General features: G+C 44.0%; 1 protein-coding gene across 4 annotated transcripts; it reads left to right on the plus strand.

Moving 5' to 3' along the window:
* The first annotated feature begins 17,963 nt into the window (after positions 1–17,963).
* Positions 17,964–102,558, plus strand: FAM107B (family with sequence similarity 107 member B). Of its 4 annotated transcripts, XM_008268120.5 has the most exons (5): positions 17,964–18,124; positions 18,716–18,762; positions 88,158–88,338; positions 99,086–99,236; positions 99,871–102,558. In XM_008268120.5, exons 3-5 carry the CDS (start codon positions 88,211–88,213, stop codon positions 99,985–99,987), a joined length of 396 nt encoding a protein of 131 aa, XP_008266342.1. In that variant the 5' UTR covers positions 17,964–18,124; positions 18,716–18,762; positions 88,158–88,210; the 3' UTR covers positions 99,988–102,558. The 4 variants fall into 4 exon arrangements, with proteins under 4 accessions (XP_008266342.1, XP_008266344.1, XP_017203180.1 ...); XM_008268122.5 differs by lacking the exon at positions 18,716–18,762; XM_017347691.4 differs by lacking the exons at positions 17,964–18,124; positions 18,716–18,762 and adding an exon at positions 72,878–72,940.
* The last annotated feature ends 41,621 nt before the right edge of the window (positions 102,559–144,179 follow it).

Raw genomic sequence — 144,179 nt, forward strand, 5'->3', positions numbered from 1 at the left:
GAATAAGTTGTTTGTTTTTTAGCTAGGACACAGAACTAGAAACCATAAAAAAATATGAATTTTTTTGACAGGCAGTGTTAGACAGTGAGAGAGAGAGAGAGGGACAGAGAGAAAGGTCTTCCTTTCCATTGGTTCACCTCCCAAATGTCTGCTACGGCCGGCGCACTGCACTGATCCAAAGCCAGGAGCCAGGTGCTTCCTCCTGGTCTCCCATGCTGGTGCAGGGCCCAAGCACTTGGGCCATCCTCCACTACCACAGCAGAAAGCTGGACTGGAAGAGGAGCAACCAGGACAGAATCCGGCGCCCCAACCGGGACTAGAACCCAGGGAGCTGGCGCCGCAGTCGGAGGATTAGCCAAGTGAGCCGCAACGCCAACCTAAATATGATTTTTTTAAACTTAAAGCTTTTCTTCTTCAAAAAGCATTGCTAAGAAAATATAAAGAGAAGTCACATATAGGAAGAAAATTCTGACCAAATACCTGATAAAGAATAAATGAACTCCTGCAACTCATTAAAAAACACACAAACTCATTCACATACCCAAAAGACTGAGTAAAAGACTTGAACAAACACCTCATTAAATAAAATTTATAGATGGCAGATGAGAATATGAAAAGATTCTCAACATCACAAACCATTAGGGAAATCAAAATTGGAATCATTGGGTGTCTATCACAATGGCTAAAATAGAAAACACTGACAATATCAAGTGCAAGCAGATTGTAGAGCAATCAGAACTCCTCTTACATTGCTGGTGGGAACATAAGTAGAGGCTTTTTGGAAAACAACTTGGAAGCTCCTATCAAGGGAAATAACATAACCGTAGATTTTCCATACACATTATTTTCTTAGGGAAGCTGTAACACGGTGTCACAAAGTAGGTGGCTGGCTTAAAACAATAGGAAGTTGTATCTCATACTTCTGGTGGCTAGAAGCTGTCAATCAAGGTGTCAGCAGGGCCACGTGACCTCTGAAACCCATAGAGGAGCATCCTTCTTTGCATCTTCTAACTTCTGATGAAATCTTTAGATGTTTGCTAGAAATCCTTGGCATTCCTCAGTTTATAGATGAATCACTCCAATGTCTGCCTCTGTGGTCTCATCGCTGCATTCTCCTTGTGTGTCTGTTGCTGTGCCTCTTATAAGGACACCAAGTTGTCTTAGATTAAGGACTCATCCTACTCCAGTATGATCTCCTCTGAATGAGGTCCTTCTTCAGTGACTTTGTATCCAACAAGGTCATGTTCTAGAGTACTGGGGGTGAGGACTCAACATATCTTTGAGGGGTGGGAGGTGTGGGAGTACAATTCAACCAGTAACACCACATAACTAAACAATCCCAATGAAAATGCGTGTTCTCAGACAGACTTGTATGTGATGTTTATAGCAGCATTATTCCAAGTCATCCAAAACTGAAAACAGCCAAAACATTCATCACCCATGAAGGGATAAATAAACTATCAGGGAATAAACATACATCCTTAAAATGGTAATAAAAGGAACAAATTACTGTATATCCTAGAATGTGGGTGGATCTCAAAAGCATTATGTGAAGTGAAAGAAAACAAAAAGAAAAGTCTGGAAACTGCCTACTACCATTTATTTGGTATTCTGGAAAAGCAAACTTATGAAACAACAATCAAGAATATTGGCAGGGACTACAGGGGTGGAGGAGAGAGTAGGTGGATACTGACCACAAAGAGGCATGAATTGCCTTTTCTAGGTGGTGAAATATTCTCCATCATAATTCTTATGGTGACCATAAAACTGTACATTTACCAAAAGTTGCAAAACTCTGCATTAAAGAGTAAATGTTACTGTATATAAATTATATTTCAAGAAAACTGGTTTTCACAAAAATCCTTATACTTTATAACAATTTGAAAGCCAGAACTGCTTTTAGAAAAGTAGAACCCAAGATTCTTCGGGATTTGAAGAATGAATGAATCCGTTGGTCTCAACTGTAGCTAATCTGTATGTTATTCTAATTTTAGGAATTAAAGTTTCTGGTAATCATGTTTAGATACATTGGGGCTAACAAATTAATAAAAAGCAAGGGAATTAGGAAAAAAAAAGGAAATGAAGAAAATCCCCCACAAAGAAGCAGTATCTGTACTTCTTGAGTATTACAAGGAGCAGCTCTTAAGATAATCTGAGATTTAGAAAAACTAATTGAACAACAGTTAGACTCCGGGCTCTGGTTTCTATGCCTGCCTGTCAGGCTATCTCTCTGGCATCTACCTGAATCCTTCCCCCACTTCTTAGTTTTCTGTTGACAGCTTTTTTCCTAATGGCTGTGTTCTGCCTTCCCTACCAGAACAGCTTGCACTTGGTTTACATGTATCTTGGCTCTGGGTTCACAGTTCTACTTTTGTCTGGGCTCAAATAAACTTACTTCCATGTTCCCTCAATTCTCAGAACCCATCAATTGTGAAATTTTGATGTTAAGCTTCGAAAGATATAATGCATAATTTTGTGTTAAATCATACTCAGTTTATCCATTTAAAACTTGGGTACATTTATCTATTTACACACTTAATGTGGGAGTCAGAAAGAGAGAGATGGAGAGAGCTTCCATCTACTGGTTGATTCCCCAAATACCTGCAACAGCTGCAACTGGCCCAGAGATAAAGCAGGGAGATAGAACTCAATCCCTCAATCCGTGTCTCCCACAGGAGTAGCAGCAACCAAGTTATTTGAGCCATCATCAGTGTTTCCCAGGGTCTGCTTTTAGCAGGAAGCTAGAGTCAGGGGATGGAGCCAAGAATCAAACCCAGGCATTCTTTTGTAGGATACAGGCACCTGTTATGACAAACAACCACTCGTATAACACCCCCCCTTTTAGGATAGTGCCTCCTGGAAAGCTTCGCTCCATATGAACCAGGTTCTCCCTCACTTCCTGTTTCAAGTTTGAGAGATGCTTATGTTCTCCAGAGAGCTAATCCAATAAGCGCTTAGCCTTCAGGTTTAAGCCCATTCTCTCTACAGATAATCTTTTCTTAATGCACAATAACCACTCTTAAGGTAAAATCCATGCATATTTTTAAATCCATTAATAATTTTTTCATAATACATCTTTCCATAGACTTTTTGCAGGCCGCCCATGCCCGATTTTCAAAAAATATTTGCACCAAAATAAATTAAATTCCACTTCTCTGCAAACCTTTTAAAGTACCCATATAACAAGAATTATTCAGATGCCTCAACAGGAAAATTTCTTTCCTGAGTCTTTTTTTTTTAATATTTGTTTATTTATTTGAAAGGCAAAGTTACAGAGAGGCAGAGGCAGAGAGAGAGAGATCTTCCATCCATTGGTTCACTCCCCAAGTGCCTGCAACTACTGTAGCTAGGCCAATGTGAAGCCAGAAGCCAGGAGCTTCTTCCAGGTCTCCCATGTGGGTGCAGGGGTCAAAACACTTAGGCCATCTTCTACTGCTTTCCCAGGCCATTAGCAGGAAGCTGAATCAGAAGTGGAGCAGCTGGGTCTCAAATCGGTGCCCATATGGGATGCTGGAAGTGCAGGCAGCTGCTTTACACACTATGCTACAGCACCAGCCCCCTGAGTCTTTAATTCACAGTGAAAACAAGAACATGACCTTCAAAAAGATCTTAGAATATCACAAGTCTTTCCCTCTGCTAATTTCCTTTTCCTTCCCATCCTCTTTATTTCCTTTTCTTCCTTCCCACTCCATTCTCGCCTCTGGCTAGTTCTTCCTCTTCATCTCCTCTCTTCCCCTTTGCTGTCATTGCTTCCTGTTCTCTTCCTTCTCTTTCAATTCCTACTGTTTTCTGTCTGCCCAACTTACTTTCTTTTTAGTTTTTAAATTTTTACTTTGCTTTCCTTTTACTTTCTCCACTCTTAACAGTTAAAAAGAGGCTCAAGTGTATCTTTCATTATTGTTGTTCTTAATCAAGTTTTGAGTTTTCCAATAAGCTTAGAAAAAGAGTCTGCAGCAAACTTGCCACCTTGCTCACTGGGTCTTTCCACTTTTTTATACCAGGTGTGCCAAAGCAATGGAATAATACCCTTTATCAGCCTATTGGTGTGGTTCAAGCTCATGTATATTCATGTTCTATCTCATTAACAGTCCCCTGGGCTTACTCTGCCTTCAGACCACAGAGAATTGTGGAATCTCTGTTAAAACAATGCCGTAGTCTTTTCCTTTGCCTTGTTATTTTTAAAGCTTGAGCAACCAGTGGCTCTGTAAAACTGCTAGTCAGATTATCTTCCTGTCTGTAAAACTGAGTGTTAGGAACACTCATTCCAACAAATATGCAACATGCCCTAACTTCAGCTTCATCTAAGTTTCCAATGAAAACCACTCAGTTCTGACATCAACAAGCAGATAAGAATCATTTTTTCAACACTGTCTCTAAGCAGGCAGGGCTCATGGTGCAGCAAGTTAGGCCACCACTTGGGAAGCCTGCCTCTCATAGAAGAGGGCCTGGGATTGTGTTCCACCTCAGCTTCAGATCCAGCTTCCTACTGATGTACACGTGGGAGGCCGTGGATGATGGCTCAGGTGCTTGGGTCCATGCCACCCACATAGTAGACTTAGATGGTCTGGCCCAACCCCGGCTTTTGCAGGCATTTGTGGAATGAACCAGTGGGTGAAACAAAGATGTCTCTCTCTCTTTTTTAAAAAAATATTTCTTTCTTTCTTGAAAGCAGAGTTATAAAGAGAAAGATCTTCCATCTCTGGTTCACTCCCCAGATGGTCACAAAGGCTCATCTAGGCCATGCAAAGCCAGGAGCCAAGAGCTTCATCCAGGTCTCCCATGTGGGTGGAAGGGGCCCAAACACTTGGGCATCTTCTGCTGCTTTTCCTAGGCCATTAGCAGGGAGTTAGATCAGAGGTGGAGAAGCCGGGATATGAACTGGCATCTATATGGGAGGCCGGCATCGCTGGTGGCTGCTTTACCTGCTAAGCCACAATGCTGCCCCCCCCTTTCTTGTCTCCCTTTTTCTTACTGTTGCTTTTCTGGTCATGTAAAAATAAATAAGTAAATTTTAAAAAGAAAATAATATTTCCAAGGATCTTTATGTAACACCTTAGGTAAACACTTCATCTGTTTTAGAAATTCTAAAAATAATGGTTATAAAATGTTGGCAGGAAGAAGCTATGAAGCTGTTTTCATTTACTTCATGTAACTGGGAAGTGATATAATGATGTCTTGAGTCATTTTATCATACTGATCTTTGATGTAATCCAATAGTATCTTTAACTTTTATTATTCTTCTGTGTGTTAAGTATTGAGATTTAAACATATACTCTTGCCTGCCTTTAAGATTTATGAGTTAATTAGGGAAAAATTTGTGTACAGAAAAGTGTAATATGGGAAAGACTGTAAGTTTGTTAGCTTTTTGATGTAGATTTTGTGCCTTTTAATTAACGTGTTGTCCTTTCAAATGTGATCTACTGCTTTCCACTAAGAGATACTTAATGAAAGCAATTTATATCTTCTTTAAAAAGGAGCAGAACAATTAAATGGGACCTTTCTTGGCTCCACATTACCCTCCATCTACTGCTCCTGAATAAGGAGCATTCAGGTTGCTTTCAAACCCTCTCCTGACAGTCTTTTTTTTTTTTAAGGATTTATTTATTTATTTGGAAGTCAGATTTATACAGAAAGAGGAAGAGAAAGAGAGTGAGAGTGAGCAAGAGAGAGATCTTCCATCTGTTGGTTTACTCAACAAATGGCTACAATGGCTGGGGCTGGACCAGACTGAAGCCAAGAGTCAGGAGCTTCTTGCAGATCTCCCATGTGAGTGCAGGGGCCCAAGCACTTGCTCTATCTTCCACTGCTTGCCCTGGCACATTAACAGAGAGCTGGATTGTAAGTGGAGCAACTGGATCTCAAATTGGCATCCATATGGGATGCTGGTCTCATAGGCAACAGCTTTACCCACTGTGCCATAATGTGGGTCCCCTGACAGTCTTTCTTGAAGATACCCAAGCCAGGTTTCCAAATGTGGCACTCACCAGTGACACTCTGTTTGGTAAATCCAGTGGTCAACACTATTTCCCATCTCAGATGACCTGGCAGCAGCATTTGACACAGTAAAACACTGTCTTATCCCTGACACTCTGGCTTCACTTGGCCTCCAGGAAACACTGGCTTTCACCAATATTTCCTTCTCAGTCTCTTGGACTGTTTTCCACTATCTGCCTGATTGCTAAATGTTGAGGTGGCCAGCCCTCAGTTCCTCCTTGGTAACACATGCAGTCTCAGCCTTCAGTATTGTAAATACATCCATAACCTCTAAATTTAGAGCTCCTGCCTGGACCTCCTCACTTAGCTGTAAACCCCTATGCAATTACTAACTTAATCCCTTCATTTAGAGATCAGTAGGCTTGTAGAATCAACAAATCCAAGACTAAATTCCTGATGTTCTCTCCAAAGAAATTGCTCTCCTATCTTTCTCCTGTATGAGAAAAGCGAAACTTCACTCTTTCAAGCCCTTGGGCCAAAATCTTTGGCCATGTTCATTCTACATCTAACCCATTAGCAAATCATCCCGTTGGCTCTACCTGCAAAATACCCATCATCTGCCCATTTCTCATGGTGCTGGTTGCAGCTATCACCTCTGTCTCCGGACCAAAGCAACAGTCATTTCACTGGTCTTTCTGCCTCTGCTTTTCTACCCCTGGATCTATTTCCAACCCCACAGCAGGTGATCCTTTTAGAATGCGCACCAGACCAGGTCTCTCCTCCGCTCAGAGCCCTCCTTTGGCTTCTGATCTTGCTGAGAGGAAAAGCCTGAGTGCCTAATAGCTCACAGGCCATTTTGTGACCCGTCCTCCAGCCCTCAGACTCATCTCACTTTGTCATCTGACACCAGTCTTGCTCCATCCTCAGCCACTCTGGCCTCTGCTATTCCTTAAACTTCCCCTATGTGCCCATTTCATAGCACTTGCTATTCTAGCTGCCTGGAACAACTTCTCCAGGAGTCTGCACGATTAACTCCTGGGCTTCCTTCAGATGTCTCTTTTCACAGAGATGGTCCCCACTGCCACTTTCTGTCCCTTTCCAAGTTTTATCCCCACTACCCACCTACAGATAAATGAATTTTGTCTGACAAACCATCTGCTTTGCTAGTTTCCTTTTTTCCTTCCTTCTCTTTTTACCTTCCTGCATGACTGTCTTCTAGAATATACATCTATAATGACAGATTTTTTATTTTCATATTGTTCACAGTTGTATTCTCAGAGACTAGACCAGTGATTGACACAAATAGTGTTCTCAATAAATGTTATCTGATAAATAAATAAATCCCAATTTACTGATGAGAAGACTGACTCCTAAAGAAGCTGAATAAGTTCACTACAACTACTCATCTGATAAAAAGCAATGTTGGATGCAAGCTTACATACATAGGTTTATGACCCAATCATAGACAATAGACTATCCAGGCCCTCTGGGACACAAAACATATGTTTCCTTCATTTTAACCAAGACATGGTGTTGTTCTCTATGTCACTGGATTTCTATTAGAAAGGCAGAGAGCAGGAGAACGAGATCTCCCAACAGTCAGGGTTGGGTCTGAATGAAGCCAGGAGCCGGTAACTTAATCTAGGCCTCCCACATGGATGGCAGGGACTCAGGTACTTAAACCATCACCTCCTGTGTTCCAGGTTGCATATCAGCAGGAAGGTGGAGTTGAGAGTGGTGCTGGCACTGGAACCCAGGTGCTTTGATATGGGATCCGGGTGTCCTAGGGGGACACACATGCCAAACAGGTCACAGGCAATTTTTATTATATTATTTTGTGACTTCTCAATGATGTGAAAAATTTTTTATATTTTCCATTTCTTAGAGTCATAACTTGCTGAAAAATAGATAAAGGTAATGAAGAACACATTCATTCCAATTCCACATGTTACTTTATAGATTACTAAAGATTTTATTTGGGGATTCATTTCTATTTTAAGAAGACAGGAGAAATCAGGAATGAAATTGACTTTATTATACAAAGTAGTACAGCAGATCAGAGAAATTTCATCAGAGAAGAAATGTTCAGAGTCCTTCATGACTTAGCTTATCTATTGGCATCCTAAACAAAAAGAAAATAGCTAATTTTGAAACAACTATCTAGACACATTTTGGTAATTTTTCATGAGTTATATTTAGACCCAGATCTAAGTCCTTAAGAAGCTACTGTTCCTTTAAAAAAATATTTATTTATTAATTATTTGAAAGTCAGAGTTACACAGAGAGAAGAAAGGCAGAGAAGATAGAGGTCTTCCATCTGCTGGTTCACTCGCCAATTGGCCACAATGACCAGAGCTGCACCGATCCAAAGCCAGGAGCCAGGAGCTTCTTCCTGGTCTCCCACGTGGGTGCAGGGGCCCAAGGACCTGGGCCATCTTCTACTGCTTTCCCAGGCCATGGCAGAGAGCTGGATTGGAAGTGGAGTAGCTGGGACTCAAACCAACGTCCATATGGGATGCTGGCGCTTCAGGCCGGGGGGTTAACCCACTGGGCGCCAGCCCTGCTACTGTTCCTAAAGATGAATCGAGTTCTTCTTTCAGAATAAGAGTTCTAATAAGGAACTACGACTTGGAAAAAAAAACATTACTAGATGGGGAATAAATATCCTCTGCTTGTATATAATTTTCAGCTCATCTGAACTCATGGGCATTGATTACTCGGGACAACTGTTTAGAGAAAAAGAAAACCATTTTTCAAAAAAAGACGTAGCTTACAATTTTAATTTTTAACAAATTCAGTAGCCTGACTTTGAGGGGGTTAGTGTGGTATAATTTGTTACAGTGGATTAGCTGAGTTGTCGTGGTCCACTTATTAGGTGGCTTACTACGTAGGGCAAATGGAAGGGAAATAATGTTAGTGGATATGCACTCAATGAGGATTATGTATCTGTAGGCCAGGCGGAATTTGGTTAAATACAGAGAAAAATGTGGATTTCAGAGAAATGATAGAGAAAGCGGTATCTTGTTGTTTATTGATTGGTTTATTTTAAATACTCTCTCTATACACTAACTTCCACAAGTAAGAGAAACATGGGCCATCTTCTACTGCTTTCCTAGGCTGTAGCAGAGAACTAGATCAGAAGTGGAGCAGCCTGAACTCAAACCAACTCTCATATGGGATGCCTACACTGCAGGCGGTGGCTTTACCCACTAAGCCACAACACCAACCCCAGTCCTAATATATTTTAGTTGTTCTCTATGTGCCTTGTCTATTTGCCTCTCTATTTGGATCATTTTGGACAGATTTGTCAATTTCCTTGATGCTTCAAAGAAAAATTTAGTGTCGGTTATATGTTTGCCTTTCTTTTATCTTTATAAGCAGTTGTATGTGAAACGCCGTAGATGATAGCAGATGGCTCCCAGTTGTTGGAAAGAGAAACAAGCTGAGAATAGCAGGTGTGTGTCAAAGTACAGTTTCCTGCCATGTGTTTCAGCTGTGGACTTAGGAAAGGGGGTCAGCAGGGCAGGCTGGAATCTGAGGACAGGGTAGTTTGTTTTGACTGATGGCCGGTGTCTGGTTGGTGGACGGGAAGAACAAAACCAGAAACTGAAGAACAAAACCAGAAACTGCCTTCAGCGGCTGGAGAAGGACTCTGTCCTTTCATCACTCTTTCTCTCTCTCTTTTTTCTTGTAAAGCTCTGTTATTCGCCTTAATGTTATCCACTGAAGGCTAACATTAGCTAGAATTTCAGTTGATGTTAAATTTTGGTGGAACAGAAGCATGTGATCATGCAAGAAGCAGATTTAAAGGTGCAGTAATCATTAGCAGTGTGGGTGACACTGCTTTTTCCAAGCAGGGTTAATAAGCAAACCCTCTCTGGCAAGATTTAATATTAGCTGCAGTTTGGCCATTACTTGAAAGCTCAGAGTGGATTGAACAACCCTCTTTTCCAGGCACATCCAAGTAGCAACACTAATAATACTAAACTTCACATACACATGAGAAATATATAAATGTATACTGCTATGGAATTGTTCATTATTAACTACAGGGAAATTAACGTAAACATATTACATTTCATTCAGGACTTCTTATTCCTGGCCTAGTTTTCATCCCATTGCTCCATTAACTGATTTTATTAGATGGAGTAAAATTAGATGAACATATATAAATGGCATTCTACTAGTTATTACCAGTCCAAACACTTTGAGAGATACTTCCTGTTAATGGAAATGTGTGGATCTAGAAAGGGTATCAGAGGCCGGCGCCACGGCTCACTAGGCTAATCCTCTGCCTAGCGGCGCCGGCACACTGGGTTCTAGTCCCGGTCGGGGCGCCGGATTCTGTGCCGGTTGCCCCTCTTCCAGGCCAGCCCTCTGCTGTGGCCAGGGAGTGCAGTGGAGGATGGCCCAGGTGCTTGGGCCCTGCACCCCATGGGAGACCAGGAGAAGCACCTGGCTCCTGCCGTTGGATCAGCGCGGTGCGCCGGCCGCAGTGTGCCGGCCGCGGCGGCCATTGGAGGGTGAACCAACGGCAAAGGAAGACCTTTCTCTCTGTCTCTCTCTCTCACTGTCCACTCTGCCTGTCAAAAAAAAAAAAAAAAAAAAAGGGGTATCAGAAAGAAGAAAAGAAGTGTGAACAAGTTGTAGAACATTTTCAGTAAAATGACCATTTGTATTACAGGTTAGTCATTTGAGTTAGAGAATGTATAGGAATTCTTTATTGTGCTTAAAGACAAAGATGGTTTATTTACCCTCATGTCTTCTCTTTAGATATCTTGACATTTTTAGACAGGATGAGCATTTGAGAATTTTTCCCCTCTCTTTGGTTTATAGAGATTTCAGTTTCAATACACAGGGAGACTTTCAGGAAATCCTTTTATTCTTGTTTTGAATTCATGTGAAGAAAGAAGATGTAAAATGCAGAATCTGCATCATTCAGTAGTTGTTTCTGTGATTAACAGCTGCTTTTCTTGTGTGTTGGTGATATTTAATCACTAGAACCGGCATTTTACAGTGTTCCTTTGATTTTAAAATTAAAGCAATAAAGGACCAATGTTTTGTAAAAAGTAAGTTAAGCATTTTTGGCAACATGCATATGTATATTAGTGTCTTGAAGTGAATTTTTCAATTATCTAGAAGTGTTTAGTATATAATGAAACACAATTCTTGTTGTGGAGCTGGAAAAACTCTCTATAGCTTGAAACTATAGAGAAGAGCAGTAACTTTTGTTATTGGGGCTGCTAACGTATTTAATGAAGTCATTCCATTTCTTTGCTCACAATTACTCATGTCAAGAGGCTATTTTAATGTAACAACTTATCATCTGATATCCATCACGTGAGAATACTATTTTAGTCTAAATACCATTGATGTTAAAAGGTACATATATGCTGTGTTTGCTTGACAAATCATACATCTTTTCACAAAAATTTTCCACAAATTAAAAGCATTATCTTTATGGGTTATAGAAGATTGTATTAATGTTACGCAACAACTGTGCCAACTACTTAAGCAGAAAGGGAAACACTATTATATGCATGTTTTGAAGCCATTTCAATGATAACATTAGGATTCTGTATTCTTTTTTCTCTTTCTTTATTTTCTCAGTGTTCAGGTCATCAAGGTTCAGTGAAGACTTACTACCTGTTGAATTGTATAGAAGCCAGTTTTTTTTTTTTTTTTTTTTTTTTTAATCTCATAAGAATTTGTTCTCAGGCCTGGCTTTTTCTGGTTTACTTAAGTAACTCTTGAGCTCTGTGTGTGATGTTGCCCAAGATTCTCACCTGCTTTCTTCACATTCTTTAATTAAGTTTTATGGTAACAGTATCTGTCTACTTAACCATTCTTCTATCTACATTCCTGCCTGTGTGAGCAGAATTCTAAGAAAGCCTCTAAGATTTATTTGAAGGTGTACACACCTCTTGTCCCGGTTTTTCAATTATATACTAATCCAGGTACTCCTATGAGGGGATCTTGCAGGTCTAACAAGGCTCTTAAATCAGTTGTCCTTAAGATAGGGAGGAGTTCTGGGTGGGTCTGACCTAATCATATGGGAATTTTAAACGTGAAGCAGATGTGAGGACATCAGAAATAAAGCACAGGAGGATTTGGTGAGCCATCACTGACCCGAAGATGAAGAAGGCCATGTGATGAGGCACGTGGGCAGCCCTAATGACTAAGGGTGGCTCCTAGTTGACAGCAAGGAAACAGAGACCTCAGTCTTAAAGCCACAAGGAACTGAATCCTGCCAACAATCTGAATGAACTTGGAAGAGGACCTTGCGCTCTCGATGAGATGAACAATACCAATATCTTGATTTTTGCTTTGAGAAGCACTGAGCAGAGAACCCAGCCATGCCATGATGGACTGAAAAGACGATGAGTTAATATATGGGTATTTTCAGGGCCGCTGCTGTGGCTCACTTGGTTTATCCTCCGCCTGTGGCGCCGGCATCCCATACGGGCGCCAGGTTCTAGTCCTGGTTGCTTCTCTTCCAGTCCAGCTCTCTGCTGTGGCCCGGGAGGGCAGTGGAGGATGGCCCAAGTGCTTGGGCGCCTGCACCCATATGGGAGACCAGGAAAAGCACCTGGCTCCTGGCTTCGGATCGGCGCAGCACTGGTCGTAGTGGCCATTTGGGAAGTGAACCAACGAAAGGAAGACCTTTCTCTCTGTCTCTCTCTCTCACTGTCTAACTCTGTCAAATAAAAATTTAATATCTATATATATATATAGGTATTGTCTAAAGCTGCCCAGTCCACAGTCAGTTGTTATGCAACAAGATACCTAATGCAGTTACTTAGAACCTAATCAACCATAGCTCCTGAAGTGTTAACTTTGACATTGCCATTTAGGCCATGAGGCCAATGCCCATTTATTCAATTTGTTCTCATATGTGTAATGTTTAATGGCAAAGAAAGATTTCCATTGGGGCTCTTGTCAGCACCTGTCCCTGTTAGTCTCCACTTTGTAGTTCAGTCTGGCTATGGTAAGGCTTTTTGCAAAGATGGCCACACAATGCTTCCTATCCCAGTACTCAGGCCCCATTGTAATGCGACTGTAGTATCTACCATTGAGCAGTGGAGTCTAGTTCCCCCAAACCTTGGATTTGGACTGGCTTTGTAACGTTCAGGAACAATAAAGGGGTATTTTTAGAAGTTTGTGAAAATTGGAATTAGAAGATAAATTTACTTTGGTGTAAAAACTTTTGAAATCAGTGCACAGTTTCTCCATAATATGTGTTCTCCAAGAATTTTTGATGACTCCTTGGGAAATGACCTTGAGTGTAGACCACAAGAGGCCTTACTGCATCCATTTTCATCATCCTGCACTCAACTTCAGACTAAGAAAGTCCCAGCCAACCTATCAAAAGCCCTTGGCGAAGAGGATCTGAGGAGCACAAGCTCACAGATTTCCTCACATTCTGGACCTTGAGAACAGCCAGGACAAACCAGGCCCTGGCTGACCTTCCAATGGACAGAGGCACATGACAGATCAAAGCTAATGCTGAGCCTTTTCCAGATTGTCAATCCACAGTATTTTGAGTAGTTCACTCATTCTTGTTTTAAGCCACTACTTTTTGGGGTGCTTTGTTAGTTAATAGACAACTGAGATAGATACAAATAACATGGTTTTAAAAATATGATTTTAAAGTAGAAATTTTATTTCCTCTTCAGTAGATTAATATTAATAGAATGTCCATTTACACAGAACAAAATTTAATATGCCAAACACATGAAAATAAATTTCCCTCCTCTAGGGCATTGCGAACCTTGTCTCCTCTCCTTAGAGACCCTCAGGATAATGGTTAGGGCATAACACAACAATTCAAGGTCATGCACAGGGAATATGACCAAAGTGGAAGAGTTTTCAAAAACATATCTTATTCCAAGTTGCTTTGCTCCACTTTATTTCCACAAATGTTCATTTCTGATTCCTTCAATTTTCCTGAAGAATGAATTTAAAAGGTTCCCAGGTGTCAAAAGTGAAAGAGTGAGGTTAAACTCAAGTCTGTGGCTAACTTCGTGGCTGAGTGTTCTAAAATGGAAAGTTATCACATGTGTTTTCCAGAAATGTGAGATTAAAGAATCCATCACCAGTGATGGGTTAAGTGAATCGGAACTTATTTGGAGGAGTGTTTTTTCTGTAGCTTTATTTGGGGTCAGTAAAAGCCCTCCACACCTCCTGACACACCACATCCACTCAGGAGTCAAAAAAAAAAAAAAAATAAGCACAGCATGACAGGTTCCTGGCTCACTGGTCCACATGACTTTTCCCAGAGTGCTGTCCACATTCAGCAGGTGGAGTCTATAAGAATCGGACCTGAGAGTCTGATGGTCCCTGGTGTCACCCTGGAAGTCCAGCTGTGCCTTGATATGTCAGGCTCATTCTTTTAAGAAACATCTATCATGCACCCAGGTTCCAGGCAGAGAGGTGTATGGGTACAAATAAAAACATCACCTTAGTCCATAGCCTTGAAGTTCTTCTTTCTTTTTTAAGATTTATTTTATTTATTTGAAAGACAGAGTTACAGAGAGAGGTAGAGACAGAGAGAGAGAGAGAGATCTTCCATCCGCTGGTTTGCTCCCCAGATGGCCGCAACGGCCAGAGCTGTGCCCATCCGAAGCCAGGAGCCAGGAGCTTCTTCTGGGTCTCCCTCGTGGGATTTGGGCCCCTTAAAGTTCTTCTTTTCAGACTTTGCTCACAGTGGCTCCAGGAGCCTTAAACCAAACTGGACACTTGATTTTACCTGGATCAAAATCTCTCTTAAGATTTCCTAGCGATTTGAAATATTCAGCCCCAAACACAGTGTTTAATAAATTGCCATTGGTCTGCTGTATTTTAATAAACATTTGAATTGGGGTGGGGGAGAGTAAAATATTTGCTCTTCATTTATTTGTTTTTGGTTTAAAAGAAATTCTGGTCCTTGGTATAAATGGGGGTAGATCATGGCTTGAAGACTGTGGGCATTTAGACTTCAGCCTATAGGACAAGCCTTATTTTTCTGTTTCTTTCTGAGGGTAGGGAATGGTCCCTTATCACATCCAGACCCTCTGTCGAATGGCTTGTTATCATAAAATTTGTGCAGATTGCTTTGGGGAGACAAATCAGCCTCACTGGTGGGTTACTGCCTTACTGAGGTTGGAATCTGAACTCTAATGCATGTTTCTTATATTACTCTGACGAGGCTGCTCTAAGGGAATATTACAGATTGGGCATTTTATTCTCTCGTAGTAGTGAAGGCTGGAATCCAAAATCAAGGTGTTAGTGGGTTGGTTTCTGGTGAGGCCTCTGCTCTGGCTCGTAGATGACTACCTTCCCACTGTGTCCTCACGTGGACTCTGTGTATGCAGAGAGGTGGGGGGAGCACTGGTATCTCTTCCTCTTCTGATAAGGTCACATGACCTACGATGGTAGGGCCCCATCCTTACGGTCTTTGTAACCCGGATTCCTTCCCTACATGCTACATCTTCATGTTGGGGGTCAGGGGCTCAACATATGTATTTCTAGGAGGTACATAATTCAGTCCGTAACATTTCTTATATGCCAGAGACTCTGTTTCCCATGAATATGTTGGAGATATGCATATATATTCAGCACAAATTCTGTGCTCAAGGAGGCACATATTTACAATACAGAGCAATAATTACAGTGTTGTGCTGGGTACAGGAAGGACAGAAAAGTTGCACTCATTTTAAGCAGGTTGGAGAGGGATTTTCAGAGTAGTCCGGGTCTCGGAGGAGAGGGGAGCTGCTGGGGGCCGGGAGAGAAGTCCTGCCAGACAGAAGTGGGAACCTGTAGAAAAGCATAACTAAGAGGCATTCCCATTGTTCCTCCCAGGCTCCATAGTCACAGAGCAGGGCCATTTAGCAAGTACAGCCCTCTGAGGAGAGCCCTGGGTGTTGGGGGATGTAGGAAGGGCACACACAACTTGGAAGGGTGGTGTCAGAGAAGTGGGCTGCATACAGGGCACTCAGCAAGGACTTTGGGCTTGCTCATGTGGCAGGAACTGGGTACCCACGAAAGGGTAGGAGGCAGAGCAGGCCAAGTAATCTACATGTTTTAAATTGAGAGGAACAGGATGTGTGAGATTGGAGGCTAGGGGCCAGCTAGGAGACACTTGCCACCGTGTAGCAAAGGAAGCCAAGAGCCAGTGTGGCAGTGCCAGTGGGTCAAGGGCACAGCCCAGCACCCTGAACAAAGCACAGGACTTGGGAGTTGGTGCTGATGTGGGGAGCAGAGAAATCTAGGCTGGATCCCAGGTTCTGATTTTTGTGAGCACAGGCACCATTGTCAAGAACAGACATACAATGCAAGGACCCATGTGAAGGAAGAACTGGAGGAAACACTGGACAAAGGTGGTGCAGTCAGCTCCAGGAGCCAGGGAGAGGACTCTGCCTACATTCTGTGGCAGGTGATCCCACCTCTCGGCAGGTTTCTGCCAGGTCCTTAGGTGGTGTGAGTGATTTGTTCACCAAAATCTAGAACAGGTACACAACTTGTCTGCATGATCATGACTCAAGGTGTTTTAGTCAGAAAAACTTCCCCAATAAACAAACCCATAGTCATACATTTCCACGAGCACTGAAAAGCGTGTCATCTCAAATCTATCAACCTGCTCTCCTCATGGTTACTCTGAAACGGATCCTGCTTTTGTGCCTGCTTATGACTCAGGGGTTAATCTCAGAGCCACAGAGTCAGCCAGAGAAACAACTTGCTGTAAGAGACAGGAAGAAAATGAAAATCAGAGAGAAAAAACAGGTAAAGGAAACTCTTTCTTCCTCAAATCTCCTACTACCCTTTGGCGAGGAAAACAAATCCCCAGGTCTGATTTTCTGATTTCTGATTTTTGTGAGCACAGTGGGTTTCAAGGCCTTGCCTGATGGCAAACTTGCACAATTACCACAAGTGTGTTTCCTTTTCCCTTTTTGGGTTTTCTTGCTAGAAGTACTGGCAGGATTTCAATGGGGACAGTCTTCTCTGAGCATCACGTGTGTGGTGGCCATGGAGGCAAGACACCAAGTAAGAGACCGGGTGCAGAAAGGGAGGCAGAGTCAGAAAATCTCTTTCATCCTAGGCCCATTTTTTCTCTTTTTTAAAATTTTTATTTAATTATTTTTTTGACAGGCAGAGTGGACAGTGAGAAGAGAGACAGAGAGAAAGGTCTTCCTTTTCCTTTGGTTCACCGCCCCCTCAATGGCCGCTGCACCACACTGATCCGAAGCCAGGAGCTAGGCGCTTCTCCTGGTCTCCCATGCAGGTGCAGGGCCCAAGCACTTGGGCCATCCTCCACTGCCCCCCTACTCAGGCCACAGCAGAGAGCTGGCCTGGAAGAGGGGCAACCAGGACAGAATCCGGCGCCCCGACCTGGACTAGAACCCAATGTGCCGGCGGCGCCGCAAGTGGAGGATTAGCCTCGGCGTCGGCCCCATTTTTCTCTCTTAACTGGAATCATTTAGTCTTTTTTAAAAATTTTTTAAATTAATTAATTAATTAATTTTTTGACAGGCAGAGTTAGTGAGAAAGAGAGAGAAACAGAGAGAAAGGTCTTCCTTCCGTTGGTTCACTGCCCAAATGGCAGCCACGGCCGGAGCTGCGTGGATCTGACGGCAGGGGCCAGGTGCTTCTTCCTGATCTCCCATGCAGGTGCAGGGCCCAAGCACTTGGGCCATCCTCCACTGCCCTCCTGGGCTGCAGCAGAGAGCTGGACTGGAGGAGGAGCAACCGGGACTAGAACCCAGCGCCCATATGGGATGCTGGCGCCGCAGGCAGAGGATTAGCCAAGTGAGAATCATTTAGTCTTTTTTCCTCCAACATTCCCTTTTCTCTTTCCAAGCAGCGGCAAGCCACTCCGGTGCACCAAGACCCTGCTCCCCGGGTGGCGCGCAGTTAGCTTGGACCCAAGGAGCGCGGGAGCGGCCGGGGCGGGGCGGAAGGAAGGCGGGGGCGGGGCCGGGCGGTGACTCAGCGGCAGCGCCCCGCCCCCGGAACGCCTCGCCGCTTAATTCGGAGGCGCGGGGCCGCGGGGTGTGAGAGGCGCCCTGAGCCAGACCGGCTCGCTGTCCCGGCCCAGAGAGCCGCTGTTGGAGCCGTCCCGGGCCGCCGCTGCCGCGCAGTCGGGCCGCTGGGCGCCGCCACGGGCACCCGGAGCGAGCGGGGAAGGGAGCCACGCGCCTTTGTGCGCTTCGAGGTAGGTTCGCCCCCGGCACTTACTTTGCACACAAAGACGAGGGGCGCGGAAGGCGGCCTGCCCGAACCCCCGGCCCGAGGGACGCTCCCGGCCGGCGGCCGGCGGATCCGCGCGCGGCCGGGGTGCGGGGGTCCGCGGTGCGCCCAGGCGGCCGGCCAGGGGCGGGCGGGAATTCGGGTCATCCCGCGCCGCGTCCCGGGAGGTCCAGGGGCGCAGGAGCGACGCTCGGCGGGGCCCGGGCGGGGTCCCCGGCCGAGGGGCGGCGGGGAGCTGGCGAGGGAACGCAGCCCGGGCTGCCGCTGTGCTCATTGTTGCCTCCTCGGCCCTGCAAACCGAGAGACGCTACCGGGAGCGGCCTGCGCTGCGCAGCCAGGTTCCTCGCGCGGGGCCAGATGCCGGGTCCTCGGCGCCCGCTCGCCCCTCGCTGTCCGCGGGTCCCACGGGGTCAGGGCGCGACGCCAGTCCCTGCCCGTCAGACAAAGGCAAGGCCCCCGGGGGGTTTGGCCCCGCTGGAGAAGGCGACCGCGACATCTTTCCGGTGTGTAAGTAACTTTCCCATTTTGGACTCCCCTCTCTTCCTTTCTGCTCCAGTGAACCCAATGCATGGGGTGAAGGCTACACCCAAGAAGTCCTAAAATGTAAGTCCGAAAATCCCCACCCCCAGCATGTTGAGGTCCCTAGTAAAGGCGCTGACGGGTATGGCCAAGTTTTAACATGTTGTCTGGAAATGGGGATCAGTCCCTGTGAAATTGGAAGAGGAAACTTGTTGAGACACTAAATTGTAGATCTTAGTTTCTAAAAGGGCAAGGTACCGACCATGGGTTTCCCTCCAAGGAAGGAATTTCAAGGGTGGAAGTAGAACAAAGTTATCTGATCAGAATGGTGTGAGATTGGAGGAACATATAGAAAAGATGGGATGAGGCCTGTTAGCCTTGACCTTTTTCTACTGGAGATTTGCAACAGGTACCTCGCTTCTCTCCTCTGGCCATCTTTCCCCTCCATCGCTTAGGAAATTTTAGCTGTCCAAGTGGCCTTGAGTTAAAATAGTGCCTGACTTTACCCATCTACAGATTTCTGAGCGCCAGTAGTTAAGTTTTTAAAAATTTTAATTATAAAATTGTATGTACTTATTAAAATTTTATAAAAATATATAGGAAAGCAGTCACTCCAGTGTCTCCAGACACCATGAGGATGAAGGCATCTTTGCTTGGTTTATGGTTGGCAGTCATAGTATGTGTGTGTGATTATTGTATGTGTGTCACAGAGAGAAAGTAAAAGACATTACTGAAAAAAGTAAAGACGTTACTGATTCTTAGCCTTTACCAGTTACAGCAGTCTAAAATATGGTATATAACAGTGGTAGTTATGCAATACAGGATACTTCAAAAAGTTCTTGGTAAATGGCATTGAAAGATAAAATCTATTTTTGGTATAAAGCACCTTGAGATCCTTGAATTACTTGTTTTGTAATATGCACAAACATTTTGAAGACCTGTTATCATGCTTTGCTGCTTTAACCTGTGATGAGACTGAAAGGTTGTTTTGGAATATATTTTCGTAAAGCCTTGCAAATCACACCCTGTACAGAAGGAAGAGGGAAGATAGGAGAACATGTAATTTCCACTTTTTTTGAAAGAATGAATTGACAAAGTTTTACAAACTTTTTTGAATTTTAGGGATAGTTTGGGATTGGTTTTATTTCTTAGTAGAAGTCTTTCAGCTATTAAAATATATAAAAAGTAAAATTGTGTTCTGAGATTCATGAGAAATATCCAGTGAAGAGCAACTCTTTATTTATTTATTTATTTATTTTTAGTAGAGCCAAAAATAACATTGATTTTACAGTGGGATACATGCTTTCTTCTGGAAGACTTTGCATTGAGAAAGTAAAATAAGGATTTCCCTTTGAGTGATGATGAATTTTGAGTGCCTTTGTTCTAGGGGGAAAATCATTATTTAGCCATATATCTGACCACTGGATGCTTTTGTCATTAGATATTTTGATTTTTAGATATTTTAATTCTCTGATACGTAAAGTATAAAGAGATCTTTTGAGACAATCATTTAGAAGTAGTTTATTCATTGGGATGATGCAATACTTTCTGAAGTTAGAAAAACTTGCAAGAAGGAAGTTGTGGTTTTGTACCATCAGGTGCATGTTTGGGGCTCCTTAATCTGCAGTTTGGGGTTCCTTGATCTTCATGCACGCCTAGGGTGGGGTTTCAGGGAAGTAGTGACCTGCCAGTGAATGAGTGAAAGAGGCAGCATGCTGCAATGATCAGTATCCCTTCAGGAAACTTGATGCCATTCTATGTTTTAAAATCAAAAGAAACTCCAGTGGAAAATACCAGAATCTCCAGATCTTAATGTTCAGCCCTGCCGTGCTGCCTTGGAGGATGTAAAGGGCACAGTCATGCTGGACCTGAGGTCAGAGTTGAGGAGCTTTGCTCTTGGTCAGTCTTACTTGAAAGGAGGCAGAGGAGAAAACTGTAGGAGTGGTCCAGCATGGTGGACTTGCTGTGCTGCTTGTGGTGGGCAGCCTCCTGCCCCAGGGACTGAAGATCCTGTTTTTGGATGGTTAAAAGTAGACAGTGGTTTGTGCTTAAGGGAAGTATGTGAGAAGTCTTGTTCCTGAACTGTAGGAGGATGCATGATGTTAATTGCTCATCCATTTGTGCATTCCTTCAGTTTTAATTGTTCAGGATAGCACACTAAAGGTGGAAACAGTTTTTACAATTTTCTTTGGGAATGCTTGAGGATTCGAAGACTTTCTTCTGACTGAAAGAGGGAAACAAAATTTGTAGTACATCCCCATGTTATTTTTTTAAAAGCTTTATTTTATTTATTTGAAAGGGTTACACACAGAGAGAAGGAGAGGCAGAGAGAGAGAGAGAGGTCTTCCATCCGATGGTTCACTCCCCAATTGGCTGCAACAGCCGGACCAGCACTGGTCCGAAGCTAGGAGCCAGGAGCTTCCTCCAGGTCTCCCATGCAGGTGCAGGGGCCCAAAGACTTGGGCCATCTTCTACTGCTTTCCCAGGCCATAGCAGAGAGCTGGATTGAAGTGGAACAGCCGGGACTAGAACCGGCGCCCATATGGGATGCCGGAACTGAAGGCAGCGGCTTTACCCACTACGCCATAGTACTGGCCCCATTCTCATGTTATTTTTAATATTGCATCTGCTTCCTCCTTTGAGATGGTGGGCCAATGTGGGCAGAGTGGGTCAGGGGATTTGGCTAAGTGAAGTTTTGATTTTGGGTGTTGGTGGAAGTCCCAGGAGATGTGGGGAGTCTTCACCCTCCTTTCAGTCTGGAGAATGGGTGTTCCTGGTGTCCTCTGGGTGCTTACTGGGCTGACCCCACCAGGCCTCACTGCATTTCCTTGTGTAGTACCCTTGTCTGGTCTTGGCCTCATTTTGCTTTTCCTTCTTGAAACAAACATGTTTTCTCTCCTGCTCCTATCTAGTGGAATAAGCACGAGGCCTTACTCACGTGAACTTTTCCTCACCCTGGGTACTTAGCTGGAAAGGAGTTGATGCTTTTGCCCATCTAACACTGTTGATCCCAGCACCCTATCAGTGGAAGAAATCCAGTTGTTTGGCAGACTGATTTAGGTTGCCATTTAGTCAAGCTAGATTGAAAAGGGGCCATGTCTGAGGCTGATGGGGGAAACGGGCCTCTTCATCCCCTCTTCGGAGCAGACACTGCCTCTTGGATGCCAGGCACTGAGTTTCTGCCATTTACAAGACTGTGGGTTCTCTGTCCTGTGACAGGGCAGGTGAGTACACTATAGGAAGAATTGTACAAAAGCTCACAGAAAGTGTAAACTTGCAGTTTTATCCAGAGCTGTGAAGGGACTATAGAGTAGTTCATGAATCAGGTATTGTAGAAAGAGTGATGTAAATCACAGCCAAGCGTGTGTCGCTGAGTGTCTGAGTGGTGAGGTGGAGCCGAAGCATGGAGATAAAGGAAAGCCGATTAGTTAGGAACATACCGCTAGTGGCTTGGGTGAACAGATTACACGAACTTTGGTTTTGTCTAGATTTTGGTTAAGGGGTTAGAACACGTTCTAATGTTGAAGGTAAACCTCAAGGCCAGTCACCCCATTATGGAGGGGTCACATGTCCCGAGCCAGCCTGGATTTCCAGGAGTAAGGACAGTGTTATGCCAGAGGCAGCCTTCTGCCCTGTGCCCTCCAGAGGTTCTGTGACAGATGAAGGGGTGAGGATTTGTGGGGGAGCGTAGGGGGACTTGTTGAAGTTTTTTCTAACTCGGGTGAACTGTAGGAAAGAAAACAGGAAGGGATGTTGCTCTCGCACAAGGCAGACTCTGCAGTAAAGCAGTTCTGCAGAGATGTCAGTCCAGGTGGAGTAGCTAGTGGACTGCATTAGCACAGCAGGAGCTGGGGCCTGCACTCCATGATGGGGTGTGTGCGAGTGTGTGTGGGTAACAGGGGAGGCATGGTTTGGAGACTATAATGAGCTTTCCACCCAGCAAAGCCTTGGGGTTCCAGGCTGTGGCAGAGAGTACCGGGCTGTAAGAAAAGCCCCCTTGGGCAGGCATTTGGCTTCATAGATGCTTGCATCCCACATCAGAGTGCTTGAGTTTAATATGCAACTCTGGCTCCAGAGTCCAGCTTCCTGCCTGTTGTGATCTGCTTACTGGGTCCATGCTGTCTGTGTAGGAGACCTGGATTGAGTTCCTGGCTCCTGGCTCCTGACTCCTGACTCCTGGCTCCTGGCTCCTGGCTTTGGCTCAGCCAAGTCCTACTATTTGTGGGCATTTGAGGAGTGAACCAGCAGATGGGAGCTCATGCTCTCTCCTTCTCTCTCTTTCAAATAAGTTACAAAGAAAAAAGAAAAAGAGGAAGGAAAAAAAGTTGAGTCCCCTGGTATGGCAGAGGACTCTAAGCTGCTCAGTGGCACTGTTTCTGCTTCTGTTGGTGAATAACTACGGAGCTGTCATGAGACTTGGAAGTCTTTATTGGGTTATGCTGAGCCTGGCCAGCCTTTGGGCTTAAGTATCAGTATACATCAACAAGTTCATGTGAAAATGGAATTGAAAGTTACTTTGGAACAGAAATTTTCAAAATTCATACATAATCATGTATAGATTTTTTTGTCACATGTATTTTCTACAAACCTTTTCGAGATACCCTAGTATTTACAGATTTCAAAATTTTGTACAAAAATATGCTTATCTTTCATTTCTGTTTTCTACCAACAATCCCATGTTAACTTTCCTCTAAAAATACAGGTAGCAAAAAAATGCAAGCTCTAGACCTGCTGTCCACTTCATGGTGCTCGTCAGCACGTGGATTGGAGGATTTCTCTTCTCTTTTTTTTATGTATTTATTTTATTTACTTGACAGGTAGAGTTATAGACAGTGAGAGAGAGAGACAGAGAGAAAGGTCTTCCTTCCGTTGGTTCACCCCCCAAATGACCGCTATGGCTGGAGCTGCGTCGATCTGAAGCCAGGAGTTAGGTGTTTCTTCCTGGTCTCCCATACGGGTGTAGGGCCCAAGCACTTGGGCCATCCTCCACTGCCCTCCCGGGGCACAGCAGAGAGCTGGACTGGAAGAGGAGCAACTGGGACTAGAACCCGGCGCCCATATGGGATGCCGGCACCGCAGGCAGAGGGTTAACCAAGTGAGCCATGGTGCCAGCCAAATTTCTCTTCTCTTATCCTTTTTGTTGTCACTGTCAGCTGAGTTGTGCAGGGACATCAACCCTGCTCAGCACAACCCTGGGCTAGAGGAGTGGGGATGTGGAACAGGCACAGTTCTTACTGTTGTGTAGGGGAGAGGTTTGGAGTTTTGAGTCAGGCATGTCTGAACTTTGTGACCTCCACCAAGACCCATAAGCCCTCTAAATTTCAATTTGTGAGATGTACTTGGCGTGGTAAGAGCAAATCTGGGGGCATAAAGTCCTTAACTCGTGAAGCCCAATATATGAGTCAGCTTTTCATCGCTATAGTGAAATATCTAACATAGGCTGCTTATTTAATATTTAGCTCACTGTTTTGGATGTTCAAGGGCTTGGCATCTGCATGGGCCAAATTCTGGTGTGGGCCCTCTGGCAGCCACGCACATACAGGAGCACAGATCTGGTGTGGTGTCAGGGATGCTCGTTTCACAGCAACTGCCCCAGGGAGCTCAGTATTGCATCTGAGCTGCTTACAGCTCCAGTGACCTAAGGAGCTCCCCACAGGCCTTACCTCTTTTCTTACGATATCGCCATCTGGTATTATAAGCCTCCAGTCACAACATAAGCTATTTCAAACCATGGCAATGTGAGGCATTGCAGGTGCCTGCAGCCTTTTGAAAATTTTTCTTTGTTAAATTTTATTATGGTGAGGACACTTAACATGAAATCATCCCTCTGAATAAAACTTAAGCATACAAAATAATTTTGATAATTATGGGCACTGAGTGTTACAGCCAGTATCTATAGCTAACTCTTCTTGCTTGACTGAAAGTTTATGACCATTGATTAGGAATTCCTCACTTTACTCTCACTGCAGTCCCTGACAACCACCATTCCACTTTTTGAGTATGTAAATTTAACTATTTACACAACATAGGAATATACATGGAATCAAACAGTATTTGTCCATCTGTGATTGGCTTACTTGGCGTAATATCCTCAGAGTTTTCCATGCTGTTGCATATTGTAGGATCTCCTTCTTTTAAGGCTGCGTGGTATTCCATTGTGTGTATACACTGCATTTTCTTTACCTATTCATCTGTGAATGGGCAGGTAAGTTGATTCTCCAAAATTCCTGGAAAACCTTCATGACCTTGGTCTTAGCCATGGTTTCATGGCTATGACACCAGAAGTACAGGCAGGAAAAGCAAGTGGGATTGTATCAAACTTAAATAATTCTACAGAGCAAACAGCAGAGTGAAGAGGCAACCTAGGGGATGGTAGAAAATATTTGCAAACCATGTATCTGATGAAGGATAATATGCAAAATATGTAAAAAAACTCATATAACTCAATAGTAAAATAACCAATAACCTCGTTAAAAATGGGTCAAGGACTTGAATAGATTTTTTTATAGCATTTCAACCCAGAATTTTAGTAATACAGCTGGCAGTGATGTCAAGATGCTAACATATGGACACTTGGAGAGGGTAGGGGACTTTGTCCCTTTCTCTTTACCTTGTTTCTCAGTGTCTCTTCATACCTTTAGGAGAGTTTTAAAGAGAACCTAATTTTGATAGTAGAAATAGCAGATTTCATTCTATCCTTGGACACACGTTTTGATATTCTTCCTGAGGTATCATAAGAAAGTATATATTGTAATGTGACTTAAAGTTTTTGGTGTTGATGTTAACATAGGAGCCATTAGACTGTATTCCATAAAAACTAATGTGAAAAGCCATGCTTTATCCAGACTTTGAAGCCATTGGAGTTTAAAAACCACCCAATTGTTTTATAAAATCTTGCAGTTATTTATGACTAGTGTAGATGTATTATGATTCCCGTGTCCTGCAGGAAGTTAAGAAAGTCAATATGGATATGTATACACAGAGAGATTTTATAGTGATCTTTCCCTTCTGACTTGGCATCATTTGAAATACAAAGAAACTTCAAAAAGTTCATGGAAAATACAATGAAAAGATAAGTTTATTTTTAGAACCTTTTTTTTTCCCCCAAATCCATCTATATGAGTAAGTAAAACTGTGGTAGGGGCTGTCTCTTATTTTTCTTTCTTTCTTTTTAAAATGGATGCACAGATAGTATAATGTGTTAGAAAGAGGCCTAGACTTAGTTTTCAGAATCCTAGGTTCAGGTTCACCTTGATTTATTACATGATTTTTCAGCAGACTGTTTTCTTCTGTCTTCCAACTTCCTCCTCTGTAAAAATGGAGATAATCATGCTTACGCACCTTGTGGAATTGTCTTGAGGGCGAGATGAAAGCCTGTGTGCTTTCTACACAGGGTGAGGCGCCCTGTGTAAGTTGCCTGCTGAGGGAATACACTGGAATTCTCATGACAGGTGGACTACCCCTCTAGTGCAGGTGGCCTGGAGTGGTGAGGATTATCATGAATGTGTCCTGAAGGCTCCTGCTGTGGTGGGTCTGTTCAGTTATTCTGTGCTGAGACACTGTCAAAATAACAGATGTTCAGACTCAGAGTTTGACCGGGCTTAGTCCGATGACCTATAAGAGTTCCCATACTATCTGTGAGATGCAGTAATGATAAACATGTTAACAATAGCAGTGTTGTTGCTGACTACCAGTTTTTGAGCACTTCCTGTATAGCCAGGCACTGTGTTAAGTTTTTATGACATTTGTTCATTCTGCAGGTATTTAAGGAATGTTGTTATATGCCAGGCATGCTTCCAGACTCTGGAGATCTGTGGAGAAGGTGGTGGATGGAGTTGATTTGCTGGTGGGAAGGCAGACAGTAGAGAAAGACATAGATAAGGTAATTCCCATGAGCAGTGCCATAAAGACAGCCAAGTCAGGTCAGGGGGCTGCAGTGTAATGCCAGAAGAGGTGATATTTCTAATAGGTTGAGGCCTCTGAAGAGCATTTGAGATCTGGATGAAGCAAAGGGGTGAGCCCCACTCTGATATCCATGTGCAGAAGCCCAGAGGCCAACAGGAGTTGATGTTGAAAGAATGGCAAGAAGGCCTGTGTGGACAGAGCCAGGTGCGCAGGGCAGAAAAGGAGATGAGGTTCCAGTGGGCGCCTGGTATGCTTAGGACATGGCAGATGGGGAAACTGCAGGCAAACTCTGAGCAGCGCTAGAAGAGATTGGCTTTGCGTTTTCTAAATATCTTTCTGGCTGTGAAGGGCAGGCCAGACTGCAGAGCCACCAGGAGTATTCTGATGACTGAGGCGGAGCTGGTGATCAGAGGTTGGATACTTCATCTACTTTGGAAGTGGAATCATCAGGACTTGCTAACAGATTGGGGGTGATATGTGAGACAGAAAGGAATCCTGAGTGACACTTAGGTTATTGGCTTCAGCCACTGGATGAAAGATGATACCATTTATTGATAGCAGACTGGCTGAGGTTATGTATAATGCTGACAGCAGCTTCTGAAATTAGGCAGTTTATTCCTATTTATTTACTTACTTATTTTAAGATTTATTTGAAAATCTGAGTTACAGAGAAAGGGAGAGACAGAAAGATCTACTATTCGCTAATTCGCTCACCAAATAGCCGCAATGGCCAAGGCTGCGCTGTGCCGAAGCCAGGAGCTGGAAGCTTCTTCCAGGTTTCCTACATAGCTGATAGGGGCTCAAGTTCTTGGACTATCTTCCGTTGCTTTTTCTAGGACATTAGTAGGGGGTTGGAACATAAGTGGAGCAGCCTGGGTATGAGCCAGTGTCCATACGGGATACTAGCATTGCATGTGGCGGCTCTACCTGCTAAGCTACAACACTGGCCCTTTATTCCCATTTTATAGATGTGGAGACCAGGGATTACAAATTTTGCCCAGAGTCAAGAAGCTGGGACAGGCTTAGGATCCAAGCCCGATCTGTCCAGGCCTTTTCAGCCATCTTTGCTGTACTCTAAATGTGTAAGTTTACAAAATGCCAGAGTGATATGAAGGTACCTACACCAACACACTAGAAATGTTTCTGCTGAGTGTTTTTTTTTTCTTTTTAAGGATTGATTGATTGATTTTGAAAGTCACAATTACAGAGAGAGGGGGAGAGACACAGAGATAGAAGATCTCCCATCTGCTCTTTCACTCCCCAGAGAGCTGCAGTGCCCAGTGCTGGCCAGGCTGAATCCAGGAGCCAGCAGCTTCGTCTGGGTCTCCCACGTGGGCATCAGCTTGGGCCATCAGCTGCTGCTTTTCTCAGGCCATTAGCAGAGCTGGATGGGAAGAAAAGCCACCAGGACACCAACTGGTGCCTATGTGGAATGCCAGTGTCGCAGGCAGCAGCGTTACCCCAGTGCCACAATGCCAGCCACTGTGGTGGTTTTTAGTATAGCTCTCTTGAGGTATAACTTATACACAGTTGGCCTGTGAGAAGTGTACAGCTCCATAATTTTTAGTAAACTTAGGAGTTTGGGCAGCTATCACTTAGTCCAGTTTTAGATTTTGGAGTTAGTTTTCATTTTCATTCCCAGTCTTAGGCAACCACTGATTTTTTTTTTTTTTTCCATCTCTAGAGTTTAGTCTTTTCTAGAAATTTCATACACATGAAAATATACATTCTGACCTGGTCTGTGTTCATCTTTGTTCATTCAGTATGTTTTTAAAAAAATGTGTTTGTTTATTTCTACTTGAAAAGCAAAGAAATTGAGGGTGAGGTGGTAAGAGAAAGAGAAAAAGAAAACACTGATCTTCCATTTACTGGTTTACTCTCCAAATGCCAGAGCTGAACCAGCCTGGGTTTCTCACATGGATGGCAGGGGGCCAAGCACTTGGGCCATCACCTGCTGCCTTCCAGGATACAGTAACAGGGAGCTGGTTCAGAAGCAGAGCAGCCAGGATTCAAACTAGCACTGTGATATGAGACACAGGCTTCCCGGCAGTGGCTTAATTGTCTCTGCCGCAAGGCCAGCCCCTTTATAGCATAATGTTACTGAGGTGCAGCTGATATTGCAGAACACACCTGCTTTTAAGAAATGTTTTTGGCCTTTGTCTGAAAGAACTCCGTGCTGATGAGAAAACAGACCTACTGAGATGTGCTTTATGATGAGAATAAAAAGAATAATAGCTAGCATTTACTGAGCATTTATTGTGTGTCAGTCATGATTATGTTCAGTGTCTTGTGAACTTGCAAATGATTCTGAGGGAGGTGTCATTATGAGTGCTCTACATATGAGGAAGCCAAAGCCGGGAGATGAAAGCTTTCTCAGGGTGGCCGTTTAGCCAAGCAGTTAAATTGACAGTGAAGATGTCCCTGTCCCCAGTCAGAGTGCCTGGGTCTGATGTTGGGCTCTGGCTCCTGACGCCATCTTCCTCCTACTACGTATCCTGGGAAGCAGCAGGTGATAGCTCAACTATTCAGGCTCTGCCACCTGACTTGACTTGTCACCCCCTCAGCCTGTAAACTGCTCCTCTGGGTTCTCTTAACCTGTTTAAAGCTTATGACATATTAGTTCATAAAGAGCTTAGACTCCTGTGAGGAGATTGTACTGAATTTTTATTTTGGCATTACCATATGGAAATTAGTTGTATAAATGATCCATTTGTGAAGTAGTTTTCTTAGGTATTGTGTTTTTATTTCCTTAATTTTTTTTTTTTAAGATTTGCTTATTTGAGAGAGTTAGAGAGAGAAAGGGACAGACAAAGATCTTCCATCCACTGATTCACTCCATGGATGGCTGCTGCAGTTGCTGGCACTGGGCCAGGTTGAAGCCGGGAGCCGGGAAATGGCATCAAATTAAAAACCTTTAATTATGTCTTTAAACAGAGCTTGTGTATTTAAGTTGTGTTTTTAATATTGTGTTTACCAAAAATACTATTTTTAATGAAGCATTCCAGGCTGTTATCTTATTATTAATAGAGTTCAATTAAGCATCATGAATTTTTAAGATGTTTATATAATGGTATTATGTATTAATATATTTCTCCCTCTTTCTAACAATTTTATATTTGAACAGTATTTTTTCTATCCACATATAATCCATATTGGAATATTTTATATTCTGTATAGCAGAGGCATTCTTTGTGTATCACAATAGTCCTGAAATTTTGGGGAAGATTTTAAACACTTCACACACCACAAGTAGTTTGGAAAGAGCTGATTACGGCCATGATGAGCAATCAACTTTTTAGAATAAGGACTAGCCTAACATCTGGATTCATTAACATTTGAGTTCATTAACATCTGGATTCTGCCATGTTTTCTGCTAGTACATGTTTTACCAGGGTCACATTTTTCTAACTTTATAAAATAGAATATTCTTCCAGAGCGGTTATATCTTTCATTTTTAGGAATCTTGAATTCTAATCTATTTTACTAGTTTAATAAAGAAGCTACTTTTTATTTTAGAATGCCTGGGGAGGGGGGCGGTGCTGTGGCACAGCAGGTTAATTCCCTGGCCTGAAGTACCGGCATCCCATATGGGTGCCAGTTCTAGTCTTGGCTGCACCTCTTCCAATCCAGCTCTCTGCTATAGCCTGGGATAGCAGTAGAAGATGGCCCAAGTCCTTGGGCCTGTGCACCCACGTGGGAGACCCAGAGGAATCTCCTTTGGCTTTGGATCAGCGCAGCTCCAAGCACTGCGGCCATCTGGGGAGTGAACCAGCAGATGGAAGACCTCTCTCTCTGTAACTCTTCCATTTTTTAAAATTTTTTTATTTTTTATTTTTATGTATTTGACAGGTAGAGTTATAGACAGTGAGAGATAGAGACAGAGAGAAAGGTCTTCCTTCCATTGTTTTACTCCCCAAATGGCCACTATGACTGGCACTACGCCGATCCGAAGCCAGGAGCCAGGTGCCTGCTCCTGGTCTCCCATGCAAGTGCAGGGGCCCAAACATTTGGGCCATCCTCCACTGCACTCCCTGGCCACAGCAGAGAGCTGGACTGGAAGAGGAGCTACTGGGACTAGAACATGGCGCCCTTATGGGATGCCAGCACCAGCCAACTCTGTCTGTCAAATAAATAAAATACATCTTTAAAAAAAAGAATTTCTAGTTTCAAGAATTAAAAAAATAATATTACATTTTAACTTGAAAAAGTTGTTTCCAGATCTTTGTTATTCTCTTTATGTGGTTAGAACCACAGAGGATTCTATAATTTTAAAGAGAAGATTAATTGGTAAAAGACTAGGCCTTAGTCATTAGTGAAAAAGGACAACCATTGTTTCCACACTTGTTGGGCAGTTCTGGGCAGTGGCAAGTGAAAAATCCTTCAGACTTGAGCCAGTAGCTTAGGGAGAAGTAGGTAGAGATTGAAATGGTGTGGTAAGAAGCCGTGACACTAGTTGATGTAGTCATTTGTTTAGCTTTAATCCCTGTGCCCTGGGAGGACATCAGGTGTAGCTGCTCAGGCCACCAGCTTGCTGTTCGTGGCAGTTGGAACCAGGTCCCAATCTGTTCCTTTGTCCATTCCAGGATCCCTCTGTCTGTTTCATGTCTAGAGGAGAAGGGGTATACTATTGGAAAACCAAACCAAATAAAATAGCTGGCAGTAGAAATGGGGATATACTGTAACATGTGCGCTGTACATAGGTTATACCTCAGTTATTTAAAAAATAGGATAGATGAAAAAGCAACAACAAAAGATTCTTGGAGGTTTTGTGATGGGTAGTGCACTGTTTATGAATGCAAAATCTTAAGTAACTACTTGGGTGTTGTTCATGGCTTTTTCTCCCGTCTTGCTTCATAGGGGCTTCGCATGCCTGAAATGCTGATTTCCCTACTCAGAATAGTGACTAGGATTTTTATTTAAATGGCTTTCGGATGAAGCTCAAGACTACTACAGAGTATTGGCAAACTCGCCAGGGAGAAGAACCTGTAAATTTCTTTCTAGGTGACCCCGGGAACTGTCTCTGGTTTTGCCAACTATGAGTTGTTGCCGAGTTTCCCTGTCCTGAGCTGGCTGAGGCCCAGCCATCTGTGGCTGTTAGCCTAGTTTGTGCTGCTGGACCCTACCCTTCAACTGATGAGCGGCTTAATGAGTGGCTTAATGGTTTGAGAAATCAAATGGCAAGGTATAGGGGAAGACGCAGGATCTGCTAACTCCCTACCTCCCCAACATTTATTTCAGTTGGTTTCTTGGAACCAGGATCTGAACAGAGTCTACGCAGTGCATTTTATTGTGATGCCTCTCAAAGCTTTATAAATCCAGAAGAGCTCTTTCCCTACCTTTTTCTCCCCATGCTGTTGATATGAAGACATCAAATAGTGTGTCCCACATTAAGATGTGGCTGCTGGTTTTCTTTCAAAATGTGTTCCCCTAGTCCCTGTATTTCTATAAACTGGAAGCTTGCACTAAAGCTCGATTAGAAACATGTTGGGCTTTTTTGGCAGAATTTGTTGTTGGTCGTGGTGCCATTTACTTTGTGTTGTGTCATGTCAGGAAAGTGTCTGTTTATCGGCAGTGATACTAACATGGATCATTGAACCCTGTGGTGGCAGCTTCATCCTTGTGTTGTGAACTTTTCATTCAACCTCGTCTCCCACTACCTTAGCATCCATTGATGAATTTTGCTTACATACTTATTTCTTTAGAGATTGTTATTTTTTTTTAAGATTTATTTTATTTATTTGAAAGAGTTACAGAGAGAGGTAGAGACAGAGAGAGAGGTCTTCCATCCGCTGGTTCACTCCCCAAATGGCCACAACAGCCAGAGCTGCACCAATCCAAAGCCAGGAGATTCTTCCAGGTCTCCCATGCGGGTGCAAGGGCCCAAGGACTTGGGCCATCTTCTACTGCTATCCCAGACCATAGCAGAGAGCTGGATTGGAAGAGGAGCAACTGGGACTAGAACCAGCACCCATATTGGATACCAGCGCTTCAGGCCAGGGCTTTAACTTGCTGCAGCACAGTGCCAGCCCCTGTTGGTTCTTTTAATAAGAATGTTAGTGAGTGTAAGATGAGATTAAACTGGCCAGGGTATCTGTGAAAATTGTCAACATTGATGCAGCTTAGGGACATTAGAGAATTAATAAAGGAACACAAAGATTGGCTTGGCTTTTCCAGTCACTGTAGGTACTTTCTATCATTATAGCAAATTACCATTTGTACAATCTTATGAATGTTGTTTTATGAATGTCAGGTTAATTTAACTCCTAGGTCTTGTTTAATAGCAATATTCTGTCATGTATGCTAATTCCATTATTCACATAACTTGGATGCCGGTTCACCCTCTTATGTTGGAAAAGTATGAAATAGGCTTTTGAGATACAACTTCACCTGTGGACCATTACAAAATATCCTTTTCAATAATCATTTTAAATTTCCTGGCATGAAATGACAATTATTTCTAGTAACTAATGAGTTTAAAAAGCAAAAGGAGAAAGATAAATATGAAGTAGATTTGTATCTGTTCTGCTAGTATGTAAAACAAATGGACCTTCAAAGGCAGTTTTGAACTTCACTGTTGAAGTGTTTGGATTGGGGCCAGTGCTATGGCATAGTGGGTAAAACCTCTGCCTGCAGTGCTAGCATCCCATATGGGTGCCAGTTCCAGTCCTGTCCTGGCTGCTCCACTTCCGATCCAGATCTCTGTTAAGGCCTGGGAAAGCAGTAGAAGATGACCCAAGTCCTTGGGCCCCTGCACCCACATCAGAGCCCACAAGAAGCTCCTGGCTCCTGGCTCCTGGCTTCAGATTGGCCCAGCTCTGGCCATTGTGGCCATTTGGGGAACGAACCAGTGAATGGAAGACCTCTCTCTATCCATCTCTCTCTGCCTCTGCTTCTCTGTAATTTTGTCTTTCAAATAAATATTTTTTAAAAAGTGTTTGGATTAAATCTGTATATTTGAAATACATGAAATTTGTATAACTTAAATAAAATTTAGAAAAAAGTGTTTTAAGAGAACAGATTATTACAGTGTTTCCAGTAGGAAGTAACTGAGAGTCCCTTTTAAAGGAGCATGGTCTCAGCAAACGACTTTAATCTGTGTGTGCTCTATCACCACATCTACCTCAGCATACTACACTGACAGTTTGATTTGGGTTAACCTCAGCCTTTGAGGGCCATTGTAATGGAAATATGTTGATTTCTGCTATTGTGGACAGGCATCCCCAGTCACCACGTGGTGTTCCTAGAAACCACATTGTACAAAGGATCATCATGAAGCAGGTTCTAGGAATTAGGCAGAATTCCTGTGGGCATAGTTTTCCAATTAGGAGCTGTGCTTGTGAGCAGATGCTTGGTATCAAATAAATCATGGCTGTGATCAGTAAGTCATATAAAACTGAGAAACTAAAGTGATGTGGTGTTGTTAAAGAGGATTTGAGCTTGGGGAAGCCATAAAATCAAGAGATCATCCAATCTACACTTCTGATTTTTGGAGACTAACCCAACGCTTCTATGTGTTAAGTAGCTTGCCCAAGATCACATAGTAATTGACCAGAGAGTTGGAACCAAACTCATCCCAGAATTATGATCGTTAATACTTGAGTACTCCTGTACCTGCTAAGTGCTCTAAGTGTATCGTTTTTTTCCCCCTTGATCTTCACCACACTCTGATGTTGTGTCTTGAGGAGGACACTGAAGCACAGAGACATTGAGTGACTTATCTAGGATCTCACAGAACTCAGCTCTACACACTCAGAGAATGGACTCTTAACCACTGTGGTGCTGCCCTCCAGTTCATTTGCTCATGAGTTCATCCCTTTGTCCCTCCACCACCACCATCATCATTGTCATTATTACTAATATTATTTATTTGAGAGGAAGAGAGTGACAAAAAGAAAGAGATAGACTGACAGGAGACCATGGCTCTATCCACTGATTTGCCCCCCCCCCCACCCGCCCCAAATACTTGCAACAACTGGGACTGGGCTGGGCTGATACATGGGTGACAGGAACCTGATTACTTGAGCCAATTCTGCTGTCCTCTTGGTCAGAAGCTAGAATCAGGTCTGGAGCCAGGAATCAATCCCAGGTACTCCGATAGACGTCTTAACTGCAATGTTAAATGCCTGCTCCTATTTTAAAATTTCATATTAAAGGAATGTAAAGGTCCATAATAATTCCCTTTCCATTGCCTTGGGAATACTCATATGATCTATACTAAAACAAAAAGAGAAGACAGACCAGCTTTAATTTATTGTATACATAGTCAATAGAAGGTGATGCACTAGATATAATAAGTATTATTGAAATAATGGGTAGTTTTGCCTGGCTTCTTAGCATTCAAGATAGTTTTTGAGTGATATCAATGGATAAAACATAGCTAAGTTTGAACTGATAGCTTCTTTTGGTAAGTGCACTGTGCCAACCAAAATTTTAAAAAGTAATTTTTGATCATTCTTTTTTTTTTTAATCCCCACTAATCCTTCAAATACTTGAAAATATCATCAAGGAATTATCTTGGGACCAGTCAGGAACCCTCATTCTCCTTTCCTCCTCTTCCCTTCCCTTTCAGTCCTAAAGCTGAGATTTCATGAAGTCAAGTATACCCCTATTTTTGGAGGTGGTGTGAATATGGAGGAATGGAGGTGAAAAGTCACTCCTCTGGCCTTGAGAGGTGTCTGATGTTGATTTTCTGATTGTTAACCTTGTGGGTATTTTTTTTTTTAGATTTTTATTTATTTATTTATGTGAGAGGTAGAGTTACAGTAAGAAAGAGGGAATTCAGAAAGGTCTTCCACGTGCTGGTTCACTCCCCAAATGGTTGCAAGAGCTGGAACTCAGCCAGTCTGAAACCAGGACCCAGGAGCTTCTTCTGTCTCCCACGTGGGTGCAGGGGCCCAAGCACTTGGGCCCTCTTGTACTGCTTTCCCAGGCCATCAGCAGGGAGCTGGGTCAAGAGAGGAGCAGGTAGGATAAGAACCAGCGCCCATATGGAATGCTGGCACCACAGGCCGAGGCTTAGCCTACCATGCCATAGCGTTGGTCCTAGCCTTGTGTTTCTTTTCTTTTTTTTTTTTTTTTTGACAGGCAGAGTGGACAGCGAGAGACAGAGAGAAAGGTCTTCTTTTCCATTTGTTCACCCCCCCAATGGCCACTGCAGCTGGCACACCGCGCTGATCCGAAGCCAGGAGCCAGGTACTTCTCCTGGTCTCCCATGCGGGTGCAGGGCCCAAGCACTTGGACCATCCTCCACTGCACTCCTGGGCCATAGCAGAGAGCTGGCCTGGAAGAGGGGCAACTGGGACGGAATCTGGTGCCCTGATTGGGACTAGAACCCGCTGTGCCGGCACCACAGGCCTATTGAGCCACAGCACTGGCTGTGCCTTGTGTTTCTTAAGATGGTCTGTTCAGGTTGCCCATGTTATGGGTACCACAGAGGTGTGTATCAGTTTTAAGTGAATACACAGGAGAAGGAGAGAATGAGAAGACCCTGCCTATATGTCAGGAAAATATCCATTGGAAGTGGTTGATACTGTGGTCCATTGGTGATTTTAAACAGTTTGTGATAAAGTAAAAACATAGTGGGCTTTGCAGCTATCCATATATATGCCTAGACAAGGTTTGTTTATAAATGACTCTAAATTGCAATTCATGAGCTTCCTGTCTCATACTTAGAGCTGAAGTGTGAGATGATTCATTCTACCATGAGTGATTTTCCCCCATCTTCATTTATGCTAGAAACAAAACAGCTTTCCCGTACTGTCTGGAAAATGTGGCACGCATGTGCTTCTTGGTGCATTCTAGCGTTGAGCAGACTAACCCTATTTATAGTCCTTCAGACTAATTGTCAGACTTTATTCTCTCTGTTTACTAATGTCTTGCCCACTTATGTGATTTTTAAAATGAAGATAGATTATTTTTTATTCATGGGTGATTCATTGGTAATCTTCAAATACACAGCCCTCCATTTCTTTGAAGTGAGTTGCTCTAGTAATCAGCACACACTGGCATTTTCAACAGTCATCCTAGGAATGAATGCAAGGCAGGGCCTTAGGGAACATATTAATTCTAACTTTTTTTTTTTTTTTTTTTTTTTTTTTTTTTGACAGGCAGAGTGGACAGTGAGAGAGAGAGACAGAGAGAAAGGTCTTCCTTTGCCGTTGGTTCACCCTCCAATGGCCGCCGCGGTCGGCGCGCTGCGGCCGGCGCACCGCGCTGATCCGATGGCAGGAGCCAGGAGCCAGGTGCTTTTCCTGGTCTCCCATGGGGTGCAGGGCCCAAGCACCTGGGCCATCCTCCACTGCACTCCCTGGCCACAGCAGAGGGCTGGCCTGGAAGAGGGGCAACCGGGACAGAATCCGGCGCCCCGACCGGGACTAGAACCCGGTGTGCCGGCGCCGCTAGGCGGAGGATTAGCCTAGTGAGCCGCGGCGCCGGCCACATATTAATTCTAACTTTAAAGATGAAACTGAAGCCCAGAACTGCTGAGATACTCAGGATGCAGCGCTTCTTAGTGTATGTCTATGACTATAACTCTCTGCCTTGGCTTCTGGTTTAGTCTTAGTAGTTTCCTTTGTTGTCATTTATCTTGCCTTACCCTACCTACTACATATGTAGACAGTTGTCACCACAAAATTATAAATACAAGAACAGGAAACCAAACTTCCTAGTTACTAGGATGATCGTGAATTTTATTGTGGAAAAAGAATAACAATGTTTAAAATTCTGTAATCCCCCAAATCTGCCTTTCTTGATGAGTATGCAAGAGATTCTTGTGTTTACAATTAGAAAGTCTAAAAATACTAAACATTACAAGTAGTTTCTCATACCGCAAACAAAAGCCTAGGCATTTATTTAACTGGATGGGAGCTGTCTTAGCCAAGTGCTATCTGTATTCAACATTTTGACTTGTAGGGCTAAACAAGTTCCTATGATTGGATAAATATATATGGATTATTTCTAAATACATAAGTGAGAATGCATTTCTGTCGTTAACTATTGAGTTCTTCTTGTGCTTGTGGAAGAATGCTCCTCATGTTGCCATTACTCACTAGGCCTTTCTAGGCTTGTGTTTCCTTTTTTTTTTTTTTTTTTTTTTTTCTGACATTGGCACATGAGGAAGAATATGACTTGGGCAGCCCGGGTTAAGTACTTTTACCTCTGTGAGCTCAAGTTTTCTCATCTCTAACGTGAATATGAGGTAGGGCATATAGATAGAGCAACTGGCACATTGCCTATGTGCAGGTGTTAATAACTGTAGCGTTCTACCTGTGTGTGTGCTCCCCCCAAGTTAGTGTCTCAGTATGTCAGCATAGGAGATACCTTACCTGATCACCCTATGGAGTAGACTTCAATTCCACCCCCCACTTAAAGAAAAGGTTTGGGGTGAATGCTAATGCCTATTTCTCCTGTACCACCTTCATGGATGTTCTGCACTTGAGGTGCTGGGCCAGTTTTATAAGCATCAGTAGGTTATAGAGATAGGTTGGAAACTGCAGTGGAGAGCAAAACTAGAGTTCTTGGGACTAATGGGAGAGGAGAGGAGAGACTGCTAGGCTCAAAGATATGAATGGCTGTCTAGTCCTTTTGGGCTGTGTATTAGTCAGCTTTGCATCACTGTAATGAAATGCCTGAGGCACCTAGCCTTATAAAGGGAAGAGGTTTGCTTGGGCTCACACTTCCGGAGGTTTACAGTCCACTGGTTTGACCTCTGGTGACAGTGTTCCTGCTGGCAGAGTCCTGTAGTGGCACAGAGCATCATACTGCAAGAGACAGGGAGTACTTGAGGCCATGGTGATTAGATTATGACCCCACTCCAACAGCCTAATCCAATCTGGTCACTTCCAGAAGGCTACACCTTTAAATACAGTAATTGGATTAAGTTTTCAATGACTTATTACCATTAACATAATACTTTGGGGCCCAGATTCCTGAGTGGATAGGGGAAGGCAGATATTCAAACCTTGGCAGGCTGCTTTGAAATACTGTAGAGTGGGTTGGTATTGTGGTGCATTGAGTTAAGCTACCACTTGTGATTCTGGTATCCCATGTCAGAGTGCCAGTTTGCGTCTCAGCTGTTCTTCATCTGATCCAGCTAGCTAATGCACCTGTGAAGACAGCAAATGATGGCCTACATACTTGGTCCCCTGCCATCCATATGGGAGACCAGGATGGAGTTCCTGGCTTCTAGCTTTGTCCTGGCTAGACCTAGCTGTTGAGAACTGAACCAGCAGATCAAAGATTCTTTATCTGTGCCTCTCTGCCTTTCAAATAAAAGCATCTTTAAAAGGAAAAAAAAAAAAAACAAAACAAAACAAAACAAAAAAAAACACTGTAGACTGAGTGACTTAAATAACCAGCATTTGTTTCTCACAGTTCAGGAGACCAAGATTAAGTTGCTGTCAGAGTCAGTGTCTGATGAGGGCCCCTTTCTGGTTTCAGAAGGCCGTCATCTTGCTGTGCTCACATGATGGAGAAAGAGATCATCTCTCTTGTCTCTTCTAAGGGCTCCATTCTTTATAGCTGAGTCGCCTCCCAAAGCCCTACTTCAAAATACCCAGCACATTGGAGATTAGAACTTAAAATATATGAATTTTGTGGGGGGTGCCTCAAACATTCAATCCATGACAGTGGCACAGTGAGCAGAGGTTTGGGATCTATGGACAGGCAGGGTTCTTAGAAGCAAAGAAGTGTGCTGTGGCAAAGCTAGGTTTCCAGGGGCCCAGGATGGAAGTGAAAGTGAGTGAGAAGATATGAGCAGTAAGAGTGAGAGATGCTGTTATAGTCAGGAATCGAACTGGCACATGGGAAAATCAGGTCAGCAGGTCACTACTAGGCAGGAGTGGACAGTGATGCTACCTAAGTGATCCTGCCTGTTTGATGTGATGCTTCATGAGGAATCGTGGGTCATAATGGTAAGAGAACTACCTGTGTGGTACAATATACAGAGGGAGAACGTGCCTCCTGTTTTGTCGTGGATGAGCCCAGCCCAGGCTTCATTACTAATAAAGCCTTCATCCACACTCAGGGTGTTGTGGTGAATAGTGTGTGAGTAGTCACTCTGCTTACACGCACATGGTTGCAGAGAAGTGTATGTTGTATGTGAGTGAAGGTACTGACCAAAGTTTTGACTTCCACGAGGCTCTCTCGTGAGCCCAAGGTTTACCTGTCTCATTCGAGGAGCGTGGCTGCCATCTCTTTATTTATTTATTAATTGAACTCTAGGTAATATTCTGCATTACATTTTTCAGAGCTCTTTTTCAGTTTGTGCTCAAGATTATTTTGGCAGTGATCAGCTAATACTGCGAGCTCTAGAACATTTGTGCAGTACAGCATCTGTAATCACACCTCCTTGCCTGGAGTCCCTCAGAAGATCCCGCTTTTGTGTCTTGGGGCCTCCCGAGGGGATAGCAGCCCCTGCTAAGGCCTTGGTGGCAGGGACTGGTAAGAGAAGAGAAGGAGAGGAAAGAGGGAGAGAATGTTTAACCTTCTTTGATGAGAAGTTGTAAAGTCTTATTTTCATTTAACTTCCTGGAAAATGGGGTGTGAGGGAGTAGAGGCATAGGCGAGATGAAGTCCCGGCTCTAGTGTGCCGTTGTGGTAACGTTATGGTTTTGGAGAGCACCCCATATGTCTCCCCTGTTCCATTTTGGTATGGGCTCCTTTACATTTTGGGGAGTCCTGATGTTCCTCCTTGAGTTCCACCCTGACTGTTTTATTTGGGCAGCTGTTGTCGTGTCCTGAGACTCATTTGTATATAGTGAAGTGGAATGAATGAATGTGAGTGCTAGAGTGCCGTGGAATGAGAGTCTGACTCTCCTGTACGGCCCAACCTGGGAAGTGCTTTTCCACCTTTGGGCTTTTTCAGCGCTCACTGACTGTGACCTGCAGGTTTCCACTTCTGTCTGTGAACTCCGAGGACAGGGCCCCTGTCATGCTGGTCCTCTGTCAGGGTCCTACAAGAGAGTAAGTGCTTCTTCCTAAGTAATTGCTGTTATGGATCAGAGTAGATGAACTAACCAGGTCTAGACCCTGGCTGTTGCTGCTTATTTCAGTGGTGTTGGCCTGGGTTTCATGAAATGCTGTCTCCTCAGCCAATCTTTTTTCAAACTCAGTGTGTGCCAGTATCTGGCAGCCATAGAAGTAGCTAGGCAGTGTTTACTTCTGTTTTGTTATCATTTTAGTTTCTACATTTCCCAAACTCAAAATCCTTTTTTCTAAGCAGTTGCCTTGAAATACACATGCAAACGAGCACAACAACAAATCCCTTAAGAGGAAAGCGTTATTTTGTACTCAAGAGGTGAGCTTGTGAGAGCTGGGAGAGTATCCCAGCAAAGCTGACTTACGGAAGATCCTTCCGGTGAGGGGAAGGAGCTGCGCGTTTCTGTGGTGGTTTCTTTCCCTTGCCCTCGGAGCTCACTGTGCAGCTGATATTGGCATGTCAAGGCCACAGGTTGGTTGGGCCTAGCCTTTTCTTCTTCCATCTCCACCCACCCTATCTTTATGATTTGGGTGGGGTGATGTATGTCTGGCCACAACATCCTTGACATGTTTAAAAAAATTAGAGTACTCTGCAAGATGCTTGTGATCTCCCATAGATAAAAATATTCAAATGTGAAAGAAAAGTGGCTGATGAGTGGGTGGTAAGCTGTATGCCCCAGAAGGTGCCCTTGTATCCTGTTTTCAGAGTTCTGTGTTTTGTGGCATTTGTAACTGATGAACAGTATATACTTTCCCTATAGTGCACTTAGCTCTGAGTTACATGTGTCCCCCTAAAGGGCCCTGTCTTTGGATCTTACATGGGACACAAACTCTTAGCTAAATAAAAAAGAATATGTCCCCTCCTCTTTCCTGGGATGACTTATGTCAAGGTGAATAATTTTTCTGTTTCCAGTTTCTTCAAATTGAGAAGCAGTTATGATTTGAAAAGCTTTAGAATTTATTTGGACCCACCTTCTGATTGAACTTGTTTCCTTGTCAGTGAAATGAGCCTCCTTCATAGAGTTTTACAGTGATACAGTTACATATCAATAGTATGTGTCCATAGAGTAAGCCCTCAGTGGTGTTTTCTTAAGGATTTATTATTTATTTATTTATTTATTTATTTATTTACAAGGCAGAGTGACAGCAACTGCTCATTCACTCTTAAAATGCGAAAGCCAGGAGCCAGGAACTCCATCCAGGTGTCCCACGTGGCTGGCAGGAACCTAAGGATTTGCACCGTGATCTGTTACCTTCCATGCTCAATGGCAGGGAGCTGAATCAAAAGCAGAGCAGCTGGGACTCTGATGTGGGATTAGGCATCCGAAGTGGTGGCATGAACTACTGCACCACAATGCCTGCCCCTCAGTAAAATTTTTAAATTTTTCAGATGTCCATATGTTATGGATAACAGACCTCAATGCTCTGAACTTCTTTTATGACTTTCTGTCTCCTCCCACTGGTGTTATCACATAGGAGATCTGTTCTCTAGTCTTGATCAGAGTGAGTTGTTTGCATGCATTTATGAGGACAGCAAAGAAGGATATTTGAAATTAAGGGTGTTCTAGAAACCTCTGATTCTTATGGGAACCCGTGGGAGAGTGATGCTTGTATTCTCTGTAGTGGAAGAGAAGGTTTTATTCTAATACATCATAACCAGGAGTGTTAACTGTTAAAATAATGAATGTGTCAACGGTATGCCAAAATCAGTACTGTCAATCAAGGCAAGCATCCTATGCAGTTTTTTAAAATATGCATTTACTTATTTGGGAGGCAGACAGGGAGAGAGAACAAACACACACCCTCAAATCCACTGGTTCATTCACCAAATGCCTGGGACTGGGCCAGGCTGAAGCCAGGAGCACAGAACTCAGTCCAGGTCTTTGATGTGGGTGGCAGGGACCCATTTACTTAAGGAATAATGGCTGCTTCCCAGGATCTGCATTAAATAGGAAACTGGTGTCAGGAGACAGAGCCAGAAATCAACACCAGGCAGTACAGTGTAGGACTTGGGCATCTTAACTGCTAGGTCAAAACCACCCTCATCCTACACAGTTTTAACAATTATACTTAAAAACAAAACAAAACTATGGATGTCACAGCTGATGCCACTTAAAGGTATGTGTCCCCTGAGAACACCCTGAATGGCTTGATTAGCCTAGTTCAAGAATGGCTGTAGACATCTTTCATGAGTTGGTTTTGACTTTCCGTAGCCTGGGTCTCTGAAATGTAGATCAGCTTTTCTTGAAGTGTGGGTGTGAGCATGTAGCTGGTCTTGCCCCTCCTCCCTTCCTGACCAGGTTCCAACCACATTCCTCTCCAGTCTAATACAGCCACATCAGCCTCTTTGCTGTTCCCTGAGCTATCCAGCACATGTTTGCCCAGGGCCTTTGGACCTCTCCAAATCTCTCTCTGGAAAGCTCATTCCCAGATGTGCAGAGGTCTGTCGGGCCACCATTGTAATGCAGTCCCTTGACTTGCTACACACTCTTACCTGCTTTGGCTTTCTTCATAATGCTTCACCAGCTACATTGCAGGCAAGCAGATGCTCATTTGATGGCTTCCTGTCTCCCCTCCTTGCCCAGCCTGCAACTGGAACACAACATTCCATGGAGTGAGAGTTTTGTACCTGTTGGATCCAGCAACAGAAACTTGGTTTTCCTTTCACTGTAGTTGGTATTCTTCAACCAGGTGAGATTGCGGACCTCACTTCCCAGAACAGCACTGAGTGAGAGTTCTGTGGGTTATAGTCACTGAGGTGAACAGATATGTCTGTCATCTCAATAAGCTAAAACAAGAAAATGGTATTTGGGAACAAAATTCTGCCAAATAGATTAAATTCCATCTTGATATCATGCTAAGATGTTGAGACACTAGTTTTGAGGATCCAGCTAGCATTTTCTTTCTCTGAATTACAGTGAATTTAAGACCAATGAATTAAAAGGTAGGCATAATTCTAAGTCTGGCTTCGGACAGTCTTTTTTTAATGGAAATTAGCTATTCAGTGCAGTTTCATTTGTGCATAAATATATTGTCCATGCTGTTGCTTCTTGTTCCTTAATGTAAGTTCTGTATGGGAAGCTTCCACTATCATGCCATAATGTTTTTTCTTTCCCTTCAGAAAATGGGATACTGATTTTTTTCCAATAATGTAAAATATGTAACCTCTTTTTTTTGTCTTGGCCTGTAGGAAGCTCAAAACCACATTTAGTACTCTGATCTGGAAATTGTATTAATCCTAATGTGGAGTACTTTGGCCGTTTCTTCTGTAGGGATGCTGTTGGCTTTATAATTCTGTTTTGTTTACTTAGTTGTTTACTTTAGTTGTGTATATGAATTTTATTTTACAGTGCCTTAAATCTTTTTTGGAAAGAACCAAGAACAAGAATAACAAAAGAATTTTATCCCCTCTGCTTTCCTAATATGAATTACTGAGTAACCATCTTGGATTTTATTGTGTAGTTTTTACTTGGGCAACACTACTGACAAATTTCTGTATTTATTTAGGGAGAATTTCCATTTCTTTGCAATAGTAAGTCCAGGATAGCAACTTCAGGATAGTTGCTAGCTGCATAGGGAAGTGTGAACTAGCAAAAAAATCAGTACAGTTTCAAGGTGAATCTCTGAACAGTTTTATTCCCATTGTGATGGTTTGGTTACTTGGCAGTAGAAAGCTCTAAATATGCTTCCTAATATTAAAGTACAGTCTCTTCAATACTGTGTTTCCAAATACTGTGTTTTCAAAAGAACTTGAGTTTTTTTTATTGGGTAACTTAGTGTCTTGCTGTGTTCAAAGAATTCTGCTGGTTGCTATAGGTTATTACAAATGATGTTTCAATAACTGACCCTACTTTTGAGAAGCCAACATTTTAATAAATTAGTTCCAAAAATTGGGGTGTCAGATTGGTAGCTAATTCAGCATTAAATTAAGAAAACATAAATATCAGCTTCTTTACCATCCTGAGCTTAATGCTCACAAATGGGCCTTTCCCAGTTGTTTGCTATGGCATAGTAGGGGTGAGTGGAAGGGTCATAGAGGCCTGTGGAAATTAATAAACAATGAATGGCTTTTTTTCTTACGATTTTGGTGAAGTCTTAAAATGAAAGTATTTTATACTTTTTGGAGAGTCTTCTTGAAAGACAAGTTTAAATCACCTGAAAGCTAAGTTAAATTGCCACATCCTGTAATTTTGATTCTGCCATTGTTTGTTTTTAATAGTGATCTATTGGGTACAATGTGCACATTTCTCTTCTGCTCCACTTTCCCTAATTTTAATCTCTTCTAAAATAGTCATATTTTCCTTGTACTTAATTTTTAAGTAAGTAATTTCTTCTTACCACAAAGGGTGTGGTTTGCGAAATTCCCTTGCCTTCTGAGTGGTTTCCTGACTATGGGAAATAGTCCTAAATGAGAGCTGCTCTTGTTTACTTTGAATAAACAGGTCCAGAAGGTGAACAGTTCGGCAAGATCCCATCTCTCAACAAGTCTGTGGTGGGTTTTTCCATTTGTGAGGACTCCTGATATTTATGAGCCAGTGATATTATTTCACAGTCTCTAAAGGAAATGTATATCTAAGTTAGGGAAAGAACTTGTATATTTTAGAGTTGTCTTCATTGTATTTCTAACACTGAAAAAACTGCTCAAAGAAGTTTGGCAGAGTGAAAAAAAGATGAACAAAATTGGATTGAGTTTTTAGAATGTGATAATTCATTTGGTATTTATTAAATGCCTAATGAAAGATCCAATGTCCTGAGTACAAGTAAATACAGAGTATTTGCCCTCTGGGAACGTATATATCTTTAGGGGGGCTAGGTTCCTGCTGAGAGTTTACAAAAATGTTAGACACAGAACTTATTCTGCTTGGAAGAAGTCATTATCATTTTGCTTAATGAACTTTGCCTAATTGAAAGAAAACTTTGTACCCCCACGCCCCTAACTAACATTAGGGAGATTGAAAACCCCTAGTTAAACACTAACTATGTGTCAGCTTTAGGACTGTTTAGTCGGGAAGTATTGGTGGGGAAAGAGCCTTTCTTGGCTACTGTTAGGGATAGTAACTTCAGCAAAATTTGATTTAACTTAGTGTTTTCCTGGCTTACTGCAAGTCACAGAAATAACTGTCCAGAAATGTTTATTTTGTAGAATAATAGTAGACTGGTATGTGAATAGAAAACTTAGATTACAAGTGAATACTTATATTCATATTTGTGGTTACAAACGTACTGGAACCAGTATTGTGGTGCAGTGGTTAAGCTGCTGCTTGGGATGCCTGCATCCCAAATTGGAGTGCTGGTTGGATCCTGGCTACTTGTAGTCCTGCTTTCTGTTAATACATTCTGGAGAGCATTTTTGAGGGCCCAGGCACTTGGGCTCCTGACACCCAAGCAGGAGACCCAGCCCCAGCTCTTGCAGGCATTTGAGGGGTGAATCAGTAGATGGAAAATAATGTCCATCTGTGTTTCTCTCCCCACCTCTTCTGCCCTGTCTTTCAAATAGATGAAAATAAATAAACATTTGGAAAAAAGAAAACACTTGGTATTCTTAATCAGCATTAACAAATGTAGACATGTAATGTTATAAGTAAAGATTTACAAGTAAAACCTAAATTTAAAGTGTTTGACCCTTGGGATAAGAGAACAGGCCCATCCTAGGGTGCTCAACTTAAAAAGCAGGGGTAAATATTATGATGTCAGTTGTGGTGGAATGAGAAGGCCATGCCAAGATGGCTGCTGGCAATGGAAATTGCCTGGCAACAGGCTATGATTGGATGACATCAGAAACTGCCTAGCAACAGGCTGTGATTGGTTAGGGCATAGACCGCCCCTTGACTGGATTGGCTGCCTTGGCTATTTAAGCTGCTGTTCCAACTGAAATAAAGGAGTCTGCAGGCTGCTTGCCTCTGGCCTGCTTTCACCTGGCTCCTGGGGTCTGTATGGTGACTCCTCACTTCTTGCCCCCACCGCTGCTCCTCTCAGAACAAATCAACCTCAACATCTGGTAGCAGATGCACCTGTTACCAATTGTCAAGCTGTTGCCCTATCATCCTACCCTGAGGAACCCTGAGCAAATACCCATTGCTACATCAGCTATTGTTTTATACCCCACTTAGCTCTGGTTAGCAACTCAAACAGCCCACAGGCTGTGTGTGGTCACGCCATTCCTCATTACCATTGTTCCTCATTCCTACCCCATCTGAGCAAGCACTCCTGTGGTCTCCCATTTTGAGCGCTGGTTAGTCAATGATGGGTAAGATCCCCTGGGGGACAACCTAAGACAGGCACAGCCACGTACTACGGAGACCACATGGAAATGGGGTCAACAATGGTATGGCCAAAAATCATGCCTCCCTTGTTGCTCAGAAATAAACGAAAAGGGGGAAGTGTGGTAGAATGAGAAGGCCATGCCAAGATGGCCGCTGGCAATGGAAACTGCCTGGCAACAGGCTGTGATTGGATGGCTTTGGAAACCACATGATAGTGGAGCCTTGCTGGTAACAGGCTGTGACTGGATGGCTTCAGAAACCAAGTGACAACAGAGCCTGCCTGGCAACAGGCTGTGATTAGTTAGGGCATAGACTGCCCCTTGACCAGATTGGCTGCCTTGGCTATATAAGCTGCTGTTCCAACTGAAATAAAGGAGTCTGCAGGCTGCTCGCTTCTGGCCTGCTTTCACCCGGCTCCCGGGGTCTGTGTGGTGACTCTGCGCCTCTTGCCCCCACCGCACTCCTCCCTCAGAATGAATCCACCACAACAGTCAGTCAGCATACTTTTAGAAATAAAATATTTTTTAAAAGAAACAATTTTTAATCTAAAAGCTTTCTATAATTGTAGTCTTTCTGAGCCAGGGTTTGAAATTAGTGTTTAGTTTCTTGTCATGTTTTTTTTTTTTTTATTTTAAGATTTATTTATTTGAAATGCAAGGTTATAGAAAGAAATGGAGAGACACAAAGAAAGAGATCTTTCATCCACTGGTTCTTTCCCCAAATAGCTGAAACAGCCTGGATTTGGCCAGGCCGGTGCCAGGAGCTTCCTCTGGGTCTTCCCCTTGGGTGCGGAGGCCCAAGTATTTAGAACATCTTACAGTGGTTTCCAAGCACATTATCTGCATTAGAAGTGGGGCATCTGGTGCCCAGATCCGATGCTGTCGTCGCAGATTCTGCCACAACACCGATTCCTTTTTCCTCATTTTTAATTAGCAATAACACATTGTGGTCCCCAAAATGCTTTTGAATGATTTAATCTCATCAAATTCCCTTTACCTATTCAGTGGTCCGATAATTTCTGTTTTCTGAAGTAAGTTTTTATACTTCTCTAGTTTCTATAAAATATTCTTTAAGTATTGCAACTTTCTTTGACTTTGTAGCAAACATCCTATTCCTATTTTATAGATGGAAAAACTAAAAAGTGCAAAGACATGAGTACACAGCTAGGATTCTAATGCTACAGCACACTATCATAAATGTTGCTTCCTAATTGTGCTAATTTAATTAATATCACATAGTATTGAAACCCTTCATTTTTTGTAAGAATTTTCCAGTTGTTGACTGATTTCTAACTCTGTTTTGTTTTGTTTTTCACTGTTACTAACAAAACTCACAATTTCAGCCATTTATTATCAGTGTGCAGATTGCTGGCGTCGAGTGTGTTCACATTGATGTGCAGCCTCCACCATCATCCATCTGCAGAACTTTCCGTCTTCCCAAACTGAAACTTGGTCCCCATTAGACAGCTTTCCATTCTCTCCTCCCCGCAGCCACTGGCTACTGCCGTTCTACTGTCTGTCTCCATGACTTCCACTGCTTTAGGTCTCAAAGTGTACTCATGCAGTATTTGTCCTTTTATGCCTGGCTTACTTCTCTTATCATAGTGTCCCCAAAATTTATCCGTATGATAGCAGATGGTGAAATGTCCTTCCTTTTTAAGGCTCAATGATATTCCAGTGTACACATATATATATATATATACATGTCCCATGTAACCAGGTTTTGATCAAAATCAAACTGTAAATATGACAGTGGTCCCCTAAGACAATAATAATGGAGCTGAAAAATTCCTATCACCTAGTGACAGTATCACTGGTATGGTGTTGTAGTGCAGCTCCCTACTCACATGATGTTGGTTTAAACAAACCCATTGCCCTACCAGTTCTGTGAAAGTATGGCACATACAATTATGTACATATAACTACATTTGTGATACTTGAAAGTGACAATAAACAATCATGTTGCTGGTTTATGTAGTTATTGTACTGTACTGTTTGGCTTTATTTTTAGAGTGTGTGCCTTCTACACAGTTAACTGTAAGACAAAGTCAGACCAGTCTTTCAGGAATCCAGAAGAAGGCGTGGCTGTCACAGCAGGTGACAGCTCCATGCTTGTTATTGTGCCTGCAGGACCTTCCTGTGAGACAAGTTGTGGAAATGGAAGACAGTGATATTGATGATCCTGATCCTCTGTAGGCCTAGGCTGAAATGTGTGCTTGTCTTCATTTTTTAAAAAAAATTTTAAAATGTGAAAAAAGACCTAAAATTTTTAAAACTAGGAAAAACCTTATAGAATAAGAATATAATGAGAAAATATTCTTTCCCAGCTGCATGATGTGTTTGTGTTTTTAAGCTAAATGTTATAACGAGAGTCAAAAATTTACCCAAAAATGTTTATAAAGTAAAAAAAATTATGTAAGCTATTTAATTATTAAAGAAAAATGTTTTTTATAAATTTAGTGTAGCCTAAATATTATAGTGTTTATAAAGTCTACAGTAGTGGACGATAATGTCTTCAGCCTTCATGTTCATATCCACTCAGTGAACTCACCTAGGGCAACTTCTATTCCTACAGGCCCCATTCATGCTAAGTGACCTATACAGGTGGACCTTTTTTTTTCTTTTGTCTTTCATCGAATATTTTTGCTGCATCTTATCTGTGTCTACCTGCTGTACAAGTGTGTAGCCTGGAAGCAGTAGGTTATACCAGTAGAGCCTAGCTAAGTACTAGGCTGTCCCGTCTAGGTTTGTGGAAGCACATCTGTGAGGTTTGCACAGTGATGAAATCTCCCAGTGGTGCAATTCTCAGAACAGATCCCCATCATTCAGCAATGCATGACTCTTCAGCATGTCTATGCATTCATCCATTGCGGGATCTAAGTCAGTTCTTTTATATCATGGGTTACAACCTACATTTTAAAATATGAGATACAATAGGAAATGTGTGTCCATTTTAGGGACATGTATTGATTTGTGAATGCCTTGTGTGTGTCTTCTGTCAGTGGCTGACAAAATGTTTAGAAGCCACACCTTAAAAATCCTTTAAATGTTGGGGTTCCTCGGGTCAGCTGTCTCTGTGCCTGTTTGAGTCCCTTTGTGTAATGCAGTTGTTTCCTGGTGTCAGTATCATGTAGTACTTTTCTTTGCCAATTTGTATGCCCCCCCAGTGAAAAGTCCCCTATCCTGTGACACTAAGTAGAAGTGAGTATGAACTACTTAAACTAGAAGTTTAAAAAATTCTTGCCTTATTCTCTGCAGGAGCTCAACCCCTGTAGCACCATAATCCATACAGAGAGCTCCATTTTATGAGCTACTTAACCCAGAGGGTCAATATTTTTATTAAAGGTCATCATGAAAGACAGTGTTAATGAAAGAATGTCCAATTTGTTTTTCTGATGAGGTACAGTGTGGTATAAACTGAATGTCATGATCTTTGGAATAAAACAGGCCTGGATCCAAACATCCTGTTACTTACCACTTGTGGCCAATTATACACTAATTAGCAAGAGATTCTGCTATCTTAATGCAAAATTTATAGGCCATGTGTGACTTGTGTTGGGGGTAGAGATGCATTGGGGAATTGTGTGATACAATGTTACTAAAAATCAGACTTTGATTCCCTACATTTCATGCTAACATGAATACAACTTTCTAGTTACTTTACTACCAGTTCACTAAAATATACCAATAATCTGTGAAAAGGCCATATGCCAAGTATTTTCTTAGTCTCTTATCTTGACCATTTTTGGTGCATTGGATAAAAAGAGTATGGTCTGGCCTGCAAGGAGTGTACGATCATGACCATCCATGACGGCTCTGTTCTGAAATCTGGATGACTGTGGTGACCTTTAATCTGCCGGAGCTCAGAATAGGAACTCTTGCAGCTCTAGGTAGGAGCCCTGTCCCAGATGCTCAAACTGTCCTATGAAAGATCCTTCTTAAATATCAGTAGATTAAAACAACAACAACAACAAAAACCATCGCTTTTGAGATAGTGCATCATTTTTAGCTTTCTGAGGTTAGTACAGAATACAGAGAATACCAGTTCATTCTTACAGATTCAGTTGAGAGTAACCATGTCAGGATATCTGAAAAACACTACCTGTCATAAAATACTAATTAAGGAAGTTTTGGGGAGAGAGGGTTGAATATTCAGTAGTGTATGTGTGTGTGCTGTGCTGAACCCTGTTCTTAGTGAATTCGTTTTTTTGTTTGTTTGTTTGTTTTACTTTTGTTGCCATCAGAGTGGAGTTCAAGAAGTATCTACCAGATTTAATGACTCTTCATGTTGAGAGCTATGAAATGTTTCCTGTGCTATGGGAGAGGGAGGGAACAAAAGACAGGAAGAGCAGATAAATTCATGAACCCTTGTTTTTATCAAAAAATATCATGTCCAAAATGATCGCTTGAAAGGAATCTGAGTGGGGCCAGTGTTGTGACATAGCAGATCAGGCAGCCCAGTGTCTCATGTAGACACCCCTTTGAGCCCAGGCTGCTGCACTTCCAATCCAGCTCCCTGCTGATGCACCTGGGAAGGCAGCGGACAGATGGCCCAAATGCTTGAGCTTCTGCACCCAGGTAAAGAACTGGATGAAGCTCCTGGTTCCTGGCTTCCACCTGGCTGAGTCCTGGCTGTTGCAGTTATTTGGAGAGTGAGCAAGCAGATAGACAGTCTCTCTCTGCTTGTCCTTCTCTCTCCGTAACTTTGCCTTTCAAATAAATAAATAAAATCTTAAGGGAGGTGGGGAGGACCTGAGTGAATAAATGCCAGACAAGCAGTACTGTTTGTAGGCAGTTTTTAGGATTTTCCTGGGCATCTGTCTGCACTGAATGAGCAGAGCTGCCTCCATGGGAGATGCTGTGAGTTGGCTGTGGTGTGGGAATGAAAGTGTATTTGTGGAACAGAGCTGAAGTCAGTTTGCTAAATGCTTGTCTGTATGCCTATGTTGTGTGCATGTGTAATTTCACACTCTGATACAGATTTATTATCTCCCAATAAGTTAGCAGTAATCTAGTGCTGGGAGAATGTCTCCTTGCTTCAGAGAGAAGGATCTTTCAGTCAGAGGTTGCACGGATTGCTGTAAATAATTGGGAAAAGAACCTAAGTTCCTTCTTCGCCTGGTTGTGATTTTTTTTCAGTGTGTTAAGAAATCCTCCCAGTTCCTAAGGGTAGCCATTTTGTGTTTTGTTACAGCCACTGTGCTGTAGGTCTGGTGATCCTGTTTACTAGGGGAATTAAAGCCCAGCCTCCTCTAACCAGGGACAGTGTTGATAAATAGTTGAGAGGTGATTGGAGTATGTGTCAGGTGGTTATGATGTATGAATGTTGGACTGAGGACAGTGCTGGTTCAGGGCTGGAGAGTGAGTTTTCCTCTTTATATATACCATGTGTTGTCACATTGGTCAGTGAGGGAGCTCATCATAGGGGGTAATGTTTGCTTGCATAAAGTAGATGTCAGTGGACTTGTATAGAGGGCATTTGCTCTCAAGTAGAGCTGACTTTTCATGCTAGACAGCATGTTCCATGAGTCTAGAAGGCCAGTGGCTGGTACCAGTGTTGGTACGGGTTGTTTCCCATTGTTTGCTCTGGTTTCTGTGCCATATGAGGTCATTCAGTTGCACACAGTTCCTGCTTTCTGAAGTTGCTACAACTCCTCCCCTTGAACTTGAACTCTGGAGTTTTTGATTTTCAGAAAGAGAGACTCTTGAGATGTAGTCAGTTTTTGCATTGAGTGCTTTCCATGGCCATCAGGAAGTACCTCTCTTTATTCTTGCCTTGGATGAGGAGCATGTAGTAGCTGAAGAGTTCCTCTCCGTGACCTTTTGTTGTTTATTTCTCTTCCTAGAGATGATTTTGCATAATCTTGAATGTGCATGATTAAAGTATAAACAAAAAAGATAGGTACCTAAGATCAGAATAAATGCTGGGATCTTCCTGTGGGCTGAGAAATCGTCTGGTCCTTCACCAGAAAGTGTGCTAACTTAAACTCGTGACTTCACCAAGCAGCAGACCTCCATGAGACTGCATAAAAAGTGTGTATTGTGATGGTGAGTGGGACTGGATTGTGTGGCTTTGCCAAGAGGAAAGTGTCTTAGTAGAGCTGTTTCTTTTGGCCTCTTTAAATGCCAAATCATGTCTGTCAGACTCTGGATGAGTTAGACCATTCAAAAAAATTGTGCTTACTGACTTATTTCCATTATTTTATCCATGTTCCATTAAGTGTCTAGGATCTTGATGATTAAATTGTGCATTTGGGGGAAGTTCTCTATTTCTGGTAAAATGGAACTCTTTGGGTAAGATTATGGGACTGATTCATATTTTGAAGTACTTTTCTATCCTCTGAATGGTTATGTTCTCCTCAAATTCATTTGCTGAAATCCTAACCTCTGATGTGGTGGTATCAGGATATAGAGCTTTTGGGGGTGGATTAGGTTGTGAGAGCAGAACCTTCATGAATGGGATTAGTGCTTTATAGGAAGAGACAGGAGAGCTTTCCTCTTCCCCTCTTCATTCTGTGCCATGTGAGGACACAGTGAAGAACATTGACCTCTGCAGTTCAGGAAGAGAGCTCTCACCAGACCCCGAGTCTGCGAGCACCTTGATCTTGGACTCCCCTACATTCAGAACTGAGAGAAATAAATGTTGAAGCCATCTAATCTGTGGTATTCATCACGGTAGCCCAAGATGACTAAGAAACACTTCATTTTAACAAAATAACATTTGATTTTACCTTATTTTTGCTCGTTGCCTTCACCTTCTCCCTAGTAGTTGTAGATATTAAAAGAAAAAATAATCAAGCAACCATAGTATGGTACCATGATGTGCCCTCCTGAGTTTAGCTTGCTGCTTATTCTTTGATTGGGACTAATGGAGGGAGTTTCTAGAGTGTCTACTATGGAAATGGTAATCCAGTCTCTGTTAATACCAATCTAATGAGGAAAGAGATTTACATAATCTCCTTCATCATGGTATAATGATCTTTCTGGGACTTTGCTTGTCTTGCTACATATATTATTTCTCCTCCCTGTCCTGCTTGGCCTAGTGTGCACAAATATTTGAAAATGTCATGTTGACTAGACAAACGAATTAAGTATACACACCCAGGCATGTGCACAAGTACACACTCCTTTTTTTTTTTTTTTTTTTTTTTTTGGTAGATACAATGTCTTTTCATTTGAGAAAAAATAGGGGCTACCCTTATGTTAACACAGAGTACTCATCTACCTTGTACACATTCATATTTATCTACATAAAAGTAAAATTTTCATTGTGGTAAATGCCATCTTAAGTAATAACTGGCTTAGCATTTGAAGCCTTTCATTTAGAAAGATACTTTTTCTGAAGTTAATGCAAATGATTTATAAGTAGCTATCTATTTATTTATTTTTGTAGAAAAGAAAGGGGACTTAGTTTGTGGTCATTTCTATTATGATTTCTGTATTCTGACTTTTGATGAGCTCCGGGATGCCCAGCCTGCTTGGTTGGTTGGAGGCTGTGACTGACTGACTTCTCTACATCCTGAGGAAGATGTGAAAATGCACCTGGAAAGTACACTTCCCGCCTCAAAATAGGCCCAAAAGTTCAGTTCTTATTTGGGGAAGCAGGAGTTTGCACTGAGCCAGGTAGGAGAAGAGAAAAAGCTGGACTGTGTGAGGGGGAGTCCCTTCCCATGATTTCCCTCTGAGGTCCCAAGTACCAGTACCTTTCACTTCTGGTGACCTGTGAGCTCGCTGTGCCCCCCTGTTTGGTCAGGGCCCTGCACCTCTGGCATGCCTTACCTATTTCTGTCTTCTCCAGAACTGGAGAGGAAAGTTAGACTGGATAGAAGTTATCCTTGAGTTGAGGGAATTTTCTGCATGCCTTTTTCTGAAGAAGACTTAAAAGATTTTGCTGAAACTTTTTTCTTTGCTGAAATACTGTGTTTTATTGTGGATTTTTTTTTCTAGTTTCCATAGGACTTAAACAACCAGATGTTATAAATAAATGTAACACATGTGTTTTGTATGTTCACATGCATGGACACACACAGAGACACAAACAACATACACAATGCAAACTACAACTCAACACAAAGTATACTGTCCCCTTCCTTCTATGGGAATGTGATATAACTGGAGTCTTTGGGGGCTCTTATTGTCCAGAGGTGTTTTCTACACTCTGTATTTCTATATTAGTTTTTGGCAATGCTATATCCACAAAACCATGAGGATTTTCTGGAATCAGTTAATAAACAAGTCATTAGTGAAATATGAGGGCTTTGAAGAGGCTCAGGGTTGGGCAGAGGCTTAAGTTGGAGGAGGAGGAGAATTTGTGAAACAGACATCTGAGAATATGAGCTGCAGGAGGAGAAGCCTTCCAGATGAGGACCCAAGGACTGTTCCAGAGCTTAGAAAAATGCTCACTTTTTCTTCAGGATAAATCTGCATCTTTGGGCCAAATAGCAATCTAAATAGCTTAAATGGATATGTGCTTCATGTTTCGCAGACATTGTGGGACACCAGCTCCCTGTAGTTGGCATTTACTACATCCCCAACCAGCGACCCTGCAGATCACCTGGGGTGTAGCTCCCACTCTGACCCCATGCCTTTCTACCAGCATTTGCCTCTGTGTGTTCCTGGCACTTTGTAGGACTGTGCCCTTCTTCTCCCCTCTGCCTCCACCCTGCTCCATTTCCTGCCAGACTCTTCAGTGTGTGTGCTGCTCCTGCCCTGTCATCAGCCAGCTCGTGTGCCTTCTTCTCCAGGGGCTCCACCTCTTGTTCCTCACTGATTGCTGCTCTCCAAGTTCACTGCTGACTTAGCAGCATTTGCGCATGGAGAGTGCCATCTCCCGCACTGTGTGTGCCTTGGGGTCTGGAGGCAGGAGGTGGAGATCCTGCCCTTGTGGCCTCTTTTGGGTCATTGCTCTTCTATTCTGTGCTCCTTTGAGGTTTATTTCAATTGTAATCTATTATAATTCCATCCCTTTGTGCTGTCATCAGCTGTCCATATATAGTTACTCATTACTGGTTTACAGTCTTCTGCTCCACATGTTGGTACTTGTAAAAGCTCACTAGGTGATTCTGTTGGTAGGCAGAGCTGGAACACCAACTATCCTAGTTTGTTGAGATGGGGACTTCAGTCTTGGGACTGAGTTGTCTTCCAGGACATAAGACTTCCGCACTTAACCAAGGATAAGTGGATCACCCTGAGGAGTCTCCATTCTGGATCTTGATACTTCCAGGAGCTGCAAAGCATCTGAAACTCTGGTCCCACTCTGGCCGCAGCCTTCTGTCCTGCAGTTCACCTGACAGATGATCTCCAGGAAGGGGTCCCTTCCCTTTCTTTGTGTCCAGCTGTCTTTGCTCCTGCTCCCTACCATGTGTCAGCCCTGCTTACACTCTTCAACTCCATGGTCAGCACTTTAGCCACCTACTTGCCAACACACTGCATTCCCAATCTTGGAAAAGTGGGTGGCCCACCCAAGCCTCTCCCTGAACTCTTGAGTTTTGCCAGGCAGTTACTCAATTGCCTGTATAAAATCCTGATCTCGCTTCACCAGGGCCTCATTGTTGCCTGGAAATTTGACATTTTCCCATCAGCCCTTTCACTCTCAATCCATAATGACTTTTTCAACCTTCTCGACACTTCTTTAATCTCTCAATTTCAGATTCTGCCCCTCCTTCCTTCCTGTCTCAGCAGACAATTTTCCCGCCACTACTTAGACAGTGGTGTGAGGGCCATTCTGTGTTCTTCCCACTCCACCTTTGCAAGACGGGCTGCTCCTGGCCTGCTCCTGTTCACATAGTCCAGTTTATCGTGAAAGAGGAATCTCTCTCACCTTACAAAAATCATCATCTCCACTACCATCTTCTCTCACCTCCTGTTTCAACCTGTGGGCTGGTAGTTCCTGCTCCTAAGCATTTAGACACTCAGGGCCCTTCCGCTTCAAGGCAAAACGTAGCCAAACAAGTGATGTCAACACAAGCCTTCCCTAGAGCCCTACTCTTTCAGCTTCCACTTTTACTCTCTTTCCCTTAATTAAACTCCTCAAGAGGACATTCTTTCCTTTGACTTACACTAGTTAACTATTGCTGCATTAAAAATGATGACAAACTTAGTGGCCTAAACAATATATGTTGATTAAATCTCAGTTTTCTGGAATCAGACTCCAGAACAAAAATCAGTATGAGACACATGTTCTGGCATTGTTTTATCAGCGAATCTCTGTAATATTTTTTTAAGCACAGTTTTCTAGTAACCTAGAAATCAGTGTGAAGCCAACTTCTGAGGTGCCCTGTCTGCGTCATTTTGCCCGCTGTGTGGGTATTATATGTTCATGGCTGGAAGTTGAAGTGGGAAGCTCGCATCTGGGGATTGTTCCCCTGCTTTCCCCTGGATTTAGGAAGGATGTTTGCCAATAAGTATGTATATGACAGTATTGTCTTATAGGATTACCACTTCCGGGCTTTTGTCCTCTGGCTCTGCACAGGAATCCAATTCCAAGGATGTCTGCTCTCCTGAAAACACAGGATGCTATCATGTTTGTATTCCTTCATTTTACATTTCTTATGATATAGTTGGTGATTAAAATGACTACAGAAGCTACAAAACATCACAAAGCAGGAAATGCACTCACCATTTTTATCATATTAGAGCTGAGAACATAACCAGTGTCATTTCCAGCTGGAAGCAGAGTGTGTAGCTTTAGTTAATGTTGTAGTGTATTAACAAGACTGTTAATAAAGGCACAGCTCACTTTAAAATTGTTATAGAATATATGGAACATATCCTAATACTGTTTCACATTAAAGAACCATTCTGTCCTCTGCTTAAAACAATTGGGAATATTATATTGAGGGGGATCCCTAATGGCTAAAGTTTCATTTCATTTGGAAATATTCTAACTTAATATACATTAGATTTTACTAGTTGCACATTTTGGAAGGTAGAAAATACACTCCACATATACCTGGTGGTGTCCTCCTTTTTATTCTTGAAGCCACTGTTTACAGAGTTGGGTCTGTCAATGTCTGTGTATGGGACTGGGCTTGGCAGGGTCTACAGACCCCAGGTGAGGCATGAAGGGCATTATTATTTTGTATTCCCAACACCCACCAACTGCAGAGGCCTTGACCTTTGTGTGCCCGTGAAACTGAGTAAATAAAGCCTCCCATGAGCTGCTTCCTCACTGCTTTTCTTGTCTTCCATGACTGCTGCTCTCTCGTACTGGGCTAGGTCTCCTCACTGCTCATGGCCAGTCTCACAGGCCTCAGTATTTGCTGCTCACTGAGCCTGATCACTGAGACATCAACATCTGGAAAGCAAATTCCATCTCGTTATTATAGTTACCCAGAAGAGAGATACCTGGTGAATTTCAGTGATCAAGAATCAATGCTTAACATACAGCTGATAATCAGATGTTTAGGAAACAGATTATGATTGGATGACCAAATAGTTGGCTGTTTATGCTCCTGCCAGAACAGTAATATACTCTGTGTAGGAAGAAAGTGGCACAAAAAACCCAGGGCAGTTGGTAGGAAGCAGTTCTAAAATATCAGTTTGTAAATTTTGAGACTTTGATGTATTTTGACAGGATTTTGATGATGACTGGAGGTGGTACAAACAATCTTGATAAATTTCTTCATTGAAAATAATGGGGGGGGGGAGTGGAACAGTGCTATAGTGTAGTAGGCTAAGCCTCTGCCTGTGGTGCTGGCATTCCATATGGGTGCCAGTTTGTGTCCTGGCTGCTCCTCTTCTGATCCAGCTCTCTGCTATGACTTGGGAAAGCAGTGGAAGACGGCCCAAGTGTTTGGGCCCCCTGCACCCCTGTGGGAGATTGGGAAGAAGCTCCTGGCTCCATTGCAGCCATTTGGGGGGTGAACCAGCAGATGGAAGACCTCTTCCCCCCACCCCCCTTCTGTAACTTTGCCTCTCAAGCAAATAAATAAAAATCTTTAAAATTTAAAAAAAAAGAAAAGAATTGGTGGACCAGACATTTCGTATAGTTTGCATCAGTGGTTTCATGGCAACTGTTCATCCATGGGCCTAGAACCATTTCCATTCTGCCATCTTCCTTCCTGGGGACTGTTACTGATCATGTCCCAGGTGAGCCATGTCTGATTTCAGACCCCATACTAGCTGTTCATTCTACCTGTTCCACCATACCTCCTGCCACTCACCTATTGAGTCCTCCTTGATTTCTCTCAGGCTGGTGTCTTCCATTGGTGGGCACTGGGGGCCCCTTCAAACAACCCTGCTGGGTCACAACCGGCTCTGCCTGGCCACACTTGCTTTCAAGGCTTGCTTCAATGGGCCTTTTATGATTTCACTAATCCATTTTCTCTACTGTGTTCTACAATTTAGTTTTTAGTTAGTATGTGACATTTGTACGACAAAACACTCTTAATAGACTCATACATTTTTATTTCCCCTATGCATTTACTCCAAATGAGAAAAAGAAAACCTAGGACACCCCTCAGCTGATGGCCGAGACACTGTGGTTACCCAGGATGAAGATGTAGGGCTCATGGACAGTCTGGGTCAAGTCATTTCTTAGAGAATGTGTTGGGTTGTGCCTGGCCTGCTGGTGGAAATGAGATACAGCAGGCAGGCTTGTGGATTTACACATCTGGAGGTTGTGTGAAACATTAGGAGAATCAGAATTTTTCAACCTGGGAAGGAGGTGTCAACCAGAATGGCAGAGAGCTTCTCCACAGGTAATGATTTTAATGTGGAATAAGCATTGCAGTGCAGTATACATGTGTCAGTAAATTGTGGATGCATTCAGGGAGGCAGTGGGAGACCCGCTTTTAAACATACAGCGGGGAGGGTTGCATAAGCAATTGTTTTGAAACGGTGATCCCTGCCTGTATGGATCCATAACAACCGTGGTATCTGTCCAAGGTTGGACACAGGCAGTTGCTGGGCAGACGTCCTGACAGAAGGATTGTGCAAGTTTTCTCACGATCGCTTTTGTCACCAGACGTGCGTGCGTGACATCTCCTCCACGTTCCAGCTATCTAGCTTGCTTGCTTGCTTTCCTTTCTTTGTTAAGATGTTACAAAATCCATTTAAATTTTGACAGCTTTCACAGTGCACCTAGCTTCAAAACAGGATGAAATTGACTTCAATTCTCATTCCTCTTTCCTTCTTTCGCAAGGGATAAAATGCAGTATATTAGACGCCATCAGCACAGGGTAACATATGGCATAGTGGTAACTCTCGCTCACTGACAGCAGACTGGACCGAGTCCTGGCTGGGTTCTTCCAAAGCTGTAAGACCCTGGAGCAGTTGCTAGTCTCTCTGAGCTTCAGCTGCTTCCCTGTCAATAGGACAATAGCTTCATGGAACTGTCCTGGAGTTAGAGGGGGATGAAATACAAGTATCTAAAACTGTGCCTGGCATGCAGTATGTACTCAGTAAGTATTGACTAGTAATACAAGTGATTTTGCTTTCTATTACCTTGGATCCAAATCATCATTGCTGACATAGTTCCTATTCCAAGTTTTAAACGATTCCCATTAATATACATACTTAGTTATTTAAGAGACAGAGAGGGAAATAGGTAGAGCTTCCATCCACTGGCTTACATTCTTTTTTTTTTTTTTTCACTTGAAATTCACAGAATCTCATATGTACCCTTCAAGATACATTTCTCTTTTTTTCAACTTTTATTTAATAAATATAAATTTCCAAAGTACAACTTTTGGATTATAGCGGCTTTTCCCCCCCATAACCTCCCTCCCACCTGCAACCATCCCATCTCCCACTGCCTCTCCCATGCCATTCTTCATCAAGATTCATTTTCAATTATCTTTATATACAGAAGATCAATTTAGTATATACTAAGTAAAGATTTCAACAGACTGCACCCACACAGACACACAAAGTATAGAGTGCTGTTTGAGTAGTAGTTTTACCGTTAATTTGCATAGTACAACACATTAAGGACAGAGATCCTACATGGGGAGTAGGTGCACAGTGACTCCTGTTGTCTTATTTATGACATCAGTAACCACCTGAGGCTCTTGTCATGAGCAGCAAAGGCTATGGAAGCCTCTTGAATTCACAAACTTCGACATTATTTCGACAAGGCCATAGTCAAAGTGGAAGTTCTCTCCTCTCTTCAGAGAAAGGTACCTCCTTTGATGGCCTGTTCTTTCCGCTGAGATCTCACAGATCTTTCATTTAGGGTTGTGGGTTTTTTGTTGTTGTTGTTTTGTTTTGTTTTGTTTGTTTGTTTGTTTGTTTGTTTTTGCCACAGTGTCTTGGCTTTCCATGCCTGCGAAACTCTCATGGGCTTTTTCACTGGTTCACATTCTAAATGCCTGCAAATGGCCAGGCCAGGCCAAGCCAAGCCAAAGCCTCAGGAGTCTCACATAGGTGGCAGGAATACGACTCTTTGAGCTATCACTGCTAACTCCCAAGCTCTGTGTTAGGAATTGGGATCAAAGCTAGGACTCAACTCAAACCAAGCATTTTGATATAGCTGGGGTTGGGGGGTGGGATCTGGCCCATGGGCCATATAAGGCCTGCAAAATCATTTGGTCTGACCCTGCCAAGGCAACTTCAGGCAGGACTCAGATGTCAATAAATCTATAGTGGGATAATTTTTAAGTTGATGATTTTATATGGCCTGTGAATGATGTTATAAATGTGCACGTGGCCTTTGGCATAAAAAAGATTGCCCACCACTGCAGTGTGAGATGAAGGTTTCCCAACCTGGCATCTTAACTGCTAGGCCAAATGTCTACCCCAGACAACCACATTTTAATCTAGAGGTTATAGGAGAACACATACCCAGGCACAGCAGGTATTTAGTAGAGAGAAATAGACTATAAATTAATTTTGCCCCAAACCAGTGAATAACCATTTCTACATCATGACCAATTTAGTACAAGTGAAAATGTGTATGGATTACATCTTTTCTCCTTGCAAACCTTGCTGAGACATTTACCTACTTTAACAAATGATAGCTGATGTGTCATATATTCCTGGATCTCAAGGTAGAGTGATGTACAAGCAGACATGGCCCTGGTCCTCATGTTGCCAAGTATCTGAAGAGGAGACAAATAACAGAGATCCAACAATAAATTAACAGTTCCATACTGTGAGCACAGGAAACAAGTTTAGGACAGAGATTGATGGAGAAAGAACCTCTGTTGACCCAGCTAAGTGTCTGGCATTGATTGAGGAAGGTGAGTACAAAGAGATTACAGGGATGAGGATGAGCCATTGGCAGGTGGAGGGTTGGGAGATGCATGGTCCCGGTAGAGGGCCTTGTGTGTGCAAAGACACTTGGCCAAGGAAAAGTTTGGTGCATTCAGAGAATGAAAGAAGGTCTGTGTGACTGAAGTACAGAGAACAAGGTGGGGGACTGGGACAAGGTGTGAAATGCAGGCCTGGCTTAGATACAGCAGGGCGGTGGCCAGGGTTTTGGAGAATCTTTTGGGGAATGCCCTGATGATCTCTGGGAAGAAAGTTGATTCTTGGGTGCACATTTCCTGCTTTGACATTTTTCTAGTCAATAACGAAAGCACAGGTGCTGCTTTTTTAGCCACAGAACGGGTAGTATCTGAGTATCTTCAAGAAGTGGTGGTCTCCTAAATTCTTACCTGCAGTTCCACTGCAGGCTGAACCATGAAGCCAGGCTGTGGCCCAAGCAGCATCGTGCAGATCCCAGGTGAGGGGCTATAGCATGGAGCACATAGTAGGCTACCAAGCTAGTCTAGTTTTGCACATGGCATTGTTTTGTATAGAGACAGCTCTCATTAGGCCAGAGCAGGGACAGTCATGAATATTATGACCCAGGGCCGGCACCGCAGCTCACTAGGCTAATCCTCCGCCTGTGGCACCGGCACCCTGGGTTCTAGTCCCAGTCGGGGCGCCGGATTCTGTCCCGGTTGCTCCTCTTCCAGGCCAGCTCTCTGCTGTGGCCAGGGAGTGCAGTGGAGGATGGCCCAAGTCCTTGGACCCTGCGCCCACATGGGAGACCAGGAGAAGTACCTGGCTCCTGGCTTCAGATCAGCGCGCTGCCGCAGCGGCCATTGGAAGGTGAACCAATGGCAAAAGGAAGACCTTTCTCTCTGTCTCTCTCTCTCACTGTCCACTCTGCCTGTCAAAAAAAAAAAAAAAAAAATATTATGGCCCAGGCCAGTATCTGGCATGCTGAGTACTGACTAGTGTATTTCCTTTTTCACTGATGGAATCCTGGTTGAGCCAGGGACAATTCAGAAACTCTGCAATCAGCACTTCTAGATCTTCTGTACAATTGCGTGGTGCCAACATGGATGATTTGTCACTGTCAATTTGTGATGTCAAATTACTGGCCTTCAGATCGGTCAGTGCTGACAACAAGAAGGGTTTTTTGGAAAGGTCATCTTAAGTTAATTGTGATCAGTCAGATGGTGCCCTTTTATATTGAGTATTAAGAAAGGAATGTAATGCCTTCTCTATGGGCTTGTTCACTGCCAAATCCTAAGAGCCACAGACAGGGCAGTGCAGCCACACTGCAGGCACAGCTTTAATCTGGATTCCTATGAGTCATAGGTCTCTCAGGGGTCACCCCATTGGTTTATATTGATAGCTGCAAACAGGTAAAAGCCAGATTTCTCTCATTTCCGCTTTTGGGGGAAGGGAGATGTATGAAAATGGAAGGGAGGTGTTGAAAGCCCTGCTGCATCTAGTCTGATTGCACTGCCCTACTAACAGAGTGAGCGTGTCTGAGAGCTCGTGTGTGTGCATGTGCACTAAGGAATTCTACAGGTTTAGAATCGAACTGTTCGGACCAGTGAGACCTGAGTGCCTTATTGAGGGCTCAGGTGAGACATTCCACTTTCTCGAGACAACATCCGGGGGGTGGCAGGGCAGTGACTGGGTTTGACCTTTCTGACGCTTGGGCCTGGGCCCTTTGACAAAGTCATGTTTAGCTAATTGTAAAGAAAACAGCTCAGTTAATGCTTGTAATGAGGAAACACATAATGCCCAATTATTCTAAGCCACTGAATTGAATCTTTTTATCTCTGTGGGGAGCATTTTTAAGAGAAAACAAAATTTGTTTCTTGCTAATGGAGTGAAAACAGAATTCATTAAAAAAAAAAATGAGGCAAAATAAATCTAATAACAAAATGTTTGTCCAGGGTAATTTGCTTTATAATCAGACATTAAATCGTAAAGTCAGGGAGAGTATGATTCCAAGTTCATAATGTCATCAGTACTTATTTAAAATAATAAGATATGAATAAATCTGCCTTTGTTTAATTTGGTAGTTTCATAATCTCTTTTTTTCCCTTAAGATGAATAATAAGCATTGCATGCAAATTACTGAGTATAGCTTGATAAACAATGTCCAGGCAAGTGTTATGTTCAGTGGGCTAAGCCTCCACTTGGGATGCCCACATTCTATGTCTGAGTGCTTGTTCAAGTCTGGCTATTCTACTTCCCACCCAGCTTCCTGTTACTGCCCCTGGGAAGGTAGTGGATGATGGCCCAAGTACTTGACTCCCTGACACACACATGGCAGACCCTGGTAGAGTTCCAGGCTCCCGGCTTCAGCCCTGGCTTTGGTGGGCATTTGGGGAGTGAACCAGAGGATGGCAAAGCTCTGTCTCCCTCTCTCTCTCTCTGTTGCCCTGCCTTTCGAACAAATAAAGAAAGAAACTTTTGAAAAGGAACTCTGGACGGTGCCGCGGCTCACTAGGCTAATCCTCCGCCTTGCGGAGTTCTAGTCCGGGTTCTAGTCCCGGTCAGGGCACCGGATTCTGTCCCGGTTGCCCCTCTTCCAGGCCAGCTCTCTGCTGTGGCCAGGGAGTGCAGTGGAGGATGGCCCAAGTGCTTGGGCCCTGCACCCCACGGGAGACCAGGATAAGCACCTGACTCGGATCAGCGGGGTGCGCCAGCCGCAGCGCACCAGCCGCTGCGGCCATTGAAGGGTGAACCAACGGCAATGGAAGACCTTTCTCTCTGTCTCTCTCTCTTACTGTCCACTCTACCTGTCAAAAAAAAAAAAAAAAAAAAAGAAAGAAAGAAAAGGAACTCTGGATGCAGTAATTTGGGAGTGATGTGTTACTAGCATGTCTTTCTTTCATTAAATTAACTTGGTTGATGTGCTTTGGTTATTTTCATTTAGCAGCCTGTTTGTGCCTCTTTTACCCACTTTTTTGGTAAAACATGAGAGAAGATAGCAGTTAGCAGCTAAATGTAGACAGGAAGGAAAGGGAGAATGTAATCCTATTTTGAAAAGTTCTGTGGAAACTTACTAACTGCTTGGTACGGTTACTTCCTGTTTCTAAAACCGATGTTAATACAATCCTGCGCTCCATTGTGAGACTGTTTATTGCCTTAAGCTGAATTCCTGGCATATTTAAGGTCTTGCTTCTTTAATTTCTGCCAGATCCCCAAGCCACAACTGGCCTGATACATCTGCCACCAGCAGTACCAGCCTTCATCCCTTTCCTACCTTCATTCTGTATGTGGAAAAGACCTTGTTGCATAATTAAATTTAACCTGATGATGTGTTCACTCCTTCTGTCCAGTCAGTCCCAGCTTTTATGGCCTCTGCTTGTCACTGTCTTGGCTTTGAAACAACCCTGACAACTTTGCCCTATCTGACAAATGTTAGATGCCCCCTCCCTTCCTTTAGTAAATACACTAAGGATGGGTGTTCCATTATTCATGCCTGCAGTACTGATGAAATAGGTCATGTTTTCTAAGGTCAGTATTCAAGGAGGAAGTGCGTTTGAAGGGTGGAGCAGGGAGAGAATAGAAAAATAAGAGAGAAAGAAAAAGTGCATTCCTGGGTCGACGTGTTGACATGTAGATAGTAGGTTAAGCCTTTGCCTGCAGCACCAGCATCCCATATGGGCATCAGTTCAATTCCTAGCTGCTCCACTTCCTGTCCAGGTCTCTACTAATGGCCTGGGAAAGCAGCAGAGGATGGCCCAAGTGCTTGGATCCCTGCACCCATGTGGGAAACCCAGAAGATGCTCCTGGCTCCTGGCTTTGGATCGGACCAGCTCTGGCCGTTGTAGCCATTTGGAAAGTGAACCAGCAAGTGGAAGATATCTCAGTCTCTATCTCTCTTCTCTCTCTCTGGAGCTCTGTGATTTGAAAAAAGTAAATACATCTTTTAAAAAGAAAAACTACATTCCTGACTCTGAACAGGAAACTGACTTACCTGAGTTAGTCTGTGACAAGCATGCATACATAGAGAGTACTTCAAAAAGTTCATGGAACATGGAATCAAGTGCTGTTTGTTTTGGTGCAAAAATTTTTGAAATCCATGTACATAGTTTTTTCAAAATATGCCATTTCCACTTTTTCCAGACCTCTTAAATGCATGAATTTCAAAAAATATTTGCACCAAAACAAGCTTATCTTTTTTATGTCATATACTTTAAACTTACCTTTTGGCCGGCGCCGCGGCTCACTAGGCTAATCCTCCGCCTAGCGGCGCCGGCACACCGGGTTCTAGTCCCGGTCGGGGCGCCGGATTCTGTCCCGGTTGCCCCTCTTCCAGGCCAGCCCTCTGCTGTGGCCAGGGAGTGCAGTGGAGGATGGCCCAGGTGCTTGGGCCCTGCACCCCATGGGAGACCAGGAAAAGCACCTGGCTCCTGGCTCCTGCCATCGGATCGGCGCGGTGCGCCGGCCGCAGCGCGCCGGCCGCGGCGGCCATTGGAGGGTGAACCAACGGTAAAGGAAGACCTTTCTCTCTGTCTCTCTCTCTCACTGTCCACTCTGCCTGTCAAAAAAAAAAAAAAAAAAAAAAAAAAAAAACTTACCTTTTAATTCCATTTCCTGTGAACCTTTTGAAATCCATGTGTGTGTGTGTGTGTGTGTGTGTGTGTGTGTGTTAGTACAGGTCCGCAGTGCTGCTTTATATGGGGGTGTGTGTGTGTGTGTGTTAGTACAGGTCCGCAGTGCTGCTTTATATGGGAAGCCTAAAAGGTGAGGCTAGGGAAACCCAGCTAAGAAGGCAGTATGAAGCACCTCAAGGTTTTTGAAATAAGTCAGCTGCTGTTTGAATTCTGGTTTTCCATTATTCATTGTATAGGTTTGGGCAAGTTTCTTAGCCTCTATGGCCCTCAAAACCTTTCTTACCGGTGTGGTAAAACTTCAGTGAGATAATGGGTATGAGTGTTTACGACTGTGCCCAGCCCAGAGCCGATATTTATTTAATAATTATTTTTATTGTTGAAGTAGTATATGACAGGGCTAGGCTTTCTCAGACTCAAAAGCTTAGACCTTCTCTGCTGTTGTACGCTGTCGCCCTGTCTGTTTTTATTAGAAAGAAAAACAGATCAATCCTTGGTTTCTTCTTTTCTTTTTTTTTTTTTCTTTTTTTTTCTTTTTTTTTTTTTTGACAGGCAGAGTGGACAGTGAGAGAGAGAGACAGAGAGAAAGGTCTTCCTTTTTGCCGTTGGTTCACCCTCCAATGGCCGCCGCGGCCGGCATGCTGCAGCCCGCTGATCCGATGGCAGGAGCCAGGTACTTCTCCTGGTCTCCCATGGGGTGCAGGGCCCAAGCACTTGGGCCATCCTCCACTGCACTCCCTGGCCACAGCAGAGAGCTGGCCTGGAAGAGGGGCAACCGGGACAGAATCTGGCGCCCCAACCGGGACTAGAACCTGGTGTGCCGGCGCCGCAAGGCGGAGGATTAGCCTAGTGAGCCACGGTGCCGGCCCTTGGTTTCTTCTTTACCATTTTTTTGCCCAGTTTGCTGTGTAGTGGAGAGAGGTAGCTTTTGACTGGTTCTGTGTAGCTGGGACTATACCTTATACCCTCGTTAATGCTAACTGAGTAGGTGGGATCTTGTTCAGCTTCATAAACATTTCTGCAGATAGAGATACTGTTTTGGTATTAAGAAACTTACTGAGTCACCCTGTATTTTGTAAAGGAAAATTTAATTTTAAATACTTGATTTACTGTAACATTTTACTTATGGACGAAGATAAAAAAAATATTTTAATAAGTGGAACAGAAATCACTTGTTTCCCAGCTCCCATTATTATGGGAGTAGGGGGTGGGGCATACCTAACATGAAGCAGTGTGATTTCTGAAGTAATCTCTAATTTGTATTCCTCCTTAATTTTCACATAGACAAAAGGATTTGAAATTATTCCATACATTTGGAGTAAGGATAAATTAAAGATTAGATGGAAGAGAAGCAGATGATTATAGTATCAGTAATAGTAGCCCAAATAGAACTTTCTGAGTATGTCCCATTTTGGAGGGGATAATGACAGTTGGCATACAGTAGTTCATCCAATTTACATTTTCACATGCCTTTGCTAGTCCTCAGAGAGCTGCCAAATTACTGTGGCATATTTAAGTAAGTAAATTAGGGCAGGGTTTTTCAACTGCAGGTCGGCCCATTAGTGGGTCATGAAATCAGTTTAGTGGGTCACAAGCACTACAGAAAAGTGAAGTCACAAACATATCAGTATCCATACAGCACAGAGAAAAGGTTAGGTTTAAAACTACTGGAAACTTGAATTTCCTGTGTTTTCTGTGTGTGTGTGTGTGTGTGTGTGTATATGCATGCACGCGGGGTGCTTACGTTTTAGGGCACTGTGTGTAAAGAGGTTACAGACTGAAATGTTTGAAGCTACTGATCTGGGGTATTTTTATCGAACTTGGTTAGAGTGAGTTTAAACATTCATGGAAGGAGGGGCCAGTGCCATGGCTCACTTGGTTAATCCTTCGTCTGTGGCACCAACATCCCACATGGGCGCCGGGTTCTAGTCCCAGTTGCTCCTCTTCCAGTCCAGCTCTCTGCTGTGGCCCGGGAGTGCAGTGGAGGATGGTCCAAGTGCTTGGGCTCCTGCACCAGCATGGGAGACCAGGAGGAAGCACCTGGCTCCTGGCTTCGGATCAGCAAGGCTCCGGCCATAGCAGCCATTTGGGGGGTGAACCAACAGAAGGAAGACCTTTCTCTCTGCCTCTCTGTCTCACTAACTCTATCGGTCAAATAAATTAAAAAAACAAATTCATGGAAGGAATGTGCTTATGGCCGAATCTATGTTAGCTGTATTTCCATCACAAGCTGAGTAGATTCAGTGTGACCCCTTTCAGGGCTGGAGACTTTGATGATCGCTCTGGTGTTGTTTTGCAATATATCATCATTTCTGTGGTTCTCACTAACATCTCGCCCAGAGCAGTGTTGGGGCAGGAGAGCCCACACTCATCCAGCCCACTGTCACATGCATAATTACACCAAGTGGATATGACAGCACAGACTGTAATTTCCAAATTAACATTGTACTCTTGTTTCTCTTAAGGTTGTCCTTTTTTTTTTTCTCTGCACTAAAATATTTCCAGATACTTTATAATAAACTGTAGTTCACAAGATAAATTTCTTAGAAGGCTGTATGTGGCTGACGTGGATCGAGGAGGAGGACAGTCCAATCTTTGCAAGATTGAAATGTGAGAAACTTAACTTCTCAGTCTACCAGGAAAGCCTGGGGAGTATTTAGTAAATCACAATAGAGGGAAAACTGTTGACTTCTTTTGGGAGTGGTGTATTGGAGGATTCAACTGTAGAAGAAGAAAAAAAGAAGGGCCCTTAAGGTGAGTGATAAGGTACTATTATTGGCATGACAATTTTTAGTAATGATTAATACAGTTATTTCTCCCAGAAGTAATACATTTTGTCAGTGGAAAATAAGGTTACTTCAGTTCTGAAGATTCATAGATGAATGTCATTCCTAATTAACTCATCACCATGTACCATCGTGTTTATGTGTTTTCTACTATAAACTGAATTTGTTTTTAAAGATTTAAGTTATTTGAAAGGCAGAGTTACAGAGAGGCAGAGGCAGAGAGAGAGGTCTTCCATCTGCTGGTTCACTCCCCAAATGGCTGCAATGGCCGGAGCTGCACTGATCTGAAGCCAGCAGCCAGGAGCTTGTTCTGGGTCTCTCACGTGAGTGCAGGGGCCCAAGGACTTGGGCCATCCTCTGCTGCTTTCCCAGGCCATAGCAGAGAGCTGGATTGGAAGTGGAGCAGCCGGGTCTTGAACTGGTGCCCATATGGGATGCTGGCACTGCAGGTGGCTTTAACTGCTATACCACAGTGCGAGCCCCCTAAACTGAATTTTAAAATCTTAAATACATTGTGCTCACAAATATTTGGAATTTTACTTAGTTTAACATTTGTAAGATTACAAAACAAAGAGTAGAGAATTTATTTCCATATTTCGTTCTTTGAACTCTGAATTAACTTGAAAAACTTCTGAAAAAAGTTTCTCATTTTTCATGATTATTTTGTTCAGTTTACATTGGTTAAGGTAAAGCAATCCTATTATGACTAAGTTGATTTTTAGATTAGTTTTTCTTTAAAGGCATAGCAGAAGTAGTTAACTGTCATTATACACATATAGTTTATTAGAGATTTATTTTATAATTGTTCTTCCGGAAGCAGTTATTGATTTCCTTCCTAACCAGCTGTCAGTAAAGGACAGGTTTTCATTATGAATGTGTTGTTGGCATGTCATTCGTCCTTGTCCTTGTCATTAATTAAAGTAACCAGTATCCTCTATGTGTGTGCATTTAAAAAGAGGTACTGTTAAGTTCTGACTTCTGTGACTAGAGCTATGATAGAAATCAAGGCTGACAGGAAGTTTCTGGTTTCTGAGTATTCTTGGTAATGAACTCTTGGGTAATGAATCCTGTTGCAACAATAGAAATGAAAACATTTAGCACTTGGGTAATGTGGAGGAGAGAAGCAGGGTTCTCCATTACATGAGGTGCTGGTAACAGGCAGAGCATTTACTAAAAAGTTACCACTGTGTTCTCTTCATTTATTTAATTATGATTGCAGCTGTGGGATTTGTCTGTTGATGTGTCAAGGGTCTGAGAAAACAGTATTTGTAGTAGTATTAGTAACTTACTAGGTTGAAGTGCCATGAATTGCCAGATTGAGTAGTGGATGGCGGATACTTTTCTGCATGGGGTGAGAGTCTTGACAGCTGGTGGCTGAGTGCTTGAGGGCTTGTAGGCACAGTGGTGGCTGGTTGCTGTTCTCACATCGTTGAGTAGAGAGAGCAAGGGCTGACTGTCAAGTGTGTGTTTTAAGATAATTTACTTGAGGATGGAAGCTCAAAGCATATATGAGACTCTTAATGTAGTCTGAAATGATTCTTAAAAGATTTGTTTGAATGAGGAGGAATCAGATTGCTCGACTTCTGTAGGATCTGCATTATGACTGTCGTCTGTTCTTCATCACTAAAGCTTAGCCATTGTTTCTCAAAGGCCTATTTTAACTCCAGAATTACTTGAATTTTTTGTCTTGACTGTTTCCTTCCCGTTCCCATAAGAAAAAAGGATGTTGCACTTTTCAGGCATCGTGGCACCTGATCTCTGGTTGCCCAAATGTGGACTCCTTGTTTTGAGATTTACTCTTCTTTGTTCCTCATTAGCCAAGTATGTTTTTGTTGATTTTTCCCCCCTATTCTAATCCGGAACGTTTTCCCGTGCCTGTCACTGTACGTGAAGATAGTCAGGGACTTCAGCTCAGCCCCATGGGGCCTCTGCATCTGAGTGTGCTGAGAGATGGAGCGACTAAGATAACTGTTTACGGGAAGTGAACGGCCTCGTGGAGCTGAGTTGCCTTGTTTTGGTTTTCCTGTGACTCTGCAAGGCGGCCTGTGGGAAAATGGTAGGGCCTGACATCTTAAGCCACAGGCGTCCAGAGAGAGTTGAATTAATATGCAGAGTTCAAGTAGAGAAGCTGTCCCTGTAAGTTTACTCCCTTGTTCCGATGCCCACACCCACTCCTAATGTGTTTACATTTGAACTTTTGCCAGAACACCCTTAGCTTAAAAAGGGAGGTTTCAGATACTCCCATTAGAAAGTCTCCCATCTTCATTACTTACTGCAGTTTCCATTACAGATACCATGAATACTGAACACTTCTGAGAAGTTATTATTACTGTTGTTTCCCTTTTGCCTTTGGAGCTGCGGAACAGCGTAGCTAAACAACCCCTCACAGGAAGTCAGTGTGCCTTGAAGACAGCTGGAATTAGGATGCATTTGCATGCAGGCTGCCATAACAAAATATCATAGACTGGGGAACTTATACCACTGATGAATATTTCCCCATGGTTCTGGAGACCAGAAGTCCAAACTCAGGATGCCAGCCAGTTCAGCTGCTGGTGAGGGCTCTCTTCCTGGCTTGTAGACTCCTGCTTTCTTGCTGTGCCCTCACATGATGGGGAGGGGGGATGTCTAAGGAGATGTGGAGAGAGGGAGAGGGGAGGACGGAGTTGAGCAGGAGCTGTGGCCCTTACAAGGACACTGATAGCATCATGAGAGCTCCATCCTCATGACTGCATGGAAACATTCCCTTCCAAATATCCCATCTCCAAATACTGTCACCTTGGGAGCTAGGGCTTCAACATAGGGAGGGGTGGGCGGGACACACACACTCGGTGCCTAATGATACACATGTGGGTAAGAGTTCAGCATCTACCGACGGCCATTGCTATCTCCTCCTTACTGCTGGTGTGCCAGGTTTGCGTTTTCCCACCTTCCTTTGTACTGGGTACTTCCTGGAGGTGCCTTCCTTCCTGGATGAAGAGAGAGCCCTGCTTTCGCAGCGCTCAGGGCTGCTCAACAAGGGAAGGTTGAAGAAGATGCCACCCAGTCCTGCAGCAGCTGCTTGTGAGAGCTTACAAGGAGTCCTGTGGTTTCAGCTCATTCAGTCAGGTGTTGTTACCTGCACCCTACAGCGTCTTTACTGACAGTCTGCGAAGGAAATCCTTCCTCCTCTTGGAGTTGGCAGGAGGTAAAATCTGAGCATCAGTCACGTCTCAGGCCTCCTTGTACTTCCCACCCCCAAGGTTTACACACTACACAAATGCAGTGTTGTTTCCTGCTCTGCGTCTGCTATGTGTGCTGGTCTTTCACACTGGGCTGCGAGCTCCTGAACATCAGGGACCAAGTCTTGTCCTCCTCTGCTCTTTGGGGCCCGCCTCCGGCTCATGCCTAAGAGGAACAGTGACAGTGTAGTCAACAAGCAAGCCCTCTAGGTTCGGTCTCACAGCCATTGGTTTACTGTGCCTGTCTCGCTTTCGGCAGCCTCCGTGAGACCAGCCATTTATCATCCACAGAAAGCCCATGAGGTAGCCTGAAGAAAGGTAAGTGAGAAAACAGACTTTAATTAAAAGTACGTAGGCCATATAAATAACTGCCCTCTGGGATTTAGCTGGAGACAGACGATCCTCCAAAGACCCAGATGGAGACGGACCCTAATCTTCACCTGGATTCCTAGTTGTGGAAGCAGGAGTCAGACAGTCATCTTAGATCCTCATTATAAACTGTTTCAGTCACAAAGAAAAAACTTGTAATTGTAACCATTGTTTTCTGGCATGGTTCTTTTTAAGAGTGAGAAACAAGATTTTCCAGACACTTAACCAGGCCTTATTTTAAAAGCTAAATAGGGGGTTGAGTGTTTGGAAGTCAGAACACATTCTTCCATAGAAACAAGCCTGTTGACCCACAATATGACTGAAATCCAGATATTAGAGAAGAGAAGTTGTGTGAAGTTGCAAGACTCCTGGCTGCCACTTTACCAGTGAGGAAACAGACCTAGGGAAGTACATCAGGATTTAGGTTTGTGGATGTTTTAAAGTTCTTTCTACTCTACCATGCATTTGTGTCAGTTACTAAGACAGGAGTGTATTGACTCTCATCAGCCAACAACAACCAGCTGGGAACACAAACATAGGGCTGTGTTTACACTGAGTGATTTGAAGGCAGGATCAGGAAAATGGAGCCAGATCTGTGTTGGATGTGGTTCTGGTTCAGTGATTTCCACCCAGGAGGCAGGGGAGAGTCAAGAGGGGTTAGAATGGCTGTTAGTGATACAGGGGCCATCTGGTTACACTGCTGGTAGACTCACCTGTGCCCCAGGCACATTCTGATGGAGATGGGGTTGGACTTGGGTCATTGAAGCGGAGATTTCTTTCTCTGGTCATCAAGGAGGCTGACTTCATTTTTTCCAACAATTGGCTATGTAATTCAATCTTGAGTATTGGTGCTTCCAGAGGGGTTTAAGCAGGAGATGGAAGGTGACGACCAGAGGGTTTCTTTTCGTTGTTGTTGTTTAAGATTTATTTATTTGAAAGGCTGAGTTAAGAGAGAGAGAGAGATCTTCCATCCACTGGTTTCCTCCCCAAATGGCTGTAACCAGGCAGCACTGGGCCAGGCTGAAGCCAGGAGCCAGGAGCTACTTCTGGGTCTCCCACATGGATGCAGGGACCCAAGCACCTGGGCCGCCATCCTTTGCTTTCCTAGGCACATTGCTGGGGGAGGGAGGCTGGATTGGAAGTGGAGCAGTCGGGACTCGAATGGGTTGCCAGCGTCCCAGGTGGTGGCTTAAGTCACTGTGCCACAATGCTGGCCCCAGAGGATGTCTATAAAGTGCCTGTGCCTGAGTAGTCTTTCTGTTTTAACCTTCTAATTCCTCAATGATAATGGCTCAAGGTTTTTTTGTTTGTTTGTTTGTTTTTAAAACAAATGGATAATTTTCTCCTACCTTGAGAGGATCATCATAATCACTTCGTACTGTCCTAAAATTTGGCAGGACATAGAAGCAGGTAAAACTGTGGTACTCTTATTAAAGTATACTTACAATTTAAATATACTTCATAGTCCTTCGAAAATAACATCCAGTTATTGATCAGTATAATGGCAGTATTAGTCTTGCTGCCAGAAATAGTCCTCAGATCAGTAGAAAATCAATTTAGAAACTTGAAGAGAGCTTTTGGAAGTGGGAGAGGCACTGAAGTACAGCAAAATGTGGGCTGGAGTCAGGTCACGGTCCTAGCTCATCTGTTCTGTAAACTTAGTCTCTCTGGGCATGAGTTTCCTCATCTACAATGATAAGGAAGTTGAGCAAATGGCCTTTGTATTCCTCCTAAAGTTTGTCTTTAAGTCTTTTTGAAGATACAATCACTTCTTGTGAAAATGTTAGTTTGTTCAGTTGGGCCAGGTCATAAATTTTATTGAATTATAATTTAGCTCTTAAAGACAGGAATATTTGAAGGCTTTGAAAGCTGGTCCACCAGGAAGTTTTTTTTCTGGTCTGTGTAGTTTCCTTCCTCTCAGGAACTACTAGGCCTAAATCTTCCTTGTCCATCCCCTGTACAGTTTCTTGAGTGAAATAAAAAAAAAAAAAAAAGTGCCAGCGGAGGCCTCTTTATTCAGGAATTTGTAGCTTAAAGGTGAAGTATAATAGCTGTGTAAATTTGAATTTTATGTGTACAAAATAACATGTAACTATAAGTATTGCATTACATGCAAATTTTGAAATACTGTGGGAACCAAAAAAAGGGGGGTGGAGGGAAATTGACCAAAAGTTGCACAATTTCAAAGGTACTAGGTGAAAGTTTGTACATTGTCTTTATGGGGTTGCCGCACGGCTGCTCCCCTCTAACTGGCAGTTGGAGTGCCTTACCTGTATGGCTGGTATTCTGTAGCTGATGAGCTTTAATGGCACTGCCGGCGTGGGCTGGCATGTAATGTGCACTTGGACCCACACGTCTTACCATAGCCTTCAAATAGGTCATTCTTAGTAATGATGATGCTAGTGATAGTGTCAAACAGTGTCCCCCAAGTCAGTGACTTTGTAACAGAGGCACGGCGTCCTTGTGAAGAGGACCAACAATACATAGGATGCAAAGAGCACAGAGCACATTTCCACCTGAGATGTATTAATCGAGAGGCGCTACAGCAAAGCAATCTGGAACAGACTGCAGAAAGCACTGCCGTTTGATAATACTTAGTTGTTAGGCGTAGGCGAGTTCTCTACCCTCTCTGGGCCTCCATTTTACCATCTGTGCAAAGGGTTGAATGTCACATCTACCACAAAGATTATGTGTCATGTAGTCCACGTTATGAAAACACAGACTGCTGGGCCCGCTCTCAGAGATTCTGATTCGGTAGGTCTTAGGACATTTGCATTTATCAAATTCCCTGGTGCTGCCAGTGTCCCTGGCCCTGGCTCAACACTTTGAAAGTCACTTTGCTACACTTTTGTATGTACAAATGCAGGCGCTGGCTTTTTTTTTTATGTACACTTCATTTTTACAATGTGTACTGTTTTGGAACTTGATGTTTTTCTTTGATTTAATGCATTGTGAATATTTTCCATTTCATTATTTATTCTAATAACAAATGATTTTGAAGCTGTACTATGTTCCATTATTAGATATATAAGTGCTTTCATTTTTTTTCCACAATCATAGATTGTACTGGAATCTCTGTTTGTCTTGTTGGAATAAATTCCTAGAGGTAGAATTACCAGGTTCAAGGTTAAAGTGTATGTACATGTTAAGGCTTTTTGCCACATACTCTCAATAAAGTCTGCAAAAAAGATGTAGTAAAAAATTATCTGCTTGCAAGTTGAGGAGAGTAGACACTAGTTTCCTAAATGTAAGAAAAGGAGAAGAATAAAACATTGTCGTTAACTTTCTTGCTTTGTATTTGGGCCTTGGTGGAAGTAAGCAAGAAAAATAACTGTGGATTGATAGTGTAGACATATGTCATGAAAAACCAGGGGAGGAGCAATAGGGCTGAACCGTGACTTGACTTCATGGCAGTTTTTAGATTCACCCTTAAATGCATGTAAAGCTACTTGAAGTATACTTTGATATAGGTGATTTTGTACAAAAAAGAATAAACTTTTATTTTTATTTATCATATATAATTTGCTCATATGATTATGACTGCTAATTCAAGGGTCTTGATTTTTGAAAAGAAAAATTGTTTCTTGACTTTGATATTGAGAAAGCCCCTGGATTTAGAATTTTGGTTTAATATTGAAAGTCTAGTCTGCTCTTCATTCCTATGTGGGGCTCTCTTGCTCTGGGCCAGCAGTTGGAAGATAGTCTCCCCCTCCCTCCCTCCCTCCCTCCCTCCTTCCCTCCTTCCTTCCCTTCCTCTTTCTGTCTGTAACTCTGCCTTTCAAATAAGTAATTTTTTAAAGATTTACTTATTTATTTGAAAGGCAGAGTTATAAAAAGGCAGAGAGAGAGAAGAGAGAGGTCTTCCATCCACTGCTTCACTCCCCAAATGGCCACAGCAGCCAATCAGGAGCCAGGAGCTTCTTCCGGGTTTCCCATGCGGGTGCAGGGGCCCAAGGACTTGGGCCATCTTCCACTGCTTTCCCAGGCCATAGCAGAGAGCTGGATCAGAAGTGGAGCAGCTAGGACTTGAACTGGCACCCATATGGGATGCCGGCACCACAGGCAGCAGCTTTATTTACTTGCTACACCATTGTGCCAGCCCCATAAATACATATTTAAAAAAATTATTTTTTTAAAAACAAAAAAAATTTAAACACTGGCTTTCTTGCTGCAATTTTAAAAAGTATTCCTTTCCTTTAAGTGAAGAAACCCATGTGACAATCATTTCTTTAAACAGGCACCAGTCACTCTGAGAAGAGACTGTGCCTTTGACCACTGGGTGACACTGGTAGACCACAGAGCTCTCCTTACTGGCAGAGGTCCTGGAATTTCACATTTTATCAAGCTACTTTGTATGGGAGAAGAAACTCTAATCATTTAATAGTCATCCATCAAACGATACTTGATGAGTATAATTTATCCAGTCTAAGACAGTTTTAAGGCCAGCAAGTTTAAGGTAATCAATTATTAAAGAAATCTATTAATTGGACAGTGTTTTGGTTGCTCAGAGGTTTATACAGATTAATGCACTGCATATTCATGAATTACTAATTATTTCATTGGAATATTTATGCCAACCAGTGTAGTAATATTTGTTTCCACAAGGTGAAAGTTAAAGTTATTTTTCTGTGGCAAAAGATTTTTTGCTCACACACAATTAGTGTTACAGACTTCTAGTGAGGGTTTTATGGAGCTACCCTAGACAAGAGGGAGTGTAATCTATTGGTTAGAAAAAGAATTTCATTGCCTGTACTAATCTCTAGCAAGAGGAACTTGTCTTTAGCTAGTCGTGAGTTCCTTCAGTTAGGATAGAATGTATTTAAAGCACGAGTTCACCTCCCTTCTCCTGTTTTTGACCCCTTCTGTAAATCTGAGATCTCTCCTTCTGTGCTTGCTTTGCGCTTTCACTGGTCAAATTCAGATGCGTACTGCGTGACTGAGATGTTCAGGGATAAGAATGAGTAAGAGTCAGTATGCACTCAGATGTTTCTGGTGATAAGAAATGAATGACAAGCTCTCCCTTTGTTGTTTTAATGTCAAGGATAAGAAACCTTCAAATGTAACTATCACAGAAAAAAGCTTCAGTATTCTAAGAGGAAGAGTGACATCCCGCAGGGATGTAGAGGAGGGCTCTGAGAGGAGTCAGGGAAGACCGCATGCAGTGACTTGCTGTGTTTGGATACTCTGGCCCTTCGGTGCCCGGTCATTCAGTGCGTGTGTATAGCGTGCCCACAGTGTGACACGCATCGTGGGGCTGGAACATGCAGTGGTGAGTACGACCAGAGACACTCCCTGCCCTGTGGGGCCAGCCAGAGCACGAGGAGGCAGTTCCCCACTTGCTACCCATTCTTCTGTGTCTACTAGTCACCACGTGGCTGCTTCTACCTTATGTGACTTACACACGGAGGATTGTGCTAGAGCTTTGGGTGAGAAGATGGAAGTCAGCCAGAGGGCCCTCTCCTTCTAAAGAGATCCCCCTCTGTGTCCCTGAAAAAAGACACCATGGATCCACACGGGAAACTAACTCATGGGGTAAAGGAGTACAAAAGCAAATTCATGGGGGGCAAGGGAGCAAATACAACCTTACGAAGCAGTTCAGACAAGAGCAAGGTATCAGACATGCAGAGGGAAGCTCTGAGAGGGGTCTGTGCAAGATTTGGGGTTTTCATTGGCACGGAGGAGGGAATTGTACCTGGAGAAAGTGGGGAGCAGAGGTGGAGATAGGAGTGCGCGTGAGCTTTAGTGCATTGGTTGACTAGAGGAGTGAAGTGCCAGCATCCCACATGGGCACTGGTTCAAATCTCGGCTGCTCCACTTCTGATCCAGCTCCCTGCTAATGCGCCTAGGAAAGCAGCAGAGGATGGGCCAAGTGCATGGGTCCTTGCACCCACCTTCAGATCAGTCCAGTTCCAACCATTGCAGCCATTTGGGGGAGTAAACCAATAAATGGGAGATTTTCTCTCTGTAACGCTGCCTTTCAAATAAACAAATCATTTAAAAAAAGAAGAAGAAGAAATGGCTCACATAGGGGAAGGGGGCTCAGAGGCAAGCCAGAGGGACGAGTGGAGAGGACTGCGGACTTACCACTGGACAGCTTTTGGTGCTGAGAAACGGGTGAAGAAAGGAAGCTTGGGCATAAAGCTGAGGAAGGGCCCAGGAGAGGGTGTTTCAAGGGACTGGATTTCAAAGCCAGAAGAAGATGGACAGCAGCTTCCATTTCCAGGGAGAGGCTGAGAATGACAGCTGAGAAGCCGGAGTCCTGAGGAAACCCCCATTCATGGGTTGTTTGCGAATGGGAACAAGCCGTGCTGCCATTAAGTGTTCACAGAACCGTGCTTGTTTGCTGTCAGCGATGCAGTGTGGCTTTGTGTCCTTGGCTGCCTCCTGCGTCACAGCCCTGTGGACAGATCTTGAGGGCTCTCGAAAAGCGCAGGACCTTTTATCTCCAAGAACATCTGACCAGCCAAGTGGAACAGCCAGCCTTGAGAGAGCAGTTGGTTATGAGATTTGCCAGGGCCCTTCTCAGGCTGAGTTTCAATCCAGATGAGTTCTCAGGCCTAGCCATTGTGTGTGTGTACTTCCCCTGGGACTAACCAGCAGGGCCTGCAGAGCCACGAGTGTAACAGGCTCCGACCTGCCGCCGTCATAGAGTCCACGGGTCGCCACCGCACCTCATGGATGCCAAACCTCTGGCCACCGTTTTTGTTTCTTGTATAGGTGTATTGCTGTTGGACAAGGCTGAGGATCTTTCTCCCTCCCATCACATACTGCCCATAGAATCAGGGTGAATGTACAGAGTTCCTGTCTTAAGTCATAGGACTTTTTTAGATAACTGGTGAAAAAAAATCAAGGAGCAGTTTGTAACCAGGACAGGGGATGTTGTAATTGAATGAGGGCCCTTAAAGGATTTCATTCACCTCAAAGTATTTTTTGCTTCCTCTCTGATCCAGCAATTTAATGAATGAATCCTATTTATTTTGTGTTCATTTTGTTCTACCTGAAGACTTTTTGTTTTCTGTCCCTAGAGAGGTTTTTTTTTTTTTTTAATTTTTTAGATTTATTAATTTATTTGAAAGGCAGAGCTACAGAAGCAGAGGCAGAGACAAAGAGAGGTCTTCCATCTTCCAGCCACTCTTCAGATGGTCACAATGGCCAGAGCTGAGTTGATCTGAAGCCAGGAGCCAGGCCTCCCATGTAGGTGCAAGGACCTGGGCCATCCTCTGTCATGCTCCCAGGCCACAACAGAGAACTGGATTGGAAGTGGAGTAGCTGGGACTCAAACCGGCACCCATTTGGGATGCCAGCACCGCAGGTAGCGATTCTACCCGCTATGCCACAGCGCAGGCCCCCTCCTAGAATATTTTTGTTTCGTATTCAGTTTCTTTATGTTTTGTCTTCAGACTTTTCTGTTAGACTACCCAACTTTCTAGCAAAACTGGATTATTCGAGGATACTTTTGGGGTTTTCTGTTTTGTACTTTTGGGGGGGTCTCATTCATGATCTAATTGGACAGTATAGAAAACACCTATTTTTAGTGAAGTGTTGGGGACTTGGAGAGCTAGAAGGCGGAATAATTTAAGTTGCAGGACTGATTTGCTAGTTGCATGGAAAGTGACCCAAACTCATTTGCTGACTGCTGGTTCACTCCTCAAATGGCCCTAACAGGCAGAGATGGGCCAATCCAAAGCCAGGAGCCAGGAGCTTCTTCCAGATTCTCCTATAAGTGCAGGGGCCCAGGAACTTCTCCCATATGGGTGCAGGAGCCATCTTCTGCTGCTTTCCCAGACCAGCTGGATCAAAAGAGGAGCAGCCAGGACTAGAACTGGCATCTATAAAGGATCCTGGTGCTGCAGGCAGATGCTTAACCTACTACACCACAGTGCCAGCCCCTAGAGAGTGGTTGTAATAGCTATTTAGCATACACTGTATTTATTGAGGTGTAGCATACATTCAGAGAAGGGTTATGCACTAAAAAGTGTGGTTGATGCATTTTTAGAAAGAACATGCCTGTGTATACAGAAACTTTGTCAGGAAACAGAATATCACTCATACCTTGAAAGCCTCCCCTTTACTGTCTTCTCCATCCTACCCCCTCCCACAGTAATCATTATACTAGTATCTGACGCTGAAGGGTGGTTTATCTGATTTTGAACATTCTGCTTGGAAGTGTGAAACTATGATATTAGAAAGCTTTAAGAGCTTTTTTGGAGACAGAAGAAATCATCCTGTGAGAGTCAAACCCAGTTCTTTGATGTGTTATTCCAGGTCTGAAACTTCCCTTTGGAATGGGACAGATTCAAGTTCAAATCCTGGTTCTGTCCTTTGGAAGCCGTATACTGTTGGGTAGCAGTAACGGTGTTATTTTTACTAACTTAACTGTTATTCATTGCCAATGACAGCACTAATAGCAAAAATTTACTGTATTCTGGGCACGGAGGTGTTTTTTTTTTTGTCACTACAAATTTTTATTAAAACATAAAGCAATGGACAGTGAAAATCATCCTGATTTTTTACTTTTTGGTGGGAGTGGGGTAGGGCATGGAAGGGGGTAGGGACAGACAGAGACAGCCTAGAAAAAAGATGACTCTCTCCACCCCTATTCTTCCCTGGCCAGCCAGGTTCAAAGCCCCTCAACCTCAAGTACATCTCACTGTGGGCACTGAGTTTTATGTGCCTTTCTCATTTACTCTTGCTGAGAGTCAGGTAGGGCCATGCTGCTGCTCTCCTGGCTGTATGAAAGTGGGCGTGGCATTCCAATGTGGCTCCTAGTTCATTGTGGCGCCATCGCCACCTGTTGGTTGGCCCTGCCCCACCTGGACTAGCTTGTGTTGGATATTGGTGTGTTTTCTGTGTTCTCCATCTTTCTTGCCTTTATTAGTCATCCCTTCCTCCTCATTTCCTATGCTCTAAATATAAAAATTATGCTTTATTTGTAAAATTACATTGGGGGGGGACAGAAAAATAGATGAGAAAATAAGTTTGATATTTTCCCAAGAATGTCAGTGTTTAGCATTTGTATAGCAGTGTATATTGGCAGCAGACTTGTTGAGAATTCATTATTGAACTCCTGGGAGCTGCAGGGGAGCCACAGGATGTCTCCTGCAGTAGTTGTGGAGCATGGCGAAGTAGGAAGAAATGACGTTTCTGCACTTACACGGAGAGCTGTCATGAGATGCCTTTTCTTTTTTCTTTTCTTTTCTTTTCTTTTTTTTTTTTTTTTTTGACAGGCAGAGTTAGAGAGTGAGAGAGAAAGAGACAGAGAGAAAGGTCTTCTTTCCGTTGGTTCACCCCCCAAATGGCTGCTACGGCCAGCACGCTGCGCCGATCCGAAGCCAGGAGCCAGGTGCTTCTCCTGGTCTCCCACACAAGTGCAGGGCCCAAGGACTCGGGCCATCCTCCACTGCCCTCCCAGGCCACAGCAGAGAGCTGGACAGGAAGAGGAGCAGCTGGGACAGAATCCGGCGCCCCAAGCAAGACTAGAACCCGGGGTGCCAGTGCTGCAGGTGGAGGATTAGCCTAGTGAGCCGCGGTGCCAGCCGAGATGCCTTTTCTAAGTCCTGGTGTACCAGGTTTGTGGCCACGACAAGGAGCTCTGAGCGCTTGCCTCATGCTTTTTGGTACCAGATGGTGTCACTGTCTCTTAGTCCAAGACTGAATTTTTAGGTTTGCCTTAGGGCCAGGCAAGTCAGGAGTTGGTCAGATGAAGCCAGTTGCCATGTGGGAGAAATTTTTGTCTTGACTCATTCTCTTGGAACTCTGGGTGTTGAGAAAGATTGCTTTGGATGCAGGAAGTGCTTTTCCCTTTGCAGATCGACCCAGGCCTGGAGTTTGCCAGCCTGCAATCTTAAAGGGCTAGAATTTCTCAGGGTATTGCCAGAGGGTTGCCAAAATCTCTTAAAGAGACAGCCAGGAAAACAGATTATCTGAAAGAATGCCTTGAAATTCCCTTTCACTTTCCAAACGTCATCTTAGTAATTCGGAAGTTCAGTTGTTTAGCTTTTATTGGTTATTACACCTGTAAGCTGTAAGCATTACTGCGTTTTAGGTGATTGTTTACAAAACAGGTTCAAGAATTTGTGTTTTGTAGAATTAGATTTTCAATACTTAGGGAAACAAAAATTAGTGTAGTCTCTAAATTCTAATATTGAAGTCTAATAGAATTAAGTTTTGGTTTTGGTCTGCATGATGCAGTAATGCAAATATGGAGCTAAAATAGCATGATTGGGAAACTTAGCCACAATAAAAGTTGGTTTTATAAGCCCATTTGTAAAAGTTTTCAGTGAGAATGGTGATTTACTTCTGGAAAGCAATTAACACGAAATACCTAGGATAGGCAAAGAAATGGGCCTGGAATGAACACTGGAAGGGAGAAGAATGAAAATCAGGACTCAAAATCCACCTGTTACGATGAGCTTTCCTTATCCTTTAGGTTGGTTAAATTCAGTAATGACTTCCTTTTGTTGATTAGCAGAAATTAAAGGCAGAAATCTTATCAGGTGGCATTTTTAGTGCATGCTATTAGTAGTTGTCTGAGATGTAATTCTCAGTTAATATTCAACTGCTTAAAATCCTTCAGTGTGTTCCTTCTCCTCAGAGCAGCATGCCAGGCCATGTCTACACGGCCATGCTCTAACTGGACCCATGTGGAACGCTGCAACACTTGATGGTATAATAGTTTGATCTTACTACCCTGCAGAAGTTCCTCATGTTTATAGCAGGAGTAGGTTATTAGAACCATCAAATGTTAATGATGAGAAAGTCCATGGGTCATATGTGTCTGAAGAAACCACGACCTAGAGAAATAGTTCTGCGTACAAGGTTGCCCAGACCTCTGAATACAATATTAAATGGTGTTGCTTACATAATTTGGCTAATGATAGCATCTTTTTATTGAATACTCACCTTTAAGCCAGGGGTTATACAGAGCACATACTATATAACACAATTCAGTCCATTCTTAAAACAATATTCATTTTAATACCTAGAACTGAGAGAAGTTAAGCTTTTTCCAAGATCTGAAAACTGTTTAACTTATACAGTGAATGACACTACTTTGTTGTTTTATTTTTTATTGACTTTATTCTTTTAAAAAATGTACTCTGTGAGTTAGTTACTTGACTGGAGTGAATATGATGAGAATGTCTTTGTATTTGTTTCTAGAAGAGATGTTCCATGTAGTAATAGTGTCCCCTTACAAAGCACTTAATTTCCAGAAACTTCTGTTTCATCTTTACTTTCAGACTTCTGTATTATTTGATACTTATTGAAGAAATGTTCCTGGCCTCTCAGCCCCACTTTCAGCCCTGTACTCAGTTGTCCTTAATCCAAATAGCTAAGGGGCTCCCTCTACTGTCAGACTCTCTTAATTTCATTAAAATAGCATTTATTAAGTCCATGTTGTCTGAAGAAATGAACGTAAACCCGAAACGTAGTCTTTGCGAGGAAGGGATTACATTTTACTGTAAAACAAGGTGGCAGTGGATGAATACTAGGGAAAGGGAATGAAGAAAACTCCATAGCTGATTAGAGGCCAGAGTTCAGCTACACCGGAGAATTCAGAGAAGATTTAAAGTTTATGCAGGTCTGGAAGGGTGAGTGAGTTTTGGCTTTGTGGAGGTACAAAGCTGTCACAGGAAGAGGATCAGCATGCCTGCTGGAGGGAGCAGCAGTGGCAAAGGCAGAGTGGTAAGGGATGACAAGAGAAGAATGAAAAAACAGGGAGCAGTAGTGTTTTATTTCATTTTAATCAGAGCAGGATCTGCAAGATGGAAGAGTTACCTATGCTTAAATTATATTGTCCAGCATGGGTAGCAGAGAGGAGGATGGCTGGCAAAGGGAAGAGGGTAGAGCAAGAAGGGCATTGCTATGCGCTAGTCACAGCTCTGGGGTGGGAAGTCATGGAGAGGTGGCCAGAACCGATCTCAGATCCTCCACCAGTCACCTACACTGCTGTAAATACACAGAAGTTGCTCCAGGCCAGTTCCCTGCTGTGTTACTAAATGACCTCCCCACCACCACCACCCCAGTGTGCTCTACTGCATATGAGCTGCAAGGATTCCTGCTGCCTGCTCCACCAGCAGACTTAAGGCCAACACATCAGACTTGGGCAGGTGGCCTTCTTTGCGTGTGCCCCAGCTCCAGTTGTGAGGGGCAAACCAGTGAAAAGGAAGAAGGAAAATGTTTGCCCTGCATTTTTTTAAAAAAAGATTTCATTTATTTGAGAAGTAGAGCCAGAGAGAGAGAAAGGTTCCCCAACCACTGGTTCACTCCCCAAAATGGCCACAGCTGCCGGAGCTTCTTCCAGGTCTCCCACGTGGGTGCAGGAGCCCAAGCACTTGGGCCATCTTCCACTGCTTTCCTAGGCCCTAAGCAGAGAGATAGATTGTTACAGGAGCAGCCAGAACAGAAACTTGTGCCCATATAGGATGCCAGTGCCACAGGTGGAGGCTTAGCCCACTATGCCACACCGCAGGCACCTGCCCTGTGTTTACAACAGAGCTCCTCCACCCTCCCTCATCGAGCCACTCCCCACCCCATCCCCCGCCCCACCTGCTCCAGTCATGTGGGAGAAAAAAGACTTTCAAGAAGCTAAATCTTACGAGATGTCAGGAAAAAAAGCATTTTGTTCACTTGCACTGCAGCCATCCTGGCCTAAGCCATCTGTCTCCTGCAGTACTACGGTAGCTGCTGCTGCTGCTGCCTTGTTCTGTCCTTGCCTGCCTGAAGTCTCATCTAAGCCTTGCCTCGCTGTACAGGACTGACCTTCAGAGGTGACTCTCTGTTTTGATTTGGTGTCATGGAGATTGCCTTGTTACTGGGCAGAGAAACAGGTCCTTTTATGGTAGTGTGTAGGCTCCTTGTCTACTGATTAACTAGAACGTACTGTTGACTTTAAGACACCTGGGACTGCAGAGGTGTATGAGGTGCATTGAATGTTTCCACCAAGGAGTGTGCTTTTCAGAGAGGAAGGCTGGCGGTGATGGGCTCGCTGACTCAGCTCCTGCGAGGTTTGTAATTCTCACTTTAGTTTAAAAGTCGCAGGCATTCTTGTTTAAAGGAGCGATGCAAATAGTATCTTAACAAATGTTTGGTACCCTTTGTTATACAAACTTGTATCTTTTTGTTTGGTAGTTTTGAGCAGTATACCTCAAATATTTAAACAAATGATGCAGCTACTGTATTTCTACTTCAGTTAACTTACTCTTTGCATTTTTATTCTCTTATTTTCAAAAGATTGCTGTAGAAGTGTTAAGCGTCACAGTTTAGTGGACAGCATTCGTGTTGGTTTTAGCTTTATGCAGCTAACAGCATGAGCACAGGCATGACAGTTAAATTGCTTTGTTCTTTGTGAAGTGAGGATCTGAGAATTCTAGGTCTTTGATTGATCGGGTTGGAGCAAGGGTCAGACGTGACTGTGTACCTGCACGGCTTCTTCTAGAGCACCAGATACTTGTCGGCTACTGCTCGGTACAGGGCTTCCTACTGCACATACCGGAGTACAGCAGGGTCCCTGGACAATCTGGGGACCCTTGGAAATGTCATTGATGATGACTGAAATCTAAACTTCTTTGATTGTGGCTGACTGCTGGGGCATCCATTTCTTTTGTTTTCACAGATTTAGCTCAGCATTTACTTAGCACCTGCCATGGGCTTGGTTGGGCCTGGGGGTTGAAAACTAGGGGAGGAGTGGTTCTAGCCTTTGCCCAGGTGGACCGGAAGCTCTCTGGTTCCCTGTGTCAGGATGCAGCGTGTGAGGGAAGTGCACCTGCACCACTGCTAGTGTGCCACGTGGGAAAGGTGGCCACAGGAGCTGTGAGCACGTTCAGAGAGACTGCCTCTCCTGAGCTCTGGGCTCTCCGCACTGTGGCACCCAGCCAGAGAACGGGTACCTGTGTACTGCGGACTTTCTAGGGAAGGTCCTGCATTGACATTCTGCCAGAGTCGGGTCTGTATCTGCTTGTCTTGGACGTTACCGTGGAGGCACAGGAAAGCAGGAAATAGTGTGTTAATTACCATGAAATACTTGCTGCATTTATTTTGAAGGCAGAGGAGTAGTGGTGGCCTTGCCACTAAGGGTTGAACCTCAGGGTCCGCAGCAATTGCATACTGCCAGCCAGCCAGTCCGTCCCTTGTCTCTAGGCTGCTGCTCAGCCGGTCTTGTTCCTCCTGGTGCTGGCCCCCAGTGAGGATTTTTTATATATCATTACATGTGACACATGTTCACGGTGCACTTGCCACGTGTCACATACACCCTAGGTAGCCCGGGGGACATACAGGAGACAGATGCCCCACTCTCCAGGAGCTTGTCTAATTGAGAAGGACGTAAGCACTTGAATCACAAAATGGACAACTCCAGATTGACTAGGAGGGAGAGATTGCTACCTGGTCCGTTCGCTTTACTGATCAGAAGTCAGGGGCCAGAAAGCTAAGGGTCTGTCCATGCGTTACAACCAGTTTTTCCTTCTGTGACACCTCCCCCCAACTGTCACACCTCCAAGAGGCTCTCACTGCAAGGGCTCCTTCTCCGCACCCCTTCTCCCTGCCTGGGAGAGAGCAGCAGAGGGAAAACAAGCTGCCCTTGCCCTCAGTAGCTCTGCGTCTCCAGTCACAAGTGAGCTGGGCAGTGTGCATGATACAGGGCGCTGTGGGGGTGGGGCCGCAGGTGTCATCAGCAGCGTGGTCGGGAGGCCAGGACCCTCTGAGAAGGTGAGGTCTGAGGAAAGACCTGAAAAGATCTGAGCAGGTCACAGCCCCCAGGGTGCTCAGGTTAGGAGAGAAGGAAACCTGACCAGGAACATCGCAGGCCAGAGAGGCTGCCCTGAGCGCTAGAAACCTCTGCCCTTGATGCAGGGTCAGGGTTGGATATTCACTGGGCGGTGAATTTGCTGAGGCTGAGGAAAGCAGCAGAGGACCTGGGTGTGGTGCCCAGCTGCCTGTTGTAAGGCGACTGCATGACACGGTGGCGGAAGCACCTGGGGAACCGGATCTGAAGGTGTGAACGGCAGTGCCTTGGACGGAGCGAAGCCGCCCTTGTCCTGTCTCTCTGTGCAAGTGCGTAAGGAGAGTCATCAGTGCCGTGTCAGAGTGGACCCAGGCGGACACGTGTCTTAGTGTGCCGGCCCTGAGCAGAAATCACCACACACAGGTGTCCTTCCTCCTGTTTCAGACGGCCCACTCGAGACTGACCCTCCAGACTCCTGTCTCAGCCCGAGAAGCATCATGGCCGAGCCAGACTACACGGACGACGACAACCCTGAGCTGATCCGGCCTCAGAAGCTGGTCAATCCTGTCAAGTCATCCCGGAACCACCAGGACCTGCACAGAGAGCTGCTTCTCAACCAGAAGAGGTGAGGCCCTTTCCTGAGCCCGGTGCCCTTCAGGGAGGTCAGAGACAGGGAGAGGTAATGTCACTTGTGCCAGCGAAGCGTTCTTGACTGTATTCAAGGCTGCGTCACTTCCTCACATCCCTGGAGCATGCGCTCCCTCCATGAAGCGAAGCCCCTGCAGGCTCAGTTGCCTGAGGGTTTTGTAGGGTCCACAGCCTGTGCCCCAGCCCCCACTAAGGTGGATTCCCGTTTTAAAATGGGGACCAAAAGGCTGGATTTAGGATGGAATCTTGTCCTAGATAGAAGAGAAATCTGTGACTTTTTGCGTTTAAAGCCTCCTTGCATTTGGGGAGGTACAGGAAGCGTAGAAATCCCGCCTGCGTGGCAGAGAAAGGCCTCTAGCACCACACTAGACTTTAATAGATGACGATGCTCCTTCCTCTGCCTTTGTTTCTTTTAAGTAGCATTTTAGATCATTATTATTTTCACTGTTACTATTCTGGAGGAGAGAAAAAATATGTACTTTTTATTGCCTCCAACAATTTGTTAGCCCCACTGTGCCATAAGTAATTTTGGATGTTGGGCTGACATCCTTTTCTTTCCAGATGTTGTTGGGTGGGGCCAGGAGCCTGAGAGAGCCGAGGATGCCAGGTTACTTTAAGAACCAGTGTGCTTCCCTGAGAGCTGTTTGCAGATCTGTGGGACTAAATCCCTTACCCACTCACGGTTGCTAAACCCTACTGAAAAGGTCTGTTGAGCAGAAGTTGTGCAGACCAAGTTAAGCATTCAGATAATATTTTGGAGAGAAACCCAATTTTAAAAAGTGTTTTTACATGGTTTTTAAGAGGTGAGGGGGGATTTTTTTTTTTTTTTTTTTTGACAGGCAGAGTGGACAGTGAGAGAGAGAGACAGAGAGAAAGGTCTTCCTTTGCCGTTGGTTCACCCTCCAATGGCCGCCACGGCCGGCGCGCTGCGGCCGGCGCACCGCGCTGATCCGATGGCAGGAGCCAGGAGCCAGGTGCTTTTCCTGGTCTCCCATGGGGTGCAGGGCCCAAGCACCTGGGCCATCCTCCACTGCACTCCCTGGCCACAGCAGAGAGCTGGCCTGGAAGAGGGGCAACCGGGACAGAATCCGGTGCCCCGACCGGGACTAGAACCCGGTGTGCCGGCGCCACTAGGCGGAGGATTAGCCTAGTGAGCCGCGGCGCTGGCCTGAGGGGGGATTTTTAAGTCAGTGCTCATTCCCGAGTATATTCCTGCCAGTGCTAATGGGTCCTCTCCCAGGAATTCTTAGTAACTACATCTCTCTCTAAAAGTTGTGGGAAGGCGGCTCCCTTTCTTTTCTTTTCTTTTCTTTTTCTTTTTCTTTTTCTTTTTCTTTCTTTTTTTTTTTTTTTAGATTTATTTATTTATATGAAAGACAGAGTTAGAGAGAGAGGACTTCCATCCAGTGATTCACTCCCCAATTGGCTGCAACAGCTGGAGCTGTGCCGATCCGAAGCCAGGAGCCCAGGGTCTTCTTCCCGGTCTCCCACGTGGGTCCAGGGGCCCAAGCACTTGGGCCATCTTCTACTGCTTTCCCAGGCCATAGCAGAGAACTGGATTGGAAGTAGAGCACCAGGTCTTGAACCAACACCCATATGGGATGCCGGTGCTTCAGGCCAGGGCGTGAACCTGCTATGCCACAGCGCTGGTCCCTGGCTCCCTTTCTTTTTATTTCTTGCATATATTAGAGTGCTATTGGGATTAAAGTTTATTAAATCAAATGCAAGTTTGAAAATTTTAAATAAATATGTAGCTTCTACCTTTTTTACACAATAGAGAAATAAAAATGTGGATTTGGTGTTATTGTATCCAAATCAAACCAGAACTATGTAAGTTCCTAAATATACTTGCTAAAAACATCACAGAAAATGGGCGCAGTCCTGCCTGGGAAGTTTTGGTGGGAAGCTCATCAGTTTAGTGGATTCCAACACAGAGCACAATTGTCACTTATTGGTATTCTTTTTCTTTTTGTTTTTTAAAATTTAGTTATTTATTTGAAACACAGAGTTAGAGAGAGAGAAAATGCATCTGCTGGTTCACTCCCAAAATAGCCGCTGGGGCTGGGCCAGGAGCAGCTGTGCCTGGAACCGGCACCCATATGGGATGCCGGCATTGCAGGCAGTGGGTTTACCTGCTACACCACAGCACCTGGCCCCACTTACTGGTCTTCTGACAGTCTTCACCTTTGGGCCTCAGGTTTGATCTCTAAGAAACATTGTAGTGTGAACTTTGGTTTTTCTCTGAAATCTATGAAAAGCCTCCCAAGTCAGAACAGAGAGTCAAAGGTAGCACCAACATTGATTGAATGAATGTTCTCTGAATTACTGGCTATAAATATATTTAGTACCTTGGATCACAACTCTGTAAAACATACACATTTATGCAGTTGAGTCTGTTTCCAAATTTTCTAGAAAATAGACCACCTTTCTTTATATGTCCCATGATTTCTTTTTCTTGTTTATACAGGTGGCAACCCCAACCAACTGAACTAATTTGGGAGAATACTGATTTTTCCCTCATATACAGTAATGTACAGAGGACAGGGACTCAGAAATCCGAGAGAAATTATTGGGATCCTTGTTTACTATTTACTCTCACCTTCCTAATGATCCTTGGAAAAGCAATCCCTCTCTTCACCTATAAAGTGAGGAAAAATACATCTTAAAAATTAAATAGTAGGCCAGCGCCGTGGTTCAATAGGCTAATCCTCCGCCTGCGGCACCAGCACACCGGATTCTAGTCCCGGTCGGGGTGCCGGATTCTGTCCCGGTTGCTCGTCTTCCTGTCCAGCTCTCTGCTGTGGCCCGGGAGTGCAGTGGAGGATGGCCCAAGTGCTTGGGCCCTGCACCCCATGGGAGACCAGGAGGAAGCACCTGGCTCCTGACTTCAGATCAGCACAGCTCCGGCCATTGCGGCCAATAGGGAGTGAACCAGCGGATGGAAGACCTCTCTCTCTGTCTCCTCCTCTCTCTGTAACTCTTTCAAATAAATGAAATAAATCTTTTTTAAAAAGTACATTTAGAAAAAGAAAAGATAAGACAAGTTTCAAAAGTAAATGAATAGATCTAATCTTAAGTCTGGTTTTTCAAGGTAAAGTCTTACTGTGGTAGAGCTATCATGTCAAAAATACAGCTGGTTTTAGAGTGGAATCTTCTGAAGCAACTTTTCTGCCTTTATTCATTTTCTGTCTCATGTACTCTTCAGAGACTAGAACTTTTATTTCTAAATTTTAGTGCCCAGTAATAGGAATTATCATTACCAATAATACACACAAGGAGTCTCCCAAAAGTTTGTAGAAAATTCATGTTTTGAAAAAAAAAAAGTACACATGGATTTAAAAATTTTTTTCAGTAAAATAAACATCTTTTAATTTTGTTTTTCCATAGTCTTTAAAGTACTCTAGTTTGGTTAAGGGAGCACCAGTCTTGATTACTGCTTTATGCTGCAATGAAAGGCTGTAGAATTTACAAAGGACCTGCCTTTGTTCTCTCTTCTCCGGTGATCTTTCTGTAACCCAGGTGTGCTACTCTGAGATTACCCCTCTTTGACATGTGAGTGAGAGAAAACTCAGAGAGAGAGGTTAAGGAATCTTTCCCAGGTCTCACAAGAGCTTTTATTGGAATACAGTAGAAATAAACATAGGGTTTAAGGCAGTTTATGATAAATTAGAAAAGGGAGTGGGGAAGTAAGGGAGAACCAGCATGAGATCATCCCAGGCAGGCTTTATGGGGAGCCTTGACCTTTGCTCTGCATCGCTGCAGGCCTGGCTCCCAGCTCTGAAGCACTGCCTTGAGCTGTTCTGCAAGTTACTGTTTATAGAGAGTCCAAACCAAAGTCACTGCTTAGGGGAACAAATACTCAGTCTTCTAACTAGGTACCCTCACTCCTTCCAGAGCTGAATGCTGCTCCTCGTTTTACCATCTTTTGCACCCAGCTACATGTCAGGTTAAAAATTCTTAGGGCTGACACTGGCATAGTGGGTAAAGCTGCTCCTGCAATGCCAGCATCCCATAGGGGTGCTAGTTCATGTCCCACCTGCTGTTTCCAATCTAGAGCTCTGCTAATGGCCTGGAAAAATCAGGTTCAAGTGCTTGGGCCCATGCCATCCATGTGGAAGACCTGGATGGAGCTCTTGGCTCCTGGCTTTGGCCAGGCCTAGCCCTGGCCATTGCAGCTATCTAGGGAGTGAACCAGCAGATGGAAGATCTCTGTAACTCTTTCAAATAAATAAGTAAATCTTTTTTTAAAAAAAATTCTTCTACATTTCTGTCTGGTTACAGTCTGCCACTAGGTCTGATGTTAAGACTATTTGTAGGCCGGCGCCGCGGCTCACTAGGCTAATCCTCCACCTAGTGGCGCTGGCACACCGGGTTCTAGTCCCGGTCGGGGTGCCGGATTCTGTCCCGGTTGCCCCTCTTCCAGGCCAGCTCTCTGCTGTGGCCAGGGAAGGCAGTGGAGGATGGCCCAAGTGCTTGGGCCCTGCACCCCATGGGAGACCAGGAGAAGCACCTGGCTCCTGCCATCGGATCAGCGTGATGCGCCGGCCGCAGCGCGCCGGCCGCGGCGGCCATTGGAGGGTGAACCAACGGCAAAGGAAGACCTTTCTCTCTGTCTCTCTCTCTCACTGTCCACTCTGCCTGTCAAAAAAAAAAAAAAAAAAAAAGACTATTTGTAAGATTCTCAGCTCTATGTGTGTGTTCATTGCCATAGAAAGGTAGATTTCTAAAGGCTTTTTTTTTTTTTTTTATTTAAACTTCAATATTGGGGTCGGCACTGTGGCACAGCAGGTTAAAGCCTCAGCCTGCAGCACTGGCTGATCTCATATGGGTGCAGGTTGGAGTCCTGGCTACTACACCTCCTATCCAGCTGCCTGCTAATGCACCTGGGAAAGCAGTAGAAGATGGCCCAAGTCCTTGGGCGCCTGCACCCACATGGGAGACCTGGAAGAAGCTCCTGGCTCCTGACTTCGGATCAGCTCAGCTCCAGCCATTGCAGCCATTAGGGAGTGAAACAGCAGATGGAATACCTCTCTCTCCCTGTGTCTACCTCTCTCTGTAACTCTGTCTTTCAAATAAATCTTTTTGAAAAAAATAAAGATCAGTATTGAAGAGGTCTTTGAAAAAACAGCAATAAGAATATTTCTGATATAATTTAGAGGAATTATGTCCTCAACAGAGTGCTTTTGGGGGGGCACATAGAGCAGTTAATGAAACGCATCCCTTAAATTGGTGCTTTGGCTTGTATGTTTCAAAGCCAACAGTTTGCAGTGCCTTGTGTTTTTTTTTTTTTCTTTTTCTTTCTTTTTTTTTTTTTTTTTTTTTGACAGGCAGAGTGGACAGTGAGAGAGAGAGACAGAGAGAAAGGTCTTCCTTTGCCGTTGGTTCACCCTCCAATGGCCGCCACGGCCGGCGCGCTGCGGCCGGCGCACCGCGCTGATCCGATGGCAGGAGCCAGGAGCCAGGTGCTTTTCCTGGTCTCCCATGGGGTGCAGGGCCCAAGCACCTGGGCCATCCTCCACTGCACTCCCTGGCCACAGCAGAGAGCTGGCCTGGAAGAGGGGCAACTGGGACAGAATCCGGCGCCCTGACCGGGACTAGAACCCGGTGTGCCGGCGCCACTAGGCAGAGGATTAGCCTAGTGAGCCGCGGCGCCAGCCCCTTGTGTTTTTAAGATGACCTTTTTATGGCATTATTTTGTGAGACAGATGGTTCCTCAATAAATACCTGCTGCTGTACATCACAGAAAAAGGCACAGGAAGCTCTGGTGACACAGGATAGAAGTATTCGTGTTTGAGTCTATGCAGGTAAAATCGGCTAAGCCAAAACTGCAGATGAGGCAGGGCAAACCAGAGTCCAAGATTAAGGACTCAGGGCTGAAATCCAAATGCAAGCCGTCCCTATACCCCAAGAAAAAAATTCAGGCCACTGCAAGTTTGGGCAGGTGGGCTGTCCGGCGTGTTCTGTGGTGTCTTGAGCCCCAGACTCCTCCTGCTGGAGAGTTCTCCCCAGGTGAGGAGGCAGCTTCATTTATATATAAGTTCACGTGCACATGGATCTTAGGTGGAGGTACCATGAATGTAGGCTTTTTGAGTCTGCCCCCAAATATTTTTTTTCAAAGATTTATTTTATTTATTTGAAAGACAGTTACAGAGAGAGGTAGAGACAGAGAGAGAAGTCTTCCATCCACTGGTTCACTTCCCAGATGGTCTCAACGGCCAGAGCTGCGCAGATCCGAAGCCAGGAGCCAAGAGCTTCCTCTGGGTCTCCCACGTGAGTGCAGGGGCCCAAGGACTTGGACCATATTCTACTGCTATCCCAGGCCATAGCAGAGAGCTGGATCGGAAGTGGAGCAGCTGGGACTAGAACTGGTGCCCATATGGGATGCTGGCATTTCAGGCCAGAGCTTTAACTTTCTGCGCCACAGTGCCAGCCTCTGCCCCAAATGTTTTTAATGGTTTCTGTGCAATGTGAAACATACCTTTCAAAGTTACCTGGTAATGAGAATTTAAATGATTGCAGTCTTTTTAGAGGGCAGTTTGGTAGTACTCATCAAATAAGCAGATGGCTTAGCCAGTGTTTCTACTTCTGTGGGCAGAGCCAACAGAAGCACTTGAACAAGAGGGCAGATGTAAATGCAGGGGTTCCTTACCTCATTGTTTTGTTTTTGGTTTTTTTTGTTTGTTTTTGGTTTTTTTTTTTTTTTTTTTTTTTTGGCAGGCAGAGTGGACAGTGAGAGAGAGAGACAGAGAGAAAGGTCTTCCTTTGCCGTTGGTTCACCCTCCAATGGCTGCCGTGGCCGACGCACCGCGCTGATCCGAAGGCAGGAGCCAGGTGCTTCTCCTGGTCTCCCATGGGGTGCAGGGCCCAAGCACTTGGGCCATCCTCCACTGCCTTCCCTGGCCACAGCAGAGAGCTGGCCAAGAAGAGGGGCAACCGGGACAGAATCCAGCGCCCCGACCGGGACTAGAACCCGGTGTGCCGGCACCACAAGACAGAGGATTAGCCTATTGAGCCGGGGCGCCGGCCACCTCATTTTTTTTAATAGTGAACAATTGCCAATAACCTAGATATCTGTCCATAGAAAAGTGGCAATGTTGTGACACTTTGGTGGCGTGAATTGTGGTATGTCACAAAGAATGAGGAAAATCTCTGTAGGTGTAAAAAATATAGAAGAACACACTGTAAGTAACAGTTATGTGTACATTCAGGAATAAGAAGGGTTCTTAATGGCAGGAGCTTCAGCTTGTACAATTTGGGGGGCCACCGTTACAGAAAATACAGTGTAAATGGTGGCTTCGTGATTTTTACTGGGGAGGGTTTGGATGTGCTTTGACTTTTTCTTTTCTATATATTGATAAGTTACCTGACTTTTTGCAGGGAGTGAAGAGTACTTTTTAGTTTTATAATTTTTAAAATTGGCATCACCCAGGTAGCTCCATGACCATTAATTAGATTTGGCAATCATTGTTGGTCTTGGCCACCAGGATTTGATAATCCGTCAGACATAAAAGGATTGAAAGTACTTGTTCCAGGTATAAATCAGAATTGATTAAAGAAAAGCGAGTGTTCTCATGCAAGAGATGCTACTGTAGTATCTAGTGCTGTAGTATGTAGAACTGTGTACCATCTCTGCAGTCTGATCTGTTACAGAAACAGAAGGGCAGTGCTTGGCTTTTTTTATTCAGCAAAGTTAAGAGATCCATTATGATAAAATATTAAATTTATAATTGCTTGACTGTTCTAAGTGCAGATTAGCATATTATAAGCACCATTTTCCTGAATTTTCTGTCCTTAAATATTTTATCTTAATGTTGCCATTGTGTGAAATCTTTGCACAGAAGATGAATAATGTATCATAGTTAAACCAATTCATATATTACGATAAAATGTCAGCTTTATGTGTCATACATCAGAGTTTGTTCAGCAGGTCTTGCATAATCCACCGAGTTTAATAACAGATAAAGTTAATTTCGCCAGTAAAAAGAGAGAGAAAACTTTGAAATTTAAGTTATTCAGAGAACTAATAATAATTCTTTATCATAAAATTTAAATCTCTTATTTCTGTCTGGATGGTCATATACCATGGTTTTGTAATAATCATGAAATTGAGTAGATTATTAAAGTCAGATTTTCATGTGGTTAATGACACTTCTATTTTGAATAGATTACTCATAAGTAAATTTTATGGTACAGATGAAAGATTTAATTTCCAGAATGTTCTGTGTATCTTTGTACTCCTCAGTGGCCTTGGAAATGTTAGTGGACACAAGGGGTCTGTCACTTGGGGTATTGCCAGATAACCAGGAAGGTTTTACTTACCTGTGACAGTAAAGGTGTAGTTCTGGAAAAGCAGACTGCCTCCCTGCGAGGAGTCTACCCTCGCTCTTAGAGCCAAGAGTAGAGGGGGTGGATGCAGGAAGGAGCAGACGGCGGGGGCCCTCTAGCGCAAACACATCTTTGTACCTTGTGTGTTCAAAATAAGCTCTGATTCCAACTGTTTTTTTGTAGCCTTAATTTCTTTGTTGTCCAATGGTCTGGCCCCCTCCAAGTCTAATGTTGCAAGACAAGCTTCCTGCCCCGGTTTCTAGGGTTTCTTTTTAACCTTTGGCTATAATACCTGTGAAACAAAACATAATTAAATCACAGGAGGAACTTGCCTTTTCTGTTTCACAGAAATTTTGACTAAACTTAATTTTTTTAAGGATTTTTTTTTGTAAGAAATGTTGCTCTTTTTTTTAACTTTTATTTAATAAGTATAAATTTCCAAAGTACAACTTATGGATTACAGTGGCTTTTTTCCCCCCATAACTTCCCTCCCACCTGCAACCCTCCCATCTCCCGCTCCCTCTTCCATTCCATTCGCATCAAGATTCATTTTCAGTTATGAAGATTTATTTATTTGAAAGGCAGAGAAAGAGGGAGAGAGATCTTCCATCCGTTGGTCATTCCCCAAATGGCTGCCTATGGCCCAGGCTGGGCCAGGCAGAAGCCAGGATCCAGGAGCTTCTTTCAGGTTTCCCATGTGGGTGCAGGGGCCCAAGCACTTGGGCCAACTCCAACTGCTTTCCCAGGCCACAGCAGAGAGCTGGATCAGAAGTAGAGCAGCCCCGACTCAAACCAGCAGCTATGTGGGATGCCAGCTCTGTAGGCAGAAGCCTGACCATCTGTACCACATGCCAGCCTGTAAATTTAAGTTTTTAACTAAAAATTCTGCTGTTCAGGAAGTTTGTGGGGAAAAATGCAATTTAAAGGTGAATTTAATTTGGTGCAAAAAATTGTAAAATCATACAAAAGCAATTTTCAAAATGTTCGTAGAAAACCTGTTTTACACAAAAACGGCATCAATTTCAAACGATTTTCGCATCAAAATAAACTTACATTTTAATTTTACTTTTTACAAGCTTTCTGAAGTACCTTCATGTGTGATTTTGATGGTGTGTTCTTTATCATCAGAGATACTGATTGTGGGGCTGGCACTGTGGCATATTGGGTAAAGCTGCGACCTGTAGTGCCGACATTCCATAGCACTCTGCTGTGGCCTGGGAAAGCAGTAGAAAATAGCCCAAGTCCTTGGGCCCCTGCACCTGTGTAGGAGACCCAGCAGAAGCTCCTGGCTCCTGGCTCCTGGCTCCTGGCTCCTGGCTCCTGGCTCCTTGCTCCTGGCTTCGGATCGGCGCAGCTGCAGCTGTTACGGCTGTTTGGGGAGTGAAACGGCTGACGGAAGACTTCTCTCCTTTTCTTTACCTCTGCCTCTCTGTAACTGCCTTTCAAATAAATAAATAAGTCTTTAAAAGAACAAAGATACTGATTGTTAGTCTAACAGCTAGGGAAGACTAGTTGAAGTAAGTAACTAGAGGACACAATCAGGAAGAGCTCAGTGGTTCAGTCTGGCACACTGCAAAGCTTGCACTGAAGACATCCTAAGGAAATGTCAGAAGAGAGAGAAAAGTCCCGTGAATCCTAGCTCACAGAAATCCCACGTGAGACCTGCTTCCCCGAAACACTGCGGATGGAGGGTGGCTAGTGAGTGGCCTGATTGGGTTTTGGTTCTCCCCATTTGAGGAAAGGTCAGCCTGATGTTTCTCAGAAATGCACAACTTGCCTGAAGCCTGGCTGCTGTGCGTTGTAAATTACAGACTACGCCGCTGAAACGATTGAAGCGGGAGGAGCACAAGCCTGGCCCTGGGGTAGGAGTGCCCCTCTGTAATGACGTAACTCTGCCCGTGCAGAGCTCTCTCTTAGATCTGAACAACGAAGAACAGGGAGAGGTTTACAGGACAGTTCCTCTGTCTAGCCTGCATTTAGTGCTTGTCAGCAGGGACTAGACCTTCGGAAGCCTCCCCATGACTGCAGGCAAAGTCCTGGGCATCTTCATCTCCATCTTCAGCGTGGGCGGCCATCACACCCATCACAGAAGCGAGCTGTCCCCTGCTTTCCTCATCCAGTGCCCACCATCATTACCCTCCTTTGCATAGCCGTGTCTTGCACCCCTTTTGTACTCAATACCCTGTTACCAAATGAACAGATCTCATGTACTCTTTGGAAAATTCTCTTGCCTTTCTCTCATGCTGGTCATTCCTGAGGGCACTAGTGTTACCCGTTGGCCAGTTTAACTTAGTAGAGGTAGACCTCTTTTATGTGGCCAGTACGTTTATGTTAAATTTCTCATAAAAGATACGCATATTAGATTAACATGTTTACTGTCGGCTGATTTTTTTTTTCAGGGGTCTTGCCCCTCAGAATAAACCAGAATTGCAGAAGGTGATGGAAAAGAGAAAACGAGACCAAGTAATAAAGCAGAAGGAAGAGGAAGCACAGAAGAAAAAGTCCGACTTGGAAATAGAACTACTAAAACGACAGCAGAAATTGGAACAGGTAGGGGCGATGGGGTGACGGTTTTCATTTTTGTCCCAAGAAGTAAAGATGTTGGAGCAAGCACAATTTACAAGACATGTCAGATATGAATGCTTATTCAGAAATCCAAAATCCAAAACTTATTGAGTGCTAGGATGATGCTCAAAAAGTGAAATTTTTGAGCATTTTGGATTTTTGGATTAGGGCTGCTCAGGTAATAAAGTCTATATAAATATTCCAGAATCTGAAATGCTTCTGGTCCCGGGAACTTGAGAAAAGGATTATTCTACCTATACCATGAAGGAAAAATATGAGACAGAATGTCAGCAAGTGATACTAGATGCGTTCAAGGCAACTGCAAGGATTCTGTTGAGGACCAGCCTCCAAGTGATCTGATACTTCAGAGCGACTGTTAATCTCAGGGTTTTGCTTTCTAACCTTGACTACTCAGTTCTCACCATCCCTGTGTATTGTTTGCAGAAACAGCCAGTGGTTGCTGCTTGTGTACAGAATTACCCCAGATCATACCTTTTTTTCCCTTTTAAGTGGAAGAATTTCTTCTTCCGAGAAGTGGTTAGGGACTACAGAAAAGAACAGATCATTTTGAAAAGTTTCTCAGTTTGTAAATAACATCCCTGTCTTTGAATTTATTTAGCTTGAACTTGAGAAGCAGAAGTTGCAAGAAGAGCAAGAAAATGCCCCAGAGTTTGTGAAAGTGAAAGGCAATCTCAGAAGAACAGGCCAGGAAGTGGCCCAAGCCCAGGAGTCCTAGGCTGAGGCTGGGTAAGACCCGGCACATTCTCACCCATCACCGCACAAAACTGTGTCTGTAGGTGCCTCCTCAGCGCTGCTCTCAGGGCAGAGCCCCTGGAGACAGTTCCAGCCAGCAGAAAATTTGGGGTTCAGGTTTAGTTTTCCTACAATCTGAGTGGATAACTTATCTATGACAGTTGCATTTCCAATTCGCCAAATGAAGAACTTTGACCAGCACATGAGTTGGAATAATGGACCTGTGTTCAGAGACTGTAAAACAACAAGACAAGCAAAAACAGAAGAGAACACTGGAACAAATTCTCGAGAGTTGCACTACTTGGTTTTCTTCCAATCCAAGTTTGGTGGGGCATGGAGCCTTTTTTCTTTTTAGAGCTAAAGTAAATATGTTCAATTCTCCTTTTGGGATTCTATTAAATAATTTAGATTGCTTTGAAATGCATTTAATGTGTTATTTTCAGTATTTACAGATCTAAAAATTTTATTCGGAAAATCCCAAATTATCTTGCTTAATTTGCTTTTGCCTATGTTAGAATTAATACCAGAGAATTTACTGTTCCTGTTGGGCATGGCAGTTATGTTTATTGGCACTAAAATTCAGAAACTGGGGGAGAAGGTTGAAAGGCATGTAAGCATCTACCTTGATCTTGTTTTGATTCCTTTTGGTTGTCTGTGTAATATGTGCTACATTGCAGTTCCAAGAAGACACATCATAGAAATTCATATATTGCTTTGATAACAATAGCAATAGGGTTCAGTTTTGTTTTTAAATTTCTTGCTGAGCTAATCCATTTGCTGCAACCATCTCTTAATCCTTTAGAGAATGGAACTAGTCCATTTAACCCAGGTTTGCTGTCAAAAAGTACAAAATGCAAAATCTTTTCATTTCTTCTGAAAGCAGTGTGGGAAAATAAGAGCTGGGTGATAAGGACTTGTTTAGATACTTTAGTGTGCAACAGGTGTAGGTTGGACTCAAAGAGCCTTCCTTGGAAGATACGCAGCATTTGTATATTTTGAGTGACTTTAGAATCCAAACTTTGAAGTTTTTGGTTAATGATCGTTTATTTCTTAGTCTTTTTTCCTCTTGTGAAAAAGACTATTTTCCCACTATCTCAACGAAGATGCTGTCGATAATGACAGCACTGATGACTACTATATCGCATCTCTCAGGAAAAACCGAGGTGAAGGGAGAGGCTGTTCCGTTTCACCATTCTAGCTAGCATGCTAGTCAAAAAGAAGTCCAAGTTACAAGTAACAGCAGAGTTCTCCTGCAGTTAACTGTGTACTGCTGCTATAGGAGGAATTCTGGGGACGTAGCTGTGTTCTGCAAGGAGACAGTTCTGCCAGTAATTTCCACATTGAAGAGTCTTCTTGTACTTCCTGTAAAGACTCATAGGAAGCTGGATGCAGAGCTTTTAAATCCTTATTTAGCATAGTAGAAATTAGCTTTCTGTGGGAATGGTTTAGTTTTAGTAGCTGCCGATTAGGCCCATATTCAATCCTAACGTGAACAAGATAAAAGTAAATGAGTGATGGTACACTGCTAGTTAGAGAACTTGTTAGTTGATTACACCTGAAAATAGATTATTTGTCTCATCAAGAAGTATTATTTGAGTAAAATATGAGATGCTTAAGATGTTACTCTATAGTAGTTTGTTTTTGAAGAATGGAGTATTAGCTATTTTTTTCTACCATTCTTCCTTTTGAGAGAAGAAAGTACAAGATCATCTTGAAAGTACATTTCTGATTGCACATTGACCAGAGTTCTTTGTCTATATGGATTGATGACATGGTTTGTAAAATGAAGATTTGGGACTGCCCCATATCATTTTACCTAACTGAACGTTAAATCTTTACATCTGAATCGTTGAAACAATTCTACCACTTCATAAAATTGTCAAGGGACTGGACAGGCTCCTTTACCAATTCTGTTACTAGAACTTGGCAGGAATGCATTCTTCACTGGGAGAAAGTTCATTTGAAAAGCGTTTCTCTCCTGCTCTCACTGAAGCCTGCAGAACGATCTGCAGGGCATAGTCGAAGGTCTGGCCAAAAGAACACTTGTAAATAGCATCAGGTGGTGACTTAGGCTGAACAGCAGAGTGTACAGGTAGAGAAGAAGCTTTGAAGTTGCCGATTAGCTGGGCTCAAAGCCCAGGTTTAAGAGGTGATCAGTCTCCCTTCACACCTAACACTGTGCAGCCCAGACACCAGGACCCTGGCTCATCTCGGTGAGCAGTTTTGTGCTTTGAGCCACCTTTTGACAGAAAACAAATGGCTCCATTTTCCACTCTTTAAATAGTTCAGTGCTTTTATAGTCTCAAAGTAGTAAAGTAGTGTTGCTTTCTAAGCTATAACAGTTGACTTTATTCTTCTACTCTGAAAAATCCTGACTTGTTTGAGTGTATATAATATATATAAAGGGAGCCTTAATGGATTTGTTTTCATAATTTAATATTTTTTGTATTTGCTCTTGTATAATTGTTTTTAATGGAAAGTATAACAGAATTGAAGGTGGAATTCTTAGAACCAAAGTTATTCTTAATAAAAATCACCACATGCTTGGACCACACGGCTATGCTTGTCTGCTCTGTTTAAGATGGTGGGCGTCTGGAACCAGAGAGGGCTGTATTCAGTTCAAAGATTAGGTGGCTCCAAAGTCTCCCTCGGGTAAGACAGCCTTCCCTCCAAATCAGTAATGTCCTGTCTGTGGCAGCCAAGGCTGGCAATTTATTACCTGAAACAAATTGATGCTAAGATACCAATGGCTGTGTATACTACACTGTGCACAGAATACAGAACACCATAGCATCAGCCATCAGCCTTTCAGATACGTGTTCCGAATTTTAGGTGGCTTGGTAAAACACTGGGAGTGGGATGTACTGGGACAAGGACCATTGTTTAGTGCTTGTGAGTGACCTCATATGGTATGTCTGGAGTGTAATTATGAAATTTGTTGGTTTACTCAGCTAAAATAATGCCAGCCTCAAAGATTTTACTTCGGGAAGCTACATACATGACTGCATTACACTGTTGTGTTAAAATAGTGTGGAGGCTCCAGTCTTCATTGCTATGTGCTTATTTTCCCACTACAAGGTGTTACCCAGCTCAAGTATCATACTCAGGAGAGTAAAGATTTTTTTTTTTTTAAAGAAATAACTTATTTGAAAGGCATAGTTTTGAGAGAGAGAGAGATCTTTCACTCACTGGTTACTCCCCAAATGGCCACAATGGCCAGGGCTGGCCCAGGCCAAAGCCAGCTGCATCCTTGGGATAACCAGACACTTTCCCAATTTTGAGAGTATCAGTCCATTTAATTGCACAGTTGCACATGCATGTGTGTATGTGTGTGTGTTATAGTAATGGTAATGAATTTGAAGATAAGGCAGCTAAAGTGTTCAGTGATGTTTAAAGTGCTATAGTATGGCTACAAAAAAGTATTAAAATAGTACTTCCAGGCTTACATTTACTGGTATAAGAAATGAAGTGTTCTATTTCCAAAGTCTTAGGGTAATGAAAATATTTAGGTACTAGTCTCACAATCCCAATTTCAGTTTTTTTCTTTGTGAGAAAACGTAGTCTGATTATCGGTTGGGAATGTTTTGGTTATATTCTCATTTTCTCCTAGGTTTTCCAGCGAAGTGGTGTTTACCAACTGAAGTCTGGTAAAAAAAGGAACTTGGGGCCGGCGCGTGGCTCAATAGGCTAATCCTCCGCCTTGCGGCGCCAGCACACCGGGTTCTAGTCCCAGTCGGGGCACTGGATTCTGTCCTGGTTGCCCCTCTTCCAGGCCAGCTCTCTGCTATGGCCCGGAGTGCAGTGGAGGATGGCCCAATTGCTTGGGCCCTGCACCCACATGGGAGACCAGGAGAAACACCTGGCTCCTGGCTTCAGATCAGCGCAATGCGCCGGCCGCAGCGCGCCAGCAGCAGCGGCCATTGGAGGGTGAACCAACGGCAAAAGGAAGACCTTTCTCTCTGTCTCTCTCTCTCACACTATCCACTCTGCCTGTCAAAAAAAAAAAAAAAAAAAAGGAACTTGGTTATTTATTGGAAATATGTTAATTGCTACTAGCATGTTGTTGCTCCAAGATTTCCTGAAAATATAACACACACACACACACACACATATATTAATGTATGTATATGCATGTTAGTATATATATTCATATATTTGCATTGATATTTGTTTTCATGTTTATATTTATCAAGTGTCATGAGTTCACATCAGTACTTCCAATTCTAACTCAGTAGCACCATCTACCATTCTCCCTTTCCCATCAGTGGAAAACCTGACTGCCCCTCCTCCCCTGCTTACTGATTTTCTCAGTCTGCCTGTGTGAATCCTCCGACCGTCCTCAGCTGTTTCCTCACTCAGGCAACGCCTGTAGCTTTTTGACTGAATTAGGAAGTACAGAAGGAAACAGAAGTTCTTCTCAAGCCTTTAAACATTTGTTTTGAATTTAATTACAGTATTTAACTTTCTTCAAACAACCTAAACACCTACATTTTTAATATACTTGATTGTTTGACCTATTCTATAAGCTAAGCTTTAGGGCCATTATTTTTATACTTAAAGTACTTTTCTAGACTATGGCCATTTTTACTTGTGTATTATCCTAGGGATTCAGTTATACTATACTCCCTGGGTTTACTGCAATCTTACCAAGCCTAGAAAAGGGATGCTTCCTAGACTAACTGACGGAGCAATGAGTTGTTGGCTGCGTCTTAGGACATGGAGCCCACCACACAGTCCACACGATTCAGCCATGAGCCACAGGCCTTAGGCTAAGTCCTTTTAATTAATTAACGTTCACTTTCTTTGTCATGGAATTTTTGATACCTTGCCACTTATTTTACTTTAATTTTTGAGACTTGGTGTCCTTCCCAGAAATGCTATATACTTTGATTTTGCATGGCCAGCATTACTTACTTGTCGTCCTTTTATGATACATTGATTTTATCCATTAGCATTATTGAAAACCTATGTATGCCTTATAAATTTCCCATAAAATGGGTAGGATAATTTTGAGATTTTGTTGACTGAGAGTCACCAAGTCTGTGTGGTAAGTTCTTTTCCTTGAGATAGTTGGCTCTTTATTATCCTTTTGGACATACTAAGAAGTATTTTAATTCGTTATCATGTATGATCAACTGAACTGCTTCTCTACTTTGTTACTATGCAGTGGGGCTTCGGAAAGTTTGTAGAAACATGGAATTATCAGATGTGCCTTTCGATGAACTTCTCGAAGCCCCTCTGTAAGTGATCACTAGTGGTAATCAGTCTTTTTTCTTATATCATAAGAGGCATTTAAAAAGTTCATAGAAAATGTTATGAAATAAAATTATGCATCAATTTCAAATTTTTTGCACTAAAACTTTAAATTCCATTCCCCTGAACTTTTTGAAGTACCCTCATATTTTTATATTTATTTTATAATTTAGTTATCTTTACTGTTTTTTGTATGTATAGCCAGAAACACATGCACATGCCAGTGCTTTATAGAAATATGTATTCTGCATAGAATAAAATACCTACACATGTGAATAGCCCCTTAAGCATATCCTACAGTCTTCATTATTTTGTATTGGAGCTCCTTTTTCCCTTGGGACTAGTATAATGAATCTGTGGTCCTAAATAAACCCAACTTATTTTAATTTTCATTTCCTTTTTTAGATGCTCAGAATATTAAGTGTGGCCAATGGAAACCCTTCAAGTTTATTGTTTTTTTTATAAAATAATTGCCTCTGACACTTAGGACAGCATCCTTGTTTTCTTATAATAGGACATCGCAGACCACCCTAATTTTTTGCTGACACAGGACAAGAAGCCTATGTGCCCTGCAAGGCGGTTCCTTTTGGTGGGGATGAGAAACCGAGGTCATAATCTGACACTAGGATGCACAAGAGAGCTGCCAGTGGACAACACTGTCCCTGTTCTTCTAGTGGTAACAGAGCCAAAGGATGTGACATCACCCTGGTCTTCCCATTTGAACCACTGTGTGTTTCTCCCCTGTTTTTCTTACAGTATGAGGTGTCATTGAACGATGCAATTACAGTTTTTCATTGGGCTTTTAAGAATTAGCTGAGATGTTTTCATTACAAAATAAGACTTGTGAGAGAGAATTTTGGCCGGCGCCACGGCTCACTAGGCTAATCCTCTGCCTTGCGGCGCCAGCACACCGGGTTCTAGTCCTGGTCGGGGTGCCGGTTCTGTCCCAGTTGCCCCTCTTCCAGGCCAGCTCTCTGCTGTGGCCCAGGAGTGCAGTGGAGGATGGCCCAAGTGCTTGGGCCCTGCACCCTATGGGAGACCAGGAGAAGTACCTGGCTCCTGCCATTGGATCAGCGCGGTGCGCCGGCCGCAGCGCGCCGGCCGCGGCAGCCATTGGAGGGTGAACCAACAGCAAAGGAAGACCTTTCTCTCTGTCTCTCTCTCACTGTCCACTCTGCCTGTCAAAAAAAAAAAAAAAAAAAAAGAATTTTGCCAACCAGATACCAAAACACAGTTCCAAACAATAGTAATTTAACTGGTCTGATACTGGCCCAGAATAGATATAGATGTAAATAGATTCGTCTGTAGAGAGAGAAAGGAGATTAGTGGTTGCCTCAGGCTGGGGATCGGTATGACGGGGATGGACAGTGACTGCCAATGGGCACCCGGTTTCTTCTTTGGAGCGATGAATGTTTTAGAATAACAGTGATGGTTGCACAACTGCTTAGTAATAGCATAATACACTTATTTAAAATGGGTAACTTTTATGGCTTGTGAGTTATACCTCAAAAAGCTTTTAAAAGCTAGATAGAGTTTGACCCCACAATTAGATTTCTAGGAATTTGGTCTTCAGACATACCTATGGTGCATATGGAATGCTGTTTGGAGACACACTTGTATGTAGCATTTTCCGTAGTCTGCCCTCAGAAACAACCCACCTATATAGTAGTGGGTGACAGAGTAATTATATCGTTACTGCCTTTATGACCTGTGTTACATATAATAATAGTAAATGTTTTTCAACATACACAAAAAATGACTTTGAAACTGTACTGTTACATAAAAATACAGAAAACTACACATAGTAAATTACACTTAGTTGAAAAACTTTTTAAGTGTTTATCCATACATCTATACAAAGGCTTAGAAACAGCACATTTACGTGACATACATTACATAACATGATTACATATCATGTTTACAGTAGTTACTTCTGGAGAAGGGAAGGTAATTAGGATCAGAAAATAAAGGGCGTGTCCATGTTTAATCTGCAGATTTTTATATTTTAAAACATTTTGTTCAAGAATGTGTTCTTGAATCACTAGAGTTTAAACAGTCATAGAAACAAAGAAAAGCATGGGAAATAACCATGCTTAATATAACATTATCTCTTTACAATACTACAGACTTAATAATTATTTGCATGTATGGTGAGAGATTGCAACAGAACACTTTGCACCAAAGATGTGTAGATCCATAGTTGACATCATCAAAGGAATAAAGGGATCCAGTGAAAGAATAACGAGGAACTTAGACTACAGAATGGTAGTGAGGAATTTTGGCCCTGCATTGACCCCGTAATGTTGGAACAGACATGAGCCAGCGCTCCTCATAAGGGATCTGAAAGGTGTAGGCTTCACCATGAAAACAACATTGGTCTTTAAATTTTTCCTTTGCTACTGGAATTGAAAGTAATGTGGTTACAGTACTTTTTTTCCCTCCCTGCTATTGTTTTTGTTGGCCGTGGTCAAGGTGATTGGAACAGGAGGAAGTGGCAGCTCCGTAATGGAATACTGGTACTGAGAACATGTAGGAGCCACAGGCAAGCCAACCAAGGCCTTCCTGGCAAACGTTCTCTCGGTTAACAGTGAGAGTTCTGTTTACTTTCTTTGCTAATGCATATTACTAAAAGTACATTTATTTCTCTTTCTGCTCCCCTGGCTGCATGCTTCAGATTTAAACTTGGAAATAGAATTTGCCAGGAACCAGAGAAATACTGATTCTGGATCTTTTTTTGAGGCCCAAAAGAAGCTGCAACAGAGGCAGAGAATATAGGCTGTCAGCTCCCTGTTCTTAACTATTGAAGCTTGAGTTAGATGCTGGTGGGTGCCTCCTTGGTCATCTGCCCATGGTTTTGTATTCATTCAAGAGGTTTCAGGAAACAGTTGCACCTGTGTTGTGCAGGTGCTTAAAAAACAGGGAAAACAGCATAATTAAAAGCTTTGCTCCCCAGGAGGGCAGTAGCTTATACAGTGTACCAATCTTGAACCAGAATCAGGGTTGTGTGGTAACTTCCCTAGATCTGATTACCACCCTAGAAGCTTAGCAAAGAAAAAATTATCTGTGTGAACTCAAATGAGCTTAGGGATTTTGTGGCTAGTGCAACTTGACTTTAATTTGATGAGTTGGGCCCTGTTCCTGGAGGCAGCTGTCCCCATTTGTGCTTTCTTCCCACTCCCCTATTCTTCCAGAGTGACTGCAGTGTTTGTTAAAGATAGGCAGCCAGATCTTTGAACTGCAAGTCGTTACAAGAGTATGTCTACGGGAGACCTTGCCAGGAGCTGGTTCCAGCCCTGGAGGTGTTTATCATCTTGCTCCGAGATAAGATATTGCATAAGAGGTAGTAAATAATCACAGGTGTTAAATAAAATGCCACCTGAACCACCTAGAAGATAGGAACTGTAGGAGCACATGGTGAAAAGGAAATGCACTAAAATGGTTGTATTGCTAGATAGATGCTCACATAAATCTTCTCCAAAGGAGGCAATGGAAATGAATGGTTTAAATGAGTTTTAAATTAAACATGAATTTTATTTATCCTTGATCTTCCTCTGAGCTTCTCAAACTGTCTTCAAAAAATAAGGCTGGACAGTTTGAAAACCCAGGTTTTTAATGAGTAGCAGCCATAGGAGAGCAGGAGAGTGGGCACAGCAAATAAGCCTTCAGCCTCTCCTTGTAAAAGAGCTTGCAGTGTCGCTGGGTAACATCTGTTTGTTTTCAAAGAACTTGTTGAGGTGCTTGAGGTTAGGCTGTGGGTGTGCTGTGATTTGCTTGCTAACAGCAACCTCCAGAACTGTGTAGTGTGCTCTGGCATTGTCAATAACAACCCAACGGCAGGCTGTTCTGTGCACCCACCCTGGGTCTGTGGTCACCCATGCTGGGTCTGTGGTCGCCAGGGTAAACAGGGCTCTGGGGAGAGGCAGCTGTTGCATGTCCAGGATGTTTGTCTGTTTTCATTACAATGCTCAGAGGTGGGGCATCTGATGGTGGACAAAATCAGATTCAGCCCCTGCCTTTTGGGAGCTTAAAGCTGAGTGAGGGGCCGGTGCCGCGGCTCACTAGGCTAATCCTCCACCTAGCGGCGCCGGCACACCGGGTTCTAGTCCTGGTCGGGGCGCCAGATTCTGTCCCGGTTGCCCCTCTTCCAGGCCAGCTCTCTGCTGTGGCCAGGGAGTGCAGTGGAGGATGGCCCAAGTGCTTGGGCCCTGCACCCTATGGGAGACCAGGAGAAGCACCTGGCTCCTGCCTTCGGATCAGTGCGGTGCGCCGCAGCGCGCTGGCCGCGGCGGCCATTGGAGGGTGAACCAATGGCAAAAGGAAGACCTTTCTCTCTATCTCTCTCTCTCTCACTGTCCACTCTGCCTGTCAAAAAAAAAAAAAAAAAAAAAGCTGAGTGAGGAAACAAACAGCATTCAAAGCATCACACTCAGGAGTGTGACAGGACAACCGTGGTGGGCAAGGCCCTGAGAGCTGGTGCCTTTGCCCCCCACCCTCACAAGACAGATGGTTAGGACAGCAGACACAATGCTCAGAGTGTAGCATCCAAAATCCATTTGCCCCCACCACCTTCCCCTAGGATGGATGCTACTGTAGCCATAGGGTGAATACTCCTGTCCTTACTACTGTCGCGAAGAGGGGGCTGCAGCTGACCAAAACTGAATCATTGCACCCTGGGTCTCCTCCAAATCATGTTGTCACCCATTGTCCCAGTCTTCACAAATGGGACCACTCTCCATCCTGTCTTTAAATCGGAAAAATGGGAGTCGTCTTTGATCTAGCCTCGCCCTGCCTAACCAGCCACATCACCTGTTCAGTCCACTCTACGTCCTAAATACCTGTAGACCTTGCCCATGTCCTCGCCAGCCCCAGCCGACCCCTGATGGGTCTTCCTCTCACATGTGCCTCCATCTGAGCTGTGCTCTTCAAAGAAGCCAAATGATCTTGAATTCAAAGTAAATTTGACCCTGTCTCTCCCTTGTCAGAAGACTTCCAATTAACTGTAAGGTAAAGAATCCTGCACATGGCCTCCCAGGCCCTGCATGCTGGAGTTACTGCTTCCATTCCCAGTGCCTCTGATACGTCTGCCTGTTGCTCAAGACCCACTGGCCTCCTTTCTGCCTCGGTGCCTTGGCATCTACCAACTATTTCTCTCATAAAGCTCTTACTCTTCTTCTATGCTTAGTTAATTCACTCTGAGCCCAGGTTCTGTGCCTAACCGTGCCTGGGAGGTGATTGTCAGGTCTACTCTGGAGGTGGAGAGGGAGAACATTTTAAAGTGTATTCCCACTCTCTTTCATTCACATAGGCCGTGAGCCCCGAAGAACCTGGAACAGGAGGTTGGGTGCTGATGGACTGACTGTATGGGAACAAAGCATGTGACATAAGTCAATATTTCCATTAAATGGCAGCTCCAGGGAAGGGGCAGTTTGGGCACTGGTGGGGGATCTGGCATCAGTGTGCCCAGTGTCCCGGCTCAGCTGAAGACGGGTTGGGGCGGAGGTGGGGCAGACAGAACGGGGTAGGTGTTGCTAGCCCATTCGAAGGCTCAGAGGAAGCTTTTGTCCCCGCTGCCTGAGTCCGAGGCCTCTGAGAACCAGGCTTGGCCTGAGGGGCCCCTTTAGTGACGGGCGAAGCCAAGCCAAGCGCTGCCTCGGACGAGGAAGACACCTCTTGCCATGCCCGCTGGCAACAGGAAGGTTGATGACTTTAGACTTCGGGGCAAATTGGGATTTGATGATTTTTGCTAAGATGTTCAAAGCTGCAGTACTGTGTGGTTGCGACATAAATAAAATAATGAAATCCAGCCCTGGCTGAGGGCCCAGTCTCAACAGCCTCAGTGGAACAGGGTGTGGTTGGTACTGCCTATGTCCTTAAAATGATGCCTGATGCTGCCACCTAGTGTCCGTCAGCAGAAGTTTTCTTACTTTTTTCCTTCCTTAAGAGAAAAACAGAAACAGAGACAGATCTTCACTGGCTCACTCCCCAAATGGCTGCAAAGTCCAGAGCTGGGCCAAGTGAGAGCCAGGAGCTTCCTCTAGGTTTCCTACGTGGGTGCAGAGGCTCAAGTACTTGGACCAGGTGCATAAGCAGAGAGCTGGATCAGAAGTGGAGCAGTTGGGACTCAAACCGGTGCCCAAACGAGATGCTGGCATCCTGGGTGACGGCTTAAGGTTAAGCTGGGCCACAACCCCGAACCCAGAAGTTTTCATTTCTTGATTAAAATGGTAATTCGTTTCTTTATTATTTTTATTATTATTTATTCCGTTTATCTGAGATTTTTTTTTCTTCAGAACCTTAACCTATTCTGGGTCTGAGGTGAGCTAATTTAAATCATGTGTAGGAGGTGTTACGATTGAACCGGTCACTTGGCTATGACAGATTCCTGCACCAAGACTCAAACGTCCTCTTTTCTAGTCCCAGTGCTGCCTCTTACTGTGGTGGCTGTGGGCAAGTCACTGAGCCTGTTATAGTTCAGTTTTACTCATCTGTAAAATGGGCTAACCATCCTGCTTTGTTGTGAGGATTGCAGCTCTGCCCATTCAGACAACAAAGGGGTACCAGGCACCATTGGCCAGGTAAATGAGATTCTCTCTCTCTTTCTCTCTCTCTCTCTCCCCCCTCACTCCCTTCTTCTCCCTCCCTCTCACTCTCTCCTCCTCTCTCCCTGTCTCTTTCTCTCTCTCTCATGCATACATGTAGGCACATGTGCACCTGTGCACATACCTACTGATAAATCAACAACGCTTCCTCCTTTACCTGCTTCCAGTCTTTCCTCACTGCCTTGCTCGGAAAATGCCTCCCTTGTCAACATGAAGAAGTCCGGTTTCCTTGTTAGGGAAGCTGTGGTCCTGACCCAACGGGCCAGCTTCATGAAGCTACTTATGGTCTTCTGAAACAAGAGTGGGTAGCCTTTACCACGTGCTAGATACCATGCTAAGTGCTTTCCCTATTGATTTTCACCCCACTTTATGAGCTGTATCTTGTTATTACCTCCTCCATTTGAGGATGGGGAAACTGAGGCAGAGAGGAGGAAGCGAATGTGCCTAAGGTCACACAGCGGGTAAACAGCAAGCTTGGAACTCAAACTCAGGTCACCTGACCAGACCCCATCATGCCACTGCGCCACGTTGCTTCCTGCTTCTGCTCCACTGCTCCCTCCTCTCGCACATCTGGCCTCTGGCCTTTCCATCGCCTCCTGGTGAACCTCACCAGTCACCTGCCCACCAGGCTGCTCCTACCAGACACAGCATGCTCCTTCTCAGAGGACGCACTGGCGCGGCATGCACTGTCATGCAAGCTACAGGTTACACATGTGATCGCCGCCCCAGACACAGGGTGGGTCCTGGAAACACCTGCGGCACTCTGAAAACTGCATACAGGTTTGCAGCTTTGTAGTAAATGTATCAGCACAGGAGAAAAATGCTCCGTAAACCGCAAGACACCAAAGAAACGCAAGCCCCGGCTGCTTTTAAATGTTCTTTATAACATGTAAGCAGGTTGAGAATGAAGTATTCACATGTACCTGACCATTTTCTTCTCGTTGATTTTAGTCACTTTCCATAACAATTAAGATTGCTTCTGCCCTTTTTTCCCCCCCACAGGCAGAGTGGACAGTGAGAGAGAGAGAGACAGAGAGAAAGGTCTTCCTTTGCCGTTGGTTCACCCTCCAATGGCCGCCGCAGCCGGCGCACTGCGGCCGGCGCACCGCGCTGATCCAATGGCAGGAGCCAGGTGCTTATCCTGGTCTCCCATGGGGTGCAGGGCCCAAGCACTTGGGCCATCCTCCACTGCACTCCCGGGCCACAGCAGAGAGCTGGCCTGGAAGAGGTGCAACCGGGACAGAATCCGGTGTGCCGGCGCCGCAAGGTGGAGGATTAGCCTAGTGAGCCGCGGCGCCGGCCTGCTTCTGCCCTTTTAACCAGAGGTCACTCATTGGGAAAATGTCCCCATTACTTCCTGTGGGAGAGATTTGAATCTGTCCCTAAGCAAACTTTGCACAAAAGTAGATCTGTCCCTCCCTAGAGAGCTTTAAAACAGGCATCAATTAAGTGACTCCAATTGGGGGAAAATACTCTCTAGGTACTGGCACCTGGCTTAGGAGTCAGGCACTTAGTTTGGGCTGGGGCTCTGCCCCTCCCTGGCTGTACCTCACCGACTTTCTCAGTGAAGTGAGAATGATTTCTGAGGTCCCTTCCAGCCCTAGGTTCATAGATTGAAATCTTGGCTTTGCAGCATCATTGCTTAGAGTCATTTAATTGATTTTGGAAATCAATTTCCATGCCTATAAATGGAGCTGTCCTGACATAACAGAAAATTGTGGGCATTACAGAGAAATATTAATGTAAATTGCCCGTGCAATTTGAAATCTAATAAAGGCAGAGAAGAACAAAGGAGACTTGGGGTGCCCAGGGATAAGTTTGTCACTCCTTAAACCTAGTGGGCCAGTTGTCTTTTTAGGGGAGGAATGAGGCAGATGAAGCCTGAAATAGCCCACCTTCTTGGCAGCGATGAACTGAGATGTGTGCCGTCTCTAACAGTAGAAACCGCATTCCTTGTTCTCAGAAGGTTGTCTTCTTTTCCCTGGTATCGTCTGCTCCCATTCCTGGGCAGATGTGTCTCGTTATTCCACTGAACTTCCTGAACAACACTGTAAAACCAGCAAGTTAAGTGATCTTCCTGCGGCTGCTCTTTTGGTTGCTAATGAAAAGTGCTTTGTATGCCATTACGTTGTTGGCAGGGAGTACATAGTACATTACAAAACTGAAATTGTCTTAAATAATATGATAGGCTTCAAACAAATGGAACCCTGGTCAAAACAATCTTAAACTTCAGTGACAAGTTCTACTACACAGTAAAGAAAGGATAATTCTGATTTTACACAAACGATTCCTGATCCCAGCAGGAGAGGAAACACTTTCCAACCCAACTGGCAGTGCTTCCAAAATCTTCACACTAAAACCTGCCGAGGAGAATAGGAGTCGGCAAAATGCTGGTCGATAGCACTTATGATTGTGGATGCAAAAATACTATACGATGTAGTGGCAAAAAAATCAGCAACAAACCAAAGGCACAGTGCTTCATGACCAAGTGTGTTTGTTCCAGAAATGCATTGCAAGTTTGAACAGTAATTAATTAATGATAATTTTCAACATTAAATTATCTGAAAATAAGACAGTGTCCTGCCACTGACATAGTCCTCAACAGTGGAAAGTGAAGATATTCTTTCTTGATATAAATAGTAACGCAAGGCCAATCGCAATCTTTACTCATCAATGTACTGGAGGCTGTAGCAAGAAGACGAAGGCAAGGGAAATAGATTTTAAAGGAAGAATCAAATGTGCTACTATTTGCAGATGTCATGATTTTGTACATATGGGAAATTAAAAGAATCTATGAAAAGTTCATTAAATACAAGCTTATCATGCTTATATGTAAAATCAATATATAAAAACTTTTTAGATACTGGCCGCAAAGAGAAAGTGAAACAAGAGAGATGCTTTTTATTTTATTTTTTGACTGAGAATCTAAAACTTCTCTAAAATGAAGTTATGGTTATTTTTTAAAGATGCCATTTAGCACGGCATAAAAAGCTTTTAAAAAGCCAAATGGGGTGGACACTTGGCCCAGCAGTTAAGATGTCGCTTGCTGTGCCTACATCCCACATCTGAGCACGTGGTTCAGGTCCTGGCTCCTGTTTTTGATCCAGCTTCCTGCTAATGCACATCCCAGGAGGCAGCAGATGATGGCTCAGTCCTTGGATCCACATCACTCACATGGGAGATCCAAACTGAGTTCCTAGTCCTGGCTTCAGCCTGGCCCAGCTCTAATTATTCTAGGCATTTGGGGAATGAACCAGCAGATGGAAGATCTCTTTCTGTCTGCCTGTTTCTGCCTTTCAAATAAAATGAAAATGAATTTTAAAAAGTTGTTTCAAAAAGCCAAATATATAGAAACAGTTAGTTAAATGGAAGATATGGTGGGGTGGAGGTAGGAAGCGGAGGGAAAGTAGGTCAAAGAATACAAATGTACAGTTAGGCAGAATGAGTAAGTCTAGAAACCTAATGTACAGAATGAGGACGGTAATTAACACTTGGTGTATACTGAAAATTGCTGGGAGAATAGATTTAGGTGTTCCTCCCACTCACAAAAAAAACATGATGGATATGTTAATTTGCAGGAATCACTTCATTTTATATATGTGCATCAAGGCATCTTTTACATCCTAAATATATCCCATGCAAATAAATATAAAATATTTTTAAATGAATAACAATGATAAATTTATATAATTACCTTATAAATAGACCGGGAAAAGGTTTCATACTTTTTCTAAGATGTCTTCCATGGTTGCTTTCTGTCTATACAAAACACTTTAATTTATTGTATATGTAAAATTTTCCAGGTAATGAGAATGTAATTAAAAGTGAAAGCAGAATAATATAAACATTATAAGAATTCTAAATCTCTTACATATTTAAAAATATGAAGCAAGTTCTAAATGAATGGGCATATACTATGCTCATGGATTAGAAGATATACTCTCCAAATTGATGTATATAGTCAAAGCAATCACAATAGGGTTTGTGTGTAACTTGATAAGCAGATTCTAAATTTGTGTAGAAGAGCCAAATATAGCTAAAGAGAAGAGACTAGCCTTACCAGGTACCAGGATTAAGGTGTAAAACTGCTAATTAAGATTGTGTGGTGTGGATGCAGAAATTTTAAAAATAGAATAATGGAACAGAATAGGGTCCAAACACTAGCTCTACACAGATATAGACACTGGATATACAATGGTGATATTGCAAATCAATGTGGGAACAGCTGACAATTTAATAGTCAGTTATCCAAGTGGAACAAACAAAATTGAATTCTGCCTCATTATCATACTCAAAGTTCACTCTTAGGGTGTTCACTAAAGAACCTAAATATGAAAGCAAATCTTACAGCATTTATAAAATAATTCTTTCAGGATGTTGCAACAGTGAAGCATTTCTTAAGACAAAATTGTTAGAAGATACTAGCAAAATAGTAGTTGACAATGAACTCACATCAAGAATATTTAAAGAAATCCTATTAGTAAGAAACAAAGAATCCAGTAAAAAAACTGGGTTAGAAGATGTTAATATTGATAGATATGTTAATTTCAATGGCCAAAAAAAGAATGATGCATCATGATCACTAGTAACTATAGTATCATGAGTAACTATAAAAATGAAAATTAAAATCCTAGTGTAATACCATTACATGCAAATCAGATCAGAACATTTTACCCACCTGACAATATTGTTTGCTGGCAGGAATATGATAGAACTATTGTATACTGGGAATAGAGTCAATAAAAGTATTTACTTATTTATTTGGGAGGGAGAGAGGCAGAGAAATAGAGACAGAGGGAAAGAGAGATTTCCCACCTACTAGTTCACTCCCCAAATGCCTATAGTAGCCAGGATTTGACCAGGCTGAAGCCAGGAGCTGGGAATTCAATTCACATCTACATGGGTGGCAAGAACCCAACCACATGAGCCGTCACCACTGCCCTCTAGGATCTGTCTTAGCAGGACATTGGAATTAGGAGCCTATCTGGGATTGAACTAAAGCACCCCAGTATAGAATGAGGATTTTTTTTTTTATTTGAAAGATAGAGTCACAGAGAGAGAGAGACAGAGAGAAAGGTCCTCCCTCCATTGGTTCTGTCCCCAGATGGCCACCATGGCCAGCACTGTGTCAATCCAAAGCCAGGAGCCAGGTGCCTCTCCCTGGTCTCCCATGCGGGTGCAGGAGCCCAAGCACTCTGGCCATCCTCCACTGCCCTCCTGGGCCATAGCAGAGAGCTGGACTGGAAAAGGAGCAACCAGGACTATAATCAGTGCCCAGATGGGATGCCAGTGCTGCAGGCAGAGGATTAACCAAGTGAGCCACACTGCTAGCCCCGAGAATGGGATGTCTTAACCACTCAGCCAAACAGTTGCCCCCAAGTATCACTCATTTCTTACATCACAGGTCTATGGGTCAGATCCTGGCTCCTAGATTATCAGATGGGCTTGACTGGGTTATCTGCTGAAGCTTGTGGGGAGCAACTGAGACTAGACTAAGTTACTGGAATTAAGACTTATTCTATGCATCTGCTCTCCCACAATATGGCGCTGGGGAGGAGTAAAACTTCTATGCAGCTGCCTCTCGCCAATTTGACTGATAAGCTGCAGGAGCTGATCCTGCTCCTGATTGAAGGAGAGCAGTGTGCTCGGCATGTGGGTAGCAGAGTTGGGATTGGTGGAAGAGGACTATAAAGGAGGAGAGAGACAACATGCACCAGGAACATCTGAAGGAATACCTGAGCAGCCCCCTAGAGAGCCGGCCGGCGGTGTGCCGCTCCTCCGCAGAAGCGGGGAAAGTGGCAGGGGGGGCCGCCCCTCCACGGAGGTGGAGGGGTCGGCAGCCAACCCAGGAAGGACCAGCAGCAAACCCGGGAAGGGCCGAGCAGACAAAAGAACAGCGCAGGGTCCAGTGTCGTTCCTCCGCGAAGAGGGGGAGCGACAGAAGCTCTCACAAGACCAAGGTCAAGGTGTTAGCTGGACTGGGTTCTTATCAGGAGTCCTGAGGAAGAAGCCATTCCATGCTGATTTAGTTCCTTGTGGTTTTAGGTATCAGGTCTCTGTGTCCTTGTTTAAAGTCCCAGTGGATAAAAGGTCACTCTCCGGTCCCAGAGGCCTCTCTTGGCCAGCAACAGCAATCTTTGCTTCCTCCTTCAGTGACTAGCCAGGGAAAACTGATTTCAAAGACCTCATAGGATTATGGTAAGCCTACTGAGACAATCTGCCTTTTGATGAACTCAAAAGTCAACTGAATAGTAACCTGAGTTACAGGAAAAACTTCCTTTGCCACATAATTTCATATCAGTGTGAGAATGCTACCTCAGTGTAGTCACAGTTCCACAGGTCAGGGTGGGAAATCTCCTGGAGCCATTACAGGGTTTTGCCTGTCCCACATGTACCTATGAGAAACCGGCTCTGCACCAGGAACCAAACCAAAGAACATTTGTAATAATCCCAGAATGAGTACACTCCGATGTCTATCAGCATAGAATAGAATAAACTGTGGCATGTCCATCAGATAGAAATTGCTACAGCAGTTGAAATCAATGAACTGCAGTTACATTCGCCAACATAGATGAAGTTCCTTAACGGCATTGAGCAAAAAGCCATCACAAAGGAAAGCCTACATTTGATTCTTTTCATGTAAAGTACCAATAGAGCAAAATGAGACTACCGTGTAGCAAAATCTACTGTACTGGGACGCATACACATATGGCATAACTGTAAGAGAAGGGGATTGTTTCTAGCAATGCTTGGGTGTCCTTAGCTACTTCTCCAAGGTCCAGAGAGCGGATGCAGCAGGAAGAGGAAAGCGGAAGCTTCCAAGTTACTCTCCTGTTCTATTTCTCAGCAAGGCTCATGGTTACCCAAGTGTTTGATTCATTATTATTAGCAACAATAATAGACAAATGTTCCAGGTACTGTTTATAGTATGAAATTTTTTTTAAGATTTATGTAATTATTGGAAAGGCAGACACGCACACACACACACACACACACACACACAGAGAGAGAGAGAGAGAGAGAGAGAGAGGTTTTCCATCTGCTGGTTCACTCACCAAGTGGCCACAATGGCCAGCACTGGGCCAGGCTCAAGCTTCTTCCAGGTTTCTCACCCAAGTGCAGGAGCCCAAGGACTTGGGCCGTCTTTTGCTACTTTGCCAGGCCATTAGCAGGCAGCTGGATCAGAAGTGGAGCAGCTGGGACACAAACTGGTACCCATATGGGATGCAAGCATTGCAACCGGTGACTTTGCCCACTATGCCACAGTGCTGGCCTCCATGCTTTGTGCATTTTGTGGCCCTGGTTCCTGGCACAGGGCCTGTTAGCAGCCTTTAGTAGGGGCTCACTGAATCCAGTTGAATAAGTTGATAGGTGGGCATGCGCACCCAATCACACTTTTAGGATCCCTGGATTAAGATACTTTACTTGAGTTTGCTAGTTTGTGAATTTTGAGTGGGAATGGAGTAACAATTGTGCAAAGCACTAAAGTTACAAACATCCGAAAGTTCGAGTGTATGATACCACGACCCTAAAACTAAAGATCCTGTTGGTGTCCTTTGTGAAATGTTAATTAATGTGAAAAAGCACATCCACCTTCACCCATTAAACACATTTCATTTAAATGAAGTGTACATGTAACAGATGAGTTTGGACAGGTCATCAGGGTCAACCCAGCCTTAGACTGCAGGACTGGCATCACCTTCCATGATGTTTGTGAAAGCAAATTCTATGTCATAAGGACATCCATCATATTTCCATAAAATAGAATTACAAGAATAAGAATTTAAGATAGTGTACAGTGAGAAATGCTTTCTCTCTTTACCCTTTTTGAGTTAGCTGTGCATCAAATTGAATGATTAGAAGCTCACCTGCCTACAGCCCAGACACACCGGTGTGGAGCAGTCAGGTGAATTTATACTGCCCAGCAACGCAACCGGTTGAAGGCCTGGATCTTTTTTCTTTTTTTCCTGCAGAAAGTCATAGCTCTTCCTGTGTTGCCTGAGAACCGCGTTGGCTTTGAAATATTGAGGTGCCCTAGGAATCAGTGCCTTTGCTTCCCGCACACGCAGCAGCAAGGGAACCTGTGTGTACTTCTCCCCTTCCTCCTCCTCCTCTTCCTTCTCCTCTTCCTCCTCCTCCTTCTTTCTCTTTCTGTCTCTTTCTCTCTCCTCTCTGCTCTTCTTTTATTAAGACGAGTGTTGTGGCTCAATTTGGGGGTGGGGGGAATCCATGATTGATTCTGCAAGCGTTTGATAAAAGTCCCATAGCTGCCTAGAAAATCATTGATCATCTTTTGTTACAACAAGGGCCAGTCAGCTATTCCCCTTTTCCATGAAAGGATTCTTCCAGGCAGTTGAAGGGGTCAGAGAGCAAACGCAGAGTGAATGTAGCCATGCAACTGAATTCCAAGCTGAAGTGCATTGCTGTGTAGTGTGGAGGCAGAGAGCACTGTAGTTTTCCAGTTCGGCAGATTTAGAATCAGATGCTACCAGATTGGTGCCTTCATTTAACAAATATTTGAGTGCGTACTGTGGGCCGAACAGTGTAATATTCAGTACTAAAAGAGCTATGGAGCTAAGACAAGACGTGGAGAAAACGTGGGTGCGTATTACTAAGGAAAAGAAGCCAGTCTAAAAGAGTTATGTATTGTGTGATTCCAACCATATGGAAATGCAAAACTGTGGAGATAGTAAAAAAAAAAAATCAATGATTGCCAGGGGTTGGGAGTGGGGGCTGGAGAGGGAGGGATGAAAAGACAGAGCACAGAGGATTTTTAGGGCAGTGAAATGATCCTCTAGGATCCTGAAATCGTGGAAGCAGACCATCATGTTTGTCTAAACCCACAGAACGTACAGCAGCAGCCAGAGAGACATGTAAACTGTGAACTTGGGACGGTAAGGACGCGCTAACATTGGCGTGGCATGTTGATGGTGGGGGAGGCACTGCGTATGAAACTCCCTGCCATTTCCGCTCGTTTTGCTGTGTCCCTAAAACTGCTCAAAAAAAATAAAATCCATTAGAAGTAAAAAATAATTACAACCTTGGAACCGAAATTCAACATTATCCCAACAAGACTTGAGAGTGTGGGGCTGTTAAGATGAAGAGGCACGAAGGGTTGTGAACATCTCATCTTGTTTGACTCGGAGAAGAGGGAGGTTATAAATAGTATTTAATCATGGGTGTTGCAAAAATACATAGCTTAATTGAGTTTGATAAAAATTTAAGTAATTTGTGGTAGACAGGAAATCGGATGTAGAACTCTGAAAGAAGTATGGAAAAGAAGAAAGAAAATGTCACGAACCCAGCATATGTTAGGAAAGGAAGAGAAAAACACTGAGAGGCTATAAGTGGAAAATGGAGATGGAGCTGATGTGAAGAGCAGCAGAGCCAAGGAGGACCTCCCTATTCAAGCACAGGCTGGCCCGGGGTATGCGAGGGGCAGGGGAGGGCTGAAGGAGCTTTCCTTTAGGGGTGTGTGGCCTCGGGTGGACTGGCAGCTGGGTCCTTGAGTAAGGGGGTGCTAGCAAGGAGCCCTTCACCGATGGAGTCCGGAGGGCACCCAGTTGCTTCCTGGAGGAGGGAGGCTCTGAGCGAGCTGACAGAATCTGTTTCACCCCTGTACACTTTGCTCTTTCTTAGGCTCTGTGATCTTCTGGGTGTGGCTAAGGCAGGAGATGGAGAAGGAGCTAACACAGAAGCTGCATCAGGGCCCAGCAACATGGTGTAGTGGTGCAGTGGGTTGTACTGCCACTTGCAACACTGGCATCCCATATTGGAGTGCATATTTGTGTCTCCGCTGCTCTGCTTCTGATCCCGCTCCCTGATAATGCTCCTGGGAAAGCAGTGGAAGACGGCCTTGCCCCCCTGCCACCCTTGTGGAAGACCTGTGGAGTTCCCAGCTCCTTGCTTCTGCCTGGCTGAGCCCTGGCCCTTGCAGCCATTTGGGGAGGGAACAACCAGATGGATAATCGTGCACTGTCTCCCTCTCTCTGCATCACTCTGCCTTTCAAGTAAATAAAAATAAATAAATGTAAATCTGTAAAAAGAACCTAAGTCATTTTTCCTCTCCCATGTGCTGTGGCACACACAAACTATCCGGGGGTACCACATTTTCTCTTGGTTCTCTGCCCCACCCCACAGCCCACACCCCCAGGCGTTAAGGGGGTGGGCTAGCTGCCAGTGCTCCTTGCTAAGTGCCCCTTAGCTCGTTCTGGCCCTGGGCAGCTCTGAGCTGGGCACGTTTTTCTCTTCTCCACACAGCCTCTTGTGAACATGGAAGCCCCGGGTGGTCAGCCCGGATCAGTTGTTCCATCAGCCCCAGCCCATCTCTCCACACCATCCAGCAGTTCCTCTACCTGCAGGCCTGCTGATGGCCCTCTCTGCTCTGTCTCAGCACCACTCGTTGTTTTTATCACCTGTGGTTCATACTCTGGGAACTGGAGAGGAAAAGACATTCAAATAGCCACCAGCAGGCGACTTTAAAGGGGGAATCTCAAATGACAGCCTCGTTATGATAAACGTGCTGACTGACGGTGAAAATACCTGTTTGAACAGAGTCTGTTGCAGATAGTGGTCGTTTTTAGCCTTGGTTTATACTCCTGTGGAACTGTCGTCTTTCCAGTTTTTACTTATTGAATATTATCATTAGTGGCGAATTAAGCCTGTGAGTATACAGTGAATTAAATTGCAAAAACTGATGAAGAGAGTGGAGGGAGAGGGGCTGTTGAGGGAAGCAGGGGAGTGAGGGAAGTATGGTTGTCTTTTTGGAACCGTACCTTTGGAATGCATAAGATCTGTTCTCTTTATATTAATAAAAATTTTTAAAAGATTTTATTTGTTTTATTTGATCAGTAGAATTACAGACAGTGAGAGGGAGAGACAGAACGGTCTTCCATCCATTGGTTCACTCCCCAAATGGCTGCAACGGCCGGAGCTGTGCTGGTCTGAAGTCAGGAGCAAGGAGCTTCTTCTGGGTCTCCCATGTGGATGCAGAGGTCCAAGGACTTGAGCCATCTTCTACTGCTTTCCTAGGCCATAGCAGAAAGCTGGATCAGAAGTGGAGCAGCTGGGTCTTGAACTGGCACCGATATGCGATGCCGGTGCCGCAGGTGGAGGATTAACCATGATGCTGGTCCCAATAAAAATATTTGTAAAAGGAAACGAAGCCCATTTCTTTGAGCATGTCAGGCGTGCCTCCCCAGGGCCTTTCCATGACTTTCCGCTGCAGGGCTGAGCCTTTCCCCAGACATACAGCTCATTCGCTCTGTTCACCCGGGTTTCTGCCTGTCTGTGCCCTTCTCGGAGGGACTGTTCCTGAGCCCCGTCTACCTGGCTGGTACGTTCTTTCTCCTTCCTGGCTTCAGCACTTTGCACTCCTTGACATTGTGTCACATGTTTATGCTTGCTTTTTGCCTTTTCCCTCACTAGAAATAAATTCCAAGAGGTAAGGACTTGTCTGCCCACCGCTCTTGCCTCAGCTCCTACAGCAGTGTCTGGCACGTGGGAGCACATGGTGGGTGGCTGCTGAGTGAAAGCAGGTGCACCCCCTTTCACATCTCCTCAGGAGGTGGAGAAGGGGGACTAGTTAAGCTGGGTTAACTTAACCACACTGGGCATCACTTCTGCACTGCCAGATTCACCAAAAAACTTCCTCCGCACTCTAGTGATTTTTCGTAACTGAATAGAAAACATCTTGCATTCCATAGCATAGTCATACATCGGCATGCTGGAGAACAAGGCAGCCCCCTGTGCTATTAAGTTACAAAACCTGGAGACACAACCATGTCACAAGGCTAAACCCTGCTGTCAGTCTTCTTCATATCTGGGGGTGCCTCCGCTCCGAGTATAACCTTTGGTTTGTGAGCACAAAGCACTCATGCAGCAGCTGGACAATCACTCAGAGATAATCAGGCAAAGTGGCAGTTCCCAGTGGCTGTGTCTGGTTGGTTCTGTCCGCGGCTGACATGTTTTATTAATAACAGCAATCACTCTTTGCCGTTCTATTATTTTCCAGTGTGATGAATGGTAAGTGTATGGATGAAGAGAGCTCTGCAGTAGCAAACGATCTTTTAAGTCATGCTTTGACTACCTCCAGCTGCCTGCTCAACGAGAAACCAACTGCTCAAGGTGCAAAGTAATTGCTATGTGGAGAACTTAAGTGCCGAGAAGTGTGAGAGTGGGCAAGAGGGCTTTGTGGCTGAGTTAGCTACCGTGGTCTTTTTAGCGATCAGTCTCTGAGGACTGCTGAGACAAAGCTTCCTCCTGGGAAGAGGCACAAGCCACAGGAAATAAAAGTTGTGGAGAAGGAAGGAGGGAACAGAAGAGGCAACGAGAAGGAAAAACAAGGAAGCAGCTGTTTTTGTTGGGAAGGAATAGAGTATCACTATAGAGTAATAGAATTCAGCTCACCAACATCAGTGCTGGGCGCTGAGGCTAGAGCACTTAGTAAGTGGCACAAGAGTGTGTTGTCACTTAGCCATCGGCTTCTGGAGATGATATTACAGAATGTAACAGAGGACAGCCACAAAGTGCTTTGATGCAGCTCAAGTTTTGCTCTGAAGAGCAGCATTACAGCCATGGAGAGGCTTCCAACTGTAAAGTAAAGATGGCACAATGCATAGATGTCACACACACACACACACACACACACACATGCTGGGCACTGCCCCCTGAACTCCTCCTGTTTCCATTAGCGAGTCAACATCCAGACGTTGTCAACAAGCGAGTCTGCCCTGGCTTCCAGAATGTCTATCAAGGCATTTTGCAGATCTCCTGATGCCAGCTGCCATACTGGAGCATAACATGGGTATGGATAAAGACTAGCTCATGGAATGACACTGTGGCGTAGCAGGTAAAGCCACCACCTGCAGTGCCGACATCCCATATGTGCACCAGTTCGAGACCGGGCTGCTCCACTTCTGATCCAGCTCTCTGCTATGGTCTGGGAAAGCAGTGGAAGATGGCCCAAGTTCTTGGGCTCCTGCACCCTTAAGAGAGACCTGGTAAAATGTCTTGGCTCCTGGCTTCGGATTGGCCCAACTCCAACCATTGCTGTCATTTGAGGAGTGAACCAGTGGACGGAAGCTTCCCTCTCCCTCCCCCTCCCCCTCCCTCTCCCTCTCCCTCAACTCTTTCAAATAAATAAATATATATATATGTCACCATTATTAAGCAATGCATGTCTGTATTTGAGAAATGAAGGGGGCCAGCGCTGTGGCTCACTTGGTTAATCCTCTGCCTGCGGCACTGGCATCCCATATGGGTGCCGGGTTCTAGTCCCGGTTGCTCCTCTTCCAGTCCAGCTCTCTGCTGTGGCCCAGGAGGGCAGTGAAGGATGGCCCGAGTCCTTGGGCCCTGCACCCGCATGGGAGACCAGGAGGAAGCACCTGGCTCCTGGCTTCGGATCGGTGTAGCTCCGGCCGTGGCAGCCATTTGGGGAGTGAACCAACGGAAGGAAGACCTTTCTCTCTGTCTCTCACTGTCTAACTCTGCTTGTCAAATAAAAAAAGAGAGAGAAATGATAATCTTACCATATTACTTACTGTCCTCTTTGCTAGAGTCCCAGAAAAATTCATGTAGATGTCTCCACAGGGCACTCTAAGGACACCCATTGTAGTCTGCCCCCGATACTTCCATAGTCTTCCCTTCCCTTCAAGAGAGACCCCAGACTCCACACCTGGACCCTGATCAAATGGACCCACCTGCAAAGCTGTGGATGTCTAGCTCTGTTGCCCTCCCCCCAGCTGTGTCCTTTTCATCTCTCACTCATCTTTGATTCCAGCCACTCCTATTTGTCATTTTAGACTTGACCCAGATGAAGCCTCTGTGTGAATCCTTGGTTCAGACATAGCACTCCCTCCTTCCATCATGCTCAAATCCTGGGCATGGTTCTATGGTTGTACTGATTTTGTGATATCACGGGTGAATGTTCACCAGGTGGTGAGTTTCTGAGGGGTTCAGACCGCATTTGCTTATCTTGGTGGCCTTTGTGCAGGACCCAGGACCTTGTAACAGCAGCTTCTTCACAAAGTAACTGAATGGCTCGGCAGCTGATCAGCAGTGCCACAGTGGGAAGCCGCTGCACCTCTGTGTGCTAATCTTCCCCACCAATGCCCTATTAGAGAACCTGACTTCAGCCAGGTTGAGCATGACTGTGCCTTCCCAGCTCCTCCTTGCTCAGATGTCTTTTTTTTATAAGATAGATAAATTTATTTATTTATTTATTTAAAGAGCAGAGCTACAGAGAGGCCGGGGGTGATGGGGGTGTCTTCCATCTGCTGGTTCACTCCCCAGATGGCCACAACAGCCAGAGCCGAGCTGATCTGCACCCAGCAGCTGGGATCTTCTTCTGGGTCTCCCATGTGAGGGCAGGGGCCCAAGGACTTGATCCATCTTCCACTGCTCTCCCAGGCCACAGCAGAGAGCTGGATCGGAAGTGGAGCAGTGGGAACTCGAACCGGTGCACATATGAGATGCTGACACTGCAGGCGGCAGCTTTACCTGCTACGCCACAGCGCTGGCCCCTGTTCAGATGTCTTATCTCTAGTCTGGAATATTCTTCCAAGTTTTCCCCATCTGTTGAATTCTTGCCCATCTTTGCAGCCCTAGCCAGAAGTGATGCATTTTTGAATATCAGTGTCGGCTGGTTGTAATGTCTCTGTTTCTCCTGATATTCTGGGCCTCTGTGGATCAGTTGACAAGGGTATTTCAAAACATTTGTGGAAAAATGGAATTAAACAATGCACGTTTCCTGTGAACCTTTTAAATGCCCTTTGTATATATCTATATTTTTTATCTCTGCAATTTGGGGCTTAATTGAGTGCCTGGAACATGGAATTTGTTCATCAATGTTTGAAACTGACACATAGGCATGACAGAGCCTCATCACTCGCTGGGAACCTGTTCACTGCTGGTATCTGTTAGTTTTCAATCAGACTTCCTGGAGTTATTTTTACTATTTATTTCAGGGCTGAGGATTTAATAGGCCTTTAATAAATTTTTTTGGATACTTGACACTTTGCTTAATGTGGTGTGCTTAAGCCTACATTTAGCCATTGTTAAATTTTTTAAAGTGATCTCTGAAAGGGAGGAAAAGAGCTTACTTTAAAAACGTAAATCCAGTGTTGCAATAATCGTGGTCAAATAGGTAACCACGTGAGTGCATGGGTAGTGCTGCTGGGTGGCCATGAAGGAGCTCCACACTAGAGGTCCCCCTTTCCATATGATCTAGTGGCCCTGCCAGGGAGCCCTGCCAGCCCTACTGGCTTCTGACTTGGAACGAAAAATGAGGACCAAAGGAAATTTGAACCAGTAAATTCTTTGAGGCATTGCAAATTAGATTGTATGCATCAAGCCTGCATCATTGAGGCTGCGGCTCAGTCACACACAAAAAGCCCTCTTTTCTCCCCCAGATTCTAGCCCCAGTTTCATGCGCTTCTATTTTCTGTCTGGTTCCTGAAGTAGCCATGTGACTTTATTCAGATCTTTCTATCTCATCTCCATCTGGGAAGAAATCTGGGTTGGCCTGCTAGTTTTACACTGAAATATAGTTGTGGAATATGAGCAATAAGTGGGGTTCTTCCCCCTCACCCCCCACCCACCAGCCCTCCTGAGGGCTCATGAGGGATGTGAGAACCAACTCTGGGAAAATACAGGTCATGTCGTGCAGGCTGTGCCCCAGTCAGGGTGGCTTCTGCCCTTAAGGATCAGGGTTCCTGGCAGCCACTCTCCACACACGACTACTGAGCATGAGACACAGAACCTAGGTGGGTATGGTGCTTTTTTCCACCAAGAGTCAATAATTTTTAAGAAATCAACAGAAGAATACATGAAAAGGGTAAAGTTTGTTTTCATATAAAAAATCTAAATTTTGCTTATGTTAGAAAATAATGAATAGACAAATGAAAGATTCAGTTCTTTGTCCTGTTCGTGATGGAATAGTGAGGAAGAGGGGGTGGAAGGTGGCAGGTCCACCCATAACCTCCTTATTGCTACAGGTTTAGTAGTACTCCCAGAAGTAGTTTTGCAGGACTCAAAAAGAGCCTGCCTCACTTCTCTGTCTGCACCACATCCCCTTCTTGCAAACACACACCCTTTGGAATCCTTCGTGTCCCAAGTGGTGCTTACTGGGGCCACTTGCAGAGCACAGAGTCGAGGTAGAGGCCACTGGTGGCCCTGGAAGGAGGCTGCAGGCAATGTAACCTGAGAATTCCAAGTTGTAGTAGAGGCATGAGTCTGGGGTTGGGTGGATAGCCCCTCGGTCTCAGAAATTCCCTTCTCCACTAGTCCAAGTGATCAATTCTGTTCACAATTGATCATAATTATAGGACTAAGAGTCAAAGGGATCACATAAACAAGACTAGTGTCTGCAAATACTAACTGACAGAATAAAAAAGGGAGAGAATGATCCAACATGGGAAGCAGGATACACAGCAGACTCATAGAATGGCAGATGTCCTAAACAGCATTCTGGCCTCAGAATCAGCCCTTAAGGCATTTGGATCCAGCTGAAAATCCCATAAGAGTATTTCAGGCATGGAAAGCCAAGACACTGTGGGAAAAAAAAAAAAAAAACCCACAAAACCTAAATGAAAGATCTCTGCGAGTGAGATCCCAGTGGAAAGAACAGGTCATCAAAGAAGGAGGTACCTTTCTCTGAAGGGAGGAGAGAACTTCCACTTTGACTATGACCTTGTCAAAATATGATCAGAGTCGGCGAACTCAAAAGGCCTCCATAGCCTTGGCGACTCATGACAAGAGCCTAGGGTGATTACTGATGCCATAAACAAGAGTGTCAATTTGTTAAGTCAACAACAGGAGTCACTGTGCACCTACTCCTCATGTAGGATCTCTGTCCTTAATGTGCTGTACATAGTGATTTAATGCTATAACTAGTACTCAAATAGTATTTTTCACTTTGTGTTTCTATGTGGGTGCAAACTGTTGAAAGCTTTACTTAATATATGCTAAATCGATCTTCTGTATATAAAGAGAATCGAAAATGAATCTTGATGTGAATGGAAGGGGAGAAGGAGTGGGAGAGGGGAGGGTAGCGGGTGGGAGGGATGTTATGGGGGGGAAGCCATTGTAATCCATAAGCTGTACTTTGGAAATTTATATTAATTAAATAAAAATTAAAAAAAAAAAGAAATTCCCTTCTCCTTGATAGGAGGCCCAGCTCAGGACCAAGGGCAGGGTCCCGGTTGGTCTGGTATAAGTGTGGTAGTGGGTATTCTCAAGCTCTCTATTTTTAGTTTCTTTGTTTTACAATTCCATGTCCAGTACCTCTTTGGGTTAGTGCCTTCCCAAATCAGGACTAAGACATATCCTCTGGGCAACTTAGCAATAGTTGCTTTTCTCTTGGTTTTACTCTGGAAGATTTTTGCCAGAATCGACCGGAGATCCTGCACATTTGGGGTCCCTTTACTGAGATCCTCAGTTTTATAACCCTGAGCTCAAACAATGCTGATCACCTTCTCTCATCCTGATAGTATGGAGAGTCCAAAGACTACAAGGAAACGGGGGGCTGCTGCAGATACATCTCATGCTGGGAAGGGTACTACAAACTTTCTGACATTCAGTTTCAAAAGCTGCACGTCATTTTATGGGTCTGTTACTTGGCCATCCTGGACTTCTTCTAGAGGTTTTGGCAGAGATGTTGAGCTGGCTGTGACATGCCCGCAAATTTGGAGGATGTTAATGTGTTGCACATGTTACTGGCAACCGTGAGCCCACCCACAGAAGTGGAACAACCCAAGAAATTCCTCAGCTGACTCCTTACTGCTTTTATTGTCTCTACCAAAGACACAGCTCTGAGGCCTCTGTGGTTTTCAAATCAATGAGCTGCAACACCTCTTAATTGCTAGTGGCTTGACTGTTTGGGGGGCGGGGAAGGCTCAAAATTTGACACATTCTCGTTAATTTAGGGATAGGCCATGTGCAACTTGGGACCCTGGGAGAACTGATTTTTCTGAGCAGTTTGACTTCACTTTGTCATGGAAGCATACAACCTCCTGTGAGGTGCATAGATCTTAAAATGGAACCTAATTAACCTTTAGCAGTGTTTCAGCTGGGAGGCTAGAAAGCACATTTGTTTCACCTAATTCAACAGTTGTCGTGATGCTAATAGATGATAGCACATTGAGGAACCTAATAGTTATTGCATTTTTATAGCCTGGCAATTAACTTCTCCATTTTTACATCAGCCTGGAAGACTGGGATGTTGCAGGTAGGATTTGCAGTCAGATTCCCGTCCTCCTGAGTTGTGGTATGTGTTTGTTCTGCAGGTACCTGAAAACCCTCTATATTTTCTTCCCAGTGGTATTGCAGCAAAACAATAGAAAGAATGAAGGTTTCAACTTATTACAACCACTTTTCTATATGAAATACATTTCTATGAGAGTTAAAGAATCTCTGTCAATAGTTGTGTGTGCATATATATATGTAAATATAATGTATGTATCTGGGAGATTGGAGTGTTCTGGTATTAAAATCTCTGTGGCAGCATATTGCTATACAATTTACTAAAACTTTAGAGGTTTACAACAATATTCTTTTTTAAAAAAGATTTATTTATTTATTTGAAATACAGAATTACAGAGAAAAAGAGAGAGAGAGATGGAGAGAGAGAGAGAGAGATCTTCCATCCAGCGGTTCACTCCTCAAATGGCCACAACCACCAGGGCTGGGCCAGGTGGAATCCAGGAGCTGGGAACCAGGAGCTTCTTCCCAGTCTCCCACCAAGTTGTGATTGTATCCTTTTGTTAGGAGCGCTGTAACAAAGTACCACCTACTAGGTGCTGGAGCAAGAGCTTTGGAGACAGAAGTCTAAGATCAAGGTGTTGGCAGGATTGGTTGCTTATGAAGGTCTCTGTCCTTGCTTGTAGATGGTTTCTTCTCCCTGTGTCTTCACATGGCCTTCTTTCTGTAAGTGTCTCTGTCCTCATCTCCTCTTCTCATTAGGAAGCCAGTCATTTTGTATTAGGGCTCACCCTAAAGATATCATTTCAACATAGTCACACTTTTGGAGACCCTACCTTCAAATACAGTCACATTCGGAGGTGCTGGGTCTAAGACACATGAATTTGGGGGGAAGGGGCACAATTAAGCCCATAAGAGTCACAAATCTACAATTAACCAGCAATAAGCAAGGATGACTCATTTCTGTCCCTCAACATCTGGAACCTCAGCTAGGAAGGGCAACTGGCAGCTGGAAGGGTGGGGGCACCCCAGGTATCTGTCTCTAGATCCGTGATCTTTCCCTGTGCTGGCTCCAGCGTTCACTGCTTCAGGACAGCTGAGCTTGACTATGTTGGGTCAGTGATCTAAGACACTTTGGCAGAAATTTCAAGGCCTTTTGTAACCTAGCCTCAGAAGTCATCATTGTCAATCTCACTTTGCTCTGTTGGTCACAGAGTCAACCCTGATTTGATATGGGAGAGATCTAGCTAGTGTTTGATATGAGAAGATCTGGCTCATTGGTGACCCACCCTACCCATTGGTCATCACAGGAGAGAACCTGTGTCTGACACACAGGCTGAAAGGCATTGAGCTTACCTCAGGTGTTCTCTGCCACAGAACGGAGAGGCACCACGTGTCTCCCTGGGCCATCCCTCCACCTCCAGAGACTTCTCACCACCAGGGCTTCCTGGCTTTGGAAGAGGGATCACAATAAGGAACATGCATTGACATCCTTAAAGTGACATCTCTACCAGGTTGACTCGGACAGGGCGGTAGAGAATTTAGAGCAGTGGCACTCATGTGGGACCTTGCAAATGTTTGTTACTAGTTCAGGATAAGATGACTGCAGAGGATGACATTAAGTGTTGAGCAATGTTTATTGCAACCGAACACAGTAGCTTATGTCTGTTGAATCTGACACACATGTGGACTTATTTTTATATGTATTTGCTTTTTGTTGCATTTCCCCAGTAATTTAGCTTTTGTTGTCTTTTACAGAAGCACTGGTCTGGAAAAGATAGCAAACAGAAACTATAGGTGCATCACGACAGGTGGTTTAGAAGGCTCAGCTTAGCTCAAAAGGCCAGAGGACAAAACAGCATAAATGTGCTTAATGTTGCTGTGCACATAAGGGTTAAAATGGTGAATTTTTGGTTATACATATTTTATAATTTTTTAAAGATTTTTATGTATTTATTTGACAGGTAGAATTACAGACAGAGAGAGAGAGAGACAGAGAGAAAGGTCTTCCTTCCATTGGTTCACACCCCAAATGGCAGCCACGGCCAGAGCTACACCGATCCGAAGCCAGGAGCCAGGTGCTTCCTCCTGGTCTCCCATGCGGGTGCAGGGCCCAAGGACTCGGGCCATCCTTCACTGCCTTCCCAGGCCACAGCAGAGAGCTGGACTGGAAGAGGAGCAACTGGGACTAGAACTGGTGCCCATATGGAATGCAAGCGCCTATGCGAAAGATTAGCCTAGTACGCCATGGCGCCAGCCCCCGTATTTTATAATTTTTAAAAGGCAAAAAAAAAAAAAAAAAATCACCAGGTGGCTCACGCCCTGGCATTGGGCTGGGCATGGGGCCCCTGCTCACAGAATCTTTATGTCGACACTTTTCCTGCAGGCTCTACCACCACGCCTCCTCTTTGCCTTTGCCACCTTATCTGGGCCATTCCTGCCCTGTGCCTCAAGTTTCAGTGCCACTGTATTTCAGTGAGTTCAGTCAGTATTCCTAGAACAAGCTTCACAGGACCGCGCGCCAAGCCAGGAGCCGGGGATGAACACGATTTCTTGCTCTCGGGGCTCGGGCCCTACGCTCCAGGAGCTAGTCCTGTAAACGGCCAGTTTCGCGTGATTAGTGAGTGATGTGGAGACCAGCAGGAGAATCTGTGGCAGAGCGAGATCTTCCCAGCGGTGTGGGATTAGTCAGGGAAAGGCAGAGGCCGAGGGTGGGTCTGGAGTGTTAGTGTTCACCGTGTCCAAGTGTCCCTCTGCCCTTCCCACAGGCTCTGCTAAGTTTTGCTTGCTTTCTGGTGGGGTCCCTCTGGCCCAGCATGTGAGGCTCTGCCCCTTGATGACCCCCTCCACTCTGCAGGACACCTGCCCTAAGGCAGCTGAAGGGTCAGGTGGAACTGTTTAACATATGGTCTCTCCCACAACAAGGTTCCCACTAATTAAATTAGCCATTTGGTGATACTTCATTTACAGGTGTGTGTGTGTGTGTGTGTGTGTAATAGAGAATAAGAGGATTTGTTTTTCAAGGGAACATTTTTTTAAAGATTTATTTATTTATTTGAAAGTCAGAGTTACATCTAGAGAGAAGAAGAGGCAGAGAGAGAGAGAGAGAGAGAGAGAGAGGTCTTTCATCTGCTGGTTCACTCCGCAATTAGCTGTAATGGCTGGAGCTGCACCAGTGCAGAGCCAGGAGCTTCTTCCGGGTTGCCCAGGTGGGTGCAGGGGCCTAAAGATTTGGCCCATCTTCTACTGCTTTCCCAGGCCATAGCAGAGAGCTGGATAGGAAGTTGAGCAGCCAGGTCTCGAACCGGTGTCCCTATGGGATGCCGGCACTGCAGGCAGCAGCTTCACGCGCTATGCCTCAGCGCAGGCCCCAAGGGAACATTCTTTCCAAGTAGTTTTTTGTTGTGCAGAAACCTTGTGTTTATTAAACCTTTTTACTTTGTAGATGTCCAGCAAGACTGCAAAGCTGGTACCGAGTTCCCATCTATCTTTCACCCATTTTCAGATTCTTGGAATAGTTTTTTTTTTTTTCCAAAGATTTATTTATTTGAAAGACAAAGTTAGAGAGAGAAAGAGAGGTCTTCCATCTGCTGGTTCACTCCCCAGATAGCCGCAATGGCCGGAGCTGCACCGATCCAAAGCCAGGAACCAGGAGCTTCTTCCGGGTCTCCCACGTGGGTGCAGGAGCCCAAAGACTTGGGCCATCTTCTGCTTTCCCAGGCCATAGCAGAGAGCTGTATCAGAACAGGAGCAGCCAGGTCTCGAACTGGCACCCAAATGGGATGCTGGTGCTTCAGGCCAGAGCTTTAACCGGCTGCACCACAGTGCTGGCCCTGGAATGTTTTTTTTTTTTTTGACAGGCAGAGTGGACAGTGAGAGAGAGAGAGAGACAGAGAGAAAGATCTTCCTTTGCCATTGGTTCACCCTCCCATGGCCGCTGCAGCCAGCATGCTGCAGCCAGTGCACTGTGCTGATCCGATGGCAGGAGCCAGGTGCTTCTCCTGGTCTCCCATGGGGTGCAGGGCCCAAGTACTTGGGCCATCCTCCACTGCACTCCCTGGCCACAGCAGAGGGCTGGCCTGGAAGAGGGGCAACCAGGACAGAATCTGGCGCCCCGACTGGGACTAGAACCCGGTATGCCGGCGCCGCAGGCAGAAGATTAGCCTAGTGAGCCACGGCGCCGGCCGGAATGTTTTCTTACATCACTATATTTTTCAAAACCAAGAATTGAACATGAGTATGTTACTACTCAACTAAACTCCAGACTATATTTGGTTTTGATATGGGAATATGGGGTGCCATATGCTATCACCATGTACTTATTAATAAATTCCCAATATTAATAAGCCTGTGTGGGTTCTTGCCTAATATTCAAAGAATTCTGAATACTGGCATAAATGACCGAGGCAGAATGATAAGTTTTTAAGCTTTTTATTCAGTGGGAGAAATGCATAGGAGAGTGAGGGCCTTATGTAAAGGAGAGAGGGAAATCTGGATTCATACCGAGTACCAGGACCCAGCCATGTGGAGGAGCATCTAGGCCAGGAAGCATGGGGTGGGTAGCCTGAAGGCCACACTCCCTTGGAGGCACAGGGCAAGCATGGGCTCACACTGGCAAAAGGCCAAAAAGAAAAAGGGCCAGATCTGCTGTGTCCCAAGCCTCCAATCTACTTTCAAAGGGGATTGGCTAATTAACCTGATTGGCCAGGGGGCATACAGGTGTGGTCAGGTAGGGCATGAGGTCACCCAGGGGCATGGTGGAAGCGCAGTCTTCCAGCTCACAAACCTGATCAGTTTTATCCTGCATGCTTGCCTACATCAGTTTCACCTGTTTTGTCCTTAACTGTCCATTTTCTGATCCAGTCCAGTCCAGACTACTATGTTGCGTTCTGTCGTCAGGGCTCCTCTGCCTGTCAGTGGCTGTTTCTTGGGCTTTTCTTGTTTCTCATGATGCTGAAGTTTAGAGGGGTACTGGTCAGCTTTTTTGTAGAATTTGGATTTGTCTGATTCTGGTCCCATTAGACTGGGGTTGCATGTGAATGCTTCTTTTCTGTTCACAGAACTTCTGCACTAGCTTGGGGCTGATTGTCATGTAAGCAGTCACATTAGCAAAGTCTTAGGTAGTACGAACGTTGAGGGCAGTCACAGCGTCTATTGAACTCTGGTTGTTGCTACCAAAGTGTGCAGTCATGAACAGCTCTGTCCTCCACGGAGGGTAACGTGACAGTGCAGACTGTGAGCCTTTTCATGGGAACTGGCTTCAAATCCTGGCTTTCCCATTACTCCCTGTGGGATTTAAAACAAATCACGTAACATCCTTGGTCCATATTCTTCTCTTTAAAAGAGGATCTGGGCCGGCACCGCAGCTCACTTGGCTAATCCTCCCGCCTGCGGCGCCGGCACCCCGGGTTCTAGTCCTGGTTGGGGCGCCGGATTCTGTCCCGGTTGCCCCTCTTCCAGTCCAGCTCTCTGCTGTGGCCCAGGAGGGCAGTGGAGGATGGCCCAGGTGCTTGAGCCCTGCACCCGCATGGGAGACCAGGAGGGAGCACCTGGCTCCTGGCTTCAGATCAGCGCAGTGCTGGCCATAGCGGCCATTTTGGGGGTGAACCAACAGAAGGAAGACCTTTCTCTCTCTGTCTCTCTCTCTCACTGTCTAACTCCACCTGTCAAAAAAAAAAAAAAAAAAAAGAGGATCTGTATAATCCTCGAGAGCATGTGAATTGGGGTATCACATCTGAATTGGGGGAAACATTTTTCATTTCCCTTCACTTTAGTAGGGGAAGAACAAGTTTTCTTAATGCTTGTTTCCTGTTGCTGCCTGGATGCGTACGTTTTCTTTTCTTGAAGACAGACACCCCTCGTGATAACCTACCACACATTCTCTGAATGTTTTGCCTTCATGGTCTCCCTAAGTAACAGAGGATCTCCGAGGTGTTGGTATCTTCACCTGATTCGCAATGGAAAGGAAGGCCTGAAGGTCCGAGCATCTGAGTGTGCTACCCTCGAAACAGAAGGCGTCTTCCGAGACCAGTGTTTCAGAGTTGGCAGTGAAGAGCCAGGAAGAAAGCCTCAGGTGTCCCAAATCTCTGGTGAGTCCGCTCCCCCAGCCCTCTGTACTCAGTCTATGGGATGCACAGTGCCGGGGTCAGGGCTGGGACCATGAGGTGACTGTGAAATGAGAGTGTGGTTTGCTCTTTCGCGGACAAGTGTTGGTCAGAATGTCTGTGTGGACGTACATATCCATGCTGTGGTTTTTCACAAAGTTCACTGGCGTCACAGCAAAGTCTCCTTGGGACACATGCAGCCAGATCAGTTTCCATGTTTAAATTACCTCAGGACCCCAGAGGCCTCAAGGATAGAGGCAAGAGTCTTGCAGTGACCACTTGGCAGGGTTTTAGGAGGGTTAATGAGGCCTATAATACTGTAGATCAAGGGTCTGGGCCTGATAAGTGAAACCCAAGTTCTTTGCTTCTCCTTTATGCTTTTGTTTACAGTCCTAAACTGATTTCTTAGGAAAAGGGAGATTTTAAGGGTAGTAGTTTCACTGCCTTAGCAATTTCAGAAAGTTTACTTAGGTTTGGCCATAGGTTGTAACTCTATATAATAGGTGAACTAATGAACTACAGTTCAGTAGGCGGCTGAGCCAACACAGTCACCCCAGAGTTATTTGCAAACTGGCTTCTGAAAATCCTTTTCACCATTACAGCAACTGTGTTTTTTCAGTTGCATGGAAAGCAAGGCACAAGCAAGTCAGTAAGATGGCTCCCAGAGAGACAATAAACCCAGAAGGGAGGCCATCAAGAGGTTACTCTGATGGCCAACCAAACACAATAAACACCGCAGTCAGCCCTGATTCCACCGCATGGCTTTTGCAAAATAAAGATTTATGATCTGGGTGTAAACGGTGATGAATCACTTGGCTATATATGTTTTCTGGCAAAACCTGTCAAAAGTAACGAGCCATCGTCTGTTGCAGAGTTCATCTGGTTGTAAGCACTCTATAAAATATGGAATGTAGTGGGACACAATTTGTCTGAGTCTTTGCACAGCTCTCCTCCAATTACTGTGCTTCTGTCCCTGTCACCATGGAAAATAAATGGGCTGATAATTACAGCCTCAGACACATCCTTGTAGCCCGCATTTCCCTGAGCTTTACTAGCCTGTGTGTCTAATGGGGTCATATTATGACTCATAACTCCAATTTTATTGTCTCTTACTGAAGCCCTCTTGCCCCCTGATCCCCCCTGAAGACCTCCATTTCAGCGCTGAGTTCTCCCCTCATAGCCCAGAATATCCCTGGGGGATGGCTCACTTGCCCTTGAGTTGGCTCTTGGAGTCCTGTCCCTGCTATGGGCCTGCAGTGTCCCCCTGCCAGGCACATTAGGTGTCCTGCTACCTTTTCTGGGCCTTATTGTCTCCTAGTGATACCATTGCATCTTGCTTTGGGCAGTAATTCACTGGGGCCCTCTCAATGCCCAAATGGTGTGGTGTTCTATTGCAAGACGGGTGGGAACCAACATCTGTCCCTTTGTGTTCTTACGTGTGTGTACGGTCACATTTGTGTTCATGTGTGTATGTAAGTCAGCCATACATCATTAAGTTCTACAAATGATGTGTTAATGGAGAAGCCTCTCTGTTTTCCTTGGAGCCTTCTTTGTCTCCTGGAGCAAGCAAGAGTCCGTAGGCCCCACCTACAACCTCCACTTCCCAGGCTTCACTCCTGACTTCTGAAATGCCTCAGTTCCCAGTGCTATTAGCAAATCTGTCCTGCCTGCTTACCGGATAAGTTCACAAAATAAAAACCCCAGCTGAGGCTCAATCTGGGACCTGCAGTACAGTTTCCCTTCAGTGCAATATATGGAGTCCTTTTGCGAAGGATTTTGTGGTTACCTGTGAATCCCTTCTTGGAAGGAGGACAAACGAGCTGTGTGGAAACAGAGCCAGGTAATTCCCTTGGACTGGCTCTCAGAACACACTTAGCTATGCATGCAAGACCTTGACCCTGGCCATGCTGCTCCTTCTGCCCAGTAGGCAGCTGGCCCTGGCCTGGCTCTCCCATCTCCGACAGAATGTTCTGCAGGGAGTTCTGAGGAGATGTGAGGACAGAATGTTGATTTGGCATATTCAGATTTCTCTTGTTTTAAAATCAACTATAAATATGTGTCTAATTTCAGAGGATAGTCTTTTTAAAAAATTATGAATAGATAAATTGAACAGCAACAGCATAAAGTCCAGGAAGTTTAAAAACTCTGAGCCATGCCAGGGTGTCTTTCTTTTTTTTTTTTTTTTTTTGACAGGCAGAGTGGACAGTGAGAGAGAGAGACAGAGAGAAAGGTCTTCCTTTTGCCGTTGGTTCACCCTCCAATGGCCGCCGTGGCCGGCGCGCTGCGGCCGGCGCACCGGGCTGATCCGATGGCAGGAGCCAGGAGCCAGGTGCTTTTCCTGGTCTCCCATGGGGTGCAGGGCCCAAGCACCTGGGCCATCCTCCACTGCACTCCCTGGCCACAGCAGAGGGCTGGCCTGCAAGAGGGGCAACCGGGACAGAATCCGGCGCCCCGACCGGGACTAGAACCCGGTGTGCCGGCGCCGCTAGGCGGAGGATTAGCCTAGTGAGCCGCGGCGCCGGCCTCCAGGGTGTCTTTCCTACCATATTCAGGAACCCTCCCTGAAAATAAACTGAAGTAGAGCTTGAAAATGGAGACCACATTACCGCCAAAGGAAACTGAGGCTTGTTTTCTTCCAAACCACGGGCGCTGTTCCAGGGTTTCAGCTCACACTGTCTGCTTCCAGGATGACTTCAAGTCACAGCCCAGTTTTCACGAGCCGTGAAGGACACAGGTCCCAGACACAGGTGGCTGGCCACATTCAGCAATGCTTCCATGCTCCAAGATCACACTGTGAGAGCGTGATTGATGGGTAGTGAGAGAAGACTGCCCTTAACCTTCCAGAGAGTCCTATGGAACCAGCTAACCCAAGTCAGGATTTCAAGGAGTAAACACACGAACCATCTCATAATAGCCGTAACAGAGCTTTTTTTTTTTTTTCTTTAAAGTGCCCAGAATCCCAGAATCCCAACAAATAATTTTTTTCTAGTATTCACCTACAGTTATAAGAAGTTAAAAAAATGAGTAGAAAGAAGAGGCTTGAGACTGTAAGGTAATGAGTGTACTAATTTGCTAGCTAACTATATATGTAAGTAGAAATACGTGGGTAAAAAGCTATAGTTGACAATGTATATTCCTAATTTATTCAGAGGGTTTAAAAAACCAGTATGAGAAAATTTTGTATTTTCACACATGCTGACTGAATTTCATTTGAAAGGAAGTGGTATTTTAACTCCTTTGGTTTGTTTTAAAGAAAAATTAGCTTACGGATGGTGGTGTGGCTCACGTGGCTAATCCTCTGCCTGCGGCACCGGCACCCCAGGGTTCTAGTCTCGGTTGGGGCGCCGGATTCTGTCCCGGTTGCTCCTCTTCCAGTCCAGCCCTCTGCTGTGGCGCGGGAAGGCAGTGGAGAATGGCCCAAGTGCTTGGGCCCTGCACCCACATGGGAGACCAGGAAAAGCACCTGGCTCCTGGCTTCAGATCGGTGCAGCGCACTGGCCATGGCGGCCATTTAGGGGGTGAACCAATGGAAGAAAGACCTTTTTCTCTCTGTCTCTCTCACTGTCTAAATCTGCCTGTAAAAAAAAAAAATAGCTTATTTCTTCTTAAAGACTTTTTCCCCTGATTTTGAAATAATATACATGTAAGGAAGAAAATCAGTAAAAATAGGGAGAAGAAAATAAAAGTCACTTGTAATTTTAACTTCAGGCATGACAGTTAGATTTTTTTTGTTGTCAATAATGTCTTTTCTGTGCATGTGTTAAGAGTACATAGTCTACCGATAATGTTTATTGCTGCTCTTGTCATTATTTCAACACCATTCCCTCAATGCTATCAAATATTATTTAAAATCATTTACACTATTTTAAATGACTGTAAAATATTTCTTTACAAAACCAACAGAGATTATCCAGTTGAATATTGATTCAAAAATTTTTAAATCATAAATATTGCTAGAATGAACAAGTTCATATACTCATTTTTGCTGGAGTTTCAGCTAAATTCCTTAGGGAAGATTCTTAGAAGACGTGATATCCTGCCGTTAGTCTGAAAGTTGACACTTTTTTTTTGCGTTATTACGGTTTCAGTTCTTGTTGAAGTTTTCAGTATAGTCCCAGACTTCCCCAAGTATAGTTTATAATAGATACTGTTAGGGTTTGAATGTGCCCCTCAAAAGTTCATGTGTTGGGAACTTGGTCTCTGAATTCATATGTGAATGGTATTTGGAGGTTGGGGTCTTTGGGAGGTTAGGACTGAGGTCGGGATGGTGGGCCCATGACAGCACTAGTGGCTTTGTAAGAAGAGAAAGACCCAACTTGCACACTTGCTCTGTCTGGCCATGTGATGCTGTCTGCTGTGTTGTGATACAGCAAAAAGCTGCTCACATAATAATAATGACAAGAGCAGCTCACCAGATGTTGGTGCCATGCACTTGGACTTCCCAATGTCCAGGACTGTGAGCCCAACAAATTTCTATTTTTTTTTTTATCAATTACTTGGTCTCCAGTACCTTGTTATGGCAACAGAAAATGGACTAACACAAGTGCTTTCAACTCTTGTTGAATAATACAAAGTCCTTATAATACTTCCCTAAATGTTACCCCTTTCTAACTCATATACCACCACTGCTGAATAGTTAAATTCTCTCTGTATTTTATATCCCACAACATGTTTTTGTTTTATATACTCAAAAAGTATTCCTATTTGCCCACATACTTGCCCCTTCCCCCACCCATAACTGTAACAATTATCTACGACAATTTTTCCCACAGAAGAATTCTGTCTGGTGTTTTCTTGTAGTACAGTTCAGCTAGTGATAAATTTTCTGCCTTTTTTTTGTGGAAAATATCTTTGTCTCACTTTAATTCTTGGTAGATACTTTTGCTGGATATAGTTGACAGTTACTTCATTTTGTTGTTTTCTCCCTAAGTCTATTTCTGTTAACTGCAATTTCTAGAATCCTGTAGGTTTCTGTTATTCTTGCCCATTTTATTCATGTTGCCTTATGCTTACATATTCATGTGCTGAGTTAATTTTTATTATAAATTTATAAAATTATTTGTAAAATAATATGAGGTCTAAGGTGATTTTACATATTTTCTCTGCCATTAGCCTGAGTGCCACTGGTATTTCTTTGTCAATTTTAGATATTGAGGTCATTCAGCTGAGCTGTGGTTCCTAGATGGGCCAGTTACCCTACTCCTAAGAGGTAGCAGTAGCACTTGAAAGAATCCAAAGACAGAGACATTCACCAGGACCTCTCCCTTGTTGAAATGTGGACTCTCAACTTTCTGCTTGGCCAAAAGTAGCACTGGCTCACTCTGCTCTGGCTTTAGAAATTGACAAACACTTTGTGGGGAAACCTGTCCTAAATACAAGTTGATTTCCCTGGACTCCTGTGCTGTCCCACATCCTGACCCAGTAATTATTTACTTTCTTATTAGATATAATGTTTCCAAGAAAATGTCTTAGTTTTGTCCAGGTTTCTAGATGTCCCCAGTGAGTAAGTCAGTGTGAATTCCTTAGTCTGTCAGTACGTTGTCTTAATACGAGGAAACCTTTCAAGACTTGTCTCCTCACGTAACTGTACAGCTTCTTCATGCTACTTCTGTTAATGCACTTCTGGCTCACTTTACTAAAGTGCCTATGAAGTAGATATTATATAATCACCATATGTGAGTTGTTGAAAATGATTGTTACAGCAACCCTAAGATAGTAAGCCTTTAAAAATCCTAATGATAGTTGTTGTCATTCTCATTTTAAGTTGATAGAACAGATCCATAGTTAGTGTTATCTTCTAAGAGCTATGCAGCTCATAATTAATTTCATACTAACATCTATATCATTACTCTAGTCCTACAGATCTATACTATAATATTATACTGTACTGCTTCAGTATTTCCCACTATACTTTGTTCTCATCTGCCTATAAACACATTCAGTATTTCTTGATAGACTGAGGCTTAACTCTCTGTACCATAATGCCAGCCCTAAAATTGTTTTAAAACTAAGATAATGTCCTCAAATTCTTTCTCTGTTTTACTTTCCTTTCAGTGGTGAACTTTTTTTTTCTCAGAAATTTATTTATTTTTATTTTTTAAACTTTTATTCAGTAAATATAAATTTCCAAAGTACAGCTTATGGATTACAATGGCTTTTTCCCCTTCATAACTTCCCTCCCACTCACACCCCTCCCATCTCCCACTCTCTCTCTCATTCCATTCACATCAAGATTCATTTTCAATTATCTTTATATATAGAAGATCAATTTAGTATATATTAAGTAAAGATTTCATCAATTTGCCCCCACACAGAACACCAAGTGCAAAATACTGTTTGAGCACTAGTCATATTATTAATTCACATTGAACTACACATTAAGGACAGAGATCCTACATGAGGAGTAGGTGCACAGTGACTCCTGTTGTTGACTTAACAAATTGACACTCTTGTTTAAGGCATCAGCAATCTCCCCAAGCTCTAGTCATGAGTTGCCAAGGCCATGGAAGGCCCCTGAGCTCGCCAGCTTTGATCTTATTTTGACAAGGCCATAGTCAAAGTGGAAGTTCTCTCCTCCCTTCAGAGAAAGGTACCTCCTTCTTTGATGGCCCGTTCTTTCCTCAGTGGTGAACTTTCAAAACAACTCAGTTTCCTTTTTCTTTGTCACTGAGCTTTTAACAGTTTGATTACAATGTGTGTTGGTGGTATGGCATATTTCGTACTTACCTTGGTTGGTGTCCTAGTCTGTTTTTTGTTGCTGTTAACAGAAAACCAAAGACTTAGTAAGCTGGGAGTTAATACTGAGTTGTCACATCTGCTTGGCTACTGGTTAGGGTCTCACAGAAGAAAATGTAAGGAAAGTGGGCACCTGTGGAAAGCATGAGGGGACAAAGATGGCTGGTTGCTTTATGACAACCTGCTCTTGGCATAACTAATGCACTTGCGTGGGAACTGTATGAATCCCTGCATGAGGGTGGAGCCCCCAGGACTCGAACACCTTTTAAAGGCCTCTTCATCACTAATAATTTTGTTACTTTGGCAGCTAAAATTCTGCATGTGTTTTCCTGGTGACAAACCATGTGCAAACCATAGTGGTTGGTATTATCTGAGATTTTTGAATTTGCTGGCATATGGCTTTCATCAATTTTGGAAATTTATAAGACTTTATTGCTTCAAACATTCACTATGTCCAATTATCTCTCTTAGACTCCGGTTATACATTTCTTAGACCTTGTGATAATATCCTGCATGTGTCTCACATCCTGTCTCTTTCTTTTTTGGGTCTGCTTTCTGTGTTTCCATTTAGATCATTTCTGTTGACCTGTGTTCAAGTGTACTGATGATCTCTTCTGCATGCCTAACCTTCTGTTAAGTACATCTGGAGACGGAGCTGCATCAGGGCTGAGTAGTAACTTGAGTCGGATGTAATTTGTCTGTTTCCAACATCTTGAATGTAGTATGTCTTGTGTGTATTTTAGGTCCCTCTCTCAAGCAGGATTCTGAGTCCAGGCTCTGGGAAGCTGTGGGGACTGCTTTGTTTTCTAGCCTAGTTCCCAGCCCAACACGTAACTGCTGCTGTACAATCCAGAAAAAAAACCCTGTGAGACAAAGCAGTGTGTTCAGAGGAATTAGTTTCAGCTTACCTCTGGTGATCCTCCAGATTCCAATCTGTGATGCCAGTGCCTCTTCCTGTGTAGTGCCACTGCTTTCTCTCTAAGCCAACAAAGTCTCTGAGTGTGGTCAACCAAGTCCTGTTTCTAGACTTAATCATACATCCTAGGGAAAGTACTGCTAGTCTCCAGTCTCCTGTGAAGGGCATATCCCTCCTAGATTTAGCTCCTCTAGATATTGCATACATAGAAAAAAAGTCTTTAAAAATAAATGATGTGTTAATTTATCCATTTGCCTCCATCATGTTAGCATGGATAGTAGTCTATGTGGCCTTCTCCATTCTACCTAGAGCAAGAAGCTTGGGCTTCTCCACTTCCCAAATGTTTATTTCCTGCTAGCCCTCTGGATTC

The sequence above is a fragment of the Oryctolagus cuniculus genome, chromosome 13, assembly GCF_051225735.1.
Source record: "Oryctolagus cuniculus isolate XC-2025 breed Fujian yellow rabbit chromosome 13, ASM5122573v1, whole genome shotgun sequence".
NCBI classification, from domain to species: Eukaryota; Metazoa; Chordata; class Mammalia; order Lagomorpha; family Leporidae; genus Oryctolagus; species Oryctolagus cuniculus.

Bases quoted from the DNA above. Each gene is read 5' to 3' on its own strand.
- FAM107B (XM_008268119.5), top strand. From the start codon at position 85,971: ATGGGCTCGCTGACTCAGCTCCTGCGAG. The intron at 85,999-88,157 runs GTTTGTAATTCT...CTCCTGTTTCAG, and splicing joins GCTGACTCAGCTCCTGCGAG to ACGGCCCACTCGAGACTGAC. The intron at 99,237-99,870 runs GTAGGGGCGATG...GAATTTATTTAG, and splicing joins GACAGCAGAAATTGGAACAG to CTTGAACTTGAGAAGCAGAA.